The 143,554-nt window shown below is 48.5% G+C and overlaps 3 protein-coding genes across 3 annotated transcripts; 2 read left to right on the top strand and 1 right to left on the bottom strand.

The window, feature by feature from the left end:
- The first annotated feature begins 34,452 nt into the window (after positions 1-34,452).
- On the top strand, positions 34,453-68,032 carry DPT (dermatopontin). Its single transcript, XM_047705415.1, has 4 exons — positions 34,453-34,788; positions 46,076-46,201; positions 64,306-64,413; positions 67,741-68,032. Exons 1-4 carry the CDS (start codon positions 34,484-34,486, stop codon positions 67,805-67,807), a joined length of 606 nt encoding a protein of 201 aa, XP_047561371.1. The 5' UTR covers positions 34,453-34,483; the 3' UTR covers positions 67,808-68,032.
- On the bottom strand, positions 64,277-78,682 carry LOC125086244 (collagen alpha-2(I) chain-like). The gene is made up of 5 exons (XM_047705443.1): positions 78,596-78,682; positions 73,475-76,463; positions 69,570-71,421; positions 68,703-68,853; positions 64,277-68,198 (listed from the first exon to the last, which is right to left on the bottom strand). Exons 1-2 carry the CDS (start codon positions 78,680-78,682, stop codon positions 75,255-75,257), a joined length of 1,296 nt encoding a protein of 431 aa, XP_047561399.1. The 3' UTR covers positions 64,277-68,198; positions 68,703-68,853; positions 69,570-71,421; positions 73,475-75,254.
- A 24,891-nt stretch (positions 78,683-103,573) lies between these two features.
- Positions 103,574-104,325, top strand: LOC125086242 (40S ribosomal protein S2-like). Its single transcript, XM_047705442.1, has 2 exons — positions 103,574-103,680; positions 103,923-104,325. Exons 1-2 carry the CDS (start codon positions 103,574-103,576, stop codon positions 104,323-104,325), a joined length of 510 nt encoding a protein of 169 aa, XP_047561398.1.
- The last annotated feature ends 39,229 nt before the right edge of the window (positions 104,326-143,554 follow it).

The following is a 143,554-nucleotide window of genomic DNA, read 5'->3' as shown; positions in this document are numbered from 1 at the left end:
TCTATGGGAACTGTCGGTGGTAGAAAATCAGTTTGTGCTTTTTTTTTTTAATATTCAAAATATTCACTTTCATAAGACACAATAAATTATCAGAAAAATAAGCAAAAAAATAAGGCATGCAAAATACCTACCCCCAGTTATACATTTACTATTAGAGATCATTTTTATTTTTTAGTATTACAGTTAATATAAATATACGTATTATAATTATGTTACAGACCATATTAAATTAGAGTTAAAGAAATGCAATCAGAACAAACATAGCAAGGGACGATTATAAAAGCTGAACCCATTTTTCATTAAAAGTGTGTATATTGATGAATAATACAGACTTTACCTTGTTTGTCGTAAATGAGTCAAAGGTCCAAAGTGAGTGCAGTACCATGTTCAAGGGTCCAAGCTTTAGAGTCAGATACCTGGTGTTGTCTTAGTCTCCACTGGCTGTGTGTCCCAAGACAACTTGGCTGTCCTCGCCTGCATTTCTTCCTCTGTAAAGTGTGGATATCAGTACGATCAAATAAGAGAAAGTAAGACAATACATGGAAAGTTCTTAGGGTAGCATCTATCTTAGTAATTGTTGAAAAGTGATCTCCAGCCTTTGCAGGTCAACCAGCATGGAAAAGCTTCGAGGAGGTTGAGTGATAAGAACGTCAAGAGCAAACATGCATCTGGCTTCTGGGTACCACCTAGTAAAGGAGTCCGAGCTGCTGTGAATGCCCACTGCGTAATGGACTTCCAGACGCATGAGAGTTCAGCAAGGCTGCCACATACAAATTCAACTGACACCATCAATAACCAGCCAGGAGCTCCAGTAGAACATGAGCTGCCACTCACATCATCCGGCACCTCTCAAGTTACTGGGAATGGAAAGAAAAAGGAAGGCATACAAGTTTATAGATAAATCATTCAAATTCTATAAAAGGCATAGAAGACATGAATAATGAATGAATGGAATTATCTGATATTGTGAATCTGTCAGTTCTCCCCTAAATTAATCTATATATTCCATATGTTCCCAGAAAATCCCAGCAGAAGTTTTTGAGACAGACTGACGCTAAAATTGACAGTAAAGAATTGTTTCACAAATAGTTGTCAATTTTATGCGCGCACACACACACACACACACACACACACACACGCAAAGAGGAGCAAGGAGAGGAGAGCATATACTAGCATAGCAGCAGCAGAACAACATGTAGAACAGATAAGAATGCCCAGGAATAGAGATGTGTGTAAGGAAGACATCCTACAGAAGTGGGGAGCAGATAAATTGTTTAGTATATGGTGCTAAGAAAGCTGGCTCCTTAAAACTAGGAAGGAGAAAATATGCCCGTAGGGTGGAGGGAGATTTTTTGCAACAAGACCATATGAGCACAGATGATAAGGGAGAGTGTTGGTTCTGACTACACAAATGTTACAGATCTCTATTCATCACAGGCACAGAAAATGGTTGTTAATAGGTGTGTGTCATACGAAGAGAATGTTCAAAGTTTAAAATCATTAGGATTAATGTCTAGATTAAAAAGAAATGCCTATTGGGGTGCCTGGGTGGTTCTGTTGGTTAAGGACCCAACTCCTGATTTCGGCTCAGGTCATGATCTCAGGGATGTGAGATCGAGCCCCATTTCAGGTTTCATGCTTGGTGCAGAATCAGCTTGAGATTCTCTCTCTCTCTCTCTCTCTCTCTCTCTCTCTCTCTCTGCCCCTACTCCCTGCTAGCACTCTTTTTTTTTTTAAAGATTTTTATTTATTTATTTGACAGAGAGATCACAAGTAGGCAGAGAGGCAGGCAGAGAGAGAGGAGGAAGCAGGCTCCCCGCCGAGCAGAGAGCCAGATGCGGGGCTCGATCCCAGGACTCTGAGATCATGACCTGAGCTGAAGGCAGCGGCTTAACCCACTGAGCCACCCTGCTAGCACTCTTGTTCTCTCTCTTTCAAAAAAAAAAAAAAAAATTCCTGTTAATCATTGAAAAGGCAGGAAAATGGGTAAAGTATATGAATAGGCAACCCACAAAAGGCAGAAATCTGAATGCCTAAAGCTCAAGAGACTCCCAACCTCACCTGTAATGAGAAGCATCAACATTAAAACAACAGTGTCGTGCCACTTAATAGCCACTCAACTGGAAAAAATTTAAAAATTAGCGGACTGTAAGATTTCAACAAGTTGAAAGAAACCAGAACACATATGCTTACTGGCAGGAGTGGGACTGGCACAGTCTTTCTGAAAGTAATCTGGCAGCTCTTAGGGGAGTTAGAGTCTGGGTATCCTATAATACAGCGTCTCTCTCCTAATAACCTATGTCATCTTGCATGAGAAAATCTTGCCTAAGCCCATATGGCTCTGCAAAGAAAATGTATGCTGCAGACTTCTTCATAGCAGCAAGTGGCTGCCCGTCATCAGAGGGAATGTCACACAGCTGCTGGAAGCAACACCCTAGGGAGCATAGTTAGAAGGAGCAAGTAAAAAGGTAAGAAACATAATGAGATACTATCATGTAAGCTAAAAGCACACACATGCCAAAAATACCACTATACGCAGCACAGATATACGGAGAACATCTATCGAACATCTTAGAGGACTGCCTACTTAACGTTAGTGAATATTAATGGGAAATGAGGGATGAAGGGGAACTTGAAACAAAATAAGAAAGAGACCTTGTGGGAGTAAATGTCATAGTGCACCATCAACTCAGAGAGATGTTTGATTAAATCATAGCTTTGCACCTAAAATCCAAAGAGTTAAAAAAAAAAAAAAAAAAAAAAAGGAGACACCCAATCCAGAACGGAGTGTTACCGAAGGCGCTCTTGGAGCTCAGCAGGCGCTATTCCTGAGCATGTGGAAACGCATGAGCCCCACGGGATTGAAAATGCAGATTCTCTGTTCTTAAATTCATGAACCATGGTTCTTCCGGAGTGTTCTTCAATCTCTTGAAGTTCTTTTCCATTCTGCAACACTAGGGAAGATGAGCCAAGTGGGGAGTGGAGGGCATGGTTTCTCCATCCTGAGAATCTGGTGACAAACTCCTTCCTGACTGCGGTATCCTAGAAACGCTCGATTTGTGTTCTTGCCTGAGTGATAGAGTCCGTGTTTTTCCTTTACATGCTGGCAGTAGCAAATGTCTTACCATGGCTGCTGTCCAGAGAATTCGAAGCCAGAGCTTTGCTCTGGGCGAGCCTCCAGAAGAGTAATTTGGATCCCGTAGCTGAAAAGCCCTAAACTTTAAGGAGGACCCAGAGGCTAGCTAACTGCCTCTTCAAGCCTTTATAAGTTGAGGAGGGAAAGAGAGGGGTAGCCCTCAGTCATTCCCAAGTCAGCCTTTCCCAGCCATCGTGTGCTGGCCTTACTTTGATTTCTGTTCTTTTTACAGGATCCCCAAGTGCTTAGGAGGATTTCAAAAGCAAGAGATGAAACATTACCTGAGATAGTTTATGTTTTTGTTTTAGATCTTCTCCTATCTCCGTACTGGATATGATTAGTTGGGTAAACATTTCCTCGTGAGTGTTGTATTGGTGAGAACTTTTCAGTGTGGGAGAAACACCACTGCTGGACAGAGCAGGCAGGTTCCCCTATGAGGCGGTAAGAGGCCTTGAAAGGCCTGCCAGTCTCACATCCCATGTTCTTCTGAAGCTGAAAGTCCTATTTATTCTTATTAATTCTATTCTTCAACCATTTTCAGTATCTTAATGTAGTACGCTGTTTATAAACAGAGCCTCATCTCACAATTTTAACAAAACTGCTAATTAGCTATTCTCATTCCTAGTTTATAAGTAAAGAGTGGTCTCAGAGAGGTTCCTGCCTTCCACAGGTGATGCCAAATACAGCAGACCCTAGAGGCTACTCTGTTCTATGTGGGTCTATGTGTGAGCCATCCCCATGCTGGTATGAAAAGCTTCTGTTAAGGTGCAGATACATTTTGGAAACTGAGTCATCCTCAGTACCTTGGTCTTATTCATTGGTTCAAATTAGGCAGATGTGGCCTCAAAAGCAGGACCTTGAAAGAATGAAGCAGAGAAAAATAACAAGCCTCCCACACTTGGGACACTCACCGCCTAAGGAGAGCGACATAGTGGCCAGTACACAGGAGAGGACCAGTCCCTAAAATCCCCCTCCCTTCCTGTCTGGCACAAGGTGCACTGGGGAATGTTCAGAAGAGAAAGCTGAACACCAGAGACTGGATTCCAGAAGAGGTGGCAACAGAAAATTGCAGACACTCGGGAAGGGTGATAACAGACTGTCCGCGGCAAACACAACCTATCTTTCCAGTCACAATACCCACCAGGTCTGTTCTCTGTGCCATCTTTAGTTAGGGCAGATGGTACTGAATCAAGGCATAGGTTTTGATGCCTGCCTGCCGCCTCTAAGTCTGCTTGAGGACCCTGTGAGAAGGAGCCTATGGCTTGTCAGTGTTACGGGTCAGGGATGTTGACTTTCGATCGATTGCCCAAATGGCCTGTGATAACAGGTTAATAATAACTGTACTTGCTGTGATGGCAACTCACTATCTGTTAGATGCAGCACCAAATGCTTTAAAAATATCTCATTTCACTTGATCCTCCAAACAACCCCCAAAAGTTGTTATCGTTACTCCTACTTTAAAACAGAAGTGAGAGGTCAAGCAACTTGCCCATCACCATCGACCTCATGAATGGTGGTGCTAGAACCAACTCATTTCAGCCCCAAATGGCTCTTGACCCTCACACTGCACTCCTTGTCACTGTTACACTGACCATCAGTGATCTGGAAACTGAGGCACAGAGTGTTAGTTCATTAAGGTAACAGTTGGGATCATTTATGACTTAAAACAAGCATTGCTTATTTGTCCAGCCATTTATTTTACTCGTATTTATGGTGAGTAATAATTAATATAATTAGTATCTACAATGAACATGGTATGTTATTACTAAAGAAAAAACAGTTAACAGTAAGTGCAATCATATCTTTTGTTATTAACATTTAATGTATTATTTGCTTCAGGAGTACAGGTCTGTGAATTATCAGTCTTACGCAATTCATGACACTCACCATAGCACATACCCTCCCCAAAGTCCATCACTGAGCCACCCCACCCCTCCCCCCACCACCTCCAGCAACCCTCAGTTTGTTTCCTGAGATTAAAAGTCTCTTATGGTTTTTCTTCCTCACCGGTCCCATCTTGTTTCATTTTTTCCCTCCCTGCCCCTCACAACCCCCCACCTCTCAAATTCATCATATCAGAGAGATCGTATGATAATTCTCTCTCTGATTGACTTATTTTGCTTAGCATAATACCCTCTAGTTCTATCCATGTCATTGCAAATGACAAGATTTGATGGCTGCATAGTATTCCATTGTATATATACACCACATCTTTATCCATTCATCTGTGAAATGACATCTAGGTTCTTTCCTTTGTTTGGCTATTTTGGATGTTGCTGCTATAAACACTGAGGTGCATATGCCCCTTCAGATCACTACATTTGTATCTTTAGGGTAAATACCCAGTAGTGCAATTGCTGGGTCATAGGGTAGCTCTATTTCCAACTTTTTGAGGAACCTCCATGCTGTTTTCCAGAGTGGCTGCACCAGCTTGCATTCCCACCAACAGTGTAGGAGGGTTCCCCTTTCTCTGCATCCTCGCCAACTTCCATCATTTCCTAACTGGTTAATTTTAGCCATTCTGACTGGTGTGAGGTGGTATCTCACTGTGGTTTTGATTTGTATTTCCCTGATGCCAAATGATGTTGAGCACTTTTTCATGTGTCTCTTGGCCATCTGAACGTCTTCTTTGCAGAAATGTCTGTTCATGTCTTCTGCCCATTTTTTTGATTGGGTTATTTGTTCTTTGGGTGTTGAGTTTGATAAATTCTTTATACATTTTGGATACTAGCCCTTTATCTGATATGTCATTTGTAAATATTTTCTCCCATTCTGTCAGTTGTCTTTTGGTTTTGTGGACTGTTTCCTTTGCTGTGCAAAAGCTTTTGATCTTGATGAAGTTTCAATAGTTCAGTTTTGACTTTGCTTCCCTTGCCTTTGGCGATGTTTCTAGGAAGAAGTTGCTGCGGCTGAGGTCAAAGAGATTGCTGCCTGTGTTCTCCTCAAGGATTTTGGTGGATTCCTGTCTCACATTGAGGTCCTTCATCCATTTTGAGTCTATTTTCATGTGTGGTGTAAGGAAATGGTCCAGTTTCATTCTTCTGCAGGTGGCTGTCCAACTTTCCCAGCACCATTTGTTGAAGAGAGTGTCTTTATTCCATTGGACATTCTTTCCTGCTTTGTCAAAGATTAGTTGACCATAGAGTTGAGGGTCCATTTCTGGGCTCTCTATTCTGTTCCATTGATCTATGTGTCTGTTTTTGTGCCAGTACCATACTGTCTTGATGATGACAGCTTTGTAATAGAGCTTGAAGTCTGGAATTGTGATGCCACCAACTTTGGCTTTCTTTTCCAACATTCCTCTGGCTATTTGGGGTCTTGTCTGGTTCCATATAAATTTTAGGATTACTTGTTTCATTTCTTTGAAAAAAATGGATGGGATTTTGATAGGGATTGCATTAAACATTTAGATTGCTTTAGGTAGCATAGACATTTTCACAATATTTGTTCTTCCAATCCACAAGCATGGAACATTTTTCCATTTCTTTGTGTCTTCCTCAATTTCTTCCATCAGTACTTTATAGTTTTCTGAGTACAGATTCTTTGCCTCTCTGGTTAAATTTATTCCTAGGCATCTTACGGTTTTGGGTGCAATTGTAAATGGAATGGACTCCATAATTTCACTTTCTTCTGTCTTGCTGTTGGTGTATAGAAATGCAACTGATTTCTGTGCATTGATTTTATATCTTGACACTTTACTGAATTCCTGTATGAGTTCTAGCAGTTTCAGAGTGGAGTCTTTTGGGTCTTCCACATAAAGTATCGTATCATCTGCCAAGAGTGAGAGTTTGACTTCTTCCTTGCCGATTCAGATGCCTTTAATTTCTTTTTGTTGTCTGATCACTGAGGCTAGGACTTCTAGTACCATGTTGAATAGCAGTGGTGATAGTGGACAACCCTGCCATGTTCCTGATCTTAGTGGAAAAGCTCTCATTTTTCCCCATTGAGAATAATAATCACTGTGGGTTCTTCATAGATGGCTTTTATGATATTGATGTATGTATCTTCTATCCCTACACCGTGAAGAGTTTTGATCAAGAAGGATGCTGTATTTGTCAAATGCTTTTTCAGCATCTATCAAGAGTATCATATGGTTCTTGTTTCTCTTTTATTAATGTATTGTATGACACTGATTGATTTGCAGATGTTGAACCAACCTTGCAGCCCAGGAATAAATCCCACTTGGTCGTTGTGAATCATCCTTTTAATGTGCTGTTGGATCCTTTTGGCTAGTATTTTGGTGAGAATTTTCGCATCTGTGTTTATCACAAATATTGGTCTGTAATTCTCCTTTTCGATGGGGTCTTTGTCTGGTTTTGGGATCAAGGTAATGCTGGCCTCATAAAATGAGTTTGGAAGTTTTCCTTCCATTTCTATTTTTTGGAGCAGTTTCAGGAGAATAAGTATTAATTTTACTTTAAATGTTTGGTAGGATTCCCCTGGGAAGCCATCTGACACTGGGCTCTTGTTTGTTGGGAGACTTTTAATTATTGCTTATATCTCCTTACTGGTTATGGGTCTGTTTAGGCTTTCTATTTCTCCTGGCTCAGTTGTGGTAGTTTATATGTCTCTAGGAATGCATCCATTTCTTCCAGATTGTCAAATTTGTTGGTGTATAGTTGCTTGTAATATGTTCTTATAATTGTTTGTATTTCTTTGGTGTTGGTTGTGATCTCTCCTCTTTTATTCATGATTTTATTTCTTTGGGTCCTTTTTCTTTTCTTTTTGATAAGTGTGGCCAGGGGTTTATTAATCTTATTAATTCTTTCAAAGAACCAGCTACTAGTTTTATTGATTTGTTCTACTGTTCTTTTGGTTTCTATTTCATTGATTTCTGCTCTGGTCTTTATTATTTTTCTTCTCCTATTGGGTTTATGCTTTCTTTGCTGTTCTTTCTCTAGCTCCTTTAGGTGTAGGGTTAGGTTGTATACTTGAGAGTTTTCTTGTCTCTTAAGAAAGGCTTGTATAGTGCAATCATATCTTAAGTGTCATTTCCTCCATAACTTACTGCCTTCTACTTAAAAGCCTTCTTTTATTTCCTCTAAACTGGGGATTCTTAATCTTTGGTCCCAAAGACTCATGGATAGAATTCTTGGGTGGAAAAGGGAGGATACACATATGTTTGAATTTAAATCAGAAAAAAATGACATTTTTGCTGTTGAGGGTGGAGAGTTTATTGTGTGCAGTAGTTCTCAACCTTGATTTACTTAGAACCCTCTGGGAGCTTTTAAAATTTATTTTATTTTGTTTTATATGTTATTTTTTATTTGTATTAACATATAATGTATTATTTGTTTCAGGGGTACAGTTCTGTGAATCATCAGTCTTACACAAGTCACAGCATTCACCATAGTACATACCCTCCCCAATGTCCCCACCCATCCCCTCCCCCGTCATCTCCAGCAGCCCTCAGTCTGTTTCCTGAGATTAAAAGTCTCTTATGGTTTGTCTCCTTCCCAAGTCCCATCTTCTTTATCTCTCCCTTTTCCCCAAGACCCCCTGCCCTTCCTCTCAAATTCCTCATAGCAGAGAGATCATATGATAATTGTCTTTCTATGATTGACTTATTTCACTTAGCATAATACCCTCTAGTTCCATCCACATTGCAAATGATAAGATTTCAGTTTTTTGATGGCTGCATAATATTCCATCGTGTGTGTGTGTGTGTGTGTGTGCACGTGTGTGTGTGTGTGTGTGTACCACATCTTCTCTATCCATTCATCTGTTGATGGACATCTAGGTTCTTTCCATAGTTTGGCTATTGTGGACATTGCTGCTATAAACATTTGGGTGCGCGTGCCCCTTCGGATCACTACATTTGTATCTTTAGGGTAAATACGCAGTACTGCAATTGCTGGGTTGTAGGGTAGCTCTATTTTCAACTTTTTGAGGAACCTCCATACTGGTTTCCAGAGTGGCTGCACCAGCTTGCATTCCCACCAACAGTGTAGGAGGGTTCCCCTTTCTCTGCATCCTCACCAACACCTCTCGTTTCCTGACTGCTTAATTTTAGTCATTCTGACTACCACCTCGGAGCTATTAAAAGGGCTTCTCCCTTAAGATGAATGAAGAAAATCACAGTCTCTGGGGATGGGGCTGGAGCATTAGTACTTTTTTTTTTTTTAGGATTTATTTTATGGCTGCCTTTTTAATCCTCATAGCCATCCTACGAGATGGATACTGTCATTATCCCATTTTACAGATGATTAACTTCTGCATATTTCACTTACTCCTGAATTTGTTACATGGCATTGAACATGTGATTTAAATACATTTGGTTCTCCAAAGTACCTATCACAGTGCCTTGCTCTAATGAACTAAACTTTTTAATGCTTACTAAAATAATCACTGCACTCAAGATAGTCATCTTTGGGTTGCTATAAAGCAGTGACAAAAAATATTAAGTACTTGGACAGGTTAGTTTTCCAGGCTCCTCCATGAACTAAATTCTGGCTATTAGGAATGACAGGTTGGTAGAGGCTAAAAGTTCAGGATCACTGTAAGGGCTGATTCAGTCCAGAGCTCCTCTGGGATCAGCTGAGGCCTTCATTGAGACTGTGCTGTGGTTCACCCTTCTCCCTTTGCCCATTCTTCTTCCTTTACTCTCTCTCAGGGCTTGATCTCAAAGACTCTCTCCAATAACCTCTTGCACACAGGTGTCCATGTCTCCATGTTGAAGGACCCAACCTAAGACAAAAGGAGCCTGAGACAGATGGACCACATTTATTAACTTTATGTTACTTTCATAGACATGGTATGTGAGAGTAGAAATTGTGCATGCTTTATGATCAGAGAGATCAACGCTTATCTAGGATCAGCTCAGGGAAGCTACTTTCAAAGAACCAGCTCCTCACTTCGTTGATTTGTTCTACTGTTCTTTTGGTTTCTATTTCATTGATCTCTGCTCTGATTTTTATGATTTCTCTTCTTCACCTTCACCTTCCTGAACTCACTCATTTACCTCATACATACTGAAGTTTTGCTACTGTGTGGCCAGAACTTGGGTTTAAAAAGTAATAATGCTTTATTTTATTTAAGAGTAATAATAACCCAATTCCTCTGGGTGCGTTCATTCTTAATTCCCCAAATGTCCCTTCATAGAGTAAAGTCACCTTGCTTTATGACAAAGGAAAGAGGTTCAGAGAAGGCACGTTGAAGAAGAAGCTAGCTCAGTTCTCACCAGTCTTGGATGGATGGGAGCTGGAGAGGGGGCCTGCCAGGAGAGATGGGACGTGAGCCCTGAGTCACCTGTGACAGAGCACAGGAGGAAGATGGGGCTACATAACATGGGTATAAGAAAGCAGCTGTGTTTCTTTAATAACTCATTAGAGGTCAAGTGTAGGCTCCTAGGAAAGATGGAGCCTCTGGGAACCACAGACACTAGGAGTTTCCACCCACTCTGGATTCTTCACTAGGAACGCCCATCGGGGCCATGAGAAGGACGGAGGCAGGGTCAGGGGCCGGAGAGCATCATTCCCTCAGAGGTGCCAGGCAGCTGCAGACAAATTGCAAAAGATCACTCGGACCCCTTCCCCTAAGAAACAAAAGCCTTAAGTTGTCTGTGGGAGGGCAGCTATCCCCGTCACCCCCAGAACAAGAGTAAAGACCCATTAGGACTGGGAGAAGGGGAGCAAAGCTCCATCCCTGGGTGAAGGAGAAGGGGCGTCCCTGGGCCACATCGGTAGAAGCACTCTCTGCTCTGGTGGGGCAGGACCAAAGAGAAAGACCCACCGCGGCAATGGGAGCCCCAGGACATGCCTACGAGCAGGGGGCAACAAACAGCAGCCTGGTGTCGGGGACGAGGAGGAAGCAAGTAGGGAGGCCCGCTCTGGTGCACGAGCACACAGAAGAGCAGGCGCTGCAGGGGTGTGTGTGGCGCTGGGACGCTGAGGGTCAGCCCCCACCAAGGATAATGCCAGAAAAACCTGAAGCTGGCAGTACCGTGAAAATATCCACAGCAACATCAAAGGCTAAAGCTCGCCCAGGTGGCCTTTGGGCTTCCACTCATCAGGTCATAAAAATGGCGTTGCCTCCTCTCCATTTCCATTCTGGATCTCTGACCCTTAGCCAGTCATCCCGTCTGCATCGTCCATACACTGGCATTTTCCATCCCTCCATGTCTCTCAGCTGCACCCTGCCTTACTTCTGCAAATCTCCCCTTGACGTCACTTCTCTCAGCTGCGCGGAATCTGCGGCTTCGACGGCCCGTGAGCGTGTAGGTGTCGAGTAGCTCACTGTTGCAGAGAAGTTCTCTACGCTCCTCTTTGACTGTCCCTTGTCATTTTACAGTCTCTTATTGCTCGTCCATACTTCTGGCACTCCTTTTACGTATTTAAACACATCAAATATACACATTTTATAAACTGCTACTAATAAATCCAGTATCTGAAGTCCTGGTGGGTCTGAGTCTACAATCTTTCTGCTGGCTCTCATTCATGGCACCACGTTTCATCCATGCTTCTTGGCTGAATTATTGTTTGATTTAACTTTATGGGAAAGGGGACCTGCTGAAAATATATTCTTCCATAAAGAACTTGTTTTGCTTTAGCCGGAGGATGGCGGAGGGAGGGCTACTGATGGAATACCACCTAAAAATAAAATTTCAGTGTGAAGGGTTTTTTAAAATTACATAGGTAATATAAATTTGGTATGAAACCTTTAAGAAGGCCAGCTTTCAGTTAAAAATTCTTGGGAAACAATATTTTTTCCTTCTCCATCTACGGCTAAGTTTAAGGCAGATAATTTTCCTTATAGATCCTCTTTGTGAAGTCCTCTTCTTCTTTTTTTTTTCCTTTTAGCCTAGTCTATTCTTTTGTTGAGAACAGGTGATCCTTTAGCATTCTGGCTTTTTTTTCCCTCCTTAGTTGAGTAGGTTCCTACAACACGGGTAGTCACCAGGACCACCAGGAATGAGCTGATTGTTTCCAGGATAGCTGGTGGTTTAAAAACTTACTCTGCTTTTGGATTCCTGTATTTAATTTGTTTTCAACAAAATGAAATTGCTTATGAAAAATAAAGGAGCAGAACGTCCTAGTGTGCCTATTAGTCTATTCCTGGGTTTGAATCCCAGGTCTGCTCTCTTAATTATCGTGCGACCTCGGGTAATCTATTTGCTTTCCTGAAGTTGTTTTGTCATTTGTAAAACATAAGTAAATAATGCTTGGCTGCATGTTTGACTCCCACGCAGGCTCAAGAAAATGAACCGCAGTGCCTAGAACAAAGAGATCTTGCCTGGCGTTTAACCACTGGCAGTTATTACAAGTTTTGTTAGCAGACTCCCTTGGGATAAATGTCCTGAAATCTTTAAAAAACTACAAACTGGTCATTTCCAGGCAGGTCTGTGGCCCACTCAGCCCAGAGTGAGAATAATGAAGGAGAGGCGTGATTTAGAGTCTGCAGGACCGTACATCAAGGGTGAGGACGGTGGTAAAAGGGATTTATCTTCTCCATCTTCCATGTATCATGCTGTGTCCTAACCAGAAATGATCCTGTACCAGAAATGATGACGTACCAAGGATTGCCTCTGAAAAGAAAATAGTAAGTAGGGTAGGGAGACTCTCACCCAAAGGGTCAACTACTGTCGTTCAACAACATCTTGAAAACAACGGGAGTGTGAGCTCCGTGGTATTTGGGCTGTGAAGCAGGCATTCCCCAGGTGAGGCCCTAATGATTACACCCATAGCATCCAAAGAGTAATTTAATTCACACAGTCCTGATCCACTTACACTAATGTAATTTGAACCTGGCCTGATGGACACTGCGTCATGCCCAGACTGCCCTCTCTCCTTCTGCTTAATTTGTCCAGAGCAAAATTAATGAGAACTTAATGTCCATTTGAAAATTGTTAGGCCAATTGGATTTCCCATGTGGCAAAGCATCTCTAGTTTGAAAGGATTATTAAAGTTTGTGAACTGATGGTTATGGGATTGTGGTCACTTTGGACTTTTTTGTTGACTGTGCCCTGCAGCGATCATTCAAAAACCTGTCTCTCAAAGAAATAATGCATTATGGCAGCATCATTAATCGGTGGCCATCCTCTGTCTTATGAAATAGTCACCATGAAACTATGGAAAGGGGTTATGGTCATGGTCCCCATTCCGGCTCCCCCCTTGAGGGGTGTTAGATTACCTGGAAAAGACTCTACAGGCAGCTCTGCCTCTTTCCAGTGTTCACTCGGCCTCCCACAGATGCTACATGAATCCTGCAGTGGGTGTCTTAGCTTGAGCTCCCCGGGAAATGGACTGTGAAATACCGATGTGCAGCAGGTTTACTGAGAAGTACTTTCAGGTCCAGCGTCTGGGAGTAAGGAAACAGACTTGGGCAAAGGCTGATGTCCTGTCAGCCAAGGCCCTGCAGCCCCACAGAGTGCTCGGAAGCAAAGGAAGGACCTTCCGAGCTGTCTTGATTGAAGGCAATGGGCCCATCCTTCACACTCCGGTACTGGCCAGTCCTTGTGCTGCAACTGTGGAGGGAATAAGACTCTGGGCAAGGAACTTCCTTCTTCTGAGGGCTGTTCCTGAGGCGGCACTGAGCTGTGGGCCAGCAGCGGCCAGCACTCTCGGCATCTGGGGGAAGCGTGGGCCTCCATTCCGTGGTGGGGCTGGGGGTGCCTCATGGCTTCCCCTCACACAGCGTTAGGTCGGTGAACAAAGTCCCACACGGTCCCCGGCTTCTTGGAGCTTAGAGTCTGGTGGGCATTCATAGCCTTTCTCCGCTTCCTTTGTCTTGACCTTGGAAAGTCACTCTTCGTCTTGTGCCTGGTGGCCCTGCCCCCCGCTCTGTCTTATTCTAGCTTATCCATCTTCCTTTTGCCCATGGACTGGGGAGACAATTACGATCGTTGGTAATGAGGTTTGGGTCAGCCCTGGGGCACCTGCCAGTGTGAGCAAAGGGTTCCATCCGCTCCGTGGTGTGTCCCAGTGGTTCAGCTTCCTGAGGTCCTCAGTGTGTGGTGCTAAAGGGGAAGATGGGACAATGACTTAATTGATCCTTGTAAAGAACAGTCAGCGCTGGAGAAAGGAGGTTACACATTGCACGTTCTGGAATGGCCCTGGATGTGCATCTGAGTGGCCAGAACGTCCCTCCCTTAGCCACTGTCCTTTACAGGAATCAGGTACAGTATCTTATGAAGCTTTTGTAAGAATGGATGAGACAGGCAGGCGACTCAGATTATTTCTATTCTACGGAGGAGGAAATGGAGGCACAGACATCCCCCTGAGCCACACACCGGCGAAGCGGTGGGAATGGTTAAAACAGCTACGAGTTGCCAAGAATCCACTGTTCGCCTCACGGTCAGGCCAACACTGTTATAAACATTATCACTGTTTTCACCTGGACTCTGGGAGGTAAATATCAGCACAAGGTTGAGAGGTTAAGTGACTTGCCTAGGTCACACAGCAGTTAAGTGACAGGATTTGGGACCTGCCTGTCTTGTTCCAGAGCCCAGTTGTTTGCACTCCCTCACGGGTAGGCATCCTGGTCTGCGGCTGAGAAGATCGCACCATGAGGTAGGGAGGTAGAATGGGCATTTGAAAGACTCGTGTGGGGTTTCAGAGAAGAGTTACAGGCGAATTCTGCCTCCTGTGTAGACTGCTGCGAAAGCTGGTGTTCCTGGCATAGCAAATGTCGCTGAGTTGAGGTGGGACGCGGGCCAGTGAGGAAGGAGCGCGGGGCCTGCCCCAGCTCCGGGGAGGAGTAGGGCCAGGACCCCGTCCAGCTCCGCGGAAGAGTAGGGCCAGGACCCCGTGCTGGGCTGGAGGAGGGGGCACTCCTGCCTTTCTCGCGAGCATCCTGCGGAGAGAGCCTCAGGGGGAGGCAGGGAGCTCGTGCCTTCGTCACAGCCCCACATACCGGTTGTCGGTCTCAGACCTGCCTCCTCTACTGCTTTCCCGACGGGAGGCCCAGCTTCGCGACTGGGACGTTCTGACCATTTTCCGAGCGACCTAAGAGAGCTGAAGTGGGAAGACACGGTTAAAGATATGGTTAAATCCCAGAGCCGGTCTTGGCTCCCACTTTTGACCTTCCTTTTCTGGAATGGCTGGGACTCAGAAAGCCAGATCGCTTCTGCGGGGGAGGAGGTGGGACCCGAGGGCAGCCCAGGCCGGTTTGGTGTGCCCGGCGCAAGCCAGGCCCAGCCCTGGCATTTACAGCTCTGTGGGAAGGCCGGGCGCGTGGTTCTGGCTCACCGGCTGGCGCGGGCAGTTTCCACCAGGCTGACTTAGAAGAATGAGGCAGTGAGGACAGGGACTGCCTGGGGCCAGGTCACCTCCCGGTGTGTCCCAGGCCGCCGTGCTCCCAGCCGGAGCGCCAAGCCGCTGGTGGGGTCTGGAGAGGCCTACAGGGCGCGGGCGGGGGTAAAAGGAAATCACCCACTTCTCAAGGCCTCTTGCAAGCTTCAGGTGTTCCCTACGTCACCCCCGGTTTTGAGCAGGGCACAGAGCAGTCCCCCCTCCCCCGCCCCCGGCAGACGGCCTCCTTGTAAGCTGCCTCCTGACCTGCAGGCTCTCGGGCACGGCTTGTGGAGAGTGAGGGCCTCCTGATTCCAGACTAAATGGAGCGAGCACGACACCAGAGCCTCCACATTTTCTGTTACTCGGGAGCCTTCAGCGCTACTGTAATTTGCACTTAATGGGGTGACCTGTTTCTCACTTGCCCTCGAGCCTGACTGAATGCCCTCTTCTCGCCCAGCACGAACTGCACAGCCCAGGGCGCCGGGGTCCCGATGGAGCACACAGCTCGCGATGGGCTTGCTTTGCCGGGCGTACTGCCCCAGCCACCTTTGGGCCCCTGGACTTCAGCTGCCGCGTCTGTAAAATGGGAACGCCGTGAACAGGCACATGGGGTTTGGTCCGTGAATAGTTCTATTGTCAGTGTGGTCATAATGAAGAGCAAACAAAAAAAATTGTGTGTACGTGTGCTTGCGTGTGTCAGCGTGGAATTCAGAGATGCCACGACTAGGGAGGACTACGATATCCAGAATTATGGAGAATGACCTTAAAGGCATTTATTTCTGACAGATGGTCATGCTGGTGCCGACGGAAGTCAGTCAGCCAGCTCTAAGGGGGCCTCAGCTTTAGAACTGCATTTTAACGAGAAGGATTTTTTAACTTCGTTATCATATGGTTCAGGGGTGTTGGTGATAATTTCATTCATTCCACAAATATTTTTACTGCCTACCATGTGCAAAGTTTTCCAAATAAAATAGCTGCTACATTCAGACAAGAGTGACACATGCAATTTCTTGTTAACTGGTCAGAATCCTGTGGGGTGATGCTACAAAGAAGGCAGATTGCCCCGTTCCGTGTGTGCTGCTCTCCCAGCAACCCCCTTGCTCCGGGAGCCCTCTCCACCCACCACATCCCGCCTGGGCGTGGAGGCCCTCGCTCGTTTCTTGGGGTCTCCCTCCTTCCCTCATGGAAATCAGTAGACACCTCTCCTTGCTCATCCTATCCTTGGTTTCCTCAATGTCCCAGCCTCAGCGAGTTCTGGAAAATTAAACTGAGAGACTGTATTTGACATTCTAGTAATGACCATAATCCCACTGAAGCCTTAATCATTCCAGAAATACTTCCAGTATGAAGAAGGGCAGGCTGGGCGCGGAGCACCTGGGCCCCAGGGACTGAATCTAACAGGACTGCAGACACGACACCAGGAGATAAGGCACGGACACATAGTTTTGCTTCCTACTCTGACCTTTCTGCCAGAAGATGGGAGAAGAAGGAAGAAGAGAATCTGCAGGAAGAAACGGGCCAGATGCCAACTTGGGCATTGGGAATAGTACATGAGTAAGAGTCTGAACAGATTTTTAAGTAGGAAAAATGAGGTGATTTGAAAGGTGCTAAGATATGTAATGCCTTTTCCTCCAAATAGAGACTTTAGCCATGCCATGACTCTGACGTTTACTTGACATTCTCCCCTCTGCTGGAATCTCCAGGGCTTGTATCACCCACCTCCTACCCGACTTGTCTTCTGTCTGAACTGTCGGATGGAATCTTGAAATGCCCCAGGTCACTAAGCAGATTTTTACAAGGGAATTTGTGATCATGTGAACACCGTGTTTCATCAAGTGGTGAGTCCTTAAGTCTGTTTTCCTGGCATTTTAAAACAGTGGGCACATGGGGTGGTTCCTTCAACCAAATCCGGCCAAAGGGGTTTCACAGGAGAATATTCGTTTTCATCAAAATATGATTATTTTCTTTGCTTATATTCATAGTCGGGGATCAAAATATTTTTTTTCCCATGGGAAATCTTTCAAATCAGAATGCAAGTAGGAAGGTTGATTCATTAGGAAAATTTAATGTAATTTACAAATATACAGAAAGAAAACTAAGGCTTATAATCTGAACCTGTTTGATTAAAAATTCGTACTATTCTATGTGTGAAAAATCAAGAACTACCAGATTTTCCAATTTTAACCTGATCCTGTCTGGAATATTGAATTTAAAATTAATGTCTTCAGGGCAGAATTAATGCCCGTGTGGTTTACTCCCTCCTGTAATGAGTTGTGGTCATATAACATTAGAAGAGGGAAAACAGTATTCAGAGAGTATCCTTTAAAGCAGGGATCCACAGTCTGTGGATGGATTCAAAGTGCCCACAAATTCCCCAGAAATGTATGTTAAAAGTCTAATGTGCATGTTCTTTTCTGGAAAGAAATTTCAGTATTTTCACCAGATTCTCATACTTGTCTATGATCTTCCAAATGTTGAGAATCACGGTGTTGGAGGAAAGCTATATCAACCCTCATTCTAACAGGTGGGCACCTGCCTACCCCTTCCCAAACCTGAATGGTTAAATGACCTAACTTCTCTAGGAATGTAGGGCAGATCTCGGGCATGGACTTCCAGGAACACTAAGAATTAAAACCATCCCCAGCAGCCCCAGTATCCCCAGGGCCTTTCAGGCAAACAACAGATACTAAATTTAGCTTTTAAAAGATCATTTCCACCATAACTTGTAAATGGCCCATGAACATTGATGGGGAGCTGGGACCGGATCAGGGAAACCTGGCATAGCCTCCTGTTCGGTTCTGATTTAGGACAGGGGCTGCACAGGTCCTTGAACCAACACTCCCCCCTCCCTTTCTCTAGACCTACATCCCGTTCACGTGCTTGGTCTCCTTTGATGACGCTCCTTTGACTGGGGAGATGCTGTCTGCTTTAGTTTCATGGAAAAGTACTCCCACATCTGCCGTGATACCTGAAACCCCATCCACAGCTCTCATCCAACAGGCCTTTCAGGCGTCAGGCCTTTGCGAAACAGTCTGTTGGATAATAACAGAGAAGATAAAATTTCACAGATAAGGAGGAAGTGGTGGGAGTGGAAACCCAGGGGGTGAATTTTGCCCTCCGTGCTCCCCTCCACTGGTGTCCGCCGTCCTCCAGCTCTGGCCCTGGGACCCCTGCCTGTGTGGACAGTTACCACAAGCTGCAGAGTCCACAACTACCAGCTGTGAGCCATCCACCACGAAATGCTTCTCTGCACGTGTGACGTGTAAACTGCTCTGTCCCGAGCCGTTGGGAGGAAGCAAAGCTGGGTTTGAAGGGTTAAGCTAAATTACCCGTCAGCCTCTGAGTGACCTGGGCTCCCTTCTCCGGCACACCTGGGAGAAACGACCCCCATCATCCGTATCAGTGTGCCCTGGACCATCCGTTTACTGTCCGTAACTCTAGGAGCCGACGAGGTCCTTTCATTCCAATGCGTAAGGATTTGTCTTGATGTTCGCGTGAAACAGAACTCTTGCTTGCGGGCTTTCCTCGCTCCTCGCTCGCAGCCGATTTCCTGAGGACCCTCGTCAGGTGGCTGTTAGACAGGATGTCCTTCCTGCTGCCCTGTCCTTGTCGGGGGACGTGGCCTCCTCGGTGCCTTGTTACCGTGTCCGGCAGCCGGGTTTGAGCTGAGCTCTTAGCGCCCGAGATAGTGAACGGGTGTCGCTTACGGAGCGCTTACTGCGGGCATCGTGCGTTTTCCCATTCTGTGCTCGCGCCCCGTGAAGTGGACACTTGCAGCTGGGAAACGCGGGCTCCGTTCCAGTGACTGCAACCGCCAAACGCACTTCCTGCTGCCTCCGGGACGCCTGTCCTCAGCGCTCGCGACGCCGGCCTCCGTGTCAGCCGTCCGGCCTGTGGAGGCGGAGGCTTCCCGGCTGTGCTTCCGTGTTTCTTGGCGGGACAGCGGGACGTCGGTCTCAGGGAGCAGGACTGTGGCAGCCTGGAAAACAGCGCGGGAACGCCGCTTGGGCCCGGAGCAGTCCCTCTGGGCCAGGCTTGCCCGAGCACCTCACAGACGCAATTATCATCTCGTCCTCATGACAATCTTGAGAATCTCCAGTTGTTACAGAAGGAGAGACTCAGAGAGTTGAAATTACTTCCTTGAAAGAACGTCAGGGGCGCCTGGGTGGCCCAGTGGGTTAAAGCCGCTGCCTTCGGCTCAGGTCATGATCCCAGGGTCCTGGGATTGAGCCCCACATCGGGCTCTCTGCTCAGTGGGGAGCCTGCTCCCTCCTCTCTCTGCCTGCCTCTCTGCCTACTTGTGATCTCTGTCAAATAAATAAATAAAATCTTAAAAGAAAAAACATCAAAGAGCGGGGCCTTGACCTGACGTCCCAGTGACTCCTTTCCAATCTCCTCATCCATCAGAGGAAGACGAGTATCCACAAACCTGATCAAAGACCTCCAGGCTTTGTTTTTTTAAAGATTTTATTATTTGTCAGCGAGAGAGAGAGAGAGTGTGCGCACAAATAGGAGGAGGGGAAAGGGGGAAGCAGACTCCCCGCCAAGCAGAGAGCCCGATGTGGGGCTCGATCCCAGGACCCCGGGATCATGACCTGAGCCAAAGGCAGAGGCTCACCCCACTGAGCACCCAAGGCATCCTACTTCCAGGCTTTTAACCATGACTGCCCCTTTGCCTCCTTCCTTTCTCCAACCCAGGACCAAAAGACAAGTTTGAGAAGATCCTAGATCCTTCATCAAGTTGGCTTCCTGTCGTTAACTGGACTGTTGTAGGCTGAATTACCCACTGACAATGGGAAAGAAATGGGAGTAGTTAATTCTCACCATCGCCTCCCAAAATTCGTATCACACTCTATGTTACACATGAAAGAACTTACACTCAGCGAAGAACCTTGGTTCACGTCAGAGTTGTGATACGGAGTCAGTGGGGATGGATTCGTCGTGGGTGACAGAGATCGGCTCCCCATGAGGCACCCTGCGCTCCCATACTGACCCCACCCTCCTCAGGTGGTTCTCGGGAGGGACACACAGTCCGAATTCGTAGATGGTCCCTTTCTTCCTAGTTTGGAATCGGGCTATTCTGTTCCTTGTGGGACTTGGGAGTGTGTGTTGGACTTCCCTTTCATGGTTCTTTGCTGAGGTGCTGGAGCAGACCCCATGGGAGGCCCCTTTCACAGCCCAGCTCTACAAAGGAGGCAAGGAAGGGCCCCAGGATTGCATGTCCTTGGGGGAGACTGCAGAATGTGCTTCCTTCTCCATCTCAGAGAGGTGAAAACAGCGTGTTTCTTAGCAGGTCGTGGGGTGAATGTCCAAACGCCTGTTAGATAGCCGTGCCATGCTGGTGACTTATGGGTGGATCTCAGAGGACAGCGGCTCTCAGAGAACCAACCGACAACCGCAGTGTGAGAGTCTTACCCAGAGGGACTAAACTCTTACACAACGCTGTGTGACTGAAAACCTGTGTTCTCTAATAGTGACATGCGGATTTATCGGGCACCTATCCCTGGGCCAGCTGCTCTGTGAGAAGCAGGATGTAAGGCTGAATAACGTTAAACTTCCACCTTACGATCTGGAAGCGTCTGCAAAGCAAGCAACCAAGCACACTCGAGTTTAGGACATGGCGTCATCGGGGCACTTGGAACAGGAATGCCCAGGGTGCGCTGTCTGGATGGGAGGATCTGGGAGGGCTTCTCCAGAGAGCTTACCCTGGGCCGAAGTGGGAAGGGGAGATGGAGAGGCCTTCCTGGGCCACTCGGGGACCGCACAAAGGCCAGCGTGTAAGAATGATCACGGTGGTTTTAGAGAACTGGTAGTCATTCGTGTGGGCGAATCATACAGCTCTGGGGAAGAAGCAGGGGGAGACTACCAGATGACATCTCCTGTCTTCTCAGTCACTAATTATTTTCCATAATAATAATTTAATGGTCACTTCAAAGTTTTAGAGACAGAAGCTTTGTCAACACTAAACAAAATATTTATTTTTTTTGAGATTATATTTTAATATTTTCCAGATTGGAAAGGACCTCTCATCCAAGGCCATCCCCTTGTGTAACATGTGAGGAAATGGAGGCTCAGGGCAGTTGGGTGAATTATCCAAGGCCCCCGACAGGCTTTAACAAATGCTTTTGCTTTAGTGAATGCGCGAGTGTAGTACATCGCTGGATGGAAGGATGGCGTATTGTCAGAGGGAATACCTTTTCCAGATCCAGGTGTAGTCAACTCACCCCAAGTCAGCTCACGAATGGTTATTCATAAACAATTCAACAAAGTCACTCTAGAAATCCGTGACCCTGAAGTACTCCAGTCATTTGAGGTACTTGTCTATGCCATAGTACATTCTGTTATTGGCTTGTTTGTTCGAGAGAGAACGCACACACGCAAGCGGGGCAAAGGATGGGGGGAGAGAAAGTCTTAAGCAGACTCTGTGCTCAGCACGGATCCCGGCAGGGGCTGAGATCATGACCTGAGCCAAAACCAGGAGTCAGTTGCTCGACTGCCTGAGCCACCCAGGCTCCCCTCCATAGCACATTCTAGACAGAAAGGTCGAATGTTGGCGATATGAACCCTTTCCTCCTTACACAAGGTACTTTTCTCGTGTCATATCCACCTTTTAAGGAATGTGAGTACATGCTGAGGACACACCCCGGGGAAATGTTCTTGTCCTTGGCACCGTCCATCCATCTGACTGCCATCTTGGCGATCTGACTTGCAGGCGAGCTGAGCCATGCTGACGTCGGCCACGAAAGGAAAGCAGCAGAGGCTGCGCCCATGACCCTGACGAGAGCCTCCACTCAGCCCTGAAAATCCTGTATTAGCTCTTCTTCCTTCCAACCGCAACAGTAATGCTTATATAATGTCCTTTATCCCAGGAGCGTGGAGGGATGTACCCATGTTACAGCACTTCGTTCCTTTCCGATTAGCCACAGGAAAATGCTGGTTCTTGTTGTCAGGAAAGTTACTGGCCTTTCCCCGACACACACACAGGCTAAGCCATCATCACCAGGCCAGGACACGGGGTTCCTACATCCCGAAGGCAAACCAAGGCAGAGACAAGGAGGGACCCCTGCAGGCCATGGGACTCCATTGCTGGGGGGGTGGCGTTGACAGGGTCAGTGCTGGGGATGGTCTGCTGTTCGAAGACCTGCTTCCAGAACTATGCAGTCCCATGGGCAAGGTGTCCATGTAGCTGGATCTACGTCTACGGGGAAATTACGTCTACGGGGAAATTAACATTTCAGACCCCACTCCTTGGGTGCTTTCCCACCCTTGAGTCACATCTAGTTTCGTGTCTAGACCATGAACTTTGAAGTCAGAGTTCTGGAGTTCAAATCCCGTGTGCTCTCCGACCCGACTGTGGGACCGTGGGCGATTTCCTAGCTCCTTCCTGTGAGTCCATTTCCTCATCTCTGCCGTGTGTCCAGTCCCATCCCAAGGGCTGTCGTGAGGATCAAACATAGTGAACACGAAAAGCCTGGTCCTGCGTCTGGCGCAGAGCCGTGCGGGTGGCGACTTCATTCCATCCATGTAGTGGTTGCGGCTGACAGCCTTGCTTACATGGTTAAGCCAAGTACCCTTTGCTTTTGTGAAAAGGAATAGGAAACTTTTTTTCCTCCGTTATGATAATCAGGATTTTTAAAAAAAAATTATGAACTGTGACTTAGCAAAAACATGATTTGCTCTCTCAGGTCCTTTCCACTAATAGTTCTTCCCCACATGCTAGCTTTCTATCTCTTGTCTTCCAGTTTGTTTTCTGTTTTTGCTGACATCTTTGAAGATATTTATATAATTTATCAGATTGTTCCTAAAGGTTTGAAGTTTAATGGAGAATTCTTACTACCTTCGTATCAAAACCCGAATCTCCTGACAGCCTGGAATGGTTAGCGTTGCTTACCTCTTCTTACGTGCCTAATGGCTTTCCAGGGCTTTACATATGCCGACATATTTGGTTCTCACGCTAACTGTACAAGGCAGGAACTATTAATTTTCCCATTTTACAAAGGAAGAAACCAAAACACAGAGACATTCATTAATTTCCTCTGGTTATGCCACCATGTCTTCCCAGGGTTGGCTAAAACTCAGAGCCTGAGGTAAGCAATAAAACTTTTACTTCAGGCTTTACGCAGGGGATGCAAACCTGAGTGAGGATGAGATGAGATGAGGTGAGGTGAGGTGAGGTGGGATGAGGTGAGGGGAGGGGAGGTGAGGTGAGGTGATGTGAGGTGAGGGGAGGTAAGATGAGGGGAGGGGAGGTGAGGTGAGGTGGTATGAGGTGAGGTGAGGTGAGGTGAGGGGAGGTAAGATGAGGGGAGGGGAGGTGAGGTGAGGTGGTATGAGGTGAGGTGAGGTGAGGTGAGGTGAGGTGAGGTGGGATGAGGTGAGGTGGGATTAGATGAGATGAGGTGAGGTGAGCTGAGGTGGGATTAGATGAGATGAAGCACGGGCAGGCATGTTCCCTGGGAGCCTGGACTTCTCCAGAACGTTTGCAAGGAGAAAATGTACCTCAGAGCAGTCAATGGAAGGGAGGACCCCTTCAGTCCCACTTGTTCCCCTTTGATGGTGGTGCCCCTCGCCTCCAGGGCTCCTTACCCCACACAGTCCCTCAGCTCAGCAGCTGCTCAGGAGACCAACACTGTGATGTTGCATCCAAGTGACAATGTGGAAGGGCCACTCGCAGCAGGTGCGGTGCTGTCAGAGAGGAAGAAGGAGGCGCTTAAGGGAAACTGAGAAGGCTGGTGGCGATGGTTTCTCATGCAGGGGTGCAAGGGGGGCAATTCTCACCACGGTGGCAGAACTCCTAGAACTTAGAGACGTTTTTCCTGGGACTGCTGCAGTAAACAACCACAAACCTGGGGGCTTAACACCATGGAAATTTGTCATCTCACCCTTCCAGAGGCTGGAACTCTGACATCGAGGCATCATCATAGCCATGCTCCCTTGGAGGCTCCGGGCAAGGACCCTTCCTTGCTTCTGCAGACCTTCTATTGGCTCCTGGCAATCCTTGGTGCTCCTTGGTGTTTCTTGGCTTGAGATACCTCACTAAAGTCTCTGTCCCCATCTCCATCACCCTTTTCTCTGTGTCTGTGTCCTCTCTTCTTGTGGGGACACCAGTCATTGGCCAATGGGCCCACCCTAAATCCAGATGGTTTCACCTTGAGATTCTTATAACTGACCACACCTGCAAAGACCTTTCTTCTAAGTAAGGCCACATTCTGAGGTTTTGGGGACAGAAAGGTATGGGGGACACTATTTAACCCACTTCCCCAGGCCTCAGGAAACCACCACTGCTTTCGGTTTCAGTGAAATAAAGAGAGTAAACATGCCCTGCCTAAGAGAGACCAAGTCCGTTTGGGGCTCTTGAAAGCATGGAGTCAAAGGCTTAAAGTCCAAATACCTCAGAATGTACGGATAATTTGGTTTTCTGAGCTTATCAGAATAAACCACTTGATAGCTGCTGAGAATTTTGAATCAAAGCACATATTCTTTGGCATTCCCACTTGAAATGAGCTACGTGATGTAGCCACACGGCTGCAAAAATGGATCCTGTGATGCTGAAGGCATTTAAGCGGGTTACGGACACTTCTGTACACACATACACACACACACACATAGACTGATAGATAGGGGATAGACAGATGATAGATAAGGCAGGTAGAATAGTTTTGATAGACATCACTCCCAGTGTTATTACCTACAACAGAGAAGAAGACCCAGAGCCCTTTGCACTGGTGTGCGACCAGAGGCTTCCCCTTCAGTTGTGCTGTTGGGTCACTTCATGGCACAGTGCGCAACTTCATTGTCTCTTCATGCCATGAATTACATTTAGTCCCAAGTCCGTCTCCTTCTGGAATTTTCTGCAGAATGTACTTTTCATCGTGGATCGTTTTCTCTGTAATGTCGCCAGCGGGGTGGCCACGTGGTTTCCAGTTTGCTTCCTTTACTCTTGGAAGCATTTCTGAGGGATGAGGAGTATGACTTCCTTGATGTTGGCCTAGTTCACCCCTCCCTGCAAGAAGATGTCGGCTCACACCCCCCGAATGCGGCAGCCCCTGCAGCCCGCCAGCCATCCTGCTGGGCCAACAGCAGCTACCTGGATATCCTCAGACAGCAAGAATCAGAAAAACCACAATTTCTGAGCTGTGCCTTGATTTGAATTTGGTATCTTAGGAGACATCAGACAAAAAGAAGTCACCCTTGCTCTTAAAGGTATTTATAAGGTCAAAGGCCTTTGGGAGCATTCGATCCAATCTTCTGATTTCTGTCCAAGAAACAGAGGATAGACACTTGTCGAAGCCCGCAGTGTGCCAGACACGGGGCTAGTCTTGCAGAAACACCAGGGGTTAACCCGCGCACAGAACTCACCCTGCTGGAGCGGCGACAGTCCCACAGGAGAGGTCAGACGTCACCCAAAATGACACGAATGAAGACGGAGAGGTGACGGTGATGGGCGCTGCACACCGCGTAGTGGGAGCGAGATGGGAGTCGTTGGAGTCTAAGCGCTCGAGAGGTCCTCCCAGGAAGCCGACTTGAGCCGGGCGGAGCGGAGAAGTTGAGCAGAAGCAGGACGAGGGCGCAGCCTCTGGGCAGGGAGCCGGGAAGCTCCCTGCGGACTCCGGCCCCGCCGCGCTCCGAGGGCAGCCCCGGAAGCTGCACGTCCTGTGCCCTCCGCGGTCCGGTTACCGTCCAGAGCGCGCGGTCGTTCCGGGAGCGCGAGCTCTGGGTTCGCACAGGCTTGCCCGGAGTGACCTCAGGCAAGCTCCCCCCGCACCACCGTGGCGGGGCGTCCTGAGCGCGAAGGGGACACGCACTAGAGCGAGTGTGAACATTCTGCGCCGTCAACGTGCCGCGGCAAGTGCGCGGGTCCGCAGATGCCGCCGCCCTGTGCTCGGGACGGTCTCCGGGGCACAGCCTGCCTGGTGGGAAGCCCGACTCCCGCACAGAAGGACAAACCGAAGGGAGGGAAAGCGTGTCGTCAAGGACGAGATCCATCTCTGACCTCGCGAAGGGAGCAGGTCTCAAGGGTGGGCCCTGGGTCGTAGCCGTGTCAGAGTCGGGGACGGAGGAACCGCGGGGGACGTCAGGCCGCCTTCACCCGGAGGAGGGACCGCGCGACGCTTCCTGACCCGCGGCTGCCGCGCACGTCCTTTCCGCGGGAGCAGCTCGCAGCACCGCCGCGGGACGCGCGCCCATGCGGGGGCCGTTCCCGGTTCCCGTTCCCGGTTCGGGGTCTCGCGCTGGGTCCAGCCGGGTCTCGCTTCCATCAGCCGCGTCCTGGCGGGAAGCCGGAGGCGCGGCCGGAGAGAACTCACCGGAGAGCCGCGGGCGGAGCGGGGTCGAGACGGAGCCCCTCGGGGCCAGCGGCGGCTGGAAGGCGCGGACCGCTCCGGCCTGAAGTGGCGGCGGAAGGGCCGAGGTGACCCGAAGCCTCGGAAGCGGGAGCGGCCGGCACAAGCCCAGGCGTCAAGGAGACGAAGGCGGCCGCTGCCCACCGGGGCCGTCAGGCGGGAGCCCGAGGAGTTGGTGACGCGCGGCTCCTCTCACCCTCCGGCGTCCGCGGTGCCGCACTGGCCCAGCCCCCGGGAGCGGGAGTGAAAGGCCCGTCCGTGCGGCCGTGTCATCCCCGCACCGGGCGGACAACAGAAGACACCTAGAACGCGACACGTCTTGCAAAGTGACAAGTCTCCGTTATGGGGCGCCCGACTCTGCGCCAGCGCTTCCCTCGTATTTATTGCCCTAATTTCCACGACAGATCCAAAGTACGCCGCGTGCGTGGATGTGTGATTGTGCGTGTGCGAGCACACCTGCGCGCGCACCCACACGCACACCCGCGCGTGCGCACACACGCACACACCTGCGCGCGCACCCACACGCACACCCGCGCGTGCGCACACCCGCACACCTGCGCGCGCATGCACACCCGCGCGCACCCACACGCACACCCGCGCGCGCACACGGCAGGAACGCTGTGGCTCTGCCGCTGCTTCCCCTCAGGTGAGGCCCAAGGTGGATGGAGCCGACTTAGTCCGGCGGCGGGCACGGCGGCCCTCAAACAGCGGGAGGGCGAGCGGCCCTGGTCGGCTCCGCCGCAGACTGTTGCGGGGCCGGGAGGCGGGCAGAGCCGCCGTTCTCCCTTCTGCTCCGTCACTGTCTGCGTGGAGGGCGGGAGTCGGGGCTCCACACAAGGGGGTCCCAGCGCGGAGCCCTGCACACCGCCCGTGGGCGCGGAGGCCACAGCCGGACTCGCACGGTGGCTGGGTTCTTGGCCGAGGAGACTTGCCCGGCGCGGCCGCGTGCGGGAAGAACGCAGACTCAGGGCGTGCAGATGCACCGTGGCCTGCCGTTCCAGACACTGGGGTGCATAAAGGTCACCGGGGAGAGCTCGCTGCAAACACGGGTCTGGGCCCGTCTCCAGGGCCGCTGCTTCGGCAGAGCTGACTTCAGCGCGTCCCTCGCCCGCCGTGACGCCGCAGTCTGCGGACTCACCCGGAATCGCTGATTTGCGGCGGACGCGTGTCCTAGGCCTGGGGAAGGCCGTGGTCTTCCTCGGTGACCGCGGCCAGCACCCAAAGCCAGAGGCGAAGGGACTGACCAACACCCAACGGAAGTCCAAGGGTGTAGTTGCCGCAGTGCGTCAAGGGCACGGATCCTAACGGGAGGGTAGCCTGTGTGACCAGAGGAAGCGGGAGACAGCGGTGCTGGGGTAGCCCCTGGCAGAGACAGTGGGAATGCTGTCTCCTCTGAGGAGAAGGGCCGTGCAGGGAGGCTACTTCTGCTGCCCAAACCCAGCGCCACGGCCGTCAGAGTGGTCAGAGGACAGGGCGTGGCAAACGTGTGTACGTGGATCTTCCAGAACACTCTAGAATGGGCTGCCTCACTTCCATGCAAGTCAGGTTCATGGGCCTCTGACCGTCCGGCAGCGCCCTGAGACACCTGGCAGGGCTCGCTGGGTGGTCAGAGTGAGGCAGGGTGCTTCCCCCCCACGTGGAACCGGGAGGCACAGGTTTATATCCACACGCCGTCACTCAGTATGTCTGTAACCTCGGACAGGACTCAACCTCCCCAAGCCTCCATTTCAAAGGCGGTAAGAGGACTGGTGAAGCCCCCTTCACCACCTCCATCAATGCAAAGGTGCGCGGATTCTCGTTGGAGCAAGTAGAAGAGAATAAATAGGTACTGGGGGCCTTCTCCCTGCTGGGTGGCATGGTTTATACCAGGTCTGAGCAGTCGTAAAGCCACTTTGAAACTAGGAACTTCGGCTTGGAGTGACATCACTTAAGACCTCCTTCTCTACCATGAAGCCTCCTCCTCCTTCTGCCTCTTGCTCCCAGACCTCCCGAATTCTCCTCCCTCCCTCTCTGCCTCTAGTGCCCAGCCCTGTCCTCCTGACATCTGCAAACTCACTCTCTCGGTGGCCTCTGCCACCCGCACTCACCAGTGTGGAGCACTGAAGCCCTTGGGTGGTAAAACATGCATTCCTGGCTTCACCATTCGCAAACGAGTTCCTCCTGGCCCTCACATGCTCAGGAGTACTGGGCTGCTGGCAGAGTCAGGCACTCATTCCACTGCTTGGCATGACGAGCCCCTCTGCTCCAGTGGCTAGTGTTTCTCTGAGGGATAATGACAACCTACATTTGGGGCAAGCTTTGCAATCCACAAAGGCTTTGCAAGACCATTATCCGGTCTTGCGTTATCTGGTCACAGCAATCTCATGGCGGGGAGAGGGGCAGGTCCTGTGGTCATCCCCCATCTTACAGATCATCAAACAGGTTTTGTCTAACTCCATGGTTCTCAACCGGAAAGGATTCTGTCCCCCAGATGTTTAGCAATGTCTGCAGGCATTCTTGATTGTCACATCGTGGGGAAGGGAGGTGCTGCTGGCGTGTAGCGAGTGACAGAGACCAGAGATGCTGGCAACATCCTGCGGCATTCAGGACAGCAGAGAGTTACCTGGCCCAAAGCTCTCTAGTGCCAAAGTCGGAAAACTGGTTTAGTCCTTTAGTTTACTTTGTAGAACCAGGATTTTGACCCAAATATGTGGATGCCAAGCATCTCTGCTCATTTCAGGATCATCTGTCCCAGCTCTGAAGTCCCGTCATGACCTTTTGGGACTTGGGATAATAGAATCGGATCATTAGAATAAACAGACTGATGAAATCAAGCCCCCTTTGTGCCTTGTGCCATCTGTAAAAATTGGGGTGCGTTACCAATCCCCTCTCAGCCTCATTTTCTCCAGCCATAAAATGATGATCCTGAACTATGGGAAGACGAACTGGCCAATCGCACGTAAAGTCACAGCAGAGGTCCCAGCAACAGTAGGTGCTCTGTGCTCTACCCGCTCCTGACCGTCCCCCTCCCCTCTCATTAACCTTGGTTCTCACTCTTTCTCCCACTGCCTCCAATGCAAGCATCTTCAACCTCACTGGGAGCTCGCAGGGCTCGCCTCCAAGTGGCAGAATGGTGGGGGCCCCACAGATCTTAGGAAATCAGTGGGTCATGCAAAGAGTGGCGAGCTGGAGGGACAAAAGGAAAGCCTGGGAACACAGAGGCTATTTAAGACCTTCCTCAGCTAAACTCTGAAGCTGGAAAGTGTTCTTTCTGGGAAGAGAACACGGATGGGAAAGAAACTGTTCTTTCTGGGGCAGACATGTGGCATGGAGTTCCTCACAGTATGTGTGCAAAGATCTTGTACAGAGAGCTGCAGCTACATCCCGGTTATAGGCAGTAGTTAAAAGGGGAAAAAAGAAAGTGTGCAAAAACAGAATCTTCCCATAATTTCCAGCCAATATTTCAGGCTAAGTGTCTGCTTGCTCATCTGGGGCAATCGCCTTCATCCAAGCACCACAGTGAGCTATGACTTCTGCCTTCCCCATAGCTTGTCCATGGAGCCAACAGGTCTTACCAGAATACTGCAGTGGATTCGGTCTGCTCGAGAGTGACACCATGAGTACACACTGTTTTTCTTGCCAACGTGCAACGAGATCTGTTCCAATCCAGAAAGTGTAAAAATAACTCACTCAGAGGGCTAAGTTGATTCCAGGATCATTCTGGGGGCTCCCCACTGACATCAGGCCAAAAGAGTATACTCAGCCTTTCTCAAGAAGGAATTACATCTTTGAGGAAGCTACCAGATTGGAGTGGATCCAGACCCCAAAAAGTGTCACCAGAGTGGCTGTGGCTTTCCACAGCTTTCCGGAGAAGCCAGACCTACTAAAAGTCTTGGTGAAGACGTAGAGAAATTGGAACACCTTGCACACTGCTGGTGGTTCGACTGTGTTGCAAAGCAGACTGGCAGTTCCTCAAAAAGTTAAACACGGAGTTATTCTACACCCCAGCAGTTCCACTCCTGGATGTATATCCAAGAAAATGAAAACCTATGGTCCCTCAAAGACTTGCATGTGGATGTTCATAACAACATTGTTGGCAATAGCCAAAAGGTGGAAACAACCCAAATGTCCACCAAGCTATGAGTGGCCAAATAGCTTGCGGGATGCCCACACCGTGGAATGTCATCCGGCAACAAAAAGAAATGAAGTCCTGACACATGATGCAACAGGGATGGAGCTTGAAAACTGTTACACTAAGTGGCAGAACAGTCAAAAAAGACCACAGGATTCTGTCCACATGAAGTGTCCAGGTTAGACAAATCTGTAGAGACAGAACGTAGATTAGTGGTTCCCCGGGGTTCACGGGTGGCGAGAAACGGAGTCACTGCTAATGAGTACAGGAGTTCTTGTTGGGTGACAAAAGTGCTCAAAAACTGGCTGTGGTGATGGTGGTACAATGTGATTATGCCAGGAGCCGTGGACTTATGTGGCTTAACTGACGAATCGTGTGGTATGTGAGCTGTAGGTCAGCAAAGCTGTGAGAAGGAGCCGGAGGAAGAAGAAGAAGGAGGAGAAGAAGGTGACTCATCCTCATCCTCATCATCCAGGCTTTGGAAAGCTCATTGGCTGAGTCTCTCCAGAATAGCTCGGGTTCATTACTACTAGGAAATGAGATAGTCCAGTCACTCCTGTGTGGGCTCTGGAATAGAACGAATGATTTGGACTCAGATGGACTTCAGTAGCACTCATGACCTCATGAGTACTTTGTGTGGCAGCTCGTTCTAAGTGCTGACGTACAGTCCGTGACTGCAGTTCTGACAGAATAAGGAAAGGAATCCCAGGATGGGCCTGAGCTACCGGCAGGTTGGACCCTCCCAGCTCTAGAGATCAGAGCCAAAATGCCCCCTGGCCTCTGATCCCTCATCTGGAAATGAACCCAATGTCGCCTCGCTGGTAGACGTTATAAGGTTGTGAGAGAGATAAGATTCCCTAGTTGAAAGTGCACGGTAACGTGCACACGGGTCTAACAGGTTCCTAATGTCCGCTCTGGAAGACCATTCTCTGTGGAAGACCTCCAGCAGCTCAAAGCCCTCAGCAGTTTCTGGAATCCCCCGAGCCATCGCGTAAGTTGGGACACTTTCAGCTCCACGTAACGGGATTCGACACCCAGACTGGCCTAAACTATTAAGATGTTTACTTCTGCACGTCGGAGGGAGTCTAGCCGGTGTCTCTGAGTAGCAAGACAAGAGAGTCTGCCCAGAAGAGGGAACAGGCAGGCCCTGGAATGGTTGGGAAATGAATGTACCGTCAAGATAAGTGCTTCGAGGGCTTGCGTTGCCTCTGGGAGTTCTTCAAGGGTTAGGATTACTGAGACGTCATACCCAGAATGCAGGAGAGACCTCTGAGCAGCAGGAGGCTATAATTTAAAACCTCTAGGGGAAAGGGTGGAGGAAAACCGATCAATCAGTCAGTCGCTCGATCCTCTCTGGTAGTGGTTCTCAAAGCTGGCTGCATGTGAGACTCATACAGGAGCTGGGGCCCTGCTCAAAAGCTTCTGGTCTGGGTGGTCTAGGATGAGGCTGAGACCCTGGTCTGTTTCACAAGCTCCCCAGGTAATTCTTGAGTGCTGAGTTTTGACAAGCTTGAGAACGATTGCTCCAGCATGTTAAAAACCAAAGGTGTCGCCCTAAGGTCACCTTGGAGGACCCCAGCGGCCAGTGGTGAGCAGTTACTTAGGGATGAAATGGTGAGAAAAGATGATGCTGGAAACAAAACCGAGGCTCCTTTCCCTGTTCAGCCCAGAGCCTCTTCCTCTCCCTTTGGTAACCATAACCTCAGAGCAGGCTGCACGCCCAAAACACACACACGCACACACACCTGCTTTCCTCCTGTGTGGGATGTTCTTTCTCCTCCAAGGTCCTCGTGATTAATCTAGCCTGAATGCCATCTGGTAAATGTGCTGTGGGTCGGACGTGGGATTTAGGATTTATAGCGTGATTTCTTTTCCCCCAGCTCCACATTCCTTTAGGAAAGTGGTTCTTTAACTTGGTTTGAACAAGAATCACCTGGTAAACTGTTTTTAGCTGTGGTACCTGGGCATCCCCTGTGAGGCTATGGTTGACTGGGTTCCGGGGTGGAGCCCAGGAATCTGCATTTTAACAAGCTTCACAGGGGGCCGAAGAGATCATTTAAAGAAACTTCTTTAAGGACAACACTGATGAAAAATGAGATACACTGTGCACCGGGAGACACCCAGGGGGCTCAAAAGATCTGAACAGCTAAATCACCGAGAAGACATACAGTGGCTGATAAACACATGAAAAAATGTTCAAAATCCTCAGTCATTAGAGAAATGCAGATCAAAACCTCACTGAAATACCACTAGAAACCCATTACCCTATTAAAATGGTTAAAGTAAAGAAAAATGGCAATTTTCTGGTAGGGATAGAGAGAGAGAGCGAGCACAGGCACAAGCAAGGGGACACGCAGGCAGAGGGAGAAGCAGGCTCCCTGCTGAGCAAAGAGCCCAATGCAGGATTCGATCCCAGGACCCTGAGGTCATGACCTGACCTGAAGGCAGACACCTAACCGACTGAGCCCTCAGGCGTCCCTTGAAAGCACTATTCTCAGGGAAAGGAGTCAGACACAAAAGACCACTGAGGTACGACTGCATTTACTGGGGATTCTGGAAATAGCAAAACTGTAGTGACAGAGTAGATCAGGGATTCCCAGGAACAGAGTGTTGGGGAAGATTTGGCTATCAAGGGGTATAAGTGGAATCTGGGGGGTGGGGGTTGGTGGACCTGTTCTATGTCTCAGTTATGGTACTGGTTAAATGACTGTATGCTAAATATTTTAAAAGATGAATTTCAGGGGCACCTGGGTGGCTCCATCGGTCAAGCATCTGCCCTTGGCTCAGGTCATGATCCTAGGGTCCTGGGTTCGAGCCCCACATCGGGCTCGCTGCTCAGCGGGGAGTCTGGCTGCCGCTCCCTCTGCTTGTGCTCTCTCTCTCTCTCCTTTCTGTCAAATAAAATCTTTCTTTTTAAAGATGAATTTTATTTTCTGTACATTATACTTCAAAGAAAACCACGAACATGGGGGAAAACAAAAACTCTGAAGGACGAATTCAGATGATTCAGATTAAACTCACTACACACTTGGGAGCAGAGCGCAGCTTGTAAATGTGGCCAGTTCCCATCCAGCAGCTTAGGAGGAGCCTCAAGGGCAGAGATCATCCTGAACGTCCCCTCCCTGGGGCCCATAGCACCTCCATGTGTGACTTGACAGTTCCCAGAGCAGCCTTGCAAGCCGTCACGCCGTCCGTACACTGACGGTCAAGAGACAGCGGGCTAAGAACCTAAAAGAAACCAGGCACCTCGCCCTGCAGAAATCATAATGACTCCTTCCCTCCACACCACAACTTTGGTGTTCTGGAATCCCTCCGGGAGTCTGGGGGTCCCGGAAGGCGAGTTGGGAGAACACAGGAGGGGCTTGCTGGGGGAGGGGAGCCCTCCGCGCGGGTGAAGCATTTGCCGGTATCATCTGTCTGCAGAGCTGGTCTCTTTCCAGGGTGTTTCTTTCATTTGCACGTTCCTTACATTTTCCTAGAATTCCACCTTAAAATGAGCTGGTGGACTTGCGGCAGGGATCTCCACGCCAGAGTCTTGCCTGAACCATGACACAGAGCAGCTGGAGCCCGTTCACCCACATCTGCTGGCCACATGTCGGCGGCCGCTGCATAAAACGGTCAGCCCAGCGGCCCCGGGTGACAGTGCTTGCCCACGCCCGGCAGCATGGACCTCACTGTGCTCTGCCTGCTTCTGCCCCTGGTCACCGTGGCCTGGGGCCAGTACGGGGACTACGGGTACCCGTACCAGCAGTACCACGACTACAGCGACGACGGGTGGGTGAACCTGAACCGGCAGGGCTTCAGCTACCAGTGTCCCCACGGGCAGGTGGTGGTGGCCGTGAGGAGCATCTTCAACAAGAAAGAGGGCTCGGACCGACAGTGGAACTACGCCTGCATGCCCACGCCGCAGAGCCTCGGGGAGCCCACGGAGTGCTGGTGGGAGGAGATCAACAGAGCCGGAATGGAGTGGTAAGGGCAGCCTGCGCGCGGCTGGGGGGACGGCCGCGGTAGCCATCCCTCCCCTGGGGGCACCTCGACCCCAGCCTCTAGGGATGGGGGCCGGGAACTCATTCTCTGGGGGGCAAGCCTGCTGCCCAGTAGCCTTCAGGACAGACAGAAACCCAGGATGGGGAGTGCCCACAGCGGATGGGCTCCTCTGAGGTTCTGTTCCTTCCAGAATCAAGTCCTCCTCTCAGTCTGGTCCAGGGACGGCCATGGGTCTGCGAAATGTTTCCCAGCCTACAAAAAGATAAGCACAGAAATTGACACTTTACAAATTTCTTTTTCTTAAAGACTTTATTTATTTGACAGACAGAGATCACAAGTAGGCAGAGAGGCAGGCAGAGAGAGAGGAGGAAGCAGGCTCCCCGCTGAGCAGAGAGCCCGATGTGGGGCTCGATCCCAGGACCCCGAGATCATGACCTGAGCCGAAGGCAGAGCCTTAACCCACTGAGCCACCCAGGCGCCCCTAAGACACTTTAAAGACAACAATTTAACATTGTTGTGATGTCCAAATGGCGTTTTCATTTGGCAGTAACTTATTTACTGTTTTACGACGGTATTGGTCTGAGGGAGTGTGGGGACAGTGAACAACGGGACAAAGAAGCTGAGGCAAAGAGAAGGGGACTTAAGTCTTTGTTGCCCCAGTAAAAACATGCTCTCTGGGTTGTAAGAGCTGAGATCCTCCTCTCTGTGAATTTGAAGTGGGTTTCACTGCCAGAGAACAGTTTCCTAAAGACTTCTAGGGAGAAGTGCTGTTCTCTCCCGAATGGACTCTGCCACAGTCAGTGGTGTGAAGTGGTCCAGGCTGGGGCTTTGCTGTGGTGTGACTGTCCCGGCCCGGAGCTTGGTCAGGACCCGTCCTAGCGCTACTGGCTGCAGGCAGCTGCGGGGGAGGGCAGGGCCCGGGGGCTGAGGTGAGGGAGGGGGTTGGGGGAGGCTGGTCCAGGCTGCAGAGCAGGGCTCTCTGAGGGTTCCAGAAGCACGTGGCGGAGAGCGGGTTGGGGGTGGTCAAACTGGGGGATCACGCAGCCAGCAGACCGCACCATGACGACACACCGAGAGGGACAGGCGCTGACACGCGTGTGGAGGGGCCGGCAAGAGAGGGGACTTCTGAGTCGTCCCAACGGCCGCGGTTCGGGGAGGGCTTACCCCGGGCTGGCGCCGTTACCCGCTCAGCGCTCAGAACAAATCCTAAGTCATTCTGCGCAGCCAGACTGCGGTCTGCAGGCCCAGGGGTCCCCTCAGCCAGCAAGTGGCAGAGACCGGATTCCGATCCAGAGCGTCTTAACCCCGAAGTGCATGAGCTCGGCCGCGGCGACGAGAAACGTGACCGCCTGCTGCCCCCCTGCTGTGGGCCAGGGGCCGGCGCTGGACCCAGGGAAGGGCGTCCCCCCGGGGACGGGAGCTACGAGGTCGCAGAGGAAGCTGAGCCTGCAGGAGTGGGGCTGGCGTGGTGACCGTGACGGAGGAGGGGCCCAGCCAGCTCGGGGGCGGGCGGGGCGCAGGTCAAACACGCAGCAGCAAGTGTGGCCCTTTCCTGGGCCTTCGTTGTCCGCCCGACTGTCTCTGTTCAGTGGATTTAATGACCCAGACTCCTCTGATAGGAGTCCCGTCCCCCGCCCCCACCCCTGGCCTCTGCGACGCCCACAGCCAGGCCCACGGCTCGGCCTGGTCCTCCCAGCAGGGGCTGCTGTCTGCGCGGTGCCCCCTCTAATGCCCCTTTTCAGAGCCGTGTGGGAAAACGGCGCTCGGAGATGATTTCTGGGCTCTGAGTCAGAAGGCCTGCATTCGGGTCCAGACTCCAAGACCATGTGACCTTGCTCCAGGGGTTCAACTCCCTGGGCTCAAACCTCATGTGGAAAGTCAGTGTCACGCTGCATGACCTCAGAAGAATCCACAGCCGCCGTAGCCCACGCTCGTCTGGCCCCGAGAGTGCACTTGGATTTCTCTCGCGCTCTGACCCTTGCGTCTCCCTGCTGGGAGAGAAGGCAGCTGGTGTTTAGTCTGAAACGTGCCAGCTTGCGCCCGCTGTGTCCGGAGCTCCCAGGCTGCTGGAAGAAAAGTGAAAGAGGAAGGGAGTGGACGCGATGTGATTCTGTTTGGCCGGCGGGAGTCGAGGGAGAGGCTGACAGACGAGACCACTCTCCCCCCTTCCCCCACATTTGGGCTGTGCTGACTCAACGGTTTTCCTTCTCCCTTTCCACCCTCTGCTGCCTCCTACTCTGCTAATCACAGAGTAAAAAATGCCCAAACATGAAAAACGGTTCCTTTACAGTAAAACTCTACTGCCCCAGGTCTGATACCAATGACCACAAAAACGCTTTTTAGATGATTATTGGTTTGAGTTTTGACTCCGGTCTCAGTGAAAAGTCTGGAAGGAAAGGATTTGCTCCTCAGCCGACGAGCCGTCCCACTCGCCCTGGGCTTGAGATCTGCTCTGGGGGCAGAGCTGCGGCTCCGGGACTCTGGCTCGGTCCCGTCCCGGGGTCCCCTTGCGGGTCTGCTTCAGGAGGGAGAGGAGCTCAGGTGCCGATCTGACAACAGGACACAGGACCCGCAAAGGCGCTTGTGAATGGAAGCACAGACGTAAAATGTGCTCCACGGGGCGGCCGGTGGCTCGGTCTGTTAAGGGTCGGACTCTCGGCTTTAGCTCAGGTCGTGATCCTGCCATTGTGGGATCGACCCCCTGGGCCAGGCTCCGCGCTCAGCCCGGAATCTGCTTCAGAGTCTCTCTCTACCCCGCTCACTCTCTCTCTCTCAAATAAATGAAATCTTTAAAAATAAATAATAAATGAAAGGGGTGTTGAGCATGGCTGAGCGGCTCGTAACCCTGCCGTTGGCTACAGTTTCTCAGGAGAAAACCACCTCTTCAGGTGCCGGACTCTGGAGCGCACCAGCTGGCCCCCGGAGCCCAGAAGCACCGCTCTGGCATTTGAGGGCCTGTCTGGTTGTTCTCCGGGAATCTTCTCTCACGTGATGTGGCGCAGGCTATGGGGCATGTGGGTCCTGCGTGGGGCAAACACAGCTGGGATTGGTGGGTGAGGCTGAGCTGTCGCATGGCAGAGGGAGCTCTGGCCTTAGAGTCAGGACACCCGGGTCAGGACACCCCAGTTTCCATCCCATCCTAGCCCTGTGGTCCTGAGCACCCGAGTCCTCGGTCTTGAAGAAGGGAAGGTGTGGCGGCCACCAGGGCAGGGGTCCCCGTGCAGGAGCAGCGGACAGGACTCCCAAGTGAACGGCGCAGCCCGTGGCCTGCGGTCTGTGGTTTCGTGCATCCGGAAGTGCTCGTGGCTGGTCCGGGGCGAGCCGGGCTACGTGGAGACCGAATTCAAAGGAACGGCTGTGGGCACCTGCTTTCCTCTCCCGTTCCCGGGGTCCCTGGGCTTCAGAGAAACTCGGGAAGGTGTTTTTAAATGGCAGCTTCTGTTGAGGCTGACACCTGAGATTTATGAAGTCGTCAGAGACAAGCCATGTGGCAGAGAAGAGAAGGAAACCCCCAGCACCGGGTTAGCATGAAGGTCACCGTGAAGCAGAGAACAGAGGACGGGAGCTCGGGTTTCCATAATCTGACCCTCCCTGAGACCAGGCGCTGGGTCGTGTGAGTGACCCCCCGGATTCACGGTTCTGAGCCCTCAGGGCCCACAGTGCCGCCTCCTCTGAGTCTCAGACCACCTTGTCCAAACCCAGGCTTCCCACCCTCTACTCCCCGACCTGCTTTGCGTTTGCTGCGGAGGCCCCGTCATTACCAGACCGGTGTTTGTGGCCTGTCCGTCTCCTTCAAACAAGCTTTACAGAGGAAGGGACTCTGTCTTATTTGACACGGCCCAGAATATTCCCCAGGGCCCGGAGCATGCGGCGCATAGTAGGACCACTAAACGCAGCCGCACCCCTACATCAGACTAGCCAGTGCTTAGAGCGGTTCAACCCAGCCAGTGTCCACACCACGCCCAGCAAAGAAGCCCGCAGATGCGCCTGCGGGAAACCGTTTGTTCGTAGTTTCGGCTCTCGGTGTCCTGTTGCTTATAGGGCCCGGCTTTACTGTTGGCCTCGCATTCTGGCTAGTTGTGTTGGTCGCCCTGAGACTCCCTGAGGTTCTCTGAAATGTGCATAGAGGACGTCGGACTCACTTACCTCCGATGAATTCATTATTGGATCTCCACGATCCCCAAATCTTACTGTCCCGGTAAACGTTCAAAAGTACAATCGTGAGCTCTTTATCTCAAAAACCACATGGGCCGAATGCCACATTCTGGTGTGGATCTCGGTGCACACGCACACACACGCACGCACGCACACACGCACGCACACACGCAGACGCACGCACACACAGAAAAAGACATTCGTGAGGAAACAGGAAACCCAGATGAGGTCTGGCGCTTACGTTTGCAGCGATCACAACTCCTCGGCGCGGATCTAGGAGTTCTGAGAGATAAGGTCAGGGGACAACTCTTCTGTGCATCTAAGATTACTTCAATCTAAAAGGATTTTTATTTTTTTTTAATTTTTTTTAAAGATTTTATTTATTTATCTGACAGAGATCACAAGTAAGCAGAGAGGCAGGCAGAGAGAGAGGAGGAAGCGGGCTCTCTGCTCAGCAGAGAGCCCGATGCAGGGCTCGATCCCAGGACCCCGGGACCATGACCCGAGCCGAAGGCAGAGGTTTAACCCACTGAGCCACCCAGGTGCCCCTCTAAAAGGATTTTTAAAAACAAGGACCCACACTGGTAGTTTAAAGGCAAACAGCAGTGGAACCAAAGAAGCTAAGCCCAGGAGAGGCCTGAGAGTCAGTCGCGGCAGCATCCTCGCATCACGGAGGAGGAGTGAAGGCCCAGGGAGTCGGCAACGGAGAAACCCCTGAAACAGGTGCGTTCCATGTGGTGCTATCACCCTAGGCCTAGTCCCTGTGGTGCGGGCTGGTTTATAAACATACGCTCCTTTGCTCATTCACTCACTACAAGATGCTTATTATCACAGATTTTGCCAGACTCCCGGAGCGTGAGGACGAATGGCATGTGGTCTGTGGCCTTGAGTCACTCGCAGTCTAGTCCTACTTGATCTTCACGGTGCTTCAGGGAGGAGGCACCTCTATACCCCGGGTTGGCAGAGGAGGGAGTGTGGCTCAGAGCATCGGGACGCTTGGCCGCTGGGAGCGGGTGAGCAGCAGAGGGAGAGGCCCCAAGCCAGACATTTCGATGCCCCAGTGCTGCTGGCCGATGGGAAAGGTTGGCTTCGTTTCTGTTCTTGGACAAAGCCAGGCTCAAGAAAATATCGCAGCCCCAGAAGAGTGACTTCTGAGGGCAAGAAGGCGAGTGTGGGAGAAGGGTGATGGCCGCTGAGGGATTCTTGCCAACTCCCCATCACAGTCACCCTTCTTCTAAGTCCTAGGAATCAGTTGTCTGGGGGAACTCGAGTTTGGCAAAAATGGCTCTTGGCTGTGCTCATAAGGATGGCAAATGTTCACTAATCCCGCAGAGGGTTTGCCTCTGCGGACGTGCCTGCCAGACATAATCTTCTCCTTAAATAAGAGGTCCCCAGAGTTACGAGGTCTTCCTCTTAAAGTAATGGAAAGATGATTTTTGCAGCCAAACAGGACAGTGCTCCAAATGTCACCCTACTACCGCTGAGGCAAGCTGTGTCATCTTCCCAAGCCCGTTTCTACCTCCACAAAGACGGAAGTAAGTGACATAACATCTAGGCGTTACCGGCAGTGTGTCCTTGAGAGGGTCACATAATGTCTCAAATCCACGTTTCCTTAAGGTCGCACACCGGTGGCGGCGGGAACTGGCTAGGCAAGCCTGTGCCATGAGACGGTTTTGGTGACTGAAATAATGAACGGGGGTTATGGCGTGGAGCACACACCGGGCGCGGCGTGGCAGGTCCCTGACAAGGGTTACTTGTTTCTACTCTCGTGACCGCTCTGTGGAAACTAAACTCAGATATCACAGTCCATTTAAAAGCTGGAGATGAAATGTAAATTGGTCCATTACAACGGCCCCTGGTGGTACCATTTTGCTTAGGGATGTGTAGTTCAGTTACGATCTGTGAAGATTTAAGCGTGCATTATGAGTGTCGTGAATATCGCTCACATTTTCAGTGATGTTGAAGCACTGCTTGATCTCTGGGTTAGCAAATGTGATAATTGATCTCCGTGGGCTCCTGTCCCGAGCCTGAGATCCCCACCTGACCTGGGCTTGCTCTCAAGCCATAACGGACCTCAGGACATTAATACGTCACATAAGATCATCTGGATCTTCTCGGATGCCTTTGGGATCGTCTCTACTGGTCACATTTTTCCAAAATGGGGCAGGAGTTTGTATTTTGGGGAGAACATGTTTTTCTCCTCTGTCCTGCTGTTTTTTTCTTTCATCCAGAGAAGCTACTCAGCAGGTCCTTGTGCATCACCGTCTGGAAACCTGGTAGACAGGCAGGTGGACTCGAAACCAGACGCAGAGAAGACAGGAGAGTCTTCCTCAGAGGCGGGTGGCGCCGCGCGCTTCAGGCCGAGCGCTCATGTCCCCCCTGTGCGGCGGAAGTTACCTCCAGAAACGGCACTGGCACGCCTTGCCCCCAGACTGCCTCTTGCCGCTTCCCCTTGCCACTTGCCTGCCCAAAGTCCGCACTCGGTCTCTCTCTTCTCTTCTCTGGCTGTGGTGCCAATCTCCTTCCCTCCGACACCCATATTGCCGTGGCAGGTGTGAGCAGGTACCAGGCCAAGCACAGAACCAGGCAGAGAGTAGTTCCGATGAGTGTTTGCTAGAAGCTTTAATGAACATTCTGAAACCCTGTGGACTGTGTTCTAAATGCTTTTGAGTTAGGCTTATTCTGGGGAAAAGAGAATTAAGAGGCATCAAAACTTTATTCTAAAATAATGAGTCTCTCTTGGCGGAACTTAAGCCCTCATCAAGCTGGATTGGGAGGAAAACTGGGGAGAGTAAAGGAGGCTGTGTCACATGGTGTCCCCCAGTGGCTCTTACTCCACCCCTGCTGGCCGGATGGAGACCGGCTGACGGGCCTGGAGCGCAGCGCACGTCTGCAGGACTGCAGGAGAGAGAACGCACAACGCCCCCCAGCCCACTCGATGTGACTGTGGAAGCTTGACCCAGAGGGTGCTGCTTTACCCTGTCCTACAACAGACCCGTCGCCGTAAGAGCTTGGACTTTTTGTAAGTTTGGGCCCAAACCAGCCGAGACTGTGAGGAGGGACTAAAACCCCACAGAAGAGCTCACCAGCCAGACCAGACATGGGCATCCCCGCCGGTCCTAGCCTCCGTCGCTTGGCCTGATGGACAGCCCGGACCCAAGGAGGACTCCAGGAGACAGAGAAACCCTGGCCAGGGGATGAGCTGGAAGCAGAGGACGGTCTTGACACAACTCTGTGCCCCAATAGCTCACGTGTAGAGATTCGGCCTCAGAAGAAACTGCGTCTGGGTCCTGCTCTCCCGGTTTCCCCGAGATGGGGCTCCGGTGAGGCTCCACAACGTGGCAAGGACAGGGCGCGGGTGGGACCCAGCCTGCCGCTTCCTTGACGGGAGGCCGCCCTCTCGGAGCAGGTACCCACGTGCTGTCAGGGGAGGGCTACTAGCTGCCTGTGACCCGCCTTCTAGAAGGTTTCTTCGTCTGGTGGAGCAGGGCCCACAACGACCGTGTTTGTGAAACAAATGAGCCTTCAGCTTCCGAAGGGCGGGGAGCGGGAGCATCTGCGCTCGGCTGGGGCGCAGTGGCCCAGGGAGTCAGCGCCCGGGACTCGGTTCTGCGGGCACCAGTGCCATGGCTCGGCCGGGTCGCGCAGGAGCGCCAAGCGGCCCCGAGACGTGGGGCGGAGGCTTCGGCCTGTCTTCTCGCCACCCGCCCCTTCTTAAAAACAGAGTCTGAGTCGCTTCACCGATGCCGGCCCCCGGCTGCGGCCCCATGGCCCCCCTGCTCACGGCCGCCCTCGCCCTCTTCGCTCCTGCCGGCCCCCTTGGTTGCGGTCCTACCGCTTGTGGCCACGTGCGCTAGCAAGTCTGGTCCAATAAGGAGTTTTTACAAAATGGTGATCGGAAGGGACAGGCATGGAGCAGGCTTGGTTCCTGAGGGAGAAGGTGATGTGGGGAGAGCTTCAGTCACTCTGCGTCCTGGAAACTTCTGGGGGGAGCGGCAGGGCCCTTTCTGGATCGGAGCGGGGGCTCTCCCGTGTCACCTGTGCCCCTGGGGACGGCAGACGCCTGACCAGGCCCCCGTCCGTCCACTCTCCTGTCAGACACCTGCTAGAGCTGCCGTGCGGGGCACCGAGGGGGGTTCAACCTGAGGACGGAGCTGCCTTTCCTCTTAAGGTCTTCACCATCTACTCACATATGTGCGCTGCCGCGGGCGTGTGCCGGCAGCTCCCCAGCCCACCTCCGGGAGCTTCATGCCGGCGATCAGCTCAGGGCCACACTGGAGTCCACCAGCTTTGCTCCGACTGGAGATGTGGAACCAGGCAGCTCTGGCCCAGCTTTCACAGTCGCAGCTGTCGAGCGGACGAAATGAAAGCAGGTGACACTCATAAATGCCGCATCGAGCACCAGGAGTCATGTGCGTCGTCTCAGTAACTTAAACGACTGTGCGCTATTATTATGCCCATTCTACACAAGAGAAAACTGAGGCCAGTACGGAGTATAAAGCCTACACCCAAGACGACAGCCAGCGGTGACTGCAGCTTGGGCCAGCAGCACCGTCCACGCTCTTAGCCATTCCGCTCACTGAGCCCCACACGAGTGTGACAAGGTGCTCTGGCAAAAGTCCGGTTCTGGACGGAGTGACTTCCTGCGTTGACCACATGCCTTCCCAAACTCCGTGCGCGCTCGCTCTCCCAGAAGGGGAGGCCACGGGACAGGAGCAGGAGGGGAGCTCCGCCCGGTTCTCTGGTCTTCATGACAGCGTCATCGAAGGTGGTGTGCGAGGGAGTGACACACACACTCCCGCACAGGGTCAGGGGCCAGCTGCCTGGCTCACAGCCAGAGGGAATTCATGGAGCTGGGGTTATACCCCGTGAAACAGCTCAGCTTATCTTGCTACACTGATGTTTACTTAAGGGGACTCCCCCCCGGGGAACACTGTCCCCACAGGACAAACCCAGACAGTGGAACAACAGCCACAGGGAAACCGCAGCCTGGCTCGGTCTCGAAAGGACTATTTTGGAGGAAACCAGAATTGGTGTGACAGTAAGAAGGAGGATGGCAGAAGCCCTTTACAACTTCCGGTGCTCCCTCTTGAACGGCTCTCACTCGCACTGCTAGAAGGAGGATGTGACAGGCTGTCTTGGACTACACACTGCCCCAGACCCGAGCATCCTTTCCAATCACAGTCCCAAGTGGGGCAGGTGTTTTCCAAAGTGGCACGACTCCCGATGAGCCGTGAGCAATGTTAGAGCAAAGAAGGTTAGTGGGTCAGGGGCTCGGGTCTCAACACACAGTTTAACCTGCATTCCTGATCTCCCATCCCTGTGTCTGGGGTCCGCCAGAACCTCTAACACATCCCAGGGACAGGCAAGTACAGCTGAGACGCGAGGCTGCCCAACATCAAGCCACTCCTTGGTGCCCTCAACACGGTCGTGTGGTGACTGGTGCAGAAGGACATCCGGGTAAAGTGTGTGGAGCGGATGGACAAATACGTGCATGTTTGAGTGTAGCTATGCATGAATGAGTAAATGCGTAATAAATGGATGAAAAGGTCAGATGCCTTCCGCTCAGAGACAGGAAGTATATTTAATACCAGTTTCGTCAAATCCACGGGGTCGTTTCCAGCAATTACAAAGAAACCATCATTGGTTTTATAGTTTGTGTCTCTGCAAGGTCCTTCTCTCTGATCAGCAGGAGGGAGACAACAATTCCAGTTTCCTTATTCTTACTTTATCTGCTGTATTTTCTGGGAACTTATCTGTACTTGGGAAATGGGGCTGTGTTCCGGAACCGTCACGCCATGACACGTAGACACCATCCTGCTCCGCTCGTGAGCGCGAGCTTGACCAGTGGCTGGGAGGTGGGAAACACAGAGAACCTGATGGCTGGTTTCAGAAGGACTTGTGAGAGATCCCATCCCCCCCAAGGCCGGGTGGACAGAACATCCCCATTATCCAGCAGAAAGTGGCAGCCTTCGGGCACTGGTGGGATTTGGGCCAGAGCCCGGAGAAAGCAGTCATGGAGGAGGAACAAGGGAAGAAATGGTCGTAGTGTCCACAGCCAAACTTACTTAGGAAGGTGCCGTGACGATGACAGGGCCAACGCCCAGAGGCCTCATCAAAGCAGCTAGAAAGAAAGAGGGAGGGTCTGTGGACCAGAGAGGAGGGTTTGCCTTCTTTGAAGAAATAGAACAGAGCATCTAAGACAGGAAAAAGGTCCCTACAGGGAACTTGAGGCAGTCAGTTGGCCTGTCACCACCCTGGAAGGAGTGTGCCGTGTGCTGGGACCCACCGTGGGCACTGGGGATAACTCCAAACCAGCCCACCCTGACAACATACAGTCTAGCGGGTGGGAAGAAGACCCCGCTAAGTGCTGAGAACCCGGGCATGTGGTCTAGCTTCCCACGGGTGCCCCATACGATGTGCCATCTATGCCGTCCGTGCCCACCTGGGCTTTGGGGGCGCAAGGGCTTGAGTGAATGAGTGTCCCGTGCAAACTGGGCTCTACCTTGAGCAAGAGAAACGTTGTTTAAAGTTCATCGATTCATTGTTTCCCTTTGTCGTCTTCTTATTTTAAACTCAAATAAAATAAAGGGTTTTCTGTTTCAAGTGGCAGGAATAACGTTGTGTTCTTTTGTAAAAGATGCTTCTCTGTCCATCTGTGCATGCATTCTTGTAAGTATAAGTTCATCGACGTCTCTCAGGAGCCAGGCTCCCCCGTTTCCTTCAGTGGAAATACTCTGAGTCATCTGAGTTGTAATGGTGACCATATGTTATTTCTACAAGTACAGCAAAGTCTTTGTCATCTGCATTACAGTGGAAAAACTGGGGCACCTGCATGGCCCGGTCGCTTAAGCATCCGACCCTTGATTTTGGCTCCAGTCGTGCTCTCAGGGTCCCGAGACTGCGCCCCGTGTCGGGCTGCACGCTGGGTGTGGAGCCTGCTTAAGATTCTCTCTCCCTCTGCGCCCCCCCCCCCCCCCCCCGCCAAAAACAGAGGCACGAATTGCCAGGAATCTAGGTCGTCAAAGCGTGGGCTGGCTCGGGAGCTGCGGGAGCTGCGGGAGCTGGGGTCGTGGTGTCCTTGCCATTCGCTCACTTGTTCCCTTCTCTCCAGGTACCAGACATGCTCCAACAATGGGCTGGTGGCCGGCTTCCAGAGCCGCTACTTTGAGTCTGTGCTGGACCGGGAGTGGCAGTTTTACTGCTGTCGCTACAGCAAGAGATGTTCCTACTCCTGCTGGTAAGCCTGGCCGCCGAGCGTAATGCCTGGAGACTCCTGGGGCTGCAGGGGAGCTTGGGAGGGCACGGTCTGGTCCCTGTTTCTGACGTCAGACAAGCCTGGGCTGTCACGAAGGAGCTTGGAAGGCAGCGGGCAGCAGTGGAAGGAAATGAATGCGCAGCATTCACGAAAAGGCTAGAATAACGTTTCCGCTGGGAGGGACCCCTCGGCTCATCAGCCAAGGCTCCACACCCTCTTTTGGCAGGAAAGAACTCAACAAACCCATACAACAAAGAGGTCACTCATCCAGAGTTACACAGCACTCCATGGGGGTCACCCCTGCAGCTGGGATGTGCTGACTCCCAAGGCAGTGCTCTCTCCCTCTCCCACGATAACGTCTCATCCCAGCCTTGGCTGCCAGACCTGTCCGGGAGCTGATTTTTCCCCTGTCACAGGTCAGAGCAGCAAACATAGCCCATAATTACAGACCTGAGAGAAAGGCTAGTGTTTTCTAGATCCATTCGTAATTCCAGCCTGTATAATTTTGCCCCTTTGTGCTCCCAGGGCTGAGGCCAGACATCCGCTGACCAGGCTTCAAACTGACTGGGGGGGTGTGAACATATTTCTTTAGCGGGAAACTTCCAGCGGGGGTCGACAACACAGCTCGTCCCAAGTTCTTCAGTCTGAACACGAGCCGGGCATTTCTGCCTTGGACCAAGGGGTCCCAAAGTGTCCACGTTTGCAGTCTGGCTCCCTCCAGGGACTGGGCTCTCTGCGGTGTGGTGCTGGAGAGGACAGCCTCTCGGGCCACGCTTTCTCCTGCCACCAGACAGCGTGACCACATGCTGCCCGAGCAGGGCGCCCTGACACTCAGTGCGGGCAACTCCAAAGCTAAGAGTTTTCTGTTCAAAGTAACGAGAAACAGTAAACGCAGAGCTCGAAGCCCCTGACACCAGTAGCTGTAGGACAGAGCAAGGCCTTGCGCCTACTCTCCAAAGCCGCCGCCATCAAGCAGTCCTCACCCCACCATGACAGGGGAGCAGGCGTGGCGAGGGTGTCAGGACTGTGACAGGTCCTGAAGCAAAGACCTGAAGCTTGCACGTGCTGGGGTGGGGTGGCAGAAACACTGACGGAAGAGGCAACGAGGAGCTTGAGCTCCCGTCTCGGTATTGACCCCTCCCCACCGCTGCCCTCCCCCTTCCCCTCTCCTCTCTGGCTGTAACTGTGCTAGAACATCACCTCCCTTCTCTTTGGGCCTCAAGTCCATCCCTTGGAAGACGGCCACCTTTGCTGGGTCTCTGAAACTTTTGAGAATCCGATGAAAGCTGTAGGTCTTGGCCTCCGGAAAAAGAAGACACACATCACCGTATTCAGACCAAAAAGTTACACAGAATCTCCAGGAGCCCTCGAACTCCCTGAAGGCCACCAAAAGACCTTTGAGATTGTTTGAGCCCTAAAACTTCCTTGACGCCAAAGGTGCTTTTGCAAGAGGCAGTCCAGACGCTCAGAACTGCTTTCAAAGACGGGGAAAAGGTCCATAAGATGCCTGGACCCCACTGAGTGGGGAGACGGTTGGAGCCTGCTGGCTGCCCAGAGAAGCACGGCTTTCCCCGATCTTCCTGTCCCCCGTCTGCCAACAGGAAGCCCCTCCCTCGCCCTCCACCCTCCCGGGGGAACCTGCCTCCCTCGTGGAGAGGCAGGGAGAGCCAGTTAAAATGAAAACGAATTCTCCGAAGAGTGAGAGTAAGCAACAGACTAATAGTCCGTCACCCCATTCGCAAGACGTCCCCCTTAGGCTCCAGAGGAAAACATCTGGGCCTCCGTACCCCGTACCCTGGGTGGTCCAGAGGAGCAAGTTCTGGAGAGAAGGGATACGGAGATCAGCCCTGAGCTGCTGTGGGGGCGTGGGGCACGGTGTAAGGGCAGGGGAAGGACCGGGTGTAGGCCCTGCCTTCTGCCTGTTGTGGATGCCTGACAGCGCTTAGAGCACCGCCTTGGACTGGCTGTAGACCGGGAGCATCGGACACACGGCGACCCTGCATCCCCAGTGCCGTGTGTCATGCTCGGAATGTAGTGTCCGCTGGATAATTATGGAATGAGTATTTGCAGAAATGATTCCGAAGGGCAGGCACAAACAGGAAATATGATTCACTTACTTGCTGTAAAAGTTTTTTGTTTTGTTTTTTTTTCAATCACACTCTCCCACCCCTTCCCGAGAATGTAAGCTCTGTGCAAGCAAAGACCTTTGTGCGGATATGGTCCAGCCCTTCACTCGTGCCAAGCACTTCATCGGCGCTCGGGAGCATTTGTTGAATGAGCGATAATTCTCTTCCTAATTCTGTGAGGATAAAGCGAGATAATATGCATCCGGACTTGGCACTGGCCGTGATCACACAGAGCTGACCCGTCCCCTGCGACCTTCCCAGCTCGAGGGTAGACCCAGCCTCCTCACTAAAAGACAGGCCTTTCAAAGGCTGACTCTGCCCAAGGTCATCGCTGTTGGGGTGGGTCGCCCTGCAGGAGGCAGAGGGGGTGACTGGAGCTGGTTGAGCAGAGAAGCAGGAGACGGTCCACGTGGATAGTCTCCTGGGGGGACGCACCCCTTGCTGCCCCGGCAGAGGAGGGGGGAGCTGGGGGAGCTGCACATCCCGTCACTGTGGGGACAACTTCTCTCCAAGGTGGACAGGAGCATCGGCCCCTCTAGTGGTCACCCAGTCACTGGCTGGCCACCTGGCTTCCGGCCAAGCAGGGCAGCAAGGGGGAGTGGACTTAGGGCCACGGCTTTTGGCGATAAGGCAGGTAAGAAACAGTCTCACTCGTGTTGGAAAAACTGTCCAGCAGCCGAGGTGGGGGCGACTGGAGGTAAGCGGGGGCAGAAGGGAAACACCTGATCTTCCCGGAGTCCCATTTTCTGTGGCGTCTGTGGTCGGCATCCCTGTCCCAGACATCGCCTGACCTTCACCTGTGTTGCCGAGAGCCGAGACCCAAAAGACGTGCGCGTCGCTCTCTCCCGCTGCCCCCGACGTCCGTGGTCACCTGCGGAGAGGTCCCAGCCCTTCCCGCTCCCGGCCACCGCGGCGGTCCCTCTCGCACGGCCGTCAGAAATGCCGGTTCAGGTTCTCCTGCCTGTGCCCGCCAGTTGCTAAGCCGTGACGAGCGGAAGAGCCTGGAAACACGCATGTGGAACCGAGTCCTGAGGTGAAAGATGAGCCACTTCTCCTCGGTCGCCCGAGACACTCGGGTCCCTGCGGCAGAACGTCCGAGCCTGGCCGGCCGGGCCCGCCCCTCCCCCGCACTCCGCCGAGACGGTCGCTGACGCCGGCGGAAGCCTGTGGGCCGCGGGGGAATTACTCAGGAAGAGCGTCCGGCCGACTCGGAGCCTCCTGAGGAAGACGTGGCGTGGCGGCCCCTGGCGCGGGCCACAGGGCGCTAGAGCCGAGGCCGCCGGGGTTGCCCGAGGAAGCCGAGCCTTCTGGACGGGGAACTGGGGGCAGCGGCGGGCGAGGCCGGCGCACCCGCGGCGCAGGTGGGACTCGCTCTCCCGGCCGCGTCGGGGCGCTTCAGCGCCGTCGCCGAACGGCCCGAGTCATGGCGCCGCACGTCCCTCCCGCGGCCTCCGCGCGAAACTCGTCCTCCCGCAGCATCTCGGCCGCGGCCCGCGGGCGCCGTCGCGTGCGGACCCGCCCGTGAGGGGACGCTTCGGCGGTGACAAGGGTCTCCTGCCGGCGCCGTTGCACTCGGTCCCTCCGGCGGCCCCTCACGGTGCTCCCCGCGCCTTCCCCTGCGGAAGCTGCCGCCCGCGCGGCGCCTTCCGTCCCGTCACTTCACCGCGTGAATTAGCTCCGGACCCGGCGCCGCGGGGCGCGTTCTCTGCCCGCCGCGAGCCACCCGCGGCTCCGAGCCCGACCGGCTGTGACCTCACCGACCCGAGCGCCTGTCGCCCGCGTCTGCAACACCCCGGGGGCGGCCACGCCCAGCCGGCGCCCGGGTGAGGACGAGGCTGTCGCTTGATGGGGACCGAGGCGCTGCCCTCAGTTCGGGCGGCGAAGCTGCTCCCGGACGGCAAGTCTCGGCGGGGCCCGGGCAGCGGCGAATCTCCGACTCACTCAGCCGCGCTGCCGCCGGTCGTGCGCAGGTTCACACACGTACTCGTGTGAGGGTGCGAGGGCTCGGCCGTCACCTGCAGACCACACGCCCGTGTCGCCGAAGGAACCTCCCCCTTCAGAGCCTGCTGGTACCGAGTCCCGGTCTGCAAGCAGCCGTGGCCGCCGCCGGCCGCGCGCAGACCGTCCCGTCAGCCTGGGTGGGCGGCCGCGGGCCGGTCCTGGGAACCGACGGTTGTGGATCCAGCACGGATTTCCTTTTCCGTGCGTGGTTCTTCTCCAGACCCTTTCATCAGATTCACTCCAAGTTATGTTTTGATAGAAAAAAAAATGTTACTCTCAGAATCCACAGAGATAACATTTCAGTTTTCTTCCAAACTTGACATCCTGTGACCTTACGGGTCACTTTCTCCAGGGCCCATCGGCCCTTCCTTCCTGAAGCTCAGGTCCTAACCAGAGAACATGGTTCTTCATTCCTGAGTAGCTCTAGTTAGCAACGACAGAATCAGCTAACGAGAACATTCTCCTCTCTCCACCCCAAAGCCTCAATCAAAGCTAATCTGTAACTCCTCATCTCAAGGTTCAGACTTTTTTCTTTTTACTTGTATATATTCTCCAGATTACTTTTTCTTTTTCTTCAAGTAACATATAATGTATTCTTCGCCCCAGGGGTACGGATCTGTGAATCGACAGGCAACACACTTCACAGCACTCACCAGAGCACATTCCCTCCCCAGTGTCCATCACCCAGCCACCCCATCCCTACTCCCCACCCCCCAGCAACCCTCAGTTTGTTATGTGAGCTTAAGAGGCTCTTATGGTTTGTCTCCCTCGCTGGTTCCATCTTATTTCATTTCTTCCCTCCTTACCTCCCACAACACCCTGCCCTATCTCTCAAATTCCTCATATCAGAGAGATCATATGATAATTGTCTTTCTCTGATTGACTTATTTTGCTCAGCATAACATCCTCTAGTTCCATCCACGTCGTTGCAAATGGCAAGATTTCATTTCTTTTGATGACTGTATAGTATTCCATTGTGTATATATACCACATCTTCTTTATCCATTCATCTGTTGATGGACATCTAGGCTCTTTCCATAGTTTGGCTATTGTGGACACTGCTGCTGTAAACATTTGGGTGCATCTGCCCCTTCGGATCACTACATCCATTATCTTTAGGGTAAATACCCAGTAGTATGATGGCTGGATCATAGGATAGCTCTTTTTTCAACTGTTTTTATTTTAAAATTTTTTATAAACATATAATGTATTATTAGCCCCAGGGGTACAGGTCTATGAATCATCAGGTTTACACACTTCACAGCACTCACCATGGCACATACCCTCCCCAATGTCTGTAACCACCCTCTCCCTACCCTCCACCCCCGAACAATCCTCAGTTTGTTTTGTGAGATTAAGAGTCTCTTCTGGTTTGTCTCCCTCCCAATCCCATCTTGTTTCATTTATTCTTTTCCTACCCCCCCAGCCCCCCCATGTTGCATCTCCACTTCCTCATATCAGGGAGATCATATGATAGTTGTCTTTCTCCGATTGACTTATTTTGCTAAGCATAATACCCTCTGGTTCCATCCACGTCCTCGCAAATGGCAAGATTTCATTTCTTTTGATGGCTGTATAGTATTCCATTGTGTGTGTATATATATATATATATATATATATATATATATAATCACATCTTCTTTATCCATTCATCTGTTGATGGACATCTAGGCTCTTTCCATAGTTTGGCTATCATGGACATTGCTGCTCTAAACATTTGGGTGCACGTGCCCCTTCAGACCACTAAAATCTGTATCTTCAGGGAAAATACCCAGTAGTGTGATTGCTGGGTCATAGGGTAGCTCTGTTTTAAACTTTTTCAGGAACCTCCCTGCTGTTTTCCAGAGTGACTGTACCAGTTTGCTTTCCCACCAACAGTGTAGGAGGTTCCCCTTTCTCCACATCCTCGCCAGCATCAGTCATTTCCTGACTTGTTAATTTTAGCCATTCTGACTGGTGTGAGGTGGTATCTCATTGTGGTTTTGATTTGTATTTCCCTGATGCCGAGTGATGTGGAGCACTTTTTCATGTGACTGTTGGCTATCTGGATGTCTTCTTTGCAGAAATATCTGTTCATGTCCTCTGCCCATCTCTTGATTGGATTATTTGTTCTATAGGTATTGAATTTGATAAGTTCTTTCTAGATTTTGGATACTAGCCCTTTATCTGATATGTCGTTTGCAAATATCTTCTCCCATTCTGTCAGTTGTCTTTTGGTTTTGTTGACTGTTTCCTTTGCCGTGCAAAAGCTTTTGATCTTGATGAAGTCCCAATAGTTCATTTTTGCCCTTGCTTCCCTTGCCTTTGGCAATGTTTCTAGGAAGAAGTTGCTGTGGCTGAGGTCAAAGAGGTTGCTGCCTGTGTTCTCCTCAAGGATTTTGATGGATTCCTGTCTCACATTGAGGTCCTTCATCTATTTTGAGTCTATTTTCATGTGTAGTGTAAGGAAATGGTCCAGTTTCATTCTTCTGCATGTGGCGCTCCAATTTTCCCAACACCATTTGTTGAAGAGACTGTCTTTTTTCCATTGGACTTTCTTTCCTGCTTTGTTGAAGATGAGTTGACCATAGAGTTGAGGGTCTATTTCTGGGCTCTCTGTTCTGTTCCACTGATCTATGTGTCTGTTTCTGTGCCAGTACCATACTGTCCTGATGATGACAGCTTTGTAATAGAGCTTGAAGTCTGGCATTGTGAATGCCACCAACTTTGGCTTTCTTTTTCAATATTCCTCTGGCTATTCAAGGTCTTTTCTGGTTCCATATAAATTTTAGGATTATTTGTTCTATTTCTTTGAAAAATATGGATGGGATTTTGATAGGGATTGCATTAAACGTGTAGATTGCTTTAGGTAGCATCAACATTTTCACAATATTTGTTCTTCCAGTCCATGAGCATGGAACATTTTTCCATTTCTTTGTGTATTCCCCAATTTCTTCCATGAGTGCTTTATAGTTTTCTGAGTACAGATTCTTTGCTTCTTTGGTTAGGTTTATTCCTAGGTATCTTGTGGTTTGGGGTGTAATTGTAAATAGGATGGACTCCTTAATTTCTCTTTCTTCTGTCTTGCTCTTGGTGTATAGAAATGCAACTGATCTCTCTGCATTGATTTTATATCCTGACACTTTACTAAATTCCTGTATGAGTTCTAGCAGTTTGGGAGTGGAATGTTTTGGGTTTTCCACAAAAAATATCCTATCATCTGCAAAGAGTGATAGCTTGACTTCTTTGCCAATTCAGATGCCTTTAGTTTCTTTTTGTTGTCTGATTGCTGAGGCTAGGACTTCTAGCACTATGTTGAATAGCAGTGGTGATAGTGGACATCCCTGCCACGTTCCTGACCTTATGGGAAAAGCTCTCAGTTTTTTTCTATTGAGAATGATATTCACTAATGGGCTTTTCATAGATGGCTTTGATGATATTGAGGTATGTACTCTCCATGCCTTCACTGTGAAGAGTTTTGATCAAGAAAGGATGCTGTATTTGTCAAATGCTTTTTCAGCATCTATTCAGAGTATCATATGGTTTTTGCCCTTTTTTTTTTTATTAATGTATTGTATCACATTGATTGATTTGCGGATGTTGAACCAACCTTGCAGCCCAGGAATAAATCCCACTTGGTCGTGGTGAATCATCCTTTTAATGTGCTGTTGGATTCTCTTGACTAGTATTTTGGTGAAAATTTTCGCATCTGTGTTTATCACAGATATTGGTCTGTAATTCTCCTTCTTGATGGGATCTTTGTCTGGTTTGGGGATCAAGGTAATGCTAGCCTCATAGAATGTGTTTAGAAGTTTTCCTTCCATCTCTATTTTTTTGAATAGTTTCAGGAGAATATTTATTAAATCTTTTTTAAATGTTTGGTAGAATTCCCCTGGGAAGCTGTCTGGCCCTTGGCTCTTGTTTGTTGGGAGATTTTTGATGACTGCTTCAATCTCCTTACTGGTTATGGGCCTGTTCAGGTTTCCTATTTCTTCCTGGCTCAGTTTTGGTAGTTTATATGTCTCTAGGAATGCATCCATTTCTTCTAGATTGTCAAATTTGCTGCCATATAGTTGCTCATAATATGTTCTTGTAATTGTTTGTATTTCTTTAGTGTTGGTTGTGATCTCTCCTCTTTCATTCATGATTTTATTTATTTCAGTCCTTTCTCTTTTCTTTTTGATAAGAGTGGCCAGGGGTTTATCAATCTTATTAATTCTTTCAAAGAACCACCTCGTAGTTTTGTTGATTTGTTCCACTGTTCTTTTGGCTTCTATTTCATTGATTTCTGCTCTGATCCTTATTATTTCTCTTCTCCTGCTGGGTTTAGGCTTTCTTTGCCTTTCTTTCTCCAGCTCCTTTAGGTGTAGGGTTAGGTTGTATATTGACACCTCTCTTGTTTCTTGAGAAAGGCTTGTATTGCTATATATTTTCCTCTCAGGACTGCTTTGCCGTATCCCAAAGATTTTGAGCAGTTGTGTTTTCGTTTTCATTTTCATTTGTTTCCATGAATTTTTTCAATTCTCCTTTAATTTCCTGGTTGACCCATTCATTCTTAAGTAGGATGCTCTTTAGCCTCCACGTATCTGAATTTTTTCCAAATTTCCTCTTGTGATTGAGTTCTAGTTTCAAAGCATTGTGATCTGAAATTATACACGGAATGATCCCAATCTTTTGGTAGCATTTAAGACCCGATTTGTGAATCAGGATGTGATCTATTCTGGAGAATGTTCCATGTGCACTAGAGAAGAATGTGTATTTTGTTGCTTTGGTTGGGATGTTCTGAATATATCTGTGATGTTCATCTGGTCCAGTGTGTCATTTAAGGCCTTTATTTCCTTGTTGATCTTTTGCTTGGATGATCTGTCCATTTCAGTGAGGAGGATGTTAAAGTCCCCTAATAATATTGTATTATTATCAATGTGTTTCTTTGATTTTGTTATGAATTGGTTTATATAGTTGGCTGCTCCCATGTTAGGGGTATAGATATTTAAAATTGTTAGATCTTGTTGTTGGACAGACCCTTTGAGTATGATATAGTGTCTTTCCTCATCTCTCATTATAGTCTTTGGCTTAACACTGAATTTGTCTGATAGAAGGAATGCCACCCCAGCTTTGTTTTGATGTCCATTAGCATGGTACATTGTTTTCCACCCCCTCACTTTAAATCTGGAGGTGTCTTTGGATCTAAGATGAGTTTCTTGAAAACAGCATATTGATGGGTTTTGTTATTTTTATCCATTCTGATACCCTGTGTCTTTTGATTGGGGCATTTAGCCCATTTACATTCAGGGTAACTATTGAAAGATAAGAATTTAGTGCCGTTGTATTGCCTGTAAGGTGACTGTTACTGTATGTTGTCTCTGTTCCTTTCTGGTCTGTTACGTTTAGGATCTCTCTTTGCTTAGAGGACCCCTTTCAATATTTCATGTAGGGCTGGTTTGGTGTTTGCAAATTCTTCTAATTTTTTTTTTTTTTTTTTTTTGTCCTGGAAACTTTTTATCTCTCCTTCTATTTTCAATGACAGCCTAGATGGATATAGTACTCTTGGCTGCATATTTTTCTCGTTTAGTGCTCTGACTATATCATGCCAGTACTTTCTGGCCTGCCAGGTCTCTGTGGCTTGGTCTGTTGCCAATCTAATATTTCTACCCTTCTATGTTACAAACGTCTTGTCCTGGGCTGCTTTCAGGATTTTCTCTTTGTCTCTGAGACTTGTAAGTTTTACTATTAGATGACGGGGTGGTGACCGACTTTTACTGATTTTAAGGGGAGTTCTCTGTGCCTCCTATCTTGATGCTTGTTCCCTTCGCCAAATTAGGCAAATTCTCTGCTATGATCTTCCCCAATATACTTTCTGCCCCCCTCTCTCTTTCATTTTCTTCTGCGATCACAATTATTCTAATATTTTTCTGTCTTATGGTATCACTTATCTCTTGAATTCTCCCCTCACAGTCCAGTAGTTGTCTCTCTTTTGCTCATCTTCTTTATTCTCTGTCATTTGATCTTCTATATTACTAATTCTCTCCTTTGCCTCATTTATCCTAACAGTAAGGGCCTCCTTTTTTGATTGTACCTCACTAATAACTTTTTTTATTTCAACTTGGTTATATTTTAGTTCTTTTATTTCTCCAGGAAGGGGTTTTATTTCTCCAGAAATGGATTCTCTAATATCTTCCACGCTTTTTTCGAGCCCAGCTAGTGCCTTAATAGTCATCATTCTAAACTCTAGTTCTGACATATTACTAATGTCTGTGTTGATTAGGTTGTTAGCCATTGATACTGCCTCTTGTTCTTTTTTTTTTTTGTGGTGAGTTTTTCTACCTTGTCATTTTATCCAGGTAAGAACAGAGGAATGAGAGAACAAAATACTGAAATGTAGCAATGACCCTAGAAAACTATACACTAACCAAATCAGAAGAGACCTGAAACCAGGGGAGAAGATGGAGGGGGGAGGAAAAAAAACCCCATATGTGTATATATATATATATATGTGTGTGTGTGTGTGTGTGTGTGTGTGTGTGTGTATTGGACTGGTGAATAGAACAGAGCCACACACTTGACTTTGGTTTCATTTTGGTTTTAGAAGAAACTACCTCCCAAAATTTTAAGAAGAGAAAAATTTATGTATGTACAAAAATAAGGGTAAACAAGATGAAGGGATGGACTATGACCGTAAAGATGAAAATTTTAAAAGATTCTAAAAAATCAATTGATAAGAAAGTTGGTTGGTAAAGAAAAAAAAATGAGAGAATGTGATCATGCTGCAGACTGGAACAAAGCCATGTGCTAGATTTAGGCTATATTTTGACCTATTAGAAAAAATTGTATTCCAAATTTTTAAAGAAAAAAACCTATATGTATACAAAAAATAAGATTAAATATGATGAAGGGATAGAATATGACATTAATAATGAAAATTTTTAAAGATTTCCTTAAAAAGGTATTGATAAGATAAAATAATTAAAAACATTAAAACAGGAAAGCGGAGAAGTTTAAAAAGTAAAATAAAAAAATAAAATTTAAAAAATTTAACTTTGAAAGACTAAAGAATCACAGGAGAAAAGCCATGAATTCTGTGTGCTACATTTGCCTTGCTCTGGAGTTCCTCAGTTCTCATCAGTGAACTTGGTCTTGGCTGGACGTTCTTGCTGATCTTCTGGGGGAGGGGCCTCTTGCCATGACTCTCAGGGGTCTTTGCCGGAGGCAGAACCGCACCGCCCTTGCCAGGACGGGCTAAGCGACCCGCTGGGGTTCGCGCTCGGAGCTTTTGTTCCCTGAGCGCTTTCCGTACCGCTTGGGAGGACGGGAATGAAGATGGCGGCCGCCCAGTCTCCCGCCGGAGGAGCCAGAGCTTGGGCCACTCCTTAGTGCTCCCTCGGAGAAACGCTGTTAATCCCTCCCGTCTCCCTGGTCTCTGGCCGCGCTCCGAGCTCCCTCGGCCTGTGACCGAGGGTTTCTTTGGCGCGCGGCCCCGTGTGGAGTCTCCAAACCCAGCAGATTCGTGCCGCGCAGCCACACTGCTCCTTCTGGAAGAGGACGGAGGGGGTCTCCCTGGATCTGCCCCTTGTGGGGTCCCCGCTGGAATCACGGTTTAAGGTAAGCCCGAGCTGAGAAGTGACTCCTCAGTCCGTCTCTGTAGCTGGCTTCCCTGCTCCAATACCCGGGGCTCTGCCTCACTCTGACGCCCCTGTCTTTTTGTGACCCTCCGGGTCCTGAGACCACACGGTCCCCGCGAGTGCTCCACCCCCCGCTTAGCCTCTGGAGCGACGTCCGTCAGTGGAGCAGACTTCTAAAGGTCCCGATTTTGTTCCCAGCTGCTCCACCCTCGCCGGGAGCCGGCCCTTCCCCCTGCGATTTATGTTCCTGTGGCTTCGGATTCTCTTCCCCACATGTCCTGCCTTCTGGAAGGTGGTTGATTTTCTGTTCCTAGAATTGCTGCTGCTTTTCTCTTCGATCTCCTGCTGGGCTTGCAGGCGTTCATGATGGTTTGATAACTATGTAGCTGATCTCCTGGCACCTGATGATAACTTGGTCTCCTACTCCTCCGCCATCTTGCTCCTTTCCTGGTTCAGATTTTTGATACAAGATGGGTGGTGTTTGCACAACCAGTCCCTCATGATATCACAGCAGGGACAGGAATGACATCATAGGCTCCCCCACTGCTGTCTCTGCCACCTCCCACCCCTGGTCTGGGGCTGCTCAGCCCTGTGCCCAGAGGTTGGTGAGAAGAGTAGCTTCTAAGCTGGTTCCTCTGAGCAAGATGGAAGCTGTTATTACAGAGATCAAGACACCCACACTGCGTTTTAGCTGGTCTGCTCGCCTTTATTGGAATCTAGAGACAATCATTCCTTCCTCCATTCATTAATTTACCTAATCAGCCAGTGTGAATCGATATAAAATAAGTTCAATTTATAGATGTTGATTCGATGCATTCCCTGTAATGATGATGATGATACTTGTATTTATTGAGCTCCTAGCATGTGCTCACATGTTATCTCATTTATTTCTCACACACTGAAAATACGACCCTTTCACACAGATGAGGGAAGTGAGGCAAGGAAGTTGTTCCAAACAACTCTGTTCAAAGTTCCAAACTCTGTTCAAACATGTCTGCCTGCCTCCCCACCACAAACCTTCTGCATAGTACTGAGCTCTCAGTCCAGAGGAGAAAGTAAGACCCACATGGGTAAAGTACCAGGTAGTAGGCATCTGGAAGAAAACAAAGAAGAAAGGGGTTATGTTATTTGGAGTAGAGATGTTGGAGGTGGAGTTGTCCCCATCAGTGTTTAGGACAAAGGTGACCATGATGTAATGTGCCAGATGAAAGCCGGTAGGAATGGAAACAAACATGTTTGCTGAGCAGCCCTGGGCACGGATAGAGAGCTACAAACTCAGTTCCAAGAAAGCAATTTGGAAAATATTTAGAAGTTTTCCTCCTTGTAATTTAAGTCAGAGATCTCTCTAGAACTGCGTTTCCCTGTATGGTGACACGTATTTGGACCATTTGAAATATAAATCTGCAAAGTACTGCAAGGAGACAGATATGAGCATGGAAGGTCCTTTCTCATCCCCCCCCCCCCAGGGTCTAGGGTCTCTCCACAGAGGAGGGCTATGGGGGACCTGGTCATTCAGCCCCATGGGCTCAGTTCCCCAGCAGTCTGGGGGGCAAGCCAGGTGGCTGCTCCTTTGCGGGTGCTTTCCTTCATGCATAACTGCATTGGGGTCTTAATATTCTCCTTTTAGTAAAACCAATTCAAATAGGTTCTGATGCAATTCCTCTTGGGGTTGCCAGGATGAGCAAATTAGTCCAACCTGAAACAGGCTAATTCCTGCGAGCTTCCCCGGAAGAGCGGTGAGCAAGAGGATAGGTCATGAGCAGATTCTGTTTCCTTGAAAACTTCTCACTGACTTGCCTGTCCGTGAGGGACATACTCCTTGTAGCCGGAGTAGAATGCGGGGCAGCCTCTACACCTCCACTCTACACGTGCTGAATTTCTCGTCCAGGCTGCCGTGAACGAGACCACTAGGGTTAGGTGCTGTCCGGGGCCACTGACCCAAGGAGCCCACCAGATCGGTCATCGTCGTGAGACAAGATGCTTTCATTGGATCCTGGGGGTTTGTTTTGGTTTGGTATTTGATGGTTTTGTTGTCGTTGTGTTGTGTTGTGTTTTTTGGTCAGGGGCGGAATCCCGTTTTTTGTTTTGTTTTTTTTTTAATCAAATGCTACATATTTGGTGCTAACAAGAACAGGACATTAGTGTAAGATACTTAAAATAAGGTGGTGTTTGGGACATGGAGAAAATAGGGGCAAAACAGAATTAGAGGTTGGACTGACCAGAAGAAGCTTCTCGAAATTGTTTGAATGTGAGTTGCTCAAAGAATGGGTCAGAAAACAGCCTCAGTTTATACTCGTTTAGAGAAAAGCTGAAGCGTCCTCGGGCACCCCCATTCTGGTTTGTTAATGTGGAAATGATGGGTGTTCTTGGAGTTCCTACAGCACGGAGACTGCAGGGTGTGCCTCTCTGGTGCCCCACGACATGGGATAAGGTTGAGGATGTGATTCTCGCTATGATCCAGTTGTCCTTTCTGCCAGATCAGACCCGTGGTGTGGAGCTTGACTTTAGGTCTAACCACTCCGTAATCAATAGTAGCAATGGATTTTGATACAGTTTTACACTGAGTCACTGCCTTCTGAGGAACAGATTTAAAACCCTTTCTTTTGACTATTAAAACTGGTCCTCAACCAAACCTCTGACAACATGTAAACTCTTCTCTTTAGCCAACTAAGTTGTATCTCCACTCCCGTTTTTAAAACGGGTGTGAGAGGGGCGCCTGGGTGGCTCAGTGGGTTAAAGCCTCTGCCTTCAGCTCAGGTCATGATCCCAGGGTCCTAGGATCGAGCCCCGCATTGGGCTCTCTGCTCAGCGGGGAGCCTGCTTCCTCCTCTCTCTCTGCCTGCCTCTCTGCCTACTTGTGATCTCTGTCTGTCAAATAAGTAAATAAAATCCTTAAAAATGGGTGTAAGAGCGTATCTCCTGGCCACCTGTGTCCCACTCTCCCAGCACAGGAGCTGGGCACTCTCCCCGGGGACCTCCAGTTCTGCTGGCAGACTGCTCAGCAGCCATGTCTTGATTCTAGTCAGATCCGTTGATGACTTCAGGGCTCTGAGAACCTTAGATGGGAACATCTTCTCTCTTACAAATCGCCTGTTTGACCGTGTTGTCTTCAGCTCCTAAGAATTATTTAATTTCCTTCCGTCTCATTCATGTCCGTCTAAGAAGATGCACAAGTGGTTCTGTATTATCAAGTTCCCACTGAGCTTTTCTTATACACGTGTCAGGTCTCATCTTTTCTGCAGATGACAGAAAAAGTATTATGGGGTGAGAAGGTATACCCCAACAGTCACTCATCTAGAAGTGATGGGGGGACCACACACACATACATGCGTGCGCGCGCACACACACACACACACACACACACACACACACAAGTTCTTCGTAAAGGGGTACATGAGGGTCCCAACAGAAGAGCTTCAGTTATGTATCCATTTCAGTGCGTTGAGTAAAGACGCCTTACTGACTGGTCCTTCCCTTCATCTTACCAAGCTGAGGGCTTGTTCGATTGTTGTCGTTGGTCTAGGAATGTATGACAGTGTTCAGTAGGAAGTGTGCTCTGCAAAAGCATTACCTGGAGTGACCTGGTACTCACACAGAAGCTGGAACCACGCACAGCTCTGCCCAACCCCCGCCTTCAGGAAGCCTGATGCCAGCACTTATGAAACCCTGATCTTCTGCTTCCTCGTAGCCTCGTTAAACCTCCTGACAAGGCCCTTTGTCCCTATCTCAGTGTCTAGCTCTGACAGTTTAAATTCCGTTTCTTCTCAGAGGAGGAATACTGGGGCTTTCATTTATTAAGACATTTGGTGTGTGCCTGATGTCATCGAGAACCGAACGGAGACGCATCTATCTGATTCTAAAACTCAGGGTCCTGGGTCATATGGAAACAGTGGTTCCCTCTCAGGATGGTCTCAGGGAGGTTTGCTTTCTACTAATGATTTGGGCCATTTCCCTCTCTGTTTTTGGTTTCATAAAGCAGGCATAATTTCCATCAGTGTCCAAATTCCTTCCCTGGCCCCCTTCATCCAGGGTTCTGTAAGATGGTATAAACTTAACTCACGGTTTTGTAACAAAACAACCACCACCACCACCAAAAATCAAGTAAAACAAAAACTGGGCTGGGACCCAGATGGAAATGTACCAGTTACCACGTACCAGGCCTTTTCCATGACACTCTAGAAATCTACTGGACAGCAGTACCCCCAGAGAGGCCTCCAGACAAACTGTTAATGGGGGGGGGCTGTATCTGATCACTACCAAAAATGAACCAATAGAGAATGCCAGGTAAAGTATTGAATAAATTACTACCCTTTAAAGCTTAAAACTTCATTTTTTTAAAAGATTTTATTTATTTATTTGATAGAGAGAGATCACAAGCAGGCAGAGAGGCAGGCAGAGAGAGAGGAGGAAGCAGGCTCCCTGCTGAGCAGAGAGCCCGATGCGGGGCTCGATCCCAGGACCCTGAGATCATGACCTGAGCTGAAGGCAGTGGCTTAACCCACTGAGCCACCCAGGCGCCCCAAAACTTCATTTTTTTAAATGCAAGCCTCTCTTTTCCACTTTATTCCAAGTTTGTTGAACTAACCAAGTAATCTGACATCAAATCAGCAAACACTTAAAAAATAAGTATCTAGACTGATTATTTCCAAATAATTTTGGCAATTGGATCTAGCGTAGTGCGGTACTGTTGTATGAAATTTCTGCCTTAGAACATAGAAAAATGGCAACTAGCTTTTACATATCGAATCCCAAGAGTGCTTCAAAGTTCTGGAAAATATTTTGTATTCTCTGAAGTAAGGAAAACACGTCCTACTCCATTTCTTTTAATCCTAATCTGCATGATTCACGTTTACAACCAATGCCTCTTTTTTGGATAAACTTTAGTCTCACACGTGAGAGAATCCTCAGGGATCACAAGTCAACAGGATCCAAGTGAGGCCCTATTTAGTCCATTTATGAGTCATTTAACACTTTTATTAGAAAGAGGAAGTCCTTGTTCTGGGTCTCTTTAGAAGCACAAAATAGATTTCTGTATTAGCAGAGCCTTATTTCCCTTCATGAACACAGTAAGTGAGAACACATGGAGTCCACTCTGGGCTGGGCTTGGCATCCTCCAAAGCATCACTACGTCTTGAGAAAAGTCCCAGAACAAGGACAGCTGTGTCATGTGGAGGAACAGCCGTAAGCCTGGAGAAGGGGCTTCCAGGGCCCCGGCTAACTCCAGGCTACCGTGAGCTGACCGTCGAGCTTGCTGCATCCAAACGCTGAGATCCTCCTAAGAGACCTCCCATGTTATAAATCAGTCTTTTTAAGATTTCGTGATAATCCTTGCAATACAGAGTAGAGTGGGACATCTCTCTATCGTCAACATGTCCGACAACATGCAATGACCTCGCAAACCGAAATCAGCAACTGACACTCAGTAACTGGCTTGGAGATATGGGTAAAGACTGTGGCAGACCCGTGTCACAGGGAAAGGACTATTTTGGTCCCAAAGATTCCCCTTATGAGAATCAGGAGATTCTAGATTTATTCCAGAAAGACCACAGCAGACCTACTCATAGGCCTGGGATTGACTTAATCTTGGGAGGGGAAAGAAAGAAGGGACAGGAGAAGGGAGAAGAAGACACAGAACTGCTGGTAGGATTCAACTTCCACCGTTGACGCATCACGCACATGTGTACTAGTCCCACTGACCAACCTATAAGGCCCTTCCGTTCTTCTATTGACCAGGAAACTAAGATTAAGGGACTCTCCCAAGGGTATTTATTTATTCAGCAAATACTACGTAGCAGGAACTATTTCAGGTGCCACAAAACAATGGTGAACAAGGAAAAGGCAGACTTTGTGGGGATTAAATATTACTTTAATATTTTCATACACTTTAATCATGACTCAAAGTAAAAAAAATACGTAATAAATGATCACACCACACATTATAAATACACGTATACAGTACATTTGAAACGAAGTTTTTACACACGTACATGAGAACTTTCCAGTCTCTACTTTTTCTTTTTCAAAGCTCATTTGGTAATAACCAATGAGACTGATTTCATGATCCACTAATAATCGCAATCCACAGTTTGGAAACCTGATTCCAGCAGACTTGAATGGCGTGGACTAATATTGATATTAATATTTCCTCGAGGCCTGGGGACTCATCTCCGTCTTTAGTGTAGTTTAGCAATGAGAAGAAAGGAGAAGCTGGAGGCCACCAGCCTCCTCCCGCAGCCCGCAGTGGTTTGCGGAGACTCGAACTCCGGCTTGGGCTTCCCGTGAAGTGCAAATGCCGTCTCTTCTTTGTAGTAATGGTGTGTTTTATCTTTTTCCTCTGAACTTTTTCATTCTTCCCGCATAGGCTGACCACGGAATACCCAGGCCACTACGGGGAGGAAATGGACATGATTTCTTACAATTACGACTATTACATGCGAGGCGCAACCACCACGTTCTCAGCAGTGGAAAGGTGAGCGTTCCCAGGGCAAAGACCACGTCAGCAGGGGTCTCCGGGCTTGTGGTTGAGAATAAGCGGAGAGTCGCCTGGGGGTTGGAAGGCCCTGGGCGGGGCGCTGTTCTCACAAACCCACTTCATGGAGAAGCTCAGCTGTGGGGAGGAGGACGGGCTCCAGGCCGTGCGGAGCAGGAGGGCCTCAGCAAGGTTTCTGACGTTCTAAACTCTGCCCGTCGCTCAATCTCAAAGAGCACTTTTTTTGACCCAGTGTTGGGAGGAGAGGGCAAAACTGGTCGAAGGAGGATCCACTGTCAACTGGACCCCGTGGCCGCTGCCGACCCCCACCCAGAGAAGGGAAGGGAAGGGACCCCCCCATACTCGGAAAGGAAAGGATTTACATAACCTGAAGGCGGGCAGAATTCCTCCATCTCCTTCCCTCATAAGCTCCCAGGCCTATCCCAGCCACTCAAACACAAAACAGTAAGACCACGTCTTCTCCCAGCGAATGTAGACGGCACCAGTAAAGGCAGGGCCTTCCCGCCAGGTGAGCACCTGAGCGCAGCACGTGAATCCCTGAAAAGCCACCATAAACCTTTTGCAAACAGCAAAACTTACCTTCGCTCATTAAATAATAGACTTTGATGAATGTGAGCGTGACTCACCTCTCAGGGATATTTATGTTTTTCAATGAAAGGACATCGCACTAAACAAAGTTAGCATGGCCCAGAATTTAAACAACCAAAACAATAGAAGAAAAAAAAACATTAAATAGCTCTGAAAAGGCGCCCGACATGGTGCAGCTCCACAAAGACCTTTATGTTTACCCCAAGGGGCCCCTCATTTCTCACACATTAGTCCCTTTTATTTTACATCCATTTCTAAGTAGCTTACTTAGCTGTTTTCTAGAAGCAGAACACTAGACTGAACAGGGAAGAGCAGACATAAAATGGAACTCTTCAGCAGTGAGAACAGCGAACTGACCGAGCACTCACACAAAAAGTATTTAAGAAAAGGAAAGACTTCAGAACTTGAAACCGTGGGAGCCTGGTGACAGCTAGCAGGTGTGTCACCCCCAAGGGCAGACTGGATGACAGTGCAGGGGGCATCCAGTATTCTTAACGATGTGTCCAAGTCAGTAAGAAAATTAGTTCTGCATTGCCTGGTTAAGAAGGCAAGAAGGAACATAATAAAGGAAATACCATCCAAAATTACGACTCTCTCTCTCTCTCTATATATATATATATAATAAAATTATGACTATATACAGTCATAATTTGGGGCGGTATTTTCTTTATTATATATATATGCATATGCCCATCAAAATATCCAATTCCCATTGGCTTGAAATTTTTCAGTTACGTGGAGTAACCAGGACCTTGGAAAACTGAGATGCTACGTCATGTGTTTGTTGAAAACGAGCAGGCCCGTGCGGTTGTACTGCTGTCATTAACAATCAGTGGCTTAAGGATCCACAGCATGTGTCCCTTCAGCTCTGCTGAAAGATGCTAAGGCCGCTGGCTTGGAGAAACGGCACCAGCGTAGGACCTACTGGGAGGGACTTTTGCGTCTCCTGGTGGGTTCCTCCTGGCACCCAGTCGCTCAACCTGAGCGCTACTGACAGATAAGTTCTCTGTTGCAGGAGACCACCCTGTCATTCTAGATGTTTAGTGGCAGGCTTGGCCCCAGTTGCTGGGTGGCAGTAGCAACCACCCCTCCCCCAGAGTTGTGACAACGAAAACTGTCCTGGGGAGCCAAAGCGCCCCTGCTTGAGAGCCACTGCCCTGGAGAGAAATCAAAGACTGCGTGTGACTGAGTCCCTCGGTCCTCTTAGGGCCGCGTCTAAAACTTGCTCAGCAGCGATCAGCCTCTTACGGGAGTGGCGTGAGCGCCCAAGAGCCTTTTTATCTGCCTGTCCCACGGTAACAAAAGTCATTATAAACAGGCGCGCCACCAGTTTGCTCTCCTCCGTCTGGAAGAGCCAGGTCCTCTGCTGACAAGTGCAGGAATAAATACTAACACGTAGCTGGGCACAAGGCTCTCGGGACTTGTACCAGGAGACCCTCTTCCCAGTCCTTTCACACAAATGCCTCGGAGCAGCAGACTCAGAACTGCAAAGCCTTACGCACGTGCTGGCGGACCGGCACGTCCCATAGCTGCTGGCAAGAGGGTATCTCCCAGAGCTAAGTGTGGTCAGGCCCGCGGTCCAGATCAGAGGCCGGACGGAGACCTTCTCCGTACTGGCTGTCATTTAGGATAGGCCAACCTAGGAAGAAGCCTTGCAGGTTGAAAGGGAGAAGGATAATTCGAAGATTAAATGACCCAGCTGTGCTTTGGAAGGATTTGCATGATCATATATGGAATGACTCTTTATTTTCGCCCTTTGTTGGGACTTTGCAAAGGACGTGACCGCCATGTCCTCTGGTGGGGTTACGGGCAGGTCATCGCGGGGGTGTTATGGTGTAAGAGAAAGGGCAAGGGTTTAGTCCACACACTTGGACCTGGAGTTTTCCCCTCCTTGTCTTACAGAAAGTCACACGTTTCTGTGTCTGCCTCTCCGCCTAAATGATGACTCCCGGGGAGGCTCACATGCGCACACTTGCCCTGGTGCAGCGCTGGGTGTACTGAACCACTCGGAGCGCAGCGGCCGCGGTCCACGTAGCGCCGTGCAGAGTAGGCAGCGAGAAGTTCCCACTCAGTAGGTACACGAAGAACACAGTCTTACCCTCAGCAAAGACATTCCCTGAAACACATCCGCACCACGTTCCCAAAGCTGAGCAATCCCACATCTCTCCCTCCGCGCCTGACCTCTGGACACAGACGCAACGCAGTCTCTGTTCGCGGGAGCAGCGGGCGTTTTCCTGTCCACTCTCTGGGGTTTGCGAGTTTCCCTTCAATCCATGTCCTCACGGTCGTGTTTTCTGCTGCACACGTGTATAGTGTGGACCCTAGAACTTGGTGCGCACACGTGTATGCACCCACGGTACGCAGTAAGAGATTAGATGAGCGAACGGGTGGCCTAGTTAAGATTCTTGACCACAGGACGGAGACAAGTTTGAATAAATGCTTGTATTTCAAGCTGTTAACCTGTGTGTCCTCGAGGTACCCGTGGAGAAAGCGGTGCAGCTGACCCCGAGGGACGGGTCACCGAGTGCCCTGGGCCGGAAGGTGTCAAGGGTTATGCCCCTCACAGAGGAGTGCCTGATGGTTTTCGAGAGGCTTCCTAGAGAACCAAGTGAGATCAGGCGCCCCCTAAGTTCCCAAACCCTCTGAAGGTCATTCAGTGCTTTCCGGGCCGCAGGGACCTTTCTCACTGGCCTCGGCTTTCTGACTCTGACCCCACAGGGACCGCCAGTGGAAGTTCATAATGTGCCGCATGACGGACTATGACTGCGAGTTTGCAAGCGTGTAGGTCCGCTGCTCGCCGAGTGCGGGGGAGGCCAGGGAGCCAGGAGAGCCACGTCCGCCTGCGTCGCCCTCCGCTGGACCCCTGGTGCGTCTTCTGCTCTGTTCTTCCCTGACCTGGTTGGCGGCTGCCACGCCAGCTTCCCGGGCCTTTCTAGCGAGTATCATGCTTACAATAACGAGTATCACACTTACAATAAAATCCACAATTAAAGCGCGTTCTCACTTTCAACGTGTTCCATAGCGACTGTTGTGTGTGACTGACGATGGCTTCCTTGCACGCCGCGTAGACGTGCGCGTCTCACAGCCAGAAAAGAGCCGGGTTCCAGGAGCACCTGCTGGAGCCTCGCTGCTGCCTTTGCCGCCAAATGAGCTGCAGGCCTGGGGCCGAGTAGTGTCTGTAGGAGGTACAGGGTAGTGGAGTGAACGGCAGAAATTGGAGAAGGTGGGTCCGTGTGTTTGAATATAACCCGGGGTCCTCACCAAGCCTTGAACAGACATGTGCCCACCGCCCCCCACCACATCAGCCATGTTTGTCTGGAAGTCCCAAGTGCAGGGCTCTGAGCTCATGGAGGGTGCAGACAGGGAGGTCAAATGCAGGGATACAAGCGTCTGGGCAGAGCTGGACGCCTTAGGGCTGGAAGAGTTCCCTAACTGAAGGAAGGTTCTAGGCACCAGTAATGACAAAGATACAGAAACCTATGCAGATGCAGCTCAAGTCAGACGGGAACAAGGGAGCAGAGAGAATGGGACTCGGGTTAGGAACCTGGGGGCAAGGAAAGAGTAGCTGGGTGGCTTTGGGAACAGAAAAGGGGGGGTGGGTCACGGGCACCTGGAGGTGGTCCCGGGCTCCTGGAGAGAGTCATGGTTCCTGGAGCCCTGAGAGTCATGGGCAAACTCACCTGCATCAGTGCCCATTTTCCAGCTGGGAAAGGCTGCCCTGAGACACCAAGTCCCTTCTCTGCAGAGTTCAGGGGTGTTTTTTGCAGAGGTAACACTACCCTTCCTCCTCCTCTGATGTCTCTGTCCCCAGCCCTTTGTACTGTCTTCATCCTAAAAAGAATAGAAGACGTTAACCTTCACTACGCTGCCAATGTGGAGGGTCAGTTTTTGCTCCCTGACCCCCTCCCTTCCAATGACTCATCTGGAAAATGTGGCTTAGCGTTGTGATTTGTGCCAAGCCCTGTGCCTTACTGCAATGGTGAGGACAGAGTATGGTCAGCAAGTCTAACGACCAAAACAGAAAGTGCCAACGAAGGACCGGACGAGAGGCAGAACCACAGTTTTGAGCGTTGAACCGAACCTGATTTGCCGTCAGCCTCCTCCCACCTGCATGCCACGTGCATTTTTTAAAATTATTATGTTCCGGGACGCCTGGGTGGCTCAGTTGGTTAAGCGGCTGCCTTCGGCTCAGGTCATGATCCCAGTGTCCTGGGATCGAGTCCCACATCGGGCTCCTTGCTCATCAGGGAGCCTGCTTCTCCCTCTGCCTCTGCCTGCCTCTCTGTCTGCCTGTGCTCGCTCTCTCTCCCTCTCTCTCTGACAAATAAATAAATAAAATCTTAAAAAAAAAATTATTATGTTCCATGAGCCGGCGCATGGTGCGTTATTAGTTTTAGATGTAGCGTCCACAGCACTTTTTGATACGGGGCCCCTGTTCCCTTTATCCTCACAGTTTAGCTTTTGTTTTCAAATCCGGGCCGCCCTTCCCTCCTCCTCTCCCCCAGTGGACCCAGGAGAGCAGGGGCTGGGCAAAACCACGGGGTTACCTCCCTCGTCGTGCAGGTGGCCAAGATGGTGGACCCTGGGCCGTGCAGGTGCGTCTCCCTGGCGACATCCTGGGATGGTGAAGGGGAAGGGGAGGCTCTGAGGTCCTCCTTGCCTCCTCTTTGCCCTGTAAGGCCATGTTTCACATTATGGCTTTGCTTTAGTGGCTCCATTTCAGCGCTGGCCGCCTCCCTGGCAATTTTAATTTACAGCAACCTTTACCGTGTTATTGTTCACAAAGCAGCCATTAATATTTCAGCGTTTACCACGCCGGTGCAGGATGGCAGCCAGGAAACAGCCTTCACTGGGCCTGTGGAGCACAGCTGGGAGGCAGCCCTGAGGAGAACAAAGGGCTGGTGAAAGGGGCCACAGGGGGAGGCGGTGCGGGCTGGAGGGCTGCGGCTGGGAGGGGCTGTCCCGGGGCCTGCAAGAGAGCAAAGCCCAAAACACACCCGATAAAGCCATCTGGTAAGTGCCTGCGCCAAGGACAGTGAATAGGTTTTTACCACAAAAAGCTACTCTTTGCACGGAGGCCAAGGACAATGACCATAAAGACGTTATCGCCGTGGTTCAAATCTGAGCGACGTTCGCGTTGTATCGCACGTCATCCGGAAAGAGCCACGCGTCGGCGGGGGGCTAACCCCGCGCTCTCGCTGCTCCGGAGCCTTGGACACGCGCCCCCCCCATTCTGTGAGGACATTTATTCAGGTAACCTTGGTGGTTTCTTGCAATTCTAGAATTCTGTAAACTCTGCTGTTGGCCCCAAACAGTTTGGAAGGACCCTTGCTAAGGCATTTTCTTCCAGACTGGAAGCCCGAGATGAGAGTTGAAAAGTGGAGTCTGACCTCTGACCCTGACAGGGGGTGGCCTCGTCCGATAAGACACATCCCCAGGCCACCGTTTCCTCCTCTGCCCAGTACGGACGGGAACCCCTGTCCCGACAGCTTCCCAAGACGGTGGCCACACAAAGTGGGAAGAAGAGAGACGGGATCCCCCCCTCCCAGGGACTACGGTCCTGGAAGATGGACAATGAAGCCTCGGGTGTGGGAAAGTTTCCTGAGGAAGCGGGGCCTCCGCCTGGCCCCGAGGGAAAGGGGAACAGCCCAGGTAAGTGGAAGAGCACGTGGGGCTTTGTTCGGACCGTCCAGGCACAAGTTCCGCTCCATGACTTACCAGCTTCATGACCTTGGCCCGGTCATCCGCCTTTCCCGATCGACTTTCTTGCCAGCGGGGAGAGTCACGGCCGCGGCCTGCTGCAAGGGCTCCGTGAGGTTTGTGTCTCGCACGGGAGCGCCCGGAAATACCGTAGGAGGAGCGGCGCGATGGCTGTGCGGTCAGAGATAACGTTCCTCGGGCGAGTGGGTGCTAGTAAGGTCAACAGTGGGAACAGTTTCCCAAAGAGATGGAGCGTCCTTTTTGCTCTCATGGATTTCTTCCCTTCAGCTACTCAGTCGATAACGTAGTCAGTGTTTATCACACGCCAGTCACTGTTCCAGGACCTCGGGCGCTCCGGGGGGCCAGAGGGTGAGGGAGCCCAGCAAGCACCGCCGTCCAGTCCGGGCGGAGGAGTCGGGGACAGGCAGCACTTCAGGACAGAGGACAGGGTGGGGGGCGAGAAGGCGCTGTGGCATTTCAGGCAATGGGAACGACGTGGTAGAAGACACAGAAACACGGACGGGCCGGGAAAGCTTCCCGAGGAAACCCTGACGTCAGCAGAGTCCGGCCCAACACGCCGTCATGACGACCTAAGGAGGGACCGGGAGCGCACGGGAGCGCCATCGCGGGTTCCACTGTTTGGGCAAAGGAATGGCCATTTGTGGTGTGTGTCTGGAACTCCGTTTCGGCTGGGGCTTCCTACAAGTCTCGGAGCAGGAATTCACCCCGTGCTCCCTCCTCGCCGCCCCCCTCCCTTCCTCCCACAGTGCCACGGCCTGGGGGGGTCCCTTCTCCACACTGGGGCTTCGTCCCCACGCACCGTCTTTTTGATCAACTGTCTTGACCCAGACGCGAAACTCGACACTTTTTTAGTTCCTTCAGAAGACTGTATTCTTGGGCGCCTGGGTGGCTCAGTGGGTTAAGCCGCTGCCTTCGGCTCAGGTCATGATCTCAGGGTCCTGGGATCGAGTCCCGCATTGGGCTCTCTGCTCAGCAGGGGGCCTGCTTCCCTCTCTCTCTCTCTCTCTGCCTGCCTCTCCATCTACTTGTGATCTGTCAAATAAATAAATAAAATCTTTAAAAAAAAAAAAGAAGACTGTATTCTTACAGAGGCATTAGTGAACACAAAACTCAAAAAGGTAAACCTAGACATTCCCTTCTTGCATGGTTTTTTCCTGCTTGCGTGCGAACCCTCGCTATGCGGCTCTTCCTCTCTCCAGCTCGTCTCCCTCTAGCCCCGGCCTGCTCGGCTCTCCTCACCCTCCCAACCCCTCTCCCCCTGTCAGCAAGGGAAAATGTGGCTTGGTGCAGCCCACACCCAAACACCCAAACAGCGGGGCCAACGCAACCAAGGTCACACAGTCAACAGCATCCACGCTCCCTTCGAAGCCTCAGGTCAACTTCAGGTAGCCCACTTCTGCCGAGTTCTGTTACGTTAAAACCTTGTGCTGAGATGTGACGGCCGAACCCGGCGGCCGTGGGGCCCACGGGCAGCGTGGAAGGGAAAAGTCAGTGAGTCGGTGCGTAAGGGAAGCCTTCACACAGCGCTCAGCCCAAGTGGGTGTGTGAGGCGGGCGCTGGTGTGGTGGAGAGCAGAGCTGCCTTCCAAGCGGGCGTGTGAGCCTTTGCTTACTGAACTGCTGGGTTTCTTTTTATCAGTTCACCCCTTTTTGCAAAGCAAGGATAAGAAACACGCCGACTTCCAGAGTCATTTTTAATGACTGATAACACAGTCACACAGAGCTCAGATTTCACGGAACTTACGACTTCGGCACAGAATGGAGATTCTGCCAAAGAGTGGGAGGTTTGTCCCATCTCGTTGTTTAAGGAGACTATGTCCACGGTCTCCTTAAAACTGAAAACCAGTCAGAACTCCTCACGGGCTTCAACCCCAAGTGTCAGAGCCCGCTGTGCCTTGGGAGCGCCGGGAGCCGCCCGCTCTGTGACCCTCCTTCTCTCCTGACGCGGCCGCAGGAGCCGCTATCGATGCGAGTGTGCGTCTGCGTCAGTGAAACTCACAGACCCGAAATACTGAAAAATGCAGATTATTACGTTGTCTGCACTGTGACATCCCTCTGCGTTTCTTCGTTCTCTCCTTTTCTTTCTCAACTTTAAAAACAGTTGCCACTGACTGTGTTCATAATCAAAAAAGAAAAGTAATTTTAATCTTATCAAACAAAAACAGTCACCACAGCCCAACAGTTCAGCCCTAGGACCTCGTTCCGGCCAAAAGGTGAGCATATGGTGGCTTCACGGAAAGAGATCACGAAACCAGCCCCTTTCATCTAACCAGCTGCCTGGTGGCTTATAATTTAATATGCAGAAGTACCTGCTCTTTCCATAGCTGCTCACCACCCCCAGGGACAAGGGAACAGATGTTCGGTCTGTCAGGTGGCCAATGAGAAACTGTCATTTAAACGTCCTCCACTCACTGAAGTCCTTGGCATCCTTCAGGGCCAAGCAGACACTCGGCTTCCTCAGAAAACTTCCTCCACCTTCTGACACCTGCCCAGGGTCCTTTCCTTGCTCCCTCGATACCGTCCGTCATCCTTCTCTCTCCTGTCTCTCTTGTTCTCCGGCAGGTTTCCAATGCCAAGTGAGGGGTCTTACATACAGCGGACATCCAAGACATGAATTTTAAAACTAATCTGCATTTCTGACTGTCAGTTTATGAGCAAGACCTCTCCTGATGAGGGTTGATGCCATCTCCCACTTTCTTTTTCCAGCAGCATTAGGTGACCATTAATCTTACCCTTTAAAGTGCTCCTCACTAATCATGAGTGAGTTGGAAAACACATCAATCTGTCCCCGTTGTCACCGACACATTCAGAAAGTGTATGTCACCATCCTAGGGCCCGTGAATGTCAATTTTGCTGTTGTTCTGACCCCTGAACCACACGGAAACCAGCATGTGAGAGGTCGGCACCCGGCTGGGTGTTCGGTGAGCCTGGCGTAGGGCCTTGCTCACACCCCTGAGGTGACCGGGGTGCATCGGTTCAGGTCAGTTAAATAGGAGTGGCCCTGTATGAACTCAGACGCTGTTCGTAAACCCAATGACAGCGTATGAGCTCCAGGGAGGTGGAGTCGTGATTTCTGCCTGATGTCCCTCCCACACAACGGGTAGTCAACGAAGAGACAGAAGCAGACATGCCCCTAGACGAGCCCCGACAGACTGGGACCGCACGCATGTGGACCACGGGACCCCTGCTGCCACCTGTTACTCCCACTAAGAGTTTACTTGTGGAATCACACCCGAGCAGTAAAACTGGTTTCTCAGAGTCAGAAGGTTTCCTGTTCCCGTGGCTGCCCGGCAGGCGATCACAGCCCACGCCGCGGTCCGGCATCTTCCCAGTCTGGGGCCTGTGGATGTCCGCTGGTCGGAGTCTCCAGGGCCTCTTGTGTTTGCAGACTCAGGGGTGAGCTCGTCGGCCCTACCCCCGGGAAAGACGCTCTTGGAAACTGAACTCACTCTGAGTCACATCTGCTTGTCCCCTACAGAGACCGTACAGTGCCATGCGGATAGCCTCTGCCCACCGGCCTCCAGGACAAAGGATCTGACCACCTCCCGTGGTGACAACAGCGCAGCTTCATCTGGAGAAGGACTCACTCGGCCCCACGGGAATTCAGAGCGAAGCAGCTCTTACTCAGTGCGCGCAGGTCAGCCTGCAAAGCAGCCGGTCAGCTGTGGGGAGGACCAGGAAGGATGGATCAGGTGAACGTGTAGCTTATTGGCGCCGAGGCCCAGGACCCAGCTCTTCCCGGAGTGGGGCTGCTCCTTGTTCTAAAGTCAAAAGCTCCGCCTCTGTGGTCTGCTTATGTGAGGCTGTCGCTGGGACGAGCTGTCACCTGTGCTATCTGCTGTTCGTGGCCTAGAGCGAAAGCAGCCGGAGCGCACGGCGCGCCCCTTACTCTGGGATATTCGTGTTCCCGATGGGGCGACAAGAACTAAAACCTGGGAAGGTTCCTAAGTAAAATAAGGCAGCTTGTGCTCAAGCGCGCATGGAGAGACCCAGGAAACCCGAGCTCCCGAGACAGGAGGGTCTCCCCGGGCGGACAGAACAGGAGGCTGTGGGGCAGGAGCGAGAAGGCCGGGCTTCAGGCCAGCAGTGAGCCAAGCTCGCAGTGAGGGTGTCCCCCGGGGCTCCGGGGGGTCTTGGGGACTGTGCGCCCCGTCTTCCATCTTCCCGACGGGGAGCGAGAGCCCACCGAGGTCCGTGGTGCGCTCACGGCTGCCCCGGGCGCTGGGGCGGGGCGGTCTGGACTCCCAGGCTCTTGGTGGCGAGTCTCCAAGTCGGGGCGCCGCACCGGGCAGCCGAGGTGGAGGGAGCATCGGGCCCTGCGCTGGGCGCCCAAGCAGCTCCGGGTCTACAGCCGGGTCTACAGCCTACGCGGGCGCGTTACGGACACTAGAGGCGGCCTCAGGGGCTTCTGAAGTAGGAGGAACCGGCCCAAGCTCACCCGTCGGGGAAGTGGGTTTTGGACCCAAGTCTGGCTGTCCTCAAGCCCGGCTTCCCCGCTCCGGCGGCCGGCGGTCAGGGTCGCACGGAGGGCGAGGAGGGACGGCGCGGACACCCCCGGGCCGCATCCCCGCCGACCCGCGCCGCACAACAGGGCGAAGCGATCGCGCCGGCGGCTCCCACGCGGCCCTGCGGGAAGAGCTCGGACGCGGGGCGCCGAGGCCCCCGCAGCAGCCCCGAGCTCGGAGCGTCACCAGGCTGCCGCCCTACCTCTGCCCGTCGCGCCGGGCGACCCGTCCCCGCGAGGTCAGGCACCGACCGCGGCTCCCGCGGCTCCGGAAACGCTCGCCGCCGCCTCCGGGACGTGTCCACGCGACACACCCTCGACTCCGGAAAACCCGTGTAGCCCCGGTGAGCAGGACCGCCCCGACCTCGGCCGCGTGGCGGCTCCGCTGGGCCCCGTAGCGACCCCGGGTGGGCTGAGCTCTGGGAAGCCTCCGGCCGGGCGGGTGTGCGGGTCAAGGCGTCCCCGTCCGCCCGCTCAGACCCCGGGGCGCCCCGTCCGCCCGCAGGACGCGCCGCGCTCGCCTCCAGCCTCCGCCCGTGTTTCCCGCGGTGCGCCCGGCGCCGCGGCCCCGACCCTGGCGACCGCCACCCGCTCCGTGGGCGACATCCGGAGTCCCCGGAGCGGGCGCGGCCCCGAAGGGAGGGGAGCGGCTCGCTGCAGGCCCCGCCGGGGAGACCCACCGGCCGGAAGCGGAGCCGGAGCCGGTGTCCAGAAACGGCCGATGCCGAGGCCCTTCCGCGGGAATCCCGTCTCCGCGGCCCCCGGGAGCTGCGCAGGTGAGCGCGGCCTCGGCCCCGCTGGCCCCGGAGGGCGGAGGAGCCGCGCTGGGCCCGGCGCTGCCCCCGCAGCCTTCGAGCGCCGGAGACGGAACAACTGGGGCTTCTCCGCGGGCTCCGCGCCCGGCCGTGCTCAGCCCTGCACTGCCCGTCGTCTGAGCGCTCACAGCAGACCTGTGCGGTGGCGGTCGCCGTCCTCAGTTTGGTGGCGGTCGCCGTCCTCAGTTTGCAGACGGACACACCGGGACTCGGTGAATTCTGTTCTCGGGGCTCCACGCCGCACACATCAAAGCTGAGTCCCGCACAGACGCGGCTCTGCCGCTGTCCCAACCAGCAGGGCCACCAGGTCCCCTGCCCCGTAGCTCGTGTACTGTTGGCGGCCACTGCGTGTTTGTGCAGCGAACAAATGACTCCCTTGGTCGGTGACTCAAGGCTGATGCTCTGACGGCCACCGTCACTCACCGTCACTCACCGTCACTGCGGTTCCCTCCCACACTCTTTATTCTCCCCCAGTCAGGCCTCCTGCGGTGGTCCTCCTCAGTCCCCAAACATCCCTACCATCGAGGCTCCTAGAACTTCTGTCCCGTGCCCAGGGTCACCCTAATCTCATCACCCCCCTTCCCCGTTGGCACAGACGCCCTCACCGCCTGGTTTCGCGCGGACCTTGGTTTGCCCGCGGCCCTCTCTGGCGGGATGTGTGCTCACCGGGGCTCTGACTGCTGTGGGCTCCTCAGTTTCATTCTTTCCTCCTAAGCAATCCTTGAATTCCACCTCTTTCGCTTATTCTCCAGCCACCACCTTTTTTCAGACGCTTATCACTGCTCTGCATCTCCTCAGCTGTCCTCTTTTCTTCAGGAGCTCCATGCATCTTTCTGAGCATAAATGCAATGTTGCAGTCTCTCCTTAAAGTCCTTCTGTAACCCACAATGATACGGTCAAGCAGTCTTGGACAAGCAGGAGAGAATATGCAATGGGAAAAAGACAATCTCTTTAACAAATGGTGTTGGGAAAACTGGAAAGCAATGTGCAAAGGAAGGAAAACGGACCACTTTCTTTCACTGTGCACAAAAATAAATAAAATAAAATAAATGGATTAAAAATATAAATGTAGACAGGAAACCATAAAAATCCTACAAAAGAATACAGGCGATAACTTCGCCCATAACAACCTCTTTCTAGATGTCTTCTGAAGCAATGGAAACAAAAGCAAAAATAAACTATCAGGACTTCATCAAAACAAAAAGCTTTTGCACATTGAAGGAAACAGTCAACAAAACTAAAAGACGACCTACAGAATGGGAGGAGGTATTTGCAAATATATATCCAGTAAAGGGTTAGTATCTAAAATATATAAAGAATTTCTATAACTCAACAATCAAAAAAAATCCAATTAAAAAAATGGGTCAGAGACATGAATAGACATTTTCCCAAAGAAAACACCCAGACAGCCCACAGACATAAAAAAGATGCTCAACGTCACTCACCATCAGAGAAATGCCAAGTCAGAGAAATCACAACTACAGTGAAGTATCACCTCACAGCTGCAGAACAGCTAACGTCAGTAACACAGCAAGCAACACATCACATATGTGATATCACACACACGTACATGTGCACATGCGTGTAACAGAACACTATTGTTATCACGCACACATGTACATGTGCGCATGCGTGTGTGTAACAGAACGCTGCTGAGCCACAGAAAAGAATGGGATCTTGCCAGCTGCGAGGACACATGGGGTTAGAGTGCATTATGCTAAGCCAAACAAGTCAGTCAAAAAAATATATAATTTCACTGATCTGTGGCATTTAAGAAGCAAAACAAATGAGCAAATGGGAGAAAAGAAAGAGAGAAGCAAACCAACAAACAGACTCTGCTATAGAGCAGACTGACGGCCACCAGAGGGGAGGTGAGCCTTCGGGCTCCGTAAGGCCGGGACTGCGGAGGCGTCAGGAGCTCGGGGTGTGGCACGAAGCGCTGAGTCACTGCACCGCACACCTGAGCCTCAATCACACTGTCAGCTACTGGGATTCGATAAAAACTGAAAATAATCCTTTCCTAATTCCTGAACACACTGAAGCAACACTTCGTTTCCCCGGTGACGTGGCACCCTCCACACACTGCCCAGGGGCCTAGGCACCAGCCATGCAGAATTGGTCCCATTTGCCCCACGAAACACGTCGGTGACACTGAGGTGGCCCCGCATCTGCACCCCCTTCCTGCGTGGACGTTGCGCTGCCGTCCCCAAGGCCCCGCTGATGCTGCACCAACGCTGAGTGGCGCCACCGCACAGGGCGCATCCCACTCGTGCATTTTCCTGCTGCCACCATGACCAAATGTCCCCTCTGTCCCTTTTACCCGGTGACCAGCATCAGTACCCGTGCGTTCCCCACCGACTGTTCAAAGACGGAAGGACAGCCCTGCTGCCCCGCGCAGCGACTGCAGTGGCACCGCCATCTCTTTCCCAAACCACCACCCAGCTTTGGGCCTGGGCTCCTCCTCCGCCTTCCTCATCCCCTTCGAGCCCAGGCTCCCAGCAGGAGCCGCAATGGTCCTTCCTCTGGCCTCGCACCCTGCGTTCCCCCGGGTGCTGATGGAAGGTCCTTCCCTCAGCACCCATGCCCTGCGTGCCGGTGTCCTCGGCCTGTCCCCGCCGCATTTCCCTGCCTTCCTTGGTGCCCCGGGCAGCATCCGGAAGCCGCGCGGGGACACCGCGTGCGGCCTCTGCCACAGTGCCTCACGGGGGCCATTTAAATGCGGTTCCCAGCACCAGACAGTGAATCCCTCCGGGACGGGAGCTGTGCGGGTTTCTCCCCGGCTCGGCGGAGGCTGGCGCGGGGCTGGCCGGGGGCCGGGGCTCAGGACACCTCAGCGGGCAGACCAGCCGTGAAGGAAAGCGACCTCGTGACATTTGGCCTTATAACTCTGCCCCCTCTGTGTCTTCCTCGGAACACCGGTCAGCCTTCTACCTGATTCTGTGTCTCCTGAGCTGCAATTCTCATCATCTGAATAAGTGCCTGACAGCTTTAATTTCCAGGCGATTTTTTCTGCGTCAACAGCATAACCATGGGAGATAACCATACAGCTCCTCACAGACCCGCGTGATGGATGTTACCGCCCCTCTTTTGCAAATGAGCAAGTGGGCCCCCAAGACTGTGACTTGCCCAAGTACATAGCTACGAGACAAGACTAAAACTTGAATTCACATCTTCTGTCCCCCAAGTCCAAGCTCTTCCCAGTATGGTGCAGGAGGCAAATGTCCAATGTTGCCAAAAAGTATCATTAGTACTTCCAAATTCCTTCCAGCATGAGAGTTTATGAATGAAACCTGTTAGCGTAGATTTTGGTACATATGTCAGACTAAGAAATCTACAATGTATCTTCTCCTCCAAAAAGTACACAATTCTCTCTAGACGGGATTTGCAGACACCATCAATGCTGCCTTAATCCAGCCGTTACAGTTGAATTGTTCCATCGAGCAGCCCATCAGGGCAATGAACAAACAATACATCTGATTTATTTGACCAAGTGACTTAAGCACTATGGTTAAAATGCCTAAGAGTGAAACAAAGCCACAGTCTTGGCCAAAATAAGTACTACCGCGTTCCTCCAGGGTTATGTAAGATGCCGGATGCCTGTTTACAGACCTCACCGTACCTTCATTAAGCTGCATTTTCTGTGTTAGAGAGTCCATTAAAATATATTTTGGCCATGTGGAAATGTTCATATTAGTCCCTTCTGGCTTCCTTCCTATCTCAACACTCTTCCACAATACCCTATTTTGATTTTTAACGTTAAATTGCTGATGGATTATTGCTATGATGTGAGCATTACATACTTATTAAATGTTCACAGAATTCTCCACTTTTCTATGACACTCGAGGTATGTGTTATTTCTTTCTTCAAAGTATGTCTTAAACTATGAATCTGAATCACTAAAAAGAGAATCTTTGGGAACTTCTAATTTTCCTTTTTTTTTTTTTCTCCTTGACTGGAAGACAACATTCACTGTTTGAGGCAAATTTTTAGCTTTCATCCAACTCTTATATGCAAATCTATGTCCCCATGGTAAATCCCTAGAAAGCCAGGGACTGTGGCTTGCTTCTTCAAAGTGCCAACATTAGCGGCAATAGTTCTGAAATATCACAACAAGAGAAAGCTCCTGAGTGCCACCGGGGCTGTTAGCCTCTTGGGCCTCAACGACTCTGTGGAATCCACCAGCTGCTTCTACCTTACTGTGACTTCCAAGCCTGGGCCCCCGGTGCAACTAGATTCCAGGACAAACATCCTCTCTGAAGGACATTGTCCCTTAAAATGCAAACAATCTGCCCATAACCAGGACCACAACTCTCAGGTATATTTAGTGCAGATAAGAAAAGCAGGAAAGGAATTTCTTCACAGTGAGAGTTCCTGCTTCAAAGACAACGGATGAGGGGCACCTGGGTGGCTCAGTGGGTTAAAGCCTCTGCCTTTGGCTCGGGTCATGGTCTCGGGGTCCTGGGATTGAGCCCCGAGTCGGGCTCTCTGCTCGGTGGGGAGCCTGCTTCCTCCTCTCTCTCTCTCTGCCTGCCTCTCTGCCTACTTGTGATCTCTGTCAAATAAATAGATAAAATCTTTAAAAAAAAAAAAAAGACAACAGATGACACCCTTACAGAGGAAGTTTGGTAGGAAATCTGTCATCCAGCTGGGAAGGCAGCAGTGCAGCACCACAGGGAGAGCATGGGATCGGGAGTCAGGACACTTGGTTCCCATTCTGCCACTAGAATGTTCAGTCTGCACAACTTTGAGCAAGTGACTCAATTCTCATGAGTCAGTCCTTCTCTGTAAAATGAAGACAGCCACCATAATTCCTCCCTTCCTTACTGAGGTGTTGTGAAGATCAACTTAGTCACGGTAAAACACATCATAAATACCATATGCTGATTCAATTAGCATTAATTCCGCATGCATACCTGTCCTTTGGGATTGCATGAGTAAGTCCTTTTAGGATTCCCCACGTGCCCTCAGCTTTGAAGCAGGGAAGAGTGGTGAAGCAGGTGTTCACGGAGCGCCAAGTGTAGGTCCCATACTCTGACAGGAGCTATAAGGGGTAACAATAAAGACAAAATGTATATGGTGACCCTAACCTTAAGGACTTCATAATCTAGTCATGGAGAAGATATGGATATAAAAGAAATAAATACTGAAAAAATCAAGATGACCTAGATTTAAAGCCACTTAGGTGAGACCTAAGATGATTCATACATCACAGGGGTGAAGGGTGGGTGGTGCCGAGGCAAGGCTTTGTGGGAAAGCGTCCCCGGGCTGGGTGAAGATGTGGGCATCCGGAGAAACCGAACTCGGGGAAAGCTCCTCCCTTAATTGAGCTGTTCTTAAATTGATTGGTGTTCAAAGAAACTGAGGCATAGTAAAATTTTTATGAGTTTGAGCAAAAATTGATTTGAACTGACCAATATCTGATCTCCAAGGACCTCTAAGGAACTGGACAAAAGGAAAGACTTTTACAGAGACAGGGGAATGGGAACAGGGAAATGATGCTAGGGAAGAAAGAAAAAATTGGGTTGGTCATAACTAAGTTACTCTCCTTCAGGGGATGGCAGGGATCCCTCGGGCAGATTACCTAACCACTTCCGATCGGGTGACTCCTGATGGACCAGATTACAATTCCATGTCTGGGAGAGCTGAAACTGTAATCAAGTTGCATTTCAGCTTGTAATATGGGGCTCAGCATGCCCAGTTCCGTTTTGGACCCGTTGTCTTATTTTTACTAGAAAAGAAAGACAAAGTAATAGGAGGGACACCAAATGATGGGATCCAAAATCCAGATCCTAGCACAAGGGTTGCTCTCTTCTTGGACAGAGGTGGACATGTTGGCAAACGTATAAGCCAACGTGGTCAGTGATGCTTCCTGCAGGGCAGGATAGAAAACTCTAGGAGACTGTGGACTCTGAAAAACACTCTGAAGGGTTTGAAGGGGCGGGGGGTGGGAGGTTGGGGGAACCGGGTGGTGGGTATTAGAGAGGGCACGGATTGCATGGAGCACTGGGTGTGGTACAAAAACAATGAATACTGTTATGCTGAAAAGAAATTAAAAAAATGATTTAAAAAAAGAGCATTAAACAAATAAAATTTATTATCTCCAAAAAAAAAAAAAAAAAGAAAACTCTAGGTGTTTTGGCTGATGAGCTTAGTTGAGGAGGGGCCTTTGACGAGGAACCACAGTGAAACACCGTGCGTGCAGTTCAGGAGAGAACGTCTTACTGGACCACATATCATGCTGGCAAGTATCCAACTCTTTAAAAATGATGAACATTTTTGAGTCTGTAACGTGCAAAATAAGTACACTCTCAAAGATAAAATCTTTACTTTGGTAGAACGCCCCATGCACTGACTTTTTATGTCTCCAGTTTCCAGATATAAAATTAACGCACGAGAGCAGTGGATTCACTTGCCCATGTAAGTGGCGAGCTACGATTCCAAGAGGCAGGCATTCAATTGGTTTTTTCTTTTTTTTCTTTTCGTGAGCTACTTGTTCATTCAAATGCTGATGGCTTGCAACACTTTTATGGCAGAAATGGCTAAAATTGGAGATCCATTCTGTAATTCTGTTTTCTCTATGAACTGGAATGTAATCTCCATCGTTCTCTTTTAGCAACAGAACACGTGAGAGCTAAACGTGTTCATGGTGGGACATGCAACGTCCACTGTAGGATCTTGGTTTGAAAACCACTGTAAAGCAAGTCAGAAACTCTGAGAAAGGCAAGAACAAGGATCCTTGTCTGGCACCAAGAACATTCCTGGCGGCCAATTAATGGACTTTCCCTAGCAGTCTTGCAACGCTCAGGGCTGGGACCCCAGGGAGCACCAAGAAAACGGCTGTTGGACTCCTTGGGAGGCTCCGTCAGCATTAAAGACAGTTGGATAAAATATGGTTTTAACAATTGTGACATTGTTTTTAAATGTCGCCTTGATTTCCAGCTGGCAGCTCTGAACATCTCTGCCTCTGCTTTCATCACAAACTGCAAATCTTCCACTGTCAAAGGTGAACCACTGGGCACCCGACTGTAGCAATTCCTGTCCCTGAAGGATGTGTGCGGGCTGCGAGCCTGAGCTGCCCACAGGATGGGGACGGGCGGGCCACAGCTCGGAGGCTCATGAGAACATCTTCTCTTTCCGATTGACCCAGACTCTGTTTCTCTTCCCTGGAGGTCCTGTTCTGTTCCGGAAATGTGCTCGTAGGTCACGGTGCAACTCAGCGTGGCTGATATATTACTCAGGAAATAGATGTGCTTTTCTGTTTTTGTTTTGGTTGCTTAGTTTTGCTTTTGGAGAAATGTTGAGGGTTTTGTAGAAACTTGCTGATTTTGCTAGGAAACATCTTAAAAATGAGCCACATCGAAAAGTGGGGAAATCTGGACAGTAGGTCTTTAAGGCAATGTCTACTTCCCCCAAGACCAGACCAGAGGAGACATTAAATTTTCAAAATCCTGGGGCGCCTGGGTGGCTCAGTGGGTTAAGCCGCTGCCTTCGGCTCAGGTCATGATCCCAGGTCCTGGGTTCGAGCCCCACATCGGGCTTTCTGCTCAGCAGGGAGCCTGCTTCCTCCTCTCTCTCTGCCTGCCTCTCTGCTTACTTGTGATCTCTGTCAAATAAATAAATAAAATCTTTAAAAAAAAAATTTTTTTTCAAAATCCTGAAATAGGATTTACTACAATCCCAAGAAGTCCCCCATTCAGGCTCTTTGTTTGCTGTTCGCTTGTTTCCTTCTGTGCTATCAGCCTCTCAGTCACAGGCCGCTGTGGGAAAATGGACCCAGTGGGCAAAATGTAGCCCCTCACTCAGCTGAATTAAAAGGTTCTGGGGCTCCCAATGCCTGCTCAGACTGTGCACCTGCAGAAAGGAAGGGGGCAGAGCAGTGAAGGCTGAGTCATCACCGCAAGTAAAAAATAAGCAAAAAATGAGGAAAAAGATTAGAAATGACAGAGAATGCACACAGCAGTAGCGTAAACCAACCACGTCTCCAATACAACAGCCCACCAGGGGGTCCCCCACGACACTCCGTTCTGACTCCAGGAGGGGAAGGAGACGATTTGGAAATCATCATGAGGAAGTAGGGGGGTCCATTTCTGGAGATTAGTTGTGAGGACCCCTGTTGTAGGCAGGCCCCAGAGAAATAATAAATTCCATAAAAGATGCAGGGGAGGGAAGAACAGAGATGATTCCTAGAGACCCGGCCAGAACTTCTTACGTTCAGTGACACCTCTGAGGGAGAAAGCTGGTGCTTCAGACACTTCCTGTTCCTTGCCGGCCTCGGCTGGAGGATTTCGGAGGCCGCTCTGGCTCGGAAGCACAGGCGCCTTCCTTTGCATATACCCAAGTGTGTGGAAGGGAGCAGTGATCGTATCACCCGTGGCCCCTGCCCACGTCTCCATGGCTTCAAATTACCTACGATGATAATAACCCTCTTTGTCCGGACTGTGCAATCACCTCGATTCTCCATTTCCATGGTGCAGGTCACGGGCACCCTTGACCTTCGCCCCCAGAATAAACGGCCCGAAGTGTGCTGAGAGGGAACAACCGAGTGGAGAGAGAAGTGGATTCCCTGGGAAAGTGAGCAGACACCGTTGTGGCAAATTTGGAAGAGGAGCCTCAGCTGTGCTTTCCACTGGACAAGAGCATTGGCCCTTTCGGCGCATAGGGACCTCGTGTAGCACAGGACGGCCAACCGTCTCGGCTTGCCAGATTACCCCGTTCCAGCGCCGAACGCCTCTCCTCTCTCCGGGGGATGCAGAAAGGCCCAGCGGCCACGGATATGGAAAATTAGGGGAAAAGTACAAAACCCATTCAATAGCCCAAAACATCGGGCTGAAACTACACCATTTCTGATGTCAAATGACAGCCACGCAGGTCACCCACCTTCTGGGATGGCTGCTGGTGTTTATCTCCCCATGATGCCGCCTTAGTCTGGGCCACTGTCACAGCCGCTGTCACAGAATGCCACACGCCGAGTAGCGTACAAACAACAGAAAGTGGTTTCTCACACATCCTACGCTAGAAGCCCAGATTGAGGCACTGGCAATTCTGTTTGCTGAGAGCCCACTGCCCAGTTCACAGACGGTGTCTTTTTTCTGTCCTCACGTGGCCGAAGAGGAGAGAGAGTCCTCTTGGGGCTCTTTGGTAAAGGCAGGAAGCCCACTGGGAAGGGCCCCGTCCTCACATCCTAAGCACCTCCCGATGGCCCTACCTCCTCATGGCGTTACCACGGGCGGTGGTCTGCAACATGTGTGTTCAAGGGGGACACAAACATGCAGACCACAGCAACTGCTGGGCCGGGGCCGTTACCTGCAGTTCAGCACGCTGGGTCGGTCACTGCTGAATTACTCGAGCGACTCGTGAGCAGTTCCGGGGCCCGGTAATCACAAGCCTTAACAGTCCCCCTTTTACTTTGCCCCTGGGTCAATTATCGTGCTTTTTATTAGAATAAACCTCATTTAATTTTTTCACATTGTGACTACTGTGGTCCCGTTTTCTAAGAGTTCAGCTAATGAAAACGAGAGTGATTCCAATACCGACTGCAGTGTGACATGGAAATTGCTAGAAAAGAAGGTTAAATGACTCGTATTTTAAGGACAGATGGAAGGACAGGTACAGTGGGATTGGGGGTGCCAAGTAACCCGTGCGGACATGCGGAGCACAGTGCACCTTCTGCAGGAAGAGCCTGGAGCTGGGCGCGGCAAAGGGACGTTTACGGTGAAAGGCTGCTGCGGAGACCAGATCGCCTATGTTCGAGACGAGGCAGGCAGGCTTATCTCTCGGCGAAGAGACTATTTTCTCCAGGTCCCTAAAAGGACACCAATGCTCAGTTGACAAAGCAACTGCACAAATGAGTAGACGTCGTCCTATCTCTGTCTCAGCGCCACTGTGAAACCGAGTAGTTATCTCTGTTCTGACTCGGGCTACAACCAAAGTGCCTATTGTTGAAAGAGAGAATTTTCATGACAGATGTGTTGGCCCCTTACAGTGTAGACTTGACTCCGTCAGATCTTACCAATGACCGTGTTGAGTCGAACGGAGGCAACAAAAGGTGTTCTTTCTCGCTCTCCAGAACTTTGGTTTGAAAAACGAAATTTCCAATCATTCTCTTGAATTCTGTGAAGATTTTAAAGAAACCACAGAAAATAGGGGAAAAAAGATTCTCGATCTCTGAACACAAAGTAGACTGAGCAATTCTGCCTATTTTGGCAGACGCTGCAAATGTAAATCTCAGTCAGTTCCATTCAGTCTCTGTACGTCTCACAGAAGAAAAGGGGAGATTTAGTCGCTGGTGCCCTGCGCCCCGGGTACACGGCGCTAAGAGCAGACGTGGTTGACCTGTCTGCGATGCTGGGGCTCTCATCATGGAAGTTTCTCCTCTGAGGGGTTTTCCACTTTCCTCGAAATGTGCGGGAGCTGCCGATGATGTGCTGCACCGCCACGGAGCGGAAAGCCTCCTGCCGCGTGTGTCTGCAGGGAGCCGTCGCTGTCACCGTCGCTGTCACGAGCGGCCCAGTACGTCAACGCCTTTTGTTACACTGTCCCTCAGCAGACGCTCAGGATGGGGCCGTTGAAAACCACGTCCAGGACCCTCTTCGCGCGCTTCCTTTTAAGAAGCAGAGGGCCCCTGGGCCCCCAGGACAGCGTGGCCAGGTGAAGCACTGTCGGTGGCAGATGCTTTTCCGGCCCCGCGCCACAGAGAGGACCTCGTCACGTGCGTGTTCCATGTCACCCGTGAGCTCTGTGAGCCTAAGCATTCTCATCTCTCCCCAGATTCGGGCTGTCCCCAGCCATTTCTCCATCAACAAACAGGTGACCCTTGGCCAGCCAGCGGGGAGTCTGCAGCGGCAAATGGGGCTGTCGGGTCCCCTGCGCCGCGTCGGGGTCAGTGGCCAGAGACTGCCGCAGGCCGCAACGATGACTGGAGCTGGTGGCACCCACATGGCCGCAGGGTCCACTGGCAGACATGCAGCGATGGGGCCGGGCCTGGCGGCCAGGGCCAGGGCCAAAGCACACTGGTGACGACTGGGCTCTGCATTTGGCGAGCCCGGCGGTGGCTACTGGCTTTTGTCGTGGGAGGGTGGCCGCAGAGGCTCCTGACAGAGGTCAGGCTGAGAGCACACAGGCACGTGACCAGAAGGCCAATGACGGGGAGGGGAGTCACGCGGGCCGGCCACCAAACGCGGGCCACACAGCAGCTGCGGGGGCCGAGCCATCCGCCAGGGCCGTGGCATGAGAGCAGGCAAGGGTGCAGCGTCTGCCGTCGCAGTGCTCGTCCTCATGGCTTCAGGGATGAACTCTGCGGCGTTTGTCTGCGAAGCAGGCCACTGGGGACGGTGGCAGCTGCCACGGGCAGCTCCTGCTTTCCTCCTTGTCCCCAGCTGCCGCTGCTTGGCCAGGCTGTGTGTGGCGAAGTCGGAGTGGGGCCTTCTCTGGAGCCGGGGAGGGCCGCAAAGCCTGGGGCTCACCTCAGTCCTCTGGCCGGTGAGAGCCACTCTGCGCGGGGCTGCTCCTTTCTGGTGCCGAGCAGGGCTGGCTTGGGAAGGGATGATGTGGGCCACATGCAGTGACTTTTCTATCCTTTGAGGGCCACCCTTGGGGCGTCTTTGTTCCACGATGTTGCTCCAGTTTCTTAAGTGGACGCCAGGGCTCTCCCAGCGCTGTTGTCTCCGCAGGAGGCTCCCTAAACGTTGGTCCGGGCCGGGGTGCAGGGGCTGGGCTTGCCTGTGTCACTGTTTCTCGCCGCACCTGAGCCCCGAGATGACTGTAGTTCCGGCTAAGAGCTCAATGACAGTCCCGGGAAAGACCGGGAACCAGAGGCACAGGCGAGGCTGTGCTGATCTACAGAAACCCTACATTAGCCATCGCCGTAGCGGCCAGGTGTGCGGTTTGGATCGTGGCCACAAATAATGGAAACAACGTCCAGTCTCTCGAAGCTCCTGCCGCGGAAGTCACTGTGCAGCCCAGCATATCCCTCTTTCCCCAGAACAGGGGGGACGCCCCAGAGCTCAGCTCCAGCCACCCACCCGTGCTCTGGGCGCATCTCCCCCTGCCTCCTCGGGGCCTCGCCCCACCCTTGAGTCCCTGCGTCTCCCTCTCTGCCTCCAGGGTCCAGTTCAGTGTTTGAGACGTTCTCGTGATAACCGCGCCCTCGACTGGCACATCCCCCTCGTGGCTTCTCCAGCTGGTCTCCCTTCCTTCTAAGCCGACCTTAAAACAATTCTCTTCATTTCCTCAGGTCCCATTTGCAAACATCATGCTGCCCCTATGGGAAAGATTTGCATTCTGATTTCCCGGACTCCATGAACTTAACCGCGGGGGCTAGCGGCGTGTCCCACTGGACAGCCCAGTTCCCTCGGACTTGGCTCGAAGCTGAGATCCTCCTTCCCAAACCCGGCGTTCCCCCTGCTTCTCTTTCAGGAATGGCCCAGCATTTACAGTGCCGGAAGCCCTGCGGTCATTCTCTGTCACCTTGTGTCCGTCCTCATGAGCACCAAGCTAAGTTCCACCCACCTCCTTCTGCCGCTGTCACTCCCGGAACTCCAGGCTTGCATAATTCCTCACAGTCTCCTGAACAAACTTTTGAGAATCCCTTGCTTCTGGGATTTTTACATGCTCTTTTTTCACTCCATCCCCTTCCCCCACGAACTCCTCTAACTTTCTCAGAGGTTTTCCCTAAATACCCCAGACTGGGTTGGGTACCCCCACTCTGCAACCCCGTAACTTCTTGGGCTTATCCTTATCATAGAAGTTATCACTTCGTGTGGTAATGACTTCATTTTGTTTGTCTGGTATATTTTATAAATATATTTTGCTCCCTGTTATGTCCCCAACATCTAGGTCAGTACCTTTCACAGCTCTCACATAATAAATGTTAATTTGTGTTTATAAATACGTGATATGAGGCTATGTATTAGTTTTTTAGGCCTATCCTAATAAATTACCACAAATCTGGTGGCTTAAAACAACAGAAATATATTCTGTTCTAGGTCTGGAGATCAGAAGTTGGAAACCAAGGTGCCAGTGGGGTCTTGCTCTCTAGTGGAAAATCCTTTCTTGTCCTTCCAGTACATGGAGCCTCCGGCATTCTCTGGCTTGTGGCAGCAACATCGCATTCTCTAACTCCACCATGACTCCACGTAACCCTTCACGTGAACATATCCCCTGTGTCTGTGCCTCTTCTTTTCTGTCTCTTATGAGGATACACATGGTTGGATCTAGGGTTCACCCTAGTCCAGGATGAGCTCAAGATTCTTACCTTAATTACATCTGCAAATACCCTTATTCCCAATAAGGGCACATTCTGAGGTTCTGGATGGACATAATTTCAGGGGTCCTCTATTCGACCCACCACATTCTACACTCTGGCCTCTGACCTCATGTTTGTTCCCTGTGAAAAATACATTCACTCCATCTCCACATCCCCAAAGTCTTAACTCATGAACAACATCAGCTCTAAGTCCAAGGTCTTCTATAAATATTATCAGTTCAAAAGTTCCCCGGTTCCATCACCTACATCGTTTGAGTCAGGTATGAGTGAGACTCTAGGACCAACGCCCCCTACGCAAAATTCCTCTCCATCTGTGTACTTGTGAACTACAAGACAGACTATCTACTTCCAAGACATGATGGGTAGACGTTCTTACTCTGAAAGGGAGAAATTGGAAGGAACTGAGGGATCACTGGCCCCAGGAGGAAAATTCCTTTAGGTTTCAAGACCTGCGAATTGTCCTCCATGGCTTAAGGCTCCTGCCTCAGGTCACACAGCCAACTCCATCAGCTCCTGCCCCCACAGCAATCCCACTGTCCTCTGCACCCCCAGGAGCTGTTCCCGTGCCCTCAGCCCCTGGGCTTCCATGTCCCTCCTGCTCCTTGAAGAAGAGCACCTGTTTGCAGCCTTGCAGCTCATGTCCTATTTATTGAATTTTGGAAAGCTGACCTTTTTTTTTTTCTTTAATTCTGTTCAGTTACTGTCCTTCCTGTTACAACATGGAAGTGTTTCTACTGGCATTCCCAAAAGCCTATGGTCCCCCCCATGTATGTCACAAAGGGATCCATTCATTAAACAAGATTTCCCCTGAATAACCCCATCCCTATCCCAGAATCCTTCTGATGGCTAATTGGATCCAAGCCACATACCTGATCTCTTCAACAAAAGGTTTTGCAGCCATACCCTTGGCCTTCTTTCCAGAACACTTTTACTCAACAGTGAACTTCTTAATTCAGCATCCTTCACAATCGGAATAGTTTGAGAACCTCTCAAATCATCAAATGTTGGTTCTTCTTTGTTTAACATTTTTCCCTCAAATTCTCATTCTTCTCTCATTTGACTATAAGCAACAAGGGGAAAACAGGCTGCAACTTTCATACTTTGCTTGAAAATCTCACAAAATATCCAAGTTCAGCATTTACAAATTCTGCTTTCCAACCAACAGTAGAACACAATCCAGCCAAGTTCTCTGCCACTTGATAAAAACAACAGTTTTTTTCCTCCAGTTTTAAATGATATGTACCTCATTTCCTTCAGAGATCTCGCCAGAAACACAATCAACTTTTGTCTTTCTACCAACAGTCTCTTCAAGGCAGTCTGGGATATTTCTGTCATGTCTCCCCAAACTCTTCCATTATCTAGTCCTAATTATGAAGGAATTAGGAATTCCTAATTCTGCTTCCACACTTGTAAGTATTTGTGACAGCAGCTCTTCACCACTTGGGGCCAAAAAAAAAAAAAAAAAAAGCATCGTAAGTTTCTAGAAGAGAAACAACCAATAAGACATATGTATCCTGACACTCTGCTGTGGTCAACAGGCAGAATTTCTTCTAGATTTCAAGGAAATCTCAGTTTTGCTCTAAAATCTCCCAACTGATTCAATAAAGCCCGCATATTATCAAAGATAGTCTTTAAAATCAACAGACTGTGGATGTTAACCACAACTACAAGATGCCTTCACGATACTACCGAAATTTGTGCTAAATTAAATAACTTGAAACCATAGCCAAGCCAAGCTGGCATATTAAGCAAGTATGTCACTAGTGAGGTAGTAAGTAGCACAGAGGATTTCGTTCTCTCTGACTTATGTGGTCATTTATATGATAACATGAAGATATTGACTCACAACATGAATATGTTAGACCACAATTCGATAGAAAACATACTTAGAGAGAATCACCTATGGAAATGCAAACTTTATGATTTCCTTCATCAAAGAGTAAGAGAACCCCACAGAATTATCACATATTAGCTATTGTTATCACTTTGCACTGCTTCCCCTGGCTGGTGAATTAAAAGAAGTGAGGAGGATAGGGCAAAATGAAGGGTCAGCCCCCGTTCTGTGCCTCAGTTGCTTGAAATAGGGCCCACGTTAAAATGTTACATTCTGGGGGGCGCCTGGGTGGCTCAGTCAGTTAAGCGTCTGCCTTCAGCTCCGGTCATGATCCCAGCATCCTGGGATGGAGCCCCATGTCAGGCTCTCTGCTCAGCAGGGAGTTTACTTCTCCCTCTCCACACCCCCTCTCTCTTTGTCAAATAAATAAATAAGATTAAAAAATAAAATAAAATAAACTGTTACATTCTGGGATGGGAAAGAAGCAAGATGGCGGAGAACTGGCAGGCTGAGATGACATCAGGTCGCAGGAGTTCAGCGAGATAGTTATCAAACCATTCCAAACACCTACAAACCCAACAGGAGATCAAAGAGAAGAACAGCAGCAATTCTAGAAAGAGAAAATCTACCACTTTATGAAAGGTGGGACATGTGGAGAAGTGAATCCAAAAGCACAGGAAGATAGACCACGGGAGGAGGGGCCAACTCCTGGCAAGCAGCAGAGCAACAGAGCACAAAATCCAAACGTTTAGAAGTCTGCTCCACTGAGGGATGTTGTTCCAGAGGCTAAGCAGGGGTGGAGCCCTCACAGGGACAGTGTGGTGTCTGGTCCCATGGGGTCACAGAAGGATGGGGATGTCTGAGTGCAGCAGAGCTTGCAGGTATTAGAGTGGGGAAGCCGGTTGCAGAGACAGAGCCAAGGACTGAGCTCTCAGCTCCATGATACCTTAAACTGTGATCCGTGGCACGGTCAGGCCACTGCTTTTTGAGCAGGGACCCCACAAGTGGCAGATCCAGGGAGACCTACCCGAAGAGCAGAATTGCAGGAATCAATTGGGTTTGGACACCAAATGGGGCCATGCGCCAGAGATAGAAACACTCGGTCACAGGCCAGGGGAGCTCGGAGCCTGGCCGGAGACCAGGGAGACGGGAGGGACTGACAGCGTTTCTCCGAGGGCGCACTGAGGAGTGGGGCCGAGCTCTCGGCTCCTCCAGTCAGAGACTGGGCGGCCGCCATCTTCATTCCCGTCCTCCAAAGCGGTACGGAAAGCGCTCAGGGAACAAAAGCTCCCAGCACAACCCGGAGCAGTTCGCTTAGCCCAGCCCCTGGCAAGGGCGGTGCTGTTCTGCCTCGGGCAAAGACACCTGAGAGTCACGGCAACAGGCCCCTCCCACAGAAGATCAGCAAGAACGTCCAGCCAAGACCAAGCTCACTGATGAGAACTGCAGGACTCCAGAGCTAGGGGAAAGCAACATGTAGAATTCATGGCTTTTTCCCCATGATCCTATAGAATTGCAAAGTTAAATTTATTTTATTATATTTTTTCTTATTCTATTTTTTCTTAAATTTTCCTCTTTTAACTTTTTTAAACTCCTTTATCTTATCAATACCTTTTCAAAAATGCCCTTTTAAATTTTCACTGTTATACCCCTATTTTATCCCTTTATTGTATTTAACCTTAATTTTTGTATACATACAGGGTTTTTTTTTTTAATTTTGGATATGGTTTCTTCTAATAGATCAAAATATAGCTTAAATCTAGCTTCACCCTGATCATATCCTCTATTCTTTTTTTTTCCAACCAACATCTCTTATCAATTCATTTTTTAGAATCTTCTTTAATTTTCATGTTTATAACCATATTCCATTCCTTTATCATGTTTACCCTTATTTTTGTATATATATAAGTTTCTCTTTAATATTTTGGGAAGTAGTTTCTTCTAAGAGGCCAGAATACACCCAAAATCAAGTGGGTGTCTCTGTTCTAGTCACCAGTCTAATATATATATTTTTTATTTTTTTTTATTTTTCCACCCTTTCTTCTCCCCCTAGTTTTGGGTCTGTCCTGATTTGTTTAGGATATACGTTTCTGGGGTCTTTGCCACCCTTTTAGTATTTTACGCTCTCATTCATATATTCTTATCTGAATAAAATGATAAGTTGGAAAAACCACCAAAAAAAGGAGCAAGAGGCAGGACAAACAGCTAGGGACCTAATCAATATGGACACTGGTAATATGTCAGAACTAGAGTTCAGAATGATGATTATCAAGGTGCTAGCTGGGCTCAAAAAAGGCATGGAAGATATTAGAGAATCCCTTTCGGAAAAATAAAATCCCTTTATGGAGAAATAAAAGAACTAAAATCTAACCAAGTTGAAATCAAAAAAGCTATTAATGAGGTGCAATAAAAAATGGAGGCTTTACTGATAGAATAAATGAGACAGAAGAGAGAATTAGTGATGTAGAAGACCAAAGGATGGAGACTAAAGAAGCTGAGCAAAAGAGAGACAAACAACTACTGGAACACAAGGTGGATATTTGATAAGTGATACCGTAAGATGAAACAATATTAGAATAATTAGGATCCCAGAAGAAGAAGAAAGAGAGGGGTAGAAGGTATATTGGAGCAAATTATAATAGAGAATCTCCGTAACTTGGCAAAGGGAACAAACATCAAAATGCAGGAGGCACAGAGAACCCCCTCAAAATCAATAAAAATAGGTCCACACCTCATCATCTAATAGTAAAACTTATAAGTCTGAGTGACAAAGAAAAAATCCGGAAAGCATCAAGCGAAAAGAGGTCTGTAACATACAATGGTAGAAATATTAGATTGACAGCAGATTTACCCACAGAGACCAGACAGGCCAGATAGGACTGGCATGATATATTTAGAGCATTAAATGAAAAATATATGCAACCAAGAATACTATATCCAGGTTAGGCTGTCATTGAAAACAGAAGGAGAAATAAAAAGCTTCCATGGCAGGGGTGCCTGGGTGGCTCAGTGGGTTAAGCCTCTGCCTTTGGCTCAGGGCGTGATCCCAGGGTCCTGGGATCGAGCCCCACATCGGGCTCTCTGCTCAGCAGGGAACCTGCTTCCTCCTCTCTGTCTCTGCCTGCCTCTCTGCTTACTTGTGATCTCTATCAAATAAAGAAAAAAAATCTTTAAAAAAAAAAAGCTTCCATGGCAAACAAAAATTGAAAGAATTTGCAAACCCCAAACCAACCCTACAGGAAATATTGAAAGGGGGCCTCTAAGCAAAGAGAGAGCCTAAAAGTAACAGACCAGAAAGGAACAGAGACAATATACAGTAACAGTCACCTTGCAGGCAATATAATGGCAATACATTCATATCTTTTAATAGTTACCCTGAATGTAAATGGGCTAAATGCCCCAATAAAAAGACACAGGGTATGAAACTGGATAAAAAAACAAGACCCATCAATAGGCCATCTACAAGAAACTCATTTTAGACCCAAAGACACCTCCAGATTTAAAGTGACGGGGTGGAAAACAATTTACCATGATAATGGATATCAAAAGAAAGCTGCGGTGGCAATCCTTATATCAGATATTTTAGATTTTAAGCCAAAGACTATAATGGGAGATGAGGAAGGACAATATATCATACTTAAAGTGTCTGTCCAACAAGAAGATCTAACAATTTTAAATATCTTCACCCCCAACAAAGGAGCAGCCAATTATATAAATCAATTAATAACAAAATCAAAGAAACACATTGATAATAATACAATAATAGTAGGGGACTTAAACTCCCCCCTCACTGAAACAGACAGATCATCTAAGCAAAAGATCAACAAGGAAATAGAAGCTTTAAATGACACACTGGACCAGATGGACATCACAAATATATTCAGAACATTCCATCCCAAAGCCACAGAAGACACATTCTTCTCTAGTGCACATGGAACATTCTCCAGAATAGATCAGATTCTGGGTCACAAATCATGTCTCAACTGGTTCCAAAAGATTGGGATCATTCCCTGCATATTTTCAGACCAAAATGCTCTGAAGCTAGAACTCAATCACGAGAGGAAAGTTGGAAAGAACCCAAATACATGGAGGCTAAGAACATCCTAATAAAGAATGAATGGGTCAACCAGGAAATCAAAGGAGAATTGAAAAAATTCATGGAAACAAATGAAAATGAAAACCCAACTGCTCAAAATCTTCGGCACACAGCAAAAGTCCTGAAAGGAAAGTATATAGCAAACAAGCCTTTCTCAAGAAACAAGAAAGGTCTCAAGTACACAATTTAACCCTACACCTAAAGGAGCTAGAGAAAGAACAGCAAAGAAAGCCCAAATCCAGCAGGAGAGAGAAATAATAAAGATCAGAGCAGAAATCAATGAAATAGAAACCAAAAGAACATTAAACAGATCAATGAAACTAGGAGCTGGTTCTTTGAAAGAATTAATAAGATTGATAAACCCCTGGCCACACTTATCAAAAAGAAAAGAGAAAGGACCCAAATTAACAAAATCATGAATGAAAGAAGAGAGATCACAACCAACACCAAAGAAATACAAACATTTATAAGAACATATTATGAGCAGCTATACACCAGCAAATTTGAGAATCTGGAAGAAATGGATGCATTCCTAGAGACATATAAACTACCACAACTCAACCAGGAGGAAACAGAAAACCTGAATAGATCCATAACCAGTAAAGAGATTGAAGCAGTCATCAAAAATCTCCAAACAGACAAGAGCCCAGGGCCAGACAGCTTCCCAGGGGAAATCTACCAAACCCTTAAAGAATTAATACCTGGTCTCCTGAAACTGTTCCAAAAAACACCAATGGAAGGAAAACTTTCAAACTCATTTTATGAGGCCAGCATTACCAAAGACCCCATCAAAAAGGAGAATTACAGACCAATATCCTTGATGAACACAGATGCAAAAATTCTCACCAAAATACTAGCCAATAGGATCCAACAGCACATTGAAAGGATTATCTACCACTACCAAGTAGGATTTATTCCTGGGCTCCAAGGTTGGTTCAACATCTGCAAATCATTCAGTGTGATACGATACATTAATAAAAGAAAGAACAGAACCATATGATATCCTCAATAGATGCTGAAAAATCATTTGACAAATATAGCATCCTTTCTTTATCAAAACTCTTCATGTTGTAGGGATAGAGGATACATACCTCAATATCATCAAAGTCATCTAGAAAAACCCACAGGGAATATCATTCTCAATAGAATGATATTGAATAGGAAAAAACTGAGAGCTTTTCCCCTTAAGGTCAGGAACACGGCAGGGATGTCCACTGTCACCACTGCTATTCAACATAGTACTAGAAGTCTTAGCTTCAGCAATCAGACAACAAAAAGAAATAAATGTCATCCAAATCAGCACAGAAGTAGTAAAACTCTCACTCTTTGCAGATGACATGATACTTTATGCAGAAAACACAGAAGACTCCACTCCAAAACAGTTGGAACTCATACAGGAATTCAGTAAAGTGTCAGGATATAAAATCAATGCACAGAAATCAGCTGCATTTCTATACAACAGCAAGAGAGAAGAAAGAGAAATTAAGGAGTCAATCCCACTTAGAATTACACCCAAAACCATAAGATACCTAGGAATAAACCTAACCAAGAGGCAAAGAATCTGTATTCAGAAAACTATAAAGTTTTCATGAAAGAAACTGAGGAAGACACAAAGAAATGGAAAAATATTCCATGCTCATGGATTGGAAGAACAAATATTGTGAAAATGTTGATGCTACCTAAAGCAATCTACACATTGAATGCAATCTCTATCAAAACACCATCATTTTTTTCAAATAAATGGAACAAATAATCCTAAAATTTATATGGAACCAGAAAAGGCCCCAAATAGCCAGAGGAATGTTGAAAACAAAAGCCAAAGTTGGTGGCATCACAATTGCAGACTTCAAGCTCTATTACAAAGCTGTCATCATCAAGACAGTATGGTACTGGCACAAAAACAGACACATAGATCAATGGAACAGAATAGAGAGCCCAGAAATAGACCCTCAACTCTATGGTCAACTAATCTTTGACAAAGCAAGAAAAAATGTCCAATGGAAGATAGACAGTCTATTCAACATATGTTGGGAAAATTGGACATCCACATGCAGAAGAATGAAACTGGACCATTTTCTTACTCCACATACAAAAAAATAGACTTAAAATGGAGGAAAGACCTCAATGTGAGAAAGGAATCCATCAAAATCCTTGAGAAGAACACAGGCAGCAACCTCTTCGACCTCAGCCACAGCAACTTCTTCCTAGAAACATTGCCAAAGCAACGGGAAGCAAGGGCAAAAATTAACTACTGGGACTTTATCAAGATCAAAAGCTTTTGCACAGCAAAGGGAATGGTTGACAAAGCCAAAAGACTACTGACAGAATGGGAGAAGATATTTGCAAATGTCGTAATAGAAAAAGGGCTAGTATCCAAAATATAGTAAGAACTTATCAAACTCAACTCCCAAAGGACAAATAATCCAGTCAAGAAATGGGCAGAGGACATGAACAGACATTTCTGCAAAGACATCCAAATGGCCAACAGACACATGAAGAAATGCTCTATATCACTCGGCATCAGGGAAATACAAATCAAAACCACAATGAGATACAACCTCATTCCAGTCAGAATGGCTAAAATTAACAAGTCAGGAAATGACAGATGTTGGCGAGGTTGTGGAGAAAGGGGAACCCTCCTACACTGCTGGTGGGAATGCAAGCTGGTGCAGCCACTCTGGAAACCAGTATGGAGGTTCCTCAAAAAGTTGAAAATAGAGCTACCCTACAACCCAGGAATCACACTACTGGGTATTTACCCTAAAGATACAGATATAGTGATCAGAAGAGGCATGTGCACCCAAATGTTTATAGCAGCAGTGTCTACAATAGCCAAACTATGGAAAGAGCCTAGATGTCCATCAACAGATGAATGGATAAAGAAGATGTGGTATATATACACAATGGAATACTATGCAGCCATCAAAAGAAATGAAATCTTGCCATTTGCAACGACGTGGATGGAACTAGAGGGGTTTATGCTGAGCAAAATAAGTCAGTCGGAGAAAGACAATTATCATATGATCTCCCTGATATGAGGAAATAGAGAGGCAACGTGGGGGTTTGGGGGGTAGGAAAAGAACAAATGAAACAAGATGGGATCTGGAGGGAGACAAACCATAAGAGACTCTTAATCTCACAAAACAAACTGAGGGCTGTTGGGGGGTGGAGGGCAGGGAGAGGGGGGTGGGCTTATGGACATTGGGGAGGGTCTGTGCCATGGTGTGTGCTGTGAAGTGTGTAAACCTGATGATTCATAGACCTGTACCCCTGGGGCAAATAATACATTATATGTTAATATAAAATAATTTTTTAAATAAATAAATAAATAAATACTTTACATTCTGTACTTTATTGCCAGAATACTGCAGCTGAAGCATTCCTTTAAATTCTAACATACCAGTAGGAAAAGCATTTCCATATGTCTCAAATTATAGTTGGAAGTACTAAATAATAATGGTACTTGTAGTTACTAGAACATTGCCTTAGTGGGCTGCTCTGTATTTTATTAAGGTGGTTTTCTAAGAGTTTTCTTACAAATTCTTTGATTTTCATTTGGTTATCATCAGTTTAAAATATGGGTTACATATGTGTTCCTGATAGAGTTAAGTAAATATCGGCAGGACCATGTAGAAGGAGACTTTGACAACATTAGGGGAGGCCACTCGTCACTCAGGGGAAGCCAGCCAACTTCCCTGAAAAAAAAAAAAAAAAACCACACACACGACAAAACGAGCCCCTTCCTCCCGGCAGCTGTGTGTCAGGGCCTGGCTCCAGCCGCATCAGCTCAGAACGTCCCACTTCTTCAGTGTCCGGGGATTGATTCAACTGAAGAAGCTGAGCGAAGGCTAATGAAGCTCACAAGAAAACACATTCACAAAGCCAGAATATCAAAGTATTAATGTAAAATAAAAGCACACTGAGTGAACTAGATGTGGCTTCCACCCGACTACCCCTGCGTCTGCAGGAAAGCTTCCTGATGCTAATCGAATGCGATCAAGGGAAACGGAAAGAATAGAATGCTGAGTGGACTTAAGGCTTCACTGAACTAATGCTTCCATTTCTGCAGCAGGGATTTACCTGTCAGAAGAACCAAAGGCTTGCGTCTATCCGTCTAAACCCCTTTTTCCCAGAAAGAGCTTGGATAGCCCGTTGCCAATATCAAGATCCAGGGCTCTGCTCCCATGTTACTAAGGCGGTTGACTTTCACGTACAATCTAACTGACATATTCTTCAGGGACATTAACTTTCTCAGTGTGGTTACAGTTGATAGTCACGCTGGTCTGTGAGCCAGTCATTTTCTGCAGGAGGGACTAGTAGTCATTATAATGACCCCATCTGAGCACATGCCCTTCATAGCCTCCTTGAGTTTCAGGAGATCCTTTGACTAGTCCCAACCAACAAACTTCCCATGGCAGAGTCATGTGTCACCTGTAGATTGGAACATTTAAATTCCAGTGTCAAACTCTCCTGAGTTCCCTTTATCTTCCAAGACACCCAACTATTGCTCTAGAAAACGTCTGCTCCAGGTCCCGAGAGGAGGAACACTTACCTGTCCAACCACGGCCCTGAAGCATGTACACTCTCATGTGTATATATATGTATGTACACCTTGAACTGCCACAGAAGACTCATTATTTCAAATATTTCCACACAATCACGATTGTTAAATAATCTGAAACTTTCAAATCAAGCTTCAGCTTCATTTACAATGTTCTTCTATCACGAGGACTAAGAAGGGTCTTGTCTATGCCCAATTAGTATTTTATTTGTCTCTTGGGGTCCAAAAGATCAGTAAAGATTAGTTCCTCCTATCTTAGATGTGACATGGTTCCCTTCTTCTCCAGCCACCAGACTTGACCATCAACCCTAATCCTCAAACACCAGGAAAGGTGTCCCAAATGCTGATCATATCTGGATTTCTCCTCCAATGAAGGAAAACTTTGTGCATGCAGATAAGTGAGAAGGGACGCTTGAGAGTCTCTCCCCCAATGGCAGCTCAGCACCACCATCTTTTTCTCCTCTGTGATGAAAAACAAAACAAAACAAAAAAATGGGGAAGAAACTTTGGAAGGAACTTTCAGATCCAAGACTCTAATTTTGCTATAGTTGAATCAAGATACTGCTTTGACCCTTCCCAACCCCCAGGAAAAGTTCACCTCTCTGTATAGATAAAGGAAGGAGATGAGGCATTTTGGTTAAAGTACTTAAGACCTGTGAGTACTATAGAAATGTGATCTCTCATTATTAGGGACTTTCAATTCATAAGTCAGAAATGTAATCAGGATGTACTTCAGGAGCACCTGGGTGGCTCAGTGGGTTAAGCCTCTGCCTTCAGCTCAGGTCATGGTCCCAAGGTCCTGGGATCTAGCCCTACATCAGGCTCCCTGCTTGGCAGGGAACCTGCTTCCCCCTCTCCCACTCCCCCTGCTTATCTTCTCTCTCTTGCTATCTCTTTCTCTGTCAAATAAATAAATTTAAAAATATATATATGTATATATATACATATACTTCAGTGTATAATTTTCAGTGTGATTGTATTTGAAGTTGTAATTATACAAGGGAAATTAACATCCCCTTTTAGCTCTTTGCTTTCCTTTGAGGTGACTTACTTACATGCTCCAGAAATTAAGGCTTTAAATAACAATCACCACAGAAGAGAGGACTGCTGGACAGAAGGCCTTGGGGACATTGCCACCAAGTCACCAAGTCCTTCATCTGTGTCTCTGGTCGGCATCCCATGGACGCTGGCAGCCGGCAGAAGGCCCATTGCCTGTCTCATTACCATGCTGTGGCCTTTAAGAGATGAGTCAAAGGCTATTTTAACCAATTCCTAGGGATTTGTAGACTAAACACTGTTCTTTCATGACTACAATACAAATTTAAGAGTAGAATGGGCCAAAGATACAGAAAACCTTGAATTATAAGGGCAACTGAAAATCATCCAGATGGGGCCTCCGGGCGGCTCAGCTGGTTAAGCCTCCAGCTCTTGGTTTTGGCTTAAGTCAGGACCTCGAGGTCATGAGATCAAGCCCCACATTAAGCTCTATGCTCAGTGGGGAGTGTGCTTGAGATTCTCTCCATCCTCCTTCCCCTCTATCCCTCCCCCACCACTGCTCACCTATGTAGCACTCCCATGCTCTCTTTCCCTCTCAAATATATAAATTTTTCAAATTTATTTATTTATTTATTTATTTATTTATTTATTTATTGGAGAGGGAGAGAGAGCACGAGAGAGAGTGAGCATGAGTGGGTTGGAGGGGAAGGGCAGAGGCAGAGGGGAAGCAGGCTCCCCACTGAGCAAGGAGTCTGACGCGGGGCTCCATCCCAGGACCCCCAGATCACGACCTGAGCTGAAGGCAGATGCTTCACCAACTGGCCACCCAGGCGCCCCAATAAAATCCTTTTTTTTTTTTTTAAGTCATCCAGACTAGTCTCAGCCGGTAAGAAATCTCCACAGTATCCTTGATAAAGCGACGTGTTAAAGGAATCTTGCCTTCAAAGCAACAGTAAACAACCATAATGGCCATGATTTATTGAGTTATTATAAACTGGGGAATGTGTCCTCACCAAAATCCTATGAGAAAAATAACTTTAGTGCCTCCCTTTTACCAATGAAGTCCTGGAGGATTAGAAGAGCTGAAGAATTTCTCTGAGACCTCCTATTAGTCAAAGCCCGCTCTGGCACTTTCTAAATTTCATGATTATAGCCCTTACCTGACGTTGCTCCTAACAGGTAACTATTAAAGACTTTGAAGGTGAAAGTGATATAATGAGGCTTTTGTTTTAAGAGATAACTTTAATAGCATACAAAGAAGAAAGTTTACATAAAAAGCCAGAGAAAGCTCCACCATCAAAAAGGGAGAGAAAACCAAACTAATGTATCCTATCAAAGTCCAGGTGAGAAACCAAAGGAAAACAAAATTGGCACAAAGTCTTAAGATGAGAGTTTAACAACGGGATGAAGAGACCTAACTGAGACAATATCGTCGATTTTTGTGATTCACTCGCCTATGTATTTCCCATTGACCTCGCTTCCCTGCCTGGTGTCATTCCTGCTCATGACTGTAAACTCCGCATCCGGCATCGAGCCCAGTGAGGCAGACGCAGGAAGCTGTAAGCTGACTAACGACTCAGCACGGCCTTCAGTTCTCTCTTGTTCTTCGGTGGCTCGATTTTTTTTTTTTTTTTTTTTAAGCAGCGTTCTGTTCACTTCAAGGAACCCAATATGAAAGCATTACTCTGAGTAAATATTAATCACTTATATTTCTAAATGATCTTTATTTTATTTTAATCTCACAACTGCCACAACTGCTGCGTGGAAGACAGATATTTTCTAACAATTCAGCTTCAGGCCCTTCTTGTTGATGACAACAAATAAGTTGGGAACATGGACAGAAAACAGGAAACACTGAGAATTCTCCATCTGAGCCATGGGGCAGCCTCAGGTCGCACCAAGGCCCAAGTTTTCCAAGGACTTTATTTACTTTACTCTATTGTTATCCCTCAAACAGTTGAACAAGTCAGACTCTGAAGGGTTGCTATACATCCTTCTCAAATGTATATATCAAAGGAAACTAAGCAATCGTAAGTAACTCTGACCAGAAACGAATAATAAAATTCCTGGCATATACCCTTTTACAAGAGGTCAGTATCGTCACCTTCATTTTAGGAAGGAAAAAGCAGGAAGCATCACCTTCCCCGTGACGGCCAGTGCGGGCGCTATGAACAGGGAATCGGCGTGGTCAGGTTTACTACCGAAGTATGGCAATGATCTTGCACGGTATTGGGATCTACTATTTGGAAAGAAAGACTGGATAAATGCACACTCTCAGGACAGAATGCAGCCAAAGCTTTTGGAACCACTATGAAGCTGTGTGTCAGTCAACTCATATCTAAGTAACAATTTTGATGTTGTAGGCTGCTGTGATGCCTTATAAACCCAGAAAGAAGAGCAGACGATTATTTCTCTGACTGATGTCTTCGGAGACCCACAGTGCCCTAAGAAAGAAACAAAGTTCTCTCCAACTCTTCCCACTAAGAGGTCAAGGGTATGAAAGACTTTCTGGAACTGTTAGTGCGGCTAGGAAACGTTTGACCTTGTCCTCATGAACTGCTTGTTCTGTTGTCCTCACGTCTTAAAGAAAATATTTGCTTTTCCTAAATGAGTCCAAAAATAAATGGTTTATTGACCTGTTTAATTAACTAGTAAACTTAGCGAGGAAACATTTAAAAAAAGAAGAAGAAGAACACTTGAACAAGTGAGATAGTTATGTGGGAATTACCCCTTTCAAACCCTTGCTGCATTCACGTGAGTATGAAGAAGTCACAGCACGAGTACAGGAAACCACAGTCCCACATGAGCCCCATCCTCGCCGTCCCAGCGGCCCCAGGGCCTCACACCCCTGTCAGTGGCTGCTACAGGTACCTCGCGACCCCCGCTGATCGGTCCAGGGCGGGTAACTGCCTCACGCCGGTGAGTCTGTTTCTTGGATTTCCTCACATACTTGGGACAAAATTAACCCAGTGCCTTTTAGGCGACCAACACTGTAATGCGTAAACTAAAACACTGACCACAGTCATATTTTCTACTCTGTGGAAAGACTGACCTGTGCTGACCCAGGAGAAAAAAGGCTGATGTGTTGAGGGGAAAAGCAGAATTGAAGGACAATCCTGGCCAAGCTTTCCATGTGGCAAGCCTACCTGGGGAACGAGATCTGCCCACCCAACGCTGTCCCAGGCAAGGTGACCGGCCACTATGGCTCTGCCCAAGGGCGCCTCACTGCGCCCCCCAGAGGTATGGTCTCAGCCCCTGTGCCCGAGAAGCTCCTGATGATGGCTGGTGCTGACGACCGCTACACCTCAGCCAGGGGCGGCACTGCCACACTGGGCAACTTTGCCATGGCTGCCTTCAACGCCATTTCCAAGACCTTCAGCTGTGTCACCCCTGACCTCTGGAAAGAGACCGTGTTCACCAAGTCTCCCTATCAGGGATTCGCTGACCATCTTGTAAAGACCCACACCAGGCTCCTGCTGTGGCCACCACATAGTTTTATACAAGAAAAATAAAGTGACTTTATGAATAAATAAAATTCAAAAAAATAAATAGTTTTATGAGTTTTCTATTTATTTGAACGAAGCTAGTGATAAGGTTAAACGTGAAAGGAAATTGTTTCATTCGTTTTTGTGTTCTGTTGCCAAAGTGTTTAACATGTAGACAACACATGGATGCTAAGATTGAAAATTATGTAAGACACACAATTACCATTATTTTGGAATCTGGAAGACAAGAAGCAATCCTCCATCCACCCAGCCAATCCACATTAGACATAGAATGTGATCAAAAAAATAAAACTTTGTGTTTAAAAACGTTTTGAAGTCCTTTGTTACTTCAACAAAATCTACACTTTCTAGCAGATTCGGAAACTGAAGCTATTATCAAGGCTGGAAGAATGCCAACAGTGACGAAATGTCTGACAGAGTGCTGCCAGTTACAGCTCGGAAGGCAAATGAGGTCCCCAATGAACTCTCACATATCAGAGAAAATGTTAGAAAAAGGATGTTAGTAGGGGGACCTTGATGGCTCAGGCCCTTAAGTGTCCAACTCTTAATTTCAACTTGGGTCATGATCTCAGGGTCATGGGATCAAGCCCCACACTGGGCTCCATGCTGGGTGTAGAGCCTGTTTGGGATTCTCTCTCTTTCTCCTTCTGCCTCTGCACCCACAACCACCAAGTTCTCCCCGCCCCACCCCCACCCTCTCTCTCAACAACAGCAACAAAAAAGGCTGTTTGTAGCCCGTGCTTGTTTAGCAAGCTGAACTTGACAAGGCACAAGGAAAAGATAAGCCCAGAGAAAGAAATAGAGGACGTCCAGGCATTTGGGTGTGGTAGGGCTAGAAAAGGTACATTTCATTATGCTAAGCAGTAAAATATAAAACTGTGAGGATCTTTGAACCAACTAAAATTCAGCCTCGAGTAAAGGATGGAATCAAGGGCATGACCACAGCACCCCTTGGTCAAGCCTGCAAACGAAATCAGGTGTGTTGGAGCAGAGACCCATGTAATCTCAGGGCTCCCCGTGTACACCTGCAGCTGAGCAGAATGGTTCAGAGAGAAGAGAGTAGACGTGTGCTTCTCCCGCCGAGTCTGCTAGACTGAGAAGCTTGCGTGATCTCGGAGAGCGTCATGAGATCAAGCGTGCAAGTATCCACATGTACGGGGTGTCTGGGCAAGAACCACAGGTGTGGCGATCGGCACAGAGAACGAGCAGGGCAGATAGGCGAGGATCTCGGGGAGTTTCTGAAGTGTTACATCGCCGAGGAAACCGTGAGCCTGGACCAAGAATGTTTACAGTATTCAAAGTTCGAAATGCACTTGGATCCCACCAGCCTATGACTGAGAAAGCTGTTCCGATCTCAAGAAGCGCATGTTCTAAATACCATTTCAGGATGATGGAAGAAGAAGGATCTCCCAAGAGGTGGGGACGCCCACGAGACCATCAGGCTGGGGAGCTATTCCAAGGGTCAATCGAGAAGCAATTCCCACTCCCAGAGTAGAGGCCGTCACAGCATCTGCAGGGCAGGGTTCAGGATTGCTACAGACCAGCGGCCAGAGATTCTCACCTTCTTTTCACTTAGGAACTTAGGAACCTGTATCCTACTGCAGGATATGGAACACGGGGATGGGAGCATGTAGCGGGTTGAATGGTAGCCCCCAAAAGATAGGCCCACATTCTATTCCCCAGAACCCGTGAACAAGACCTTATTTGTGAAAAAAAGGGCCTTTGTAGTTATAATAAAAAATAACTGACAGCTTGAGCTGAGGGGGACAAAGACAGGAAACAATGAGAGAAGGCCGTGGGACTCCCAAAATTCTACGGCCCGGAACTGGGTTGCTAGAGCTACTCACTGCAAACGGGTTACCCCACAAAAAAGGAAAGATGGTGCCAAGGACAGAGCCGTAACAGGTGGCACAGAGACCTGTCGAGCTATCATGGGCCCAGAGTGGAGTCTTGCCACAAAGGGTTAGTCTCTGCTTTGGACCCAACAGGATTTCCCCTGCTGGATTTAGACCATGCTCGGGACCCATGACGTCTTCATTTTCTCCAGTTCCTCCCTTTTAGAATGGGAATCGCCATCCTCTACCTATCATACCTTTGTGTCTGGTGAGCATGTAACTTGTTTTCTAGTTTCATGAGTTCTTAACGAGAGAAGTTTTCTCCCCCAGGATGAAGCATACTCAGTGTCATTCATAAACACATTTAAATGATTCAGGTCATCATAGTGGTGCTTTTTTGAACTGAAGACATTTGGACTAGTTTGGGACTTAGAGCTGATGCTGTTGTTATGAGCAAAAAGTTGGAAAGTTTGGGGTCAGCTGAATGTACTTTGCTTGTGCACGGACGTGTGTTTTGGCCAGAGGAAAGATGAGAGTGAGCTGCCTTCAGTGTCCTAAAAGCTATGTCCGTAAGCTAATCCCTCAAACGATGAACGTGACCGTCTTCCGGAGGAAGACTCTGCAGACGTAATAAGACTCTTGGAAGAAGAGGGTCCGGGTTACCGGCTGGGCCCTAAACCAACGACTGGGGTTGTGCACAGACAGCCAGGGAGACGCCACGTGGAGACGGAGGCGGAGAACGGAGTGGCGGAGTCACACGCTGACACCTGCAGATGCCAGACGCCAGAGGAGGCGAGGAGGAAGCCTCCCCCTGAGCCTCCGGAGGGAGCACAGCCCTCCTGACACCTTAATTTCGAACTTCCGGTTTCCAGAATTGTGAGACACAATAACGCTCTACTGTTTTAAGCCACCAGTAACTTGTGGTGACGATCACAGGAAACTAACACAGGATATAAGACCTGCCTTTAATTTCGTCCCGAGAGCCGCACATCACACCGCTGAGCGTGACCGTAAAACACAGGGACTGCCTCGCGTCACGCGCAGCCCCCAGACCTCCAGCCGGTGACGAAGCCCGTGTCCATGTACAGTTTTGGGCTTGTCTCCCGGGGGTGGCACGAGCGTACTCTGTCTGTGGGAGGGAGGCGTGCCGAACGCTTGTGAGCCAGAAGAGCGCACCGCGCCAGTCGTCAGTGCTACTGCCAAGGTTTCCCTGCGCCTCGGTTTCCAGCACGTGGTAGGAGCTCATTTCTCAGCTCCCCTAGAGTTGGATGGGGTCAGACCATAAGTAGTCCGGGTCGGCGAGCTGGGAGCAGAAATGACATGTCGCTCTCTATCCGCCCGGGTCCCTGAAAGGGAGATGAGAAGCCGGCTCCCAGCTCTGCGTCCGCGAGGGAACATCAGTGTTCCCGACAGAAGGCAACGGGGTTTGCTTTGCTCTCACTGCTGCAACATGACATCCTTCCTGACTGTCTTGAAGACTCAAAAATTCAGAGGGTGCCTGCTGTAGACTGGTAAGGGGCGGCTAGAAGGACAAACAAAAAAGCACTTCGTCTTTCAAGTGATCTACGATCTGGTAAAAACGCAGCGTCAGGAGGAGCAGCGGCGTGCACATGGGACTGGGCATCAGGTTCCCCGGGGAGCTGTTGCCTCACCACAGACCTCCTGAATCAGACTCTCGGCAGGAGTGCAAGGGGCTGTCGCTGGGCACTGGCGTAGCTGAACGGGGGCCACTCGTGCCGTCACAGAAGCTCGCGTCTAGACACGCTGCTCAGGACCGATTATTATCAAACGCTTTTGGTCACAGGACTCCTTCAGGTGGTGTCCTGCTGGAAGCTCGGGAGTGGACAGCAACGGTGGGTCTTCCCTACCCAGGTGGGTGGGGCCCAGAGCCCCAGCCTCATCCTGGGCCTGACGCAAGGGACCCCAAGAGGCTGCAGAAAGTAATTTTTATTTTATTTTTTTTTAAAGATTTTATTTATTTATTTGACAGAGATCACAAGCAGGCAGAGGCAGGCAGAGAGGGAGGGGGAAGCAGGCTCCCCGCTGAGCAGAGAGCCCGATGCGGGGCTCGATCCCAGGACCCTGAGATCATGACCTGAGCTGAAGGCAGAGGCTTTAACCCACTGAGCCACCCAGGTGCCCCCAGAGAGTCGTTTTTAAAAAGGACTAAAAGAATAGGAGAAACCCAGTCAGGGTGGAGTGTGCGGTCGGGGGGGTTCAGAAGAAAGTTCAAGCACGCGGGACCAGACCAAAGAAGGCTTTGGGGGTCGGGGGGGCACCTTTGCGACGAGCTCTTCGCGCCTGGAAGGGCTTCACACAGAAGCAGTCGGGGGCGAGCAGGTAACGGGGAGAACAAGTCTCCTCCTTATGACCGTGCGTTTAGGGTCCACACAGCCGTTTGGAAGCCGCCAGACTTGGTCTTCCCCAACGCTGGGTTCTCAGCGCCTGCGAGAGCCGAGCTGCTGGCAACACGCCCTGAGCAAACGACACCGTCCGCCACGGGCCGCCGCCCTCGGGCCGCCAGCCGCTGGAAGAGGGGAGGAAGGACGGCGCCCGCACCTCTGACGGGATCGCGGCCCTGCCGGCATCGTCGCTGCAGCGTAGCGATACTGACTTCGGACTTGAGATTGGCCCAAGAATGGTGACAGATTAATGTCCGTGACTGTTTCAGGAAACGAGGTGTGTGGCCATTTGTCACAGCAGCACCAAGAAACTGACGCGAAGTCCCGGGAGACTCAGTGCCTTGGCCAAGGACTCACGGCTGAAGGAGACAAACCGTACGCCCTGGTCTTCATGGGGCTCATTCCACTGCATTTCCATACGGCACTTGGACGGATGGGATTTTTATTAGAAACTCTAGGGCTGGAGGTGCAGTGGGGGTGAGAGGGGTAGTGACAGACGCACCGGGAATGATCACTCCAGCACGTCCCACTCTCTGCAGACTCTTGCTGGCTTTTAGGACCGCAGTTTCGCAGTGCAACTTCACATTTGGGACCCCAGTTTCACGGGTTTCTAGGACACTGAACTGGCATCCACTTCTCCAGCCAAGAACACGCGTCAGCCCACAATGGTGAGCACTGCTGGCCAAAGCTCGAGGAGTCTGCTGTTCGTCCTTTTCTTTTTCTCTGCTCCAAGTTCTCAAGTGGGTCAGCATGTTTCTCAGCAGAAGCGATTCTGGAGTTTGGCACACAAAATCTGTAGAGATTAATGGCATGTTAGGCTGGAGCCTAATTAATTGGCTAAAATGATGAACATGGCAGAGAGCCGTGGTCTGCTGTCGCGAGGCCCACTGAGCGCACCCACACCAGGCAATCACGAGCCGCGGGCTCCCCAGCCAGCGGAAAGCACGTCGTCCTGGCTCTTTCCAATCCACAAGGAGACTAGGACACATTCCATTAAAAAGCTCAGAATCTTACAGACTCTGATTGGAATTTCAAGCTTCTTACCCCCGAGGGGAGTCTGAGGAAAAGGGAAATCACCAGCCTGGCTCAGGAGCGCCGTGGTGCATACCAATGAGGGAACAGCTCGAACCCCAAGCTCCAAACCCTTGTATCTCTGCACACAGGACTCGGCGACACGAAGTGACGGAGGGCGAGAGAGCGCTGGTCAAGGGAACTGGGGTCAGCCCCGACTCTCCAAAACCTGCTCAGCAACTCACTTGGGCACATCTGCACCTCAACTTGAAACGGCAAAATTAGGGTCTTCCAAGTTCTTCCTAGCGAACGCTCACGCACTATTGATGGAAACGTAAGGTTTGGCCTCTGTGGAAAACAGTAGGGAGGTTCTTTAAAAACCTAAAAATAGGGCTATCCTATGATCAGAAATCCCTCTTCTAGGTATATATCCAAAGGAAATGAAAACAGGATATTGAAAAGATTTCTCTTCTCCCATGTTTACTGCAGCATTATTCACAATAGCTAAAATACAGAAACAACCTAAGTGCCCATCAATGGAAAAATGGATAAAGAAGTGATGCACATGCTCGTGCGCACACACACGCACACTCACACACGTGCACACACACGCACACTCACACACTCACACACACGCACACTCACACACGTGCACACGCACGCACACTCACACACGCTCACACTCACACACGCACACGCACACTCACACACGTGCACACGCACGCACACTCACACACGCACACTCACACACGTGCACACGCACACACACTCACACACGTGCACACTCACACACGTGCACACTCACACGTGCGCGCGCACGCACTCACGCTCACACGCGCGCGCACACGCTCACACACGCGCACACTCACGCACGCACGTTCGTGCGCGCACACACGCACACAGAAATATTATTCAACCCCGAGAAAGACGGAAGTCCTGCCATCTGGGATGATACGCACGGACCCTGAGGGCATTATGCTAAGCGAAATAAGTCAGATACAGAAAGACAAAGACCGCATAGCATCTCCTATATGTGGAATCTAAAGGGAGAAGAAAAAGAAAGAAGAAAAACATTAAACTCGTAGAAAGAGAGTAGGAAAGTGGTTGCCAGGGACCAGGGCAGGGAAAATAAACGATGTTAGTACAAACGTTCAGCTGTAAGATGAAAAGGTCTGTACACCTGAAACTAATAAAACATTGTCTGGCCACAGTATTTCATAAATTTTTTAAAAGATAAGTGAGGACTGAGGATGTCAGGTAAAACACGGAAGTGTAGTTGGTCACACTGATAGCTGAGATCTGTTAAGGGAGCAGAACTTAATATTCTCACACGAAAATACGTATGTGAGACGGTCGATGCATTTAACAACTACTGGGGGGGGGGTCCTTTCACAATGTATATGTATATCGAATTACCGTGATCACGATACACACTTTAAATATCTTAGCACTTTATTTGTCAATTATACCTCTATAAAGCTGAGTTTTTTTTTAAAAAGAAAAATTTAAGAAATGAAAAAAAAATTCCTCCCTGGCTCTAACAACCAGGGTTCTACATCCAGGTAATCAACCGAGCCTGCACCCAGACATCCGAGCAGACGCCCACCCACAGCCATACCCCTCGACTATGTCCCTCAGGCCCCACGAGCACGGGGTGGACAGGGACCGGACTGTCGCGTGTGCGACTACAGTACCCAGACACGGTATTTCTGAGTCATGTGAAGGCACGTGCGTTTGTTACTTCGCAGCAGAGCTCGGTGGCCGTGTGCGTCAGTGATCCACCAGTTTTAGACGTATCTGCTCTGCGGGAACACAGAAGAGACGTCAGTATTGGGTGAAAGCCTTGGGCTCTTTACAGACATCAAGAATTACCATCTAGAAGGCCTCACTTTCCTAAAGTGATAAAACTTTAAATTCTGTATCTCCCCCGCTACCCCAGATAGTGTAAGGAAATTCTCAGCAAACACAGTTTTGTATGGGAAAAACAAATAAACAAGAAAGCATAAAATCCCATGTGACCAACAGGCAAGCGAGGGCTTGTGTTCCGATTCCAAATGTCCATTTTACTAAGTCAGCAAGTGAACCTTGGTCTGCAAGGGGAGACTTTCCGGCTGTTCAGGGTGGATGGAAGACATTCTGGATTTGAACCCCAGGTCTTCCATGTAAAGGAGTGACAGAGAGCAGGATAATTTTCTCAGACTCAGCGTCTTTGTAAAATAGGGGATAATAAAGGTTTCCTCACACCACTATCAGGACCCAAAGGAGAAAATCAACGTAACAGGCCTCCCGCAGTGCGGGGGGATCTAAGTTCTCAGTAACCGGGAGCTGACTTTGCTGAAGACGGAGGGCGGCATGGGTAATGCCTGTAAATGAAAGTGTGTTTACTGGACTCCTTCAAGAGGTTTGGCTAAAAAGGGAAGGAGAAGAGACGGGGCACAGGGGAAGTGTGGAGGCTGCTGGTGTGGCTGACGCTCCTGTGCTGTTTGCCTGTTGGGCAGTGACTGTGTTTTGTTCCAATGATAAGTGATGGAGTAAAGTCGCAGGGGTAGGGAGGGATGGAATCCGGTAAGTTTAGCAGGAAAAGGGACACCTCTTCCACGGAAATATGGGGGCAGGAGGGACGCCGGAGCATTAGATGAAAAGAAGCGGGCTTGGCAGAGGAAGATGGCGAAGGTGCGGGTGCCCTTGCCTGACGGCCACGGTGCACTCCAAGAGCTGAAGACTATGGTTCTCTGGGGGGAAGGGTCAGCTGGAGGCTCGAGGAGAGTCACCATTCTGAAAGCTGTTAGGAGAATAACTCAAAACAGCACCAAAGAATGTGTTTGCTCGTTTGTCCCCAGAAAGCTCACTCAGGACACATGAAAGACTTGCCAGGTAAAACCAAAGACACGGCAGAAGTTGAAAACTGAATTTATAGGACACAATTCCATAAAATTATTAACTTTCTCCTGGCAGAGAAAGAAGGAGAGAAAGCCTTGGCAGGCAAACGTGTGAGTATAGAGTATGGGTCATGGGGTCTGGCCGAGTGATTCGAGGGAAAGGACAGTAACAACACGTTTCGTCCTGTGCGTACTTCTCCAGAGAGCGGTTCAGTGTGGACGGGGTTCAGAACACGTGAGTCTAGGCCTCCATAAAATGGGGATCATAATGCCAATAACAAGACAGTTTTTCTTCATCACTCTTACTGCCTTAATCCACCAAAAAACCTTAAAAAGGGGGTTTGTGTTGGCTGTTCACACAAGTATAAATGGTATTTTAAATCTCCCTATCTCAAACCTCTCTTCCCTGTGTCTTTCTCTTGTCTGTGAGTGACGTCACCGCTGGCCAGTTGCGGGTTCCCTGGGCTGGGCTCTGCCACTCTTCCCTCCCGCCTCCAACCCAACCCTGTCCTACTCCCTCCACGACTGAAACAGCGGCCCAGTGTACCGCTCCTCGCCGCCCCTACTCCGGGGCTTGCCAGACTGTTTCCGCGAGGGCCACACGCGGCTCCCAGGCTATCGTCTGCCTCACTGCGCGGCCCCTGAGCATGTCCCGTTTCCGTCTGTCCGCCTTCTACGGTCTCTCCCTGGTCTGACTCTGGCTCCCCTGCGGCCCATCCTTACAGTCGGAAGAATGATCCTTTGAAACAAAAACCAGATTATCTTGCTTTAAAGTCGCGCAGCGGCTTCCTGTGGCTGGAACAAGGCGGTCTCCTGGCTCTAAATCCCGCTACCGCCGTTTCTTAGTTGAGTCACCTTGGAAAAGTTACTTAACTGAGTTTTGGGTAATGAACCTGGACAGGGAAGATAGTAATTCTTACTTGAGGGATTTGTTAAGAAGATAAAATGAAAAAACTATGTGTAAAAAACACCTGGACCCACGCCTAGCTCACAGGAGGAACAGAGAAATTTTGGTTGTCTTTTCTGTAATTTATAGCGGGCAGGATAGCAAATGCCACTTCTGTTCCAGACGGAGAAGAGCCCCAAAGAGACTGTCCTTCACGAACCTGTGAGCTCACGTGGGACGAGGGAGGATGTCAGCCATGGGACGATGGCCAGGGCGGGAGCCTGCAGCTTCCTCAGGAGAAGCCCCCAGGAGGCCGTGCCCTTGGAGGGAGAGAGCAAACGGACCCGTTTCCAGGTGTCCCCGCACGTGTGGTTTCACACGCAGACCTTCCCCCTCACCAGAACAAGTCGGGAGACCTCCTGCCCCACCTCCTAACCCAACATTCCCTGGCTCACCCCGTCTGTGGAGCCGGAGGCATTTTCAGCATCCAGGCCTCGTTCAGGCACAAAGTCTGCGTAGATGCGTGGAACAGGGAAGTGCCAAGCAAGGCACACACGCCGCAAGGGGGCTGTGGGTTGTACCAGCCCTGGTGTTCCGCGTTGGTGCACGGGAATGTCGTCGCCACACTGGAGGCTGCGGCTGGGGGTGCGATTAGCTTCTGGTGCGAGAATGTTCTCTTTGTTTCTCTGCACCCCCTCGTCCGAGAGGAATCTAATGACTCCTGATGAGTTTCTAACCTTACATACTTAGTGGAATTAAAAACAGGGACGTCAGTGTGTGCCGAATCAGAGGCATCGAACGGACTACATCCTAAAACAGCATTCTCTGGTTCATGGACGGAGTGTGGTTGCCTTAAGGACACCTCATCTGAGTCCACGATGGGACAAAAGGTAACAAACTCTGGGCTGGGCTCAGAGGTCCATGACCCATTGTCATTGCTGGTGACGGGTCAGTGGGGCCCGCGCCGCCCTGAGGACGGCATACTTGCTTGGTCGTCCCTACTAGGAATCTGGAGTGTGGCCAAGCAGCAGCCTCTCACCAGGAACCAAGGGATGAGACTGCTGGTGTCGGGTTAGAGACGCGGAGCGTCGGGTCTGAGGAAGCGAACAATGGCCACAGGGCTGGCACCCCGGGTGTCCCGTTTCAGAAATAGTAGGGCCAGCAGCCTGCAGTGAATGTCTTACAGAAATCTCCCCAAAACCTCACCAGGTTATCTCCTCTCATTACGTCTGCACAGAGCTAAGAAAAGAAGGTTGTTGAATGAATCATCCCAAGGAGCTACTTGGGAAGAGAGACCGGAGTAATGGTCTCTGAAGGGTCCAGAGTTTTAACCGCCTTGATGAGAAAAGGAGAAAATGAGAGAAGTGCCTAGGAGAAATCGTCTTTGCTGCAGTAAGACCCTAAAACTGGGGGTACAAATCTGCTTTTGGGGGGTTATCTACAAAACAGATAGGACTGGTATTGCACAAAGACCTCTGGGCTCGAGGCTGGCGGCCTCAATGTCATGACCTTGTCTTCTCCTCTGCTAAGATCAGGGCTGGCCAAGGCCTTCTACTACTTCTCTTAAAGGCACTGACCTCAGCCATTCACCAATCTCTAAACCATATTTCCTCTTAAATCTTTAAACCACTGTTTCCGATATTCTCCCAAGGTGAAAGGACACAGACAAGAAAGAACAAAGAACTTAGTTATTCTCTTCACGTGCTTCAATTAGGCAATAATTCATGCTCGTGAGCCAAAGTTCAAACAATAAAAATAAGTCTCCCTCATCCCCCAGCCTCCCAGTGGTCCATGTTTTTTCTCTGAGAAATCCAGGAAATCTCAGAGTTGTTCACACCATGGGCTCCAGACTCCCCATGACAATCACCCGGACTGTGTTTTAAAAATGCAGATTCCTGGCCCTGAATTAAAGTTCTCAAGTTGGGCCTATGAATTTACATTTCAGCAGGTTCCCCAGATGGTTCCTTTTTAACATCATATTGGATGCATGACTTACATGCTACTTACGTGTGAGCTCAGACGCTCACATATTACATGAGGGTGGGTGTGAAGCAGAATAAGGAGCCCCATAAACCCACTACTATCTTGAGACCAGAAATTACCAGCACCCTGGTATCTATCTATACTCTCCTTCCCTGTCCCCTTCCACTGTCTCTCCAGCTAAAGAGGCAGCAGCATCCTGAATGGGGAGTTCAAGATTCCCTGTGTGCGTGTGTGTTACATGTATATAATATTCTTATGATATATATTATTATGTGAGTGGTCCCATATCACATAGCATGTGGGGTACTTCCTGTGTTATTACGTGTGCGGGTGTGTAATATGCACACACACTCTTATCTCGGCCGGAGTGACGTGTGCGGGACTCACAAGGGCTCTGCGTAACCCTGGGGCGCATTCGTGTGGAGTTGCTCTCAGTGTCACCGTGGCACGTACCAGACCACCACTCGCTTACCCATTCTCTGCTAATGGGTTATCGTCCTGGTGTCCAGTTCTTTACTTTCACAACGACACTATCGGGGACGTCCTTCCCCGTGTCTCCTCTGCCGTGCGTGCCTAGGACTGCAGTTGCTGAGTCTCAGATGATGAGGCTGGGGCCAGGTGCTTCCCGCAGGGCCGGTCCCAGGGCCCGGCCCTAGACTCCTGCTGTTTGAGGTCTGCACCACTATCTGCTTTTATCAGACTCTGGGATTTTAATGCATGCGTTTTTTTCTAGAGATTTTACTTATTTATTTGAGAGAGAAAGAGCACAAGCAGAGGGAAGGGCAGAGGGAGAGGCAGAAGCAGACTCCCAGTGAGCAGGGAGCCTGATGTGGGGCTCCAACTCAGGACCCCGGGACCACGATCTGAGCCAAAGGCAGATGCTTAACAGACTGAGCCCCCAGGTGCTCTGCAGGCATTTATTTTTGAGGCTCAGAGAAACATTCTGGCTCAAAATTTTGGTGAAAAACTTTTTGAAAAAAAAGTTGAATAATTTGCCTTCATTGACTTCACACTTGAAGCCTCAAGGCCTTCCCTCTCTCCTTCTCAGACCCTGCCTCCATCACCCCTTCCTACTGTGGTTCTTCTCTGCCTCCCCCAGTGCTGTGCCATGTGCCCCCCACTTCCCTGACCACTCTCTCCTTTCTCCTACCTCTCTGACCTTGTTGATCTCCTCCTGCCCTTCCGGGCTGCCTGGGTGGGAATCCTGGCCCTTCTGCTCCCCACTGGGTGCCTACAGACAAATTCCCTGACCTTGCTGGGTCTCTGTTTCCTTAGCTCTCCCTCACCTGCTGCACTGAGCATTTGAGGTCAGGCACCCGGCACAGGCCTGGCACGTGTTAGGTGCTCACTAATGCTAGTGATCCTCGGTGCCTCCGCCTCAAGTCTGCTGGGCTCAGAGCCGTGTGCGCTGAGTGATAAAGAAACATCTAACCCGGTTTAGAGACTCAAAGAAAACTGTGCTGTGAAAGAAACATTTAATTTGAAGCTTGAAGAATGAGTATGAGACAGCCAAACAAAGGAGAATGAGAGACTATTGGGGCAAAAGCAACAGCATGATGGGAGACCTGGAAGCAAAAGTGATATGGCTCGTTGGAGGAACCATGAGTCCAAAAGACCCGGAGCCCAGAACCACTCTATCACAGGCACTGACAGGAAGGAGTTGCTATCAGGGAACCAACGATGAGGAATAAGTAGACAAGGACCAAATCACGACATGCTCGTCAGCCACGTGAGGAAACCAGCCTTTATGCTACGGACATAAGGGTTTATGGGAAGAGCAGTTATGTGCTCAGAGGAAGGGCGAGAGTGGACAGAGGGAGTGATGGTCTGTTTGGATACTGTACAAAATCACAGAAAAAGAGAAGACTTTTTTCTCAAGGGACTTGGACTTTAAGGAAGGCTCTAACAATAGGTAGTATTTCCGGAGAACCTCATGCCGTCCACCCACTTACAAATATTTACTGATGCCTGCTTTGGTTCCTGGCCCTGTTTGGGGCACTGAGGAAGCAACAGTGAGCAAAAATGCACCCAAAAATGCCTATAGTCATGGCACTTCCATTTGAGATTTGAGTACCAGGCGCTAAGTACTTGACAGACATTAACTAGTGGAGCCTCCCCCCAGCCTACGACGCGGCCTTCCCAATTATTTAACCTCACCAAGATGAGGGTGTGGGTGCTCAGAGACTGCCCAAGATCTGCCTGCAGGTCTGTCTGGTTCCAGAGCTGTGGGACAGATGCAAGAGACAGACAAGAACTCACGGAGGAAAACCTGAAGCATGACACCTAGAGGGACTGTGGCAATGGGAGCAACTCGGGGTCCCACAGACACCGAACCCACAAGCTTTAATTTTTCAGTCTTGCAAAAAGTGATTTTAAAGTTTTCCATGACTGGGATGATGCCCAAGTAGCTCAGTCGGTTAAGCCTCCGACTCTTGGTTTTGACTCAAGTCATGACCTCAGGATCGTGATCTCAGGGTCATGGGATCAAGCCCCCCATCTGGTTCTGTGCTTGGTGCAGAGTCTGCTTGTCCCTCTCCCTCTGTTCCCCTCCTTCTTTCTCTCTCTCCCCCTCTCTTTCTCAATATTTTTTTTAAAAAACCTTTTAATAATCTTTTGTCTTGTTTTGCAACAAAACCATCACTGCCTTATAGTATTTCTTTCCATCAGTAAATTCCTTCTTCTGCTCGGCGGAAGACCACAGACTCAATGGGCTGGCTCCACAGGGTGTGGCACTGATGATTGGGGCATAGAGGGGGACAGGCAGGCTGGCAAGAGGTCAGCACCCACAGCTATGCACTGATTTTCCTTCCATCCTGTTCTCCTTTCTCTTCACTGAGGCTTTAATGAAGGAAACTTTGCTTTGCTTTAAAATCAGGAACCAGATTGCCTGTTTGTTCTCCCTGCATCGTGAGTCCCTTAGCGATCACCGCCTCTTAGGAAGCAGGATCAGGAAGGCATCTTAGCACCGGCCTCCTGAAGAATGGATTTGGGACACTTCCCTCAAACTCCTAGTGGCAGCGAATGCGGGAATCAGATGACTGTTCCATCCATGAAGAGGCACAACCTGGTCTGGAAGAGGATCCCCCTCCAATCTTCCGGTCCCTTCCTCCCCCCATCTTTTGCCCAGCTAAGTTGGTATGGATTCCCTGACTTCGTTCAGGCCCTTTGGCCATGCCATGGGGTAACGGTGAGAGGTTTTCAGTATCAGATGGGCAAAAACCACTCCCTGGTTTGTAGCTGAGGAAATGGGGGGACTAAAAGGACAAGCATCTCACCCATCCTAGTCAAAGCCAGTAAGAGTTAATTCTCATTTGTACCTTCACCACCTTACTAACTCCCCAAAGATGTCACTCCCACCGTGGGACAGTCACACAGGACTCGCTGTGTCAGGGACAAAACTGTCCCCTAATCTCATCCAAGTTCCCGTCCCCTGCCCCGTTCCCTCCCATTCATCGGTCAGCTCTCAGCCCCAGATTTCCCTGAGCCCAGGGGGCGGTTCTCTTCCCACCTTCACTCTCACGAAGCGTCAGATTCCTTTCCTACACAACCCTTGGCCCTCCTGGTGTTTACGCACTTGTTGTGAGATCCTGTCATTAATCCAGTGTCCTTCCTTCACCAGACCATGACAGCAGGAGGGTTTTGCCCTTGGCCCAGTGCTCGATGATAAGAGAAGCTCAAAAATATTTGTCGAATAAATGAATGAAACCAGACTGTCAAAATGGGAGTTTATTTTCCAAAAAAAAAAAAAAAGGGGGGGGGGGCGCCTGGGTGGCTCAGTGGGTTAAAGCCTCTGCTTTCGGCTCAGGTCATGATCCCAGGGTCCTGGGATCGAGCCCCGCATCAGGCTCTCTGCTTGGCAGGGAGCCTGCTTCCTCCTCTCTCTCTGCCTGCCTCTCTGCCTACTTGTGATCTCTGTCTGTCAAATGAAATGAATAAAATCTTTAAAAAAAAATTAAATAAAAAAAAAAAGAGAGAGAGAGAAAAAAAGAAAAAGAAAGGGCTTTAATTGGTCATAAGAAATGGACCGAACTCCATGGGTCAGGGATGGAAGAGGTTCTCCCATAAGAGTCTAAACAAGAGGTAAGGACTGGCCTTTAATATGATCGGACTTTCTCACATTCCCATGTGTCCCTTATGGTCTCCCTTTGGTTCATGGGGACCAGGCTCTCCACTGTTCCACTCTAAGCCAGGAGAGGTAAACCTATTCTGCCAACCTCTGGGAAAAACCAGCCTGATCAGTTAGCTCATGCATCAGTAGGCAGTTAGCACGGGATCAGGTGTTCAACAGCAATGGAAATCCTGAAAGCGACTGTAGAGAAAGTGTCTACGTAAACACCGCCCGGCTCTCAAGGCGCTCACATACAGCGTCACATACAGCGAGTGGACTGTAAGTCCCAGTTGGTTAATTTGTAGCTGGTTGGCTACAGAGTGTCCATTCGTCGGGAATACAAACCTGAAACTTTTATTGAACCTTCCTATCCAGCTGACAAGTGGGTCCCTGGACAGCATCATGGCTTCATCTCTTAGCTTCCTGAATTCTGTGGCTCTTCGAACAGCCTCGGTTTAGCATTTAAGGTTAATGTCATTTTGCATATAAATCTTTTATATCAAATTCAAGAACCATCTCCTCCTCATAAACATCCGCGCTAGCTAGTGCTCTCTTTGCTTTGCCAAACGTCTGACTATACACGACGAAGCTGCTGCCCACTCGTGGGTCGGTTGCTCGAGCTCACCATCCACAGGACACATCTCGGTCCCTGAGAGCTGTGGTGGGCCCCACTGACAAGGTTTGCCCCCAGGCAGATCTTCTATGCACTGGCGGTCCCCTGCCAGTCTTGGCCTCCTTATCAGTCGGACCTCCAGCTTTATGCCGCTACTCACTGATGTCCGTACACCTTTGCCTCAACCCCAGCACCCAAAGCCTATCAGCAGGTTTGGGTTCCTCAACATCATCTTTCTTCCAGAGTCCTCTCTCCATGCTTTCTGGGGACTGGGCTCTTGAAGGGAACATGCTGGCATCCTTCTTGGGCAGACCGTCCCACCTACCATTTTTTCTAATTCCGTCTCTCCTATTCAGGTGGTACAGGGCCTGTTAAGAATCAGCTGACCAAGCAGAAACCAGCTGAAGAATGAAAGGTCAATAACTTTCTTTCATGCAGAAACTACCAATCTTGACAATTCTGGGACAGTCTCCATTTACCTTGACTTCAGGGAGGGAAGCCCCTCCCATGGGCTGGAAGGGCAAAGTCTCTCCAGGAACTGGGCATCCCAAGGTGACTCTTCTTTGTTTGGTCCACTCAGTCCTCAGACCCTATTATACTGGCATAGGAAGGAACAGAGGTTGGTAGGAGAGCTGGGACCTGAGCTAGTACCTAGAAAATGATTTGATAGACCCTTGAATTTAGAATGTCCAGCACTTTGAAACACGCCCCCCCCCCCCCCGCCGCCTTTTTTTTCACCTTTGGGCTTTAGCACCAATTCTGGACTACAGAAAAGTTCACTCCATGTCTGGTCACACAGGCCATCAAGGACGATCACATAACGCATGTGGCCTTGAGTGAGCCAGGTAACCAGTGGTCTGTCCATGTCCACGTTTCCCTGTCCCTATGTTCATCCTTTCTCCTTTCCCACTTCAGCCAAGAATAACGTTCCCCTTTCCATGGCTAATCCCTCCACAACCTGACTCCTTCTCCTTCAGTTAGAAGAGAAATCTCCTTCCCCAGGATCCTTGACTTTGCCCCACAGCTACAGCTAACGTAGTCCCTCCATCAGTGAGTTTTCAGGCGGGCCGACCTGCTAAATGGGCCAAGTAAGCTTCTCATATCTCTCTTCACTCTGACCCCAATTCTCACATTGATCACCAATTTCCTAATCTCACGTTCTCACAATGATCACCAACTTCCTAATCCCATGCTCTCACAATGATCACCAACTTCCTAATCCCACGCTCTCACATTGATCACCAACTTCCTAATTTCACGCTCTCACATTGATCACCAACTTCCTAATTTCACGCTCTCACATTGATCACCAACTTCCTAATCCCACGCTCTCACATTGATCACCAACTTCCTAAACCCATGTTCTCACATTGATCACCAACTTCCTAATCCCACTCAACACTCAATCCTTTTCCATTTCATTTCAAATTCTGTTACTATTCAGAAATCCTTCCCTTGAAGGTCCCGTGACCTAACTACCAAATTCAATTTTTCCCTTCAGTCTATAGGAAAAAACTGAGAAAAATGGATATAAATATAAAGGCTAAATGGGTCAAAGATGGGGCTGAGGTTTACGGTATTTCAAAAACCTCCCAGCTAAGTGGAGATGAGAATGGGAACAAAAGCAGGTCAGGAAGAAACAAGGACAGATCCTAGGGAGGTGTCTGCCTGACCAGCTGGTGCCAGACTCATGGATATGGCCAACAAATATGAGTGTGCAGGTGGGTCAGGTGGGACTGCAGGTGGGACTGCAGAATGAGAAGGAAAGCATCCTTCTAAGACCTCAGATTCTCTGGTTCCTGTAACTCCTCTGTTTCTGGAGAATATTATAGAGGTCAAAACAGGATGAGATCCCACTACTTTGGTGACTAGTCATCATTCCACATATTTAAAAATCTAAAAACTTTATATCCTTGAATTTTCCCTCTTTAAGGAAAATAGACGCAAGAACTCCTGGACCAGTGTTTCCTAAAGTGTGTGCCATGATATATCCCTATTTAGCAAGACTCCTAAGGGCTGCTGCAATCCCTAGCGCCTAGAAAAGTACCCGGCTCAGGCACTCCAAACTATCTGTCCCATGAATAAAAGAATGAATGTTTCATGCCAACATATATACCTACCAGTGTTGTTGTTTTTTGTTGTTTTATTTTGTTTGGTAAAGTTTGAAAAAAAAAAAAAAACTGGGTTAAATTGGAGGGGGAGACTAACCGTGAGAGACTGTGCACTCTGAAAAACAATCTGAGGTTTTTGGAGGGGAAAGGATGGGGGGATGGGTGAGCCTGGTGGTGGGTATTGTGGAGGGCACATATTGCATGGAGTACTGGGTGTGGTGCATAAACAATGAATTCTGGAACACTGAAAAGAAGTTAAAAAATAAATAAAAATTTAAAAAAACATTTCTTTGCTGTAGAGCAGCTTATGATACACGGCACTCCTCAAATGTTTTCAAACATAACACCATTTCTCCCCACACAGCCTCCCAATGTATACCTTTTGAGAAAACATTCCTAAATATTGCTGGTAGTGCAGTGCCGGGGCCAACACCCTTCCACCTCCAGTTCACCTCCCCTTCTCCCTCTGCAAGTGTTAAGGGGCCGGCCAGTCTCTGGAGATGACCGATTCTTCAGAAGTACACGAAACACAACTACACAAAAGCTAAAGCAGGTGAATTCGAACAGTTGACTAAAGCACTCTCAGAACAAGGTTTAAATTAACTGCCAAGTTGAATGAACCAGATCTCCTTGTTTCACTCCAAATGTCTATGTAATAATGCAGCCTTGGACAAGAGCCCACCTACCATTTAGAAAGAAGTACAGCATTTACGTTATTAGCATTTGAAGTTTATGTTTTGGAGTTATTGCAAACTTCACAAGGCTGTTGTGAGAACTGAATTAGATCATACATGTTCTAGCATGTAGAAATCTTCAAAAACCAGATGTTAAGACCAGGCAGATCCAAAGAGGGGAAGATGGCAATAGGGTAAGAGGACTATAGGCTCACCTCCTCACTGAATACAGCTGGGTAGCCATCAAATCATCCTGCAGACCCCAGAGACTGATCCGAAGACTGGGAGAACAAACTCCACAACTAAAGGGACAGAAGAGGCCACATGAAAGAGGGTAGGAAGTGCAGACATGCAATTTGGAAGAGAAAAGGTCATGATTGCTGCAGCGGAGAGGGAGCCACAGTCACAGAAAAGGGTGAGAGAGAGACTAGCATGCGGGGCTCGCAGGGAAATGAACCCGCATAGCAAGTGGCTAGGAAAGCAAGAGAGGCCAAACTTGATGACTTCTGGCAACCACCAGGGCGTAAAACCTGGAGTTGCAAAGGTCAGCCTGCTTGCATCTAGGAGGCATTGCAGGGCTCTTGAAGAAAAGGCAGGCAGACAGCCCACAGACTCACAGCATGGAGACAGAGACCCAAAGAGCCCCCAGAGGGGAGTTTATTTGCCCAACCTGAAGCATGTCCCAAAGAGGCAGCATTCATGGAGTGACCCCTCTGGGTCTACAAAGGAACTGGCAGATGTCATTTCCCTTTCCCACTCTTCAGCATAAGCATAGGGCCACCCTGCAGGAACCAGTGCCACTCACTACCCAACTTGCTTACACCCCTGCCCCCTGCACTCTAGTGGAACTGCCCTTCACAGTTACACCTACTGCAGACCCAGAGCAGCGGGTTTCCTGCCGTGGAAGACTGGCCCAAACAGCTGTGCACACCATGTCTCCCAGCTTGCGGTGTTGCAGGGCCTCAGTTCCAGTGGCAGTGGAGACAGGTTGTATATCACAAGCAAACCAGAGCATACCTAGTTAAAACTCACCACACACAGGCCAGGGACCAAACACTGCCCACAACAAGCTAAGAGAGCCCCTGCAGACAGAGGACAATGTGGCCAGGACACAGCAGCAGAGCACGCACAGTACACGCTGGGGACACTTCCAGAAGTTCCAGGCCCTTCAGGACATTGCACAACCTCTTCCTCATAAAGCCATTATGCTCAAACACAGGAGATGTAGCTGACTTTCAAACACACACAAGGAGGCACAAAGATCTAGACAAAATGAAAAGACAGAAATTTGTCACAAATGAAAGAACAAGACAAGGTCACGGTCAGAGATCTAAGTATAAAAGATACAAATAACATGCCTGATAGAGAATCTAAAATAATGATCATAAGGATACTCACTTGCCTTGAGAAAAGAGTGGAAGACATGAATGAGTTCCCTTAACACAGAGATAAGAATAACCCAGCAGAGATAAAGGGCTCACAAACAAAGAAAAACACTTGAAGGATTGAACAAAAGGTTTAAAGAGGCCAAGGAGTGAATTAATGACCTAAAAGACAAAGAAATAGAAAGTAATCAAGCTGAACAAAACAGAGAAAAAAGAATTATGCAAAACAAGACTAGACTCAGGGAATTCAATGACTCCATCAAATGTAATAACATTTGCATTTAGGAATCCCAGAAGAATAAGAGAGAGAAAGGGGGACAGAAAATTTATTTTCTATTAAAAGATAATAGCTGAAAAATTCCCTAATCTAGGGAAGGAAACAGATATCCAGATCCAGAAGACACAGAAAACCACCAACAAAATCAACAAGCATAGATCCACAGCAAGACATACTGTAAATAAAATGGTAAAATATAGTGATAGAGAAAAACTTTAAAAGCAACAAGACAAAAAAAAAAAAAAAAAGACAATTCCATACAAGAGGAAACCTATAAGGACAGCAGGGAATTTTTCAGCAGAAATTTCCCAAGCTAGAAAGGTATGGCATGATATATTCAAAATGCTGAAGGAGAAAAATCTGTAGTCAAAAATACTCTATCCATCAAGACTATCATTTCAGAGTAGGAGAGATGGAGAGTTTCCCAGGCAAATAAAAACTGAAGAAGTTCATGACCAGTAAACCAACTGTGTAAGAAATATTAAAGAGGACTTTGTAGGTGGACAGGAAAGACTAAAAGTGACAGCATAAAGGTTGGGAACACAAAAGCAGTAAATATTTTTGTATAATATCAGTCAAGGAACTCACAACATAAAGGATGTAAAATATGACACTATAATGTTGGTGTGGGGGGGAAGAGGAGTAAAGAAGGGGCTCAAACACAAATGACCATCAACCTAATAGAGTCTGCTATATGCAGAAGAGGTTATATACAAACCTAATGGTAACCATGAATCAAAAACCACTAATAAATATGCAAAGAAAAGAGGGAAATAAATCCAAATAAGGGAAACCAACAAACCACAAAAGACAAAAAAGGTTGACAGAAAATCATCAGAAACAACCACAAAACAGGTAATAAAATGGTCATAAGTACATATCTGTCAATAATAACTTTGAATGTAATGGGATAAATGCTCCAATCAAAAGACGCAGGGTGAAAGGATGGATTAAAAACAAGACCCATCTATACTGCCTACAAGAGTCCATTTTAGACCTAAAGACACCTGCAGACTGAAAGTAAGGGAATGTCATGCAAATGGACTTCAAAAGAAAGCTGGAGTAGCAATCCTTATATCAGACAAACTAGACTTCAAAACAAAGACCGTAAGAAGAGACAAAGAAGGACACTACATAATATCAAAGGGACAATCCAACAAGAAGATAGAACAATTGTAAATATGTACGCACCGAATATGAGAGCACCCAAATACATAAAACAGTTAATAACAAACATAAAGGAACTAATTGACAATAGTACAATACTAGTACAGGACTCTAATTCCCCACAGACTTGGAAAGACAGACCATTTAACAGAAAATCAACAAGGAAACAATGGCCTTGGGCGACACAGTGGACCAGATGGACTTCACAGATGTATTCAGAACATTCCATCCCAAAACAGCAGAACACACATTCTTCTCAAGTGCACATGAAACATTCCCCAGAAGAGACCACGTTACCCCACAAAATAAGCCTCAACAGATTCAAGATCGAAATCCCACTGTGCTTATTTTCTCATCACTGCGCTATGAACTAGAAGTCAGCCAAAAGAAAAAATGAAGGTTAACTAACATGTTACTAAACACTGAATGGATTGACCAGGAAATAAAAGAAGAAATAAAAATTACATGGGAACAAACAAAAATGAAAACACTATGGTCCAAAAGTTTTGGGTTGCTGCAGAAGTGATTCTAAGAGGGAAATCTATAACAATCCAAGTCTACCTCAAGATGCAAGAAAAATTTCAAACAACTTAACCTTACACCAAAGTGAGCTAGAAAAAGGACAATAAACAAAACTTAAACCAGTGGAAGGAAGGAAATAATAAAGATTACAGCAGAAATGAATCATATAAAAAATAAATTAATTGATTGATTAATTAAAAATAAAATAGATCAATGAAACCAGGAGCTGGTTCTTTGAAAAAAATCAATAAAATTGATAAGCCTGTAGCCAAACTTGTCAAGAAAAAAAGAGAAAGGACTCAAATAAATAAAATACTAATTGAAGAGGAGAAATAACAACCAACACCACAAAAACACAAACAATTAGAAAATACTGTGAAAACAATATGCCAACAAATTTGATAACATAGCAGAAATAGATAAATTTCCTACAGCCATATATAAAAACAACCAGAACTGAAAGAAGAAGAAATAGAAAATTTGAGCAGACAAATAACCAGCAAAGAAATTTAATTAGTAACCAAAAAACTCCCAACAAACAAAAGTCCAGGGGCACATGGCTTCACAGGCAAATTCTACCAAACATCTAAAGAAAAATTAATACCTATTCTTCTCAAACTATTCCAAGACACAAAAAAGGAAAGAAATCTTCCTAATTCATCCTATGAGGCCAGCATTATCTTGACACCAAAACCAGATAAAGACATCACTAAAAAAGAGATCTTCAGGCCAATATCCCTGATGAACACAGATACAAAAATCCTCAACAAAACACTAGCAAACTGAATTAAACAGTACATAAAAAGATCATTCATCACAACCCAGTGGGATTTATTCTGGGTTGCAAGGGTGGTTCAATATTTGCAAATCAAACAATATGATACATCACATCAATAAGAGAAAGGATAAGAACCATATGATCACTTCAATAGACACAGAAAAAGCATTTCACAAAGTATAACATCGATTCATGATAAGAACCCCAACAAAGAAGGTGTAGAGGGAACATACCTCAACCTAATAGCAGCCATTTGTAAAAAACCCAGAGCTAACATCATCTTCCATGGGGAAAAACTAAGGTCCTTTCCCCTAAGACAGGAACAAGACAAGGATGTCTGCTCTCACTGCTTTTATTCAACATAGTACTAGAAGTCCTAGCCACAGCGATCAGATAACAAAAAGAAACAAGAGGCACCCAAAACAGCAAGGAAGAAGTAAAATTTTCAGATGACATAATACTATACATAGAAAACCCAGAAAGACTCCACCAAAAAACTGCTAGAACGGATACAAAAATTCAGTAAAGTCACAGGATACAAAATCAATCTACAGAAATCTGTTGTATTTCTCTACACCAATAAAGAAGCAGCAGAAAGAGAAATTAAGAAAACAGTCATATTTTCAATTGCATCAGAAATAATAAGATACCTAGGAATAAACTGAACTGAAGAAGTAAAAGACCTCTACTCTGAAAACTATAAAACACTCATGAAAGAAATGGAAGAAGACATAAAGAAACGGAAAGACATCCCATGATCGTGGATTGGAAGAACAAATATTGTTAAAATTTCTATATACCCAAAGCAATCTACAGATTTAATGCAATCCTATCAAAATACCAACAGCATTTCTTCTCACAGAACTAGAACAAACAATCCTAAACTGTGTATGGAATGACAAAGACCTTGCATAGCCAAAGCGATCTTGAAAAAGAAAAGCAAAGCTGGAGGCTCACCATTCGGACTTCAAGTTACATTACAAAGCTGTAGGACTCAAAAAAGGATGGTACTGGAGCAAATATAGGCACACAGATCAAGGAAACAGAAGAGAAAATCCAGAAATAAGCCCACAACTGTATGGTTAATTAGTTGGGACAAAGCAGGAAAGAATATGCAACAGGAAAAAGAGAGTCTCTTCAACAAATTGTGTTGGGAAAACTGGACAGTAGCATGCAAAAGTAGGAAACTGGACCACTTTCTCACACCACATGCAAACGTAAATTCAAAATAGATTAAAGACCTTAATGTGAGACTTAAAAACATAAAAATTTTAGAAAAGAGCACAGGCAATCATTTCTCTGACATCAGCTATAATCATGTTTTTCTAGACACGTTCCCTGAGGTAAAGGAAACAAAAGCAAAAATAACTACTGGGACTACATCAGAATAAAAAGTTTGGCACAGTGAAGGACAAAATCAATAAAACTAAAAGGCAACCTGCAGAATTGGAGAAGATATTTGCGAATGACATATATCTCATAAAGGGTTAATATCCAAAATATGTAAAGAATTCATCAAATTCAACACCCAAAATACTAATAATCCGATTAAAAAGATGGGCAGAAGACATGAACAGACATTTCTCCAAAGGAGACACCCATGTGGCCAACAGACACATGACAAGATGTTCATCATCACTCACTATCAGGGAAATACAGATCAAAACAACAATGAGATACCCCCTCCCACCTGTCAGAATTACTGAAATCAAGAACACAAGAAACAAGTATTGGCAAGGATGGGGAGAAAGAGGAACACTCTTGCACTGTTGGTGGGATGCAAACTCTTGCACTGTTGGTGGGATGCAAACTCTTGCACTGTTGGTGGGATGCAAACTCTTGCACTGTTGGTGGGATGCAAACTCTTGCACTGTTGGTGGGATGCAAACTCTTGCACTGTTGGTGGGATGCAAACTTGTGCAGCCACTGTGGAAAACAGTGTGGATATTCCTCAAAAAGTTAGAAATAGAGCTGCCTATGATCCAGCAATCCTACTAGATATTTACTGAAAGAATACAAAAAACACTAATTCAAAGAGATGCATGTCCCCCAGTGTTCATAGCAGCATTATTTACAATAGCCAAGATACGGAAACAGCCCAAGCGTCCAGCGTTTGATGAATGGATAAAGAAGATGTGGGGAGTGTGTGTGCATGTGTGTGTGTATATACGCATTATATCCATGTATATATAATATATATAAATATATAAAATTATAATAGTATATAAATATATAAAATTATAATAGTATATATATTATAATATAATATATTTATATATATATATATATATAAAATGGAATAATACTCAGGCATAAAAAAGAATGAAACCTTGCCATTTGTAAGGACACAGTTGGAGCTAGAGAGTATCATGCTAAGCAAAATAAATCAGTCAGAGAAGGACAAATATCATATGACATCCCATTTCAGTATGTGGGATTTAAGAAGCAAAACAAATGAACAAAGGGGGAAAAAAAGATAGAGAGAGAGACAAACCCAGAAACAGACTGTAATGATAGAGAACAAACTGATGGGTACCGAGGGGAGGGGAGGGAAGAGGTGATGGAGATTAAGGAGTGTACTTATTGTGCTGAGCACTGGGTGATATATGGAAATGTTGAATTACTATATCATACACCTGACATTAATATAATACTGTATGTTAACTAACTCAAATTAAAATAAAAACTTTTTAGAAAGCCAGTAGATCCAAAGGGCACAATGTGGAGATCATAAAGAATGTGAAAGAAGAGTTGAAAAATACAGTGAATTATGAAAAATTATATATCACTGTTTGACAAGACTGGATTCCATTGATATGAGAAATCATGCTTCAATGAAGGTCAAAGAAATTTCACTAAACCATGAGTCAGCCAACTCTCAACATGACAGAACACTTAGTTTTTCTTTGTCAAAAGTTAGAGATGGAACACTTAATTTATTTTAAATATTGGTTAGAAAGGCCAATATAAAATAGTTATTAATTACAACTTTTGTTTGAAAATGTTTTTCATCATAAATGTTATTACCTTTATTTTTTTTCAGTCCCATTACTTTAATCAGAAGATCCAGGCATTTGAGGCAAATGTTTTATGTCCTTCAAAGCTTACTAAAGTTGGCTCATTAACCAAAAAATATTTAATTGATGAAACAAATACTTATTTTGAGCACTTGTTATAGACAAGACAATGTGTTAGTTATTCTGAGGATATAGGATGGGTCTGATATGGGATTATATAACTCCTTCTGGGTCTTATAAACAAGAGGAACAGAAAAAGTCTGCACAAATAGACTATTTCAAAGTAGAAATTTATATATGTCATAACTAATGTGCTGACAAAAAGTTACTAGAACTCTGAATCGAAAACATTTCATTGTATTTTAAGTTTTAATTTATATTTCAGATTTCTCTTGAGGGAAAGGAAGGTTTTATCTATTTATAGATCTACAGGAACAGACATATAATAGGCATTCAACAAATATTTACTAAAGGAATGAAATGAATGAATGAGTGAAACTAAGGAGTCTGGTGTGTTTTCTTCTCAAGCAATCCTATTACAGAATCATCCTTTATGTGTATATTTCCTATGAAATAAATGAATATTTGCTTGAGGCAAAAGGCCATGCCATGACTCATTTTATATTCTTTACAGAACCTAGTTGGTATAGTTAATGCACAATAGAATTTTCTGAATAAAATGAGTTAATTAATCAATCACAAAACATACTTTAACAATGCACAACAAATGAACAACTCTAGTCCATTTGTCAAAACTCATCGAATTCTATGCAAAAAAGTATATATTTTAAGGTATATTAATTTACTTCAATAAACTTAAAAAAAATACCAAAACCTCTAAGAAGTTTAAATAATAAGAAAATTCATTATATCACAAAGCAAGAACTCTACAGGTTGAGTGGTTGTGATTTCAGTTGATTTAATTGCTCAGCAACAGCAGTAAGGATCCAGGTTCTTTCCACCGTTTTGGGTGGTTCATTTTGTCCTCAGGGCACTTCCTCTCCTGGTTAGAAAATTCTACAGTAGTTCCTCCTATGACATCATCCAAACACTAAAACATCCAGAGGAAGAGAAAACCATCTTCTCTGTGTATCTTTTAAAAAAACAAGGCAAGTTTTCTTAGCAGCCCCCACAGACTTCTCATGTTTTGGTGGCTGGGTTTGTCTTTTGTCTGTGTCCAAACCAGAGATTCCTGGAGGACAGAACTCCTTCGACTGGCTTACAAGAGTCTGAACCCCGCCACCCTCCATCCCAGAGAGGCCCTGGGAGGCTTCCCTAGACAAGTGGCTCTCCCAAGAGTTTGTACATAACAAATCGAGTCTGTTGGGAAGAGAGGGTGGAGAGAAAGACGCTAAGTCAGCAACCAACGGTTCAGCACGGGCCACACGAACGCTTCCTAAGTCCCGAAAAAGTGAATTTCCGTTCAGAGTAAGACTAGAATCTCAGAATCCAAGACAAAGTCTCAGCAGAACGTGAACCCAAGTAAAGTGAGTTTTTTCCTTGCTCCCCTTCCCTTCCGTCACAAACGACCCTCTCTCCCCCTCTAGATGTCCTGCCCTTAGCCAGCTGCCAGTTACCAGCGTCCCCCAAGACGCTTCAGACCCTACTCCTAGGGACAGGCCTCGCCTACACTCTAAAGCCACTATTTCTCCATCAAAAGTTGCCTAGACTCCCACCTATTTTTAGGGTCTTATCATCAGCAATCTTACCACTTGTTCTCCACCCCTCCCCATTCCTTTTGAACTGTTTTCAGGAATCCCAGACACATTTCCTCACCAAAGAAAGGCAGTTTTGCAAGCTCCTTAAAGTAAAAATGGCCTCAGTTCAAAAATAAATCTCATCTCTGAGTTTAGTGTGTGAGTCGGAGGCAGGCTGGAGAGGAAAATCGGGGAAGAAAATGTTTCCTCGAGGCCAGCTGGCATGTACACACCACGTCCTCCCTCACTGTCTTTCTCCTTCCTGGGCTCTGCAGGGTCTGCTCTTCTTGAACTAAGAGTGGGCGACATATCACGTCAAATGTGTGACATTTGTGACAGCTGGAAATCTGTGGGGACAGGTAAGGAAAGACGAGAGATGCAGAACAGTCTCAGGACGGTCAACGCGAGGCTGCAGCTGCTGGATGGCTCGGCTCCGCTACAGGACGCCATGTGACAGCAGCACACGCTGGGACAGTACCATTTCATTCTTCTCCCGGCTTCCTGTCCCCTCATGTAAGAGCACCCAGTCACGGGCACCATCTCCAGCCTTCCTACACCAGAAACCTTTTCCTGGCCTTCCTTAACCTTTGCTAATAGTCTCAAATATCTGGCAGTAAAATGTTTTCCAAAATTAAAAAAGGAACTCCAAACATTCCCAAGTGGGAAATGGAACTGAAAAACATCCAATGTCTCCTTCCAACTCTAGGACACCATTGTCCTTGCCGTCAGATTACAAGCTGTTCATGCAGCAGGCTCTGGCTTTAGCTCGCTTATGACCTGTAAAAACTTGAGCACCTCTGTCACTAGACAGAAAGCAACCGCTGCATCTAGGACAAAGGGGAGAAGGCATGTGTGTGTCACTCTGGAAATCTCCAGAGGGCCCAGGACTAGTGATGCCCCACTGCTTATTCTAAGGGAAAGTTCAGCAAGGTCGTGCGCACACACACGCGTGTACACGCACACAGCCTCCCACACATGGGTGTATCAGGAAGAAAGCAAGGACAAGCATGCGAGAGAAAAGAGAAGAGAGTGCTCTCTGTGTTGTGTGTACTGTGTTGCCCTTAGAGAAAACACAAGCAGCCAGAGCTGAATTTCCTATTCTAGAAACCTCTTCCGTCACAGTCAGACAACTGTTAAGAGCTGAGCAGCTGACGGATTACACTCGTGCCATCTAGCTCTCACCACCACAGCCTCACATCCTGCCCCAGCGGGCTGGAAGGTTAGGGTGAGTCACGCCCAGTGAGACTCAGCTAATCACCACTGCATGATGGTAAAAGAAAGCAAAACCCTCAAAAGAGATTTATGTTTAATAACAATTTATATCTAAATTATTTGTCTACATTTCACCCAAGTTTCCACTAAAAATAACAAGAGATCTTCCTCATTGAACACAGGTTGAATGTTGCCCTCGGTTAGTTTTATTAACCAAACTTCCAAGGACTTAATGTTGGTGGCCTCCTGTCTTCCTTGGAAAGCTGTCAGCAGACAGTGCGACAGGTTATAGATCTAAACTCAACGGGTCACTTGTTTTGCATATTCCTGGGGCATTTATGAAAAATCTCTAAAGGACGGGGCAAAAATTTTATTTTAATTCACCCACATTAAATAACAGAGTTTTTCCACACAGTGTTTGTGAGGAAGAAATATGGGGACACATATAAAATAACAAAATAAGAAATGGGTGTCATTCTTCCAGAAGAGCAAAGATCCTTGTATAGGCATTACCTACAAAATGTCTAAGAGACAAGTTTTATAATGCTTCCAGATAATAAATTCTTTTTAAAAAAAGACTTATTTATGTATTTATTTTAGTGGGAAAGAGCCCACAAGCAGGGAAAGGGCAGAAGGAGAGTGGGGGGAGCAGATTCCCTGCTGAGCATGAAGCCTAAAAAGGGGCTCAATCCCAGGGCCCCAAGATCGTGGCCAGAGCTAAAACCATGAGTCAGACCCTTAACCAACTGAGCCTCCCAGGTGTCCCCAGATAATAAATTCTCTACTGAAGTAAGCAATTGCAGGGAACTGTGCTTACTTCCCTTCACTAATGCTGACTAGTTGGAAGAGGGGAGGCAGGAGAGGGACACTAAAGGTCAAGGGGGCAAGACCGAAGCAGCATTGGATTTCTTCCCTCCAGTAAGTAGTGTCATAGCGAAAGGAGCACGACCTTGGCTGGGCTTTACAGACTTGGAATCAAATATTCACACAGGCACTTTCTAGATGTTTGGGGAAATTAACCTCCCTGAGCCTTCCGGTGTTATTGTGAAATGTAGTGGAGATAACGTGTGTAAAGTATCTTAAACTGCGTTTTGGATAGTCAGTATTATTCCACATCAATACTATTAAAACATCAAAGAGGAACCCAAGTATGTACTGGCATCCTTCTAGGTGTCATCAAAGAGCCATTAGGATATTTGTATCTCTCGTAATCTGGTTACGATTTGAGTCAGTGATTTATGAGGGGCAAACGTTCCCTATCACATTACCTTTCCTGTGCATCATCTGACTTCCAAAAATAGGGACAGCGCATCTTTTAGCATAAATAGATGCCTGAAATAGCTGTTAAACCGTCTGAGTGTCAAAGTCATAAGTACGAGGTAAATTAACCTGAAATAGAGTTGTAGCAGAAAAGAGTCAAGTGACTGTCCTCAGCAGCGGCGATGGCGCTGACAATCAGAATTCTTTCTGGCTCCACGGGAGTCAGTTGGGTTGGGAGACAAGCAACAGATGGCCCACCCCAAGAAGTCCGAGATTGTCACACAGCCTTTCCATTTACCAGCCGGGTGGCTAGAAACAAATCTTTTCTCTTGGAAGCTTAACTGCCTTGTGTGTAAAATAGGAATTATATTTTTACTACCTGTCAAGGATTGTTATAAAAACCAAAGAGCTACTGTATCTGGAAGTCCTTCACTGATCTTGTTTCCCAACTCGGGGATCAATCCACCCTACAGAGCAGTGTCCGAGCCAGAATCCAGCAGCTTCTCTCGACTCTTGTCTCTCTCTCCCACCACATTCCACCTCCAACCCACCTGCAAGGTCCATTCACCTCTACTCCCTAAACATAAGCCACGTCTGTCCACTCCTTTCTATCTCTAGTGGTACCACCCCCAGGAAGATGCCAGCATCTCTCAGCCAGCTGCCACCACAACCTCCTAACTGAACTACCGCTTTGTCCTTTAACCTCACGAAAGAATATTGTCCAAACGGCATTCAGAATGAGCTTTTTAAACTATAAATCAAGGGACAACCAAACGCTACATAATTCCTTCTGGAAATATTCAACAACTTTGTAAAACACTTTTTTTTTAATCATTTTTTAAAATTTATTTTCAGCGTAACAGTATTCATTGTTTTTGCGCCACACCCAGTGCTCCATGCAGTCCGTGCCCTCTCCAATACCCACCACCTGGTTCCCCAACCTCCCCCCCCCCGCCCCTTCAAACCCTCAGATTGTTTTTCAGAGTCCATAGTCTCTCATGGTTCACCTCCCCTTCCAATTTCCCCCAACCCCCTTCTCCTCTCCATCTTCCATGTCCTCCGTGCTATTTGTTATGCTCCACAAGTGAGTGAAACCGTATGATACTTGACTCTCTCTGCTTGACTTATTTCACTCTTGACGAGTAAGTTCAACTTCAACACCCCTGCCCACTTCCGTAGTGTCCAGCTCCTTACCACCCCTACTGGGCTCCAGCCTTCTCAGCCAGACCTAAGGCCACTAGGATTTTCTTCTTTTTCCTTCTGAAAGTTTTACAGGTTTAATTCCTATACTTAGCCTATGATTCTCCATATCAAACTTATTTTTATATCTGATATAAGGTAGGATTTGAATCTTTTTGTTGCATATGGATATTAATTATTTTCACACCACTTATTCTAAGATTATCCTCTTCCCACTGAATTCCTTTGCCAAAATAAATATCAAAAATAAATTGGCCATATATATGTGGGTCTATTCCTCGGGTCTGTCGTGTTCTCCCTGTGCTCAGTCCTATATGCTGACACTGACTTGTCTTGATTACTGTGCCATTATAAGTAAGTCTTGAAATCTGATAATGTTAAGTCTTTAAACTTCAAACTTTATTCTTTTTCAAAACTGGACCACTTTCTGGTACCACACACAAAAGTAAATTCAAAATAGATTAAAGACCTGGGGCGCCTGGGTGGCTCGGTGGGTTAAAGCCTCTGCCTTCGGCTCAGGTCATGGTCCCAGGGTTCTGGGATTGAGCCCCGAGTCGGGCTCTCTGATCAGCAGGGAGCCTGCTTCCTCCTCTCTCTCTGCCTGCCTCTCTGCCTACTTGTGATCTCTATCTGTCAAATAAATAAATAAAATCTTAAAAAAAATAGATTAAAGACCTAAAAGTGAGACCTGAAGCCATAAAAATCCTACAAGAGAACACAGGCAGCAACCTCTTTGCATGAACCTTGGCAACTTTTTTCTAGTTATGTCTCCTGAGGTAAGGGAAACAAAGGCAAAAATAATCTTGGGACTACATCAAAATAAAAAGTTTCTGTATAGAAAAGGGAACAATCAACAAAACAAAGGTATCTTGTGGAGTGGGAGAAGATATTTGCAAATGACATATCTGATAAAGGGTTAGTATTCAAATACATAAAGAACTTATACAACTCAACACCAAAAAAACACTATAACCCAATAAAAAATGGGCAGATGATATGAATAGATATTTCTCCAAAGAAGACAACCAGATGGACAACACATGAAAAGATACTCATCATCGCGTATCATCAGGGAAATGCCAGTCAGAATAATGAGATATTACCCTACACCTGTCAGCAAAATGGCTAAAATCAACAACACAAGAAACAACAGATGTTGGTGAGGATATAGGGAAAAAGGAACCCTCTTACACTGTTGGGGGGAATGCAAATTCGTGCAGCCACTGTGGAAAATAGTATGGACATTCCTCAAGAAGTGTGAAATAGAACTATCTTATGAGCTAGCAATTCTGCTACTGGATATTTACTGAAAGAATACAAAAACACTAATTCAAAGGTTTATATGCACCCCTATGCTCATAGCATTGTTATTTATATAATCACCAAGATTTGGAAGCAGCCCAAGTGTCCATTGACTGATGAATGGATTAAAAGGTGTATAATTTATATACATATATAATATGTATATTTGTGTTATTATATATCTAATTTTTGAATTCATTTACATATAATACATATAACATATAAATATATATGTATATCTGTATACAATATATATAAAAACAAAAACAAATATATGTGTAATATATTATCCAGCCATAAAAACAAATGAAATCTTGCTATTTGCAAGAACACGGATGGAACTAGAGAGTGTAATGCTAAGCAAAGTTAGACAGAGAAAGACAAATACCATATTATTTCACTGATATGGGGAATGTAAGAAGCAAAACAAATAAGCAAAAGGTAAAAAGAGAGACAAATCAGGAAACAGACTCCACATTGTAGAGAACAAACTGATGGTTCCCAGAGGGCAGGTGGGTGGGGGATGGGTGAGACAGATGTTGGAGATCCAGGAGCGCCCCTGCTGCGATGAGCACTGGGTGACGTTCGGAACTGCTGATACACACTGTATCGTGCACTGAAACTGATACAGTCCTATCTGGACTCAAAATAGAAACTTTCTTAAAATTTTAAATTAAAAAAAAAAAAAAAAAGCCTTAAGGGGGCGCCTGGGTGGCTCCGTGGGTTAAAGCCTCTGCTTTCGGCTCAGGTCATGATCCCAGGGTCCTGGGATGGAGCTCCGCATCGGGTTCTCTGGTCAGCAGGAGCCTGCTCCCCAACCCCCCTGCCTGCCTCTCTGCCTGCTTGTGATCTCTGTCTGTCAAATAAATAAATAAATATCTCAAAAAAAAAAAAAAGAAAAAAGCCTTAAGAATCCCCACCTTCTGTGCATTCTATCACGGGATAAGCTGGAGACCAACAAAAGCACGACTGACACAGACAGTTCCTCCCATGGCGGGTCAGGGTCTAAGTTCTTCAGCGGAGAAACTCGAAGTGCAGGCGGTGCTGGCGTCTCTAGCAGTGAGCACCCGCATCCCTGTCGGCGCAGTCCATAGGCAGGGGATTAAAAGAGAGGGGATCGACAGAACTTCCTTCAGCAGGTGGTCAGCAAATCTTTTCCAGTATGAGGGACTCTGATGTTAACTTTTAATTTGGCTTAATTGCTTCTCAGGGACTTATATTAACATTTTCTGTGGTGCCCAATGATGGAACGCTGTCAGGATAACGTTTTATTTTGGACCCATGGTTTCCTGGTTTGATCTGTTTCCTTCTGCAGGAAAAGGTCATACAGTCCACCCACCTGTGTCCCTGTTCCAGGCTCTGTAGTGTCATACACCTCTAGGTTGCCTTAGTTGGCTAAAATCGCTTGATTTTTCTCTGAACTTCTGCGAAGATGCAGTCTGAAGCATGTATGTAAGTTCTCTTTCCTGGGTATAATTTAAGAATCGGTGACTTCTGGTTTGTGTCTCAAAGAGCTGGGTTTCCCGAGGTACCTAGACAGGTCTTGGCCACTGACGCTAGACTGACAATATTACCAAGTCAGATTCTCTACCTGCCGTCACCCGTCCTCTCTCCCTGGGGCCGGATGCATCCCAGTCTATTCTTCTACCGTTGCCTCAGCTCAGGGCGCACTGAGAATTTAGCTCGTGTGTTCACTAGGATGTGTTACGTACAACCCTTCACCCCACGTCTGATACATAAGATGTTGAGGCCTGGTATAAACCAGGAAGGGAATTCATTGGACAGAATGCTTGCTAAGGACATTGACAAATAAGGTTGGGAGGAATGGAGATCATACGTCATCATTAGATCTTACCCAAAGTAAGGCACAGTGGGAGACACAAAAAAAACGAGACTTGAGTTGCTTCTGGAGAATAAAAAGCATTACCGTTCCCATAAAAATATAACACAGGTAAAATTTGATGTTCTGAAAACTAAGGTCATTTTCCTACCACAGGCCAAGGCCAACACACCGAAAGCTCCTCCATAGTTTACCCCAATCTCTTGTTCAGCCCAGAGATGCAGAGCCAAGCTCCATTCTTCAGCCCCCCACCCCCTGCTCATACTGACAACTAGGAACTAAGGATTGTGAGAAGAAACTGAGTTTAACACACTCTATGCCAGATACTATGCTAAGAATTACAGCAGGAATACGGACACATGGTCTCTGCACTTGAGACATTTACAATCTAATGAAGTAAATCCCATTATTTCACTCGGTAAAAACAAACTGAGACCCAGCCAAACCACAGGGTTCCTTTTGCATACCCCAAACACCACTTGCGTCAAGGTGTCCTGAAATGCTTCATTAAAATGTGTACCTTCCTGAGCCCCATTTGAAACATCTGATTCACACTCTGACAGATGAGACCTGGGAATCCATAATCTAACAAGTTGTCTGAGCGTCTCTTACACCTGTTACACTTGGAGAACCACCAGTAAATGAACTCATGAGAATAAGTTCCATAGAAGAACCCCACATGGTCCCTCTTTTGATGAGAAGAGTGGGAGCTGGCGGAGAACGCTCCGCTATCAGTAATAGAACCGTCTTATGAGTTCTGATGAGTCCGATGACTGTCTGATGAGTCTACGGGAGAAAAGAACGAATCTGGGGAAGGACACATGTGGCACTGCAGGCCTCCGAATGGCCTTGGAGGATTCAGGATGTCGCACGCGTCTCTGGAGTGAGAGTGACGGCTGCATTTCCAAAGGCCCCCAGAGAAGGCAGGCTTCCCCAGGGACCCCGCCCCCACCCCGGCACCTCCATACGTGTTGCTGCTGAGGCCTTTACTGCCTTCCTCTGACGTCACTGAGCCGTCTCTAGGGTCAGCCGCACGCGTGTCCTGGCACCGGGGGCTTGTACCTGGGGGACCTGCTGCACCTGTTCCCCCCGGCCGGCCCCAGGCAGCATGATGGGTCTTGGAGCAAATGCTGTGTTTTTACCCATTTATATTTCAGGGTCTCTTACTCCTCTTTATGGCTGTTTTAGTTTCTCAAACTAAAAAGAGAAGTAATTTGATAAAGGATTTCACGTAAGATGTTAGGGATTTGATGCTCCGACTTCTCTCAAGAACATTAAGTTTCAAGAAGGTCAACTTGAAGATCTATGAGGGCATTTTAGCCACTAAAATGTGAGGCTGGAAAGCAAATCTGGGGCTTCCCAGAAGACACCTTCCTCCACACTCAGCTTTTCAAGTCACGGCCACAAAGGGTGGTTTAGGGAAGTGGTGGGAAAAGACAGAAACTGGCCATCTTTTGGCACCTCGAGGAAATATTCAGGATCTGGTGTCAGTGTTTAAGCCTGACATCTAGCAGGGGCACTCGCTGTCCGTCTCTGCCACTGCCCCCCACTATTGTTTTGTCCCCTAGAATAATCATGCCCCTTCCTCATCAGCCCTTCTCACGGTCCTCCTGCCTGGTCCCCGCGTCTCATCCCCAGACCGTGGGGCCAGAAAAGCCGGGCGTGAAGGGGCTCACCGTCTGCTGGGGGCCGACCCGGAGTCTTTCCCGCCGCAAAGAAAGGGTGTCGGAAGGGCTAGATGACGCGGCGGATGTGAGACGACAGCTTTGTCAACTTTGTAAGTGTGCGAGGCCCGGTAGCTACAGTGCCGGACAAGGACCGTCCTGCTGTAAGTTGCTGACCCGTGACAGTCACCTCTGGGCACAGACGCTGGGGCTGGTGCACACACGCCTCCCAGCGGCCACGCAAAGTGACCACGGAAGGATCTGTTAGAGAGGATGGTGAGCGCGGACCCACTAGTGACTCTCTTGCATAACCTGACCCGCGGAGAGGTCAGCGCTTAAAAACGGGCAGAAGAAAACAAACACCGTGGCCAGAGGAAACAGCAGAATCCACAGAAGAAGAGGAAGGCGGGAACAGGGAGGACAGCAAAGGAGGGCAGAGCCACCACCACCAGAAACACGCGGAGTCGAAGTCAGCCTGTGCTGAGCAGGGAGAACTCGGGAGGGTTCAAGCGACACCCAACCCCACATGACCCGGTTCCTGAACAGTTGGTGTGGTCCGGCATCCTGACGCTTCCTTTCCTGCATGAGGCCCCTGCGACCACCGTCTGTTTCCCGTACTTCCCTGCAGATACTTAAAACAAATGCAATCACAGGGGAAAAAAAAAAAAAAAAAAAAAACCCAGCAGACCACTTTCTTCCAGCCTACGAGAGACTGGCTCCCTGTTTCGTGCGGGTCTCAGCCTCTCAGGAGCCAGCGATGGGGGTGACTCGCCCTCGTGCCCCTCCTGTGTCTGCAGCCTTCCGTAGCAGCCATCAGCAAACTGAAAAAATACACGGTTATTACTGACCTGGAAACTACCTCTCACATCTGGGGCCACACAGCAAGGTTGCCGGTGCGGAGAGAGAACAGGGAAAGGCACACAGGGGCCAGGAGCTCTGTTTTATTGGGGTCAAGGCTGGAGACCTCAGGGTTTGCAAGCTCACTCTTTATTGGTGGATTTAAAGCGTGGAAGAGAAAAAAAATGAGTGGTAGGAACAGTCAGTTACGGAAATCAAGCAGGATCTTGAAAACAAAGGAGCCTCAGGGCTGGGAAGGTAGCGGGCTGGGCTCTTCATCTAGTTGTGTGTCTGACACGGTGTTTACTCAAGATGGGGTCTCTGAAGTACATGCTTCCTTCAAAGGCAAGTCTCCGAAATCAAAGCTTAGGTCAGACATTTGCAGCACAGAAAAGAAATACAATAGAACTGTCAGGGCTTACACGCCCAAATGATAAATTTCATTAGAGGTCATGATCCATTTTTGTTTGGCCCAAAACATTTGAACCATTTACTAAGTTATTTTTAAAAAATCTACCCACACTTCCTGAAATTAAAAAAAAAATATATATATATATGTATTTATATATATATACACTAAATAAATATGACTAGATTTGAAAAAGTGATATTCGTGTAATTGAAAAGACACCAAAAAGGTAATATTAATAAACTCTTTGACTTTCAGATATACCTGAAAAAGCTCCAGACCTATCACTGTCTCAAATAATGTACGTGAATATGGAAAGCAGAATATGTGAGGAGGGGAATCCACGAACGGGCCTCAGGGAATCCACAGACCCCTGAGACTGGACACAATTAAAATGTACACGCTCTGTTTTCATCCATGGATTTCATCTAATTCTCAAGAACCCCTGACTTAGATTTGATCTAATTCTCAAGAACCTCCTGAACATCTTTCTTCTGGGACCTCTTTGATTCCTTGTTTTTTTTTTTTCACTAATTTAATCTTTATTGGTCATACCGCAGCTTGAGTTTCAGTCCTAAACAATGATGCTCCCTTCCTATCCTCTCCCTAAGCCTTTTTTTCCCTTTCTCTTTTTTGCTTCCCTCCTTGTCCCATCTCCTTCCTTCTTTTCTGGTTCCCTTCCCAGTTTACCTGTTTCTCCTACTTTTAGTTTTGCCCACCAGTGACTCCCATGTTCCTCTTCTCCCCTATTTAAAATATCTCACCTAAATCTCAGTCAGTCCTTCTCCTCCTCCTCCTGTAACTTGGTCGATCAACACCCATCCCTCCCCTCCAGCAAGTGCCTGGAGAGTCACACAGTGTGAGTCACTGTGAGATTAATAATGTCCTTTGTGTGGGAAGATGATGCCACTAATCTCCCGTCAGCCGGGCCTGTGTTCTTGAGCAATTTTCTCTACAGTACAAATGAGTGGGCACTGATTCTTCCCACACCCCAGCTTGACCCTAAGAACAATTTCAAGAATTTTCTAAGCTGAGATTTGGGGTACAGAAGTGGACCCAGAATAGAAAAAAGCCAATTTACTATCTCTTGAGGTTTTGCTCCAAGGCAAGAAGAATCTTAGGAGGCCCACGGCCAAAACCAGAGGCAGTCAGAACGCTTCAGCTGAAACTGATGTTGTTTATGGTTAGTTGGTTTTGATTATTCTTCTCATCAAAAAGACCAGGTTGGGGCGCCTGGGTGGCTCAGTGGGTTAAGCCGCTGCCTTCGGCTCAGGTCATGATCTCAGGGTCCTGGGATCGAGCCCCGCATCGGGCTCTCTGCTCAGCAGGGAGCCTGCTTCCCTCTCTCTCTCTGCCTGCCTGCCTCTCCGTCTACTTGTGATCTCTCTCTGTCAAATAAATAAATAAAATCTTTAAAAAAAAAAAAAAAAAAAGACCAGGTTGCTGGTATTAGAGTCCTTAACAAAAAAACTCCTGGTCAGTGAGCATGAGTGTGTTACATCATCTCTAACCCCCAATGCCCTTGGCAAACAACAATTCCCTGAGATTAAGTAACTAGCAACAGCCACAGAGCTTAGAAGCGATGAGTTCAGGATGGAATCTCCTGGTTTCTCCATGACACCACACTACCATGTGTATCAGACCCACAGCTCCCCTACGCTTAGATGTTTGATAACTTGAGCCCAGTTGTGGCAGAGAAGGTCCCAGTGGCAACTTAGCAACACACAGTCCTCTGACCCCACCTTTAAAGTCACTTTCCCACATCAAATCTGAGCCTCGATCAGTCCCTGGAGATCTGGTGACTAACACCTGCCCGCAGAGTTTCAGCTGTACGTCTTCACAACATGCTACCTTATCCCTGGCACGGAAGAGGGACCATATTTTGCCCGCCTTTATCTGTTCAATTACTCGGATCAGCCGTGCAGGAAGCAACCGGAGCTGCCTAAAACCACGCGCTTCCTTTCTGCCATGCAGGGGGAGCGATCTTTTCTTGGCTGGAGCCCGCTGTGCTGTCCTTGGGCTCCAAGATCAAGTGAGGGCTAGTATCATTCTGGTACCACGCTCTGGTGGGGTTTTACGTGTTCTCTTCCCTACTGAGATTACGAAAGGGAAAGATACAATTATGTGTTAGCGATGATGATGGGGGCTGGAATAACAATGACGTGA

Source organism: Lutra lutra, chromosome 15 (assembly GCF_902655055.1).
Source record: "Lutra lutra chromosome 15, mLutLut1.2, whole genome shotgun sequence".
In the NCBI taxonomy this organism is placed as follows: Eukaryota; Metazoa; Chordata; class Mammalia; order Carnivora; family Mustelidae; genus Lutra; species Lutra lutra.
This window is presented reverse-complemented; position numbering and strand designations above follow the sequence as displayed.

Coding starts and splice junctions, on each gene's coding strand:
- LOC125086244 (XM_047705443.1), bottom strand. CDS start 78,682: ATGCGGCGGGGACAGGCCGAGGACACCGGCACGCAGGGCATGGGTGCT. Junction 76,464..78,595: donor AGCACCCGGGGGAACGCAGG/GTGCGAGGCCAG, acceptor GGTGGCCGTCAG/AGCATCAGCCTTGAGTCACC.
- LOC125086242 (XM_047705442.1), top strand. CDS start 103,574: ATGAAGAAGTCACAGCACGAGTACAGGAAACCACAGTCCCACATGAGC. Junction 103,681..103,922: donor CCTGTCAGTGGCTGCTACAG/GTACCTCGCGAC, acceptor GCAGAATTGAAG/GACAATCCTGGCCAAGCTTT.
- DPT (XM_047705415.1), top strand. CDS start 34,484: ATGGACCTCACTGTGCTCTGCCTGCTTCTGCCCCTGGTCACCGTGGCC. Junction 34,789..46,075: donor AACAGAGCCGGAATGGAGTG/GTAAGGGCAGCC, acceptor CCTTCTCTCCAG/GTACCAGACATGCTCCAACA. Junction 46,202..64,305: donor AGATGTTCCTACTCCTGCTG/GTAAGCCTGGCC, acceptor CTTCCCGCATAG/GCTGACCACGGAATACCCAG.